The 144,179-nt window shown below is 41.2% G+C and overlaps 1 protein-coding gene and 1 long non-coding RNA gene across 2 annotated transcripts; one reads left to right on the forward strand and one right to left on the reverse strand.

Moving 5' to 3' along the window:
- Positions 1-3,149: 3,149 nt before the first annotated feature.
- Positions 3,150-114,409, forward strand: LOC115415927 (glutamate receptor 2-like). The gene is given in 20 exon segments (XM_030129610.1): positions 3,150-3,429; positions 21,600-21,740; positions 27,887-28,126; positions 34,365-34,486; positions 34,634-34,708; positions 35,255-35,308; positions 37,545-37,665; positions 37,668-37,702; positions 38,622-38,789; positions 40,670-40,774; positions 41,358-41,465; positions 44,591-44,654; positions 47,244-47,386; positions 47,622-47,837; positions 51,006-51,160; positions 54,179-54,377; positions 57,010-57,257; positions 65,201-65,315; positions 86,394-86,528; positions 113,559-114,409. Coding segments are annotated over 20 exon segments (2,649 nt in total). The 5' UTR covers positions 3,150-3,359; the 3' UTR covers positions 113,694-114,409.
- Positions 92,838-116,466, reverse strand: LOC115415931 (uncharacterized). Its single transcript, XR_003934889.1, has 3 exons — positions 116,005-116,466; positions 112,894-112,898; positions 92,838-92,866 (listed from the first exon to the last, which is right to left on the reverse strand). It is a non-coding gene; the product is annotated as an uncharacterized LOC115415931 (long non-coding RNA).
- Positions 116,467-144,179: the final 27,713 nt, after the last annotated feature.

Here is a 144,179-nt window from a genome sequence, read left to right on the forward strand (position 1 = left end):
AACCCTAACCGCTAACCACTAACCCTAACCACTAATCCCTAACCCTAACCGCTAACTCTAACCACTAATCCCTAACCCTAACCACTAACCCTAACCATTAATCACCAACCGCTAACCACTAACCCTAACCATTAATCCCTAACCCTAACTGCTAACCACTAACTCTAACCATTAATCCCTAACCCTAACCGCTAACCACTAACCCTAACCCTAACCACTAATCCCTAACCGCTAACTGCTAACCCTAACCACTAATCGCTAACCCTAACTGCTAACTGCTAACCTAACCACTAATCCCAAACCTATCCCCTAATCCTGTGGTATTTTACGCAGTGTGAACATCCACACAGAGGCTTATAATGTGTACAGATAACAGCCCAGTTTAAAGTGGTGTTTAATCTGTACGCAGTTCATGTTTTCATGTTGCATTCAGTTGTGTTTGTTGTGGTTGAAGGCTGTACACAGATTTACTGTATTTACTTGTTGCATCTGAAGAAAAGGGACTGAGAAATAAATAAGCATGTTCATTAGAACGCTGCAAAAACAACTAATGTAAAGGACGACTAGAACATAAACAGGCTGTAAAAAATATGGATAAATACTGTGGAAAAAAATCCATGACATCACCGGATGTGTGTGTGTGTGTGTGTGTGTGTGTGTGTGTGTGGTGTGTGTGTGTGTGTGTGTGTGTGTGTGTGGGTGTGTGTGTGTGTGGGTGTTTGTATCTTTTTGGTTCTTGTGTTAATTTTCATATGTGGATTATTTTGAATTCGGTGGAATCAGTAAATGTCTGTCCATGTCTGTCTGTAAATGTCTGTAAATGTCTGTCTATAAATGTCTATAAATGTTTTTAAATGTCAGTAAATGTCTGTCAGTAAATGTCTGTACATGTTTTTAAATGTCTGTAAATGTCTGTACATGTTTTTAAATGTCTGTAAATGTTTTTAAATGTCTGTAAATGTTTTTAAATGTCTGTACATGTTTTTAAATGTCAGTAAATGTCTGTACATGTTTTTAAATGTCAGTAAATGTCTGTACATGTTTTTAAATGTCTGTAAATGTTTTTAAATGTCTGTACATGTTTTTAAATGTCAGTAAATGTCTGTACATGTTTTTAAATGTCAGTAAATGTCTGTCAGTAAATGTCTGTACATGTTTTTAAATGTCTGTAAATGTTTTTAAATGTCTGTAAATGTCTGTACATGTTTTTAAATGTCAGTAAATGTCTGTACATGTTTTTAAATGTCAGTAAATGTCTGTCAGTAAATGTCTGTACATGTTTTTAAATGTCTGTAAATGTTTTTAAATGTCTGTAAATGTCTGTACATGTTTTTAAATGTCTGTAAATGTTTTTAAATGTCTGTAAATGTTTTTAAATGTCTGTACATGTTTTTAAATGTCAGTAAATGTCTGTACATGTTTTTAAATGTCAGTAAATGTCTGTACATGTTTTTAAATGTCAGTAAATGTCTGTCAGTAAATGTCTGTACATGTTTTTAAATGTCTGTAAATGTTTTTAAATGTCTGTAAATGTTTTTAAATGTCTGTACATGTTTTTAAATGTCTGTAAATGTTTTTAAATGTCTGTACATGTTTTTAAATGTCAGTAAATGTCTGTAAATGTTTTTAAATGTCTGTAAATGTCTGTACATGTTTTTAAATGTCTGTAAATGTTTTTAAATGTCTGTACATGTTTTTAAATGTCAGTAAATGTCTGTACATGTTTTTAAATGTCAGTAAATGTCTGTCAGTAAATGTCTGTAAATGTTTTTAAATGTCTGTACATGTTTTAAAATGTCTGTAAATGTTTTTAAATGTCTGTAAATGTCTGTACATGTTTTTAAATGTCTGTAAATGTTTTTAAATGTCTGTACATGTTTTTAAATGTCAGTAAATGTCTGTACATGTTTTTAAATGTCAGTAAATGTCTGTACATGTTTTTAAATGTCAGTAAATGTCTGTCAGTAAATGTCTGTACATGTTTTTAAATGTCAGTAAATGTCTGTCAGTAAATGTCTGTACATGTTTTTAAATGTCTGTAAATGTTTTTAAATGTCAGTAAATGTCTGTCAGTAAATGTCTGTACATGTTTTTAAATGTCAGTAAATGTCTGTCAGTAAATGTCTGTACATGTTTTTAAATGTCTGTAAATGTTTTAAATGTCTGTCAGTAAATGTCTGTAAATGTTTTTAAATGTCTGTAAATGTTTTTAAATGTCTGTACATGTTTTTAAATGTCAGTAAATGTCTGTACATGTTTTTAAATGTCAGTAAATGTCTGTCAGTAAATGTCTGTAAATGTTTTTAAATGTCTGTAAATGTTTTTAAATGTCTTTAAATGTTTTTAAATGTCTGTACATGTTTTTAAATGTCTGTAAATGTTTTTAAATGTCTGTACATGTTTTTAAATGTCAGTAAATGTCTGTAAATGTTTTTAAATGTCTGTAAATGTCTGTACATGTTTTTAAATGTCTGTAAATGTTTTTAAATGTCTGTACATGTTTTTAAATGTCAGTAAATGTCTGTACATGTTTTTAAATGTCAGTAAATGTCTGTACATGTTTTTAAATGTCAGTAAATGTCTGTCAGTAAATGTCTGTACATGTTTTTAAATGTCAGTAAATGTCTGTCAGTAAATGTCTGTACATGTTTTTAAATGTCTGTAAATGTTTTTAAATGTCAGTAAATGTCTGTCAGTAAATGTCTGTACATGTTTTTAAATGTCAGTAAATGTCTGTCAGTAAATGTCTGTACATGTTTTTAAATGTCTGTAAATGTTTTAAATGTCTGTCAGTAAATGTCTGTAAATGTTTTTAAATGTCAGTAAATGTCTGTCAGTAAATGTCTGTACATGTTTTTAAATGTCAGTAAATGTCTGTCAGTAAATGTCTGTACATGTTTTTAAATGTCTGTAAATGTTTTTAAATGTCAGTAAATGTCTGTCAGTAAATGTCTGTAAATGTTTTAAATGTCTGTCAGTAAATGTCTCTTCGTGTCTCTTCGTGTTTCTTCGTGTTTCTTCGTGTCTCTTCGTGTCTTCCTGCTCCTCGCGCTACTGTCAGTTTAACGGAACGTCATCACCCACTTTGAGCACGCGGCCGCTTTTCCGTTTGAAGCCGCCGACGCTCTCGTGCCTCATCGGTATTCCTTGGCAATCCTCGGCGCGCGCGCCCCCCGCAGCCGAGCGAGCAGCAGCAGCGGCAGTGGCACGCGCATCTCGATAGAGAGACGGTACGGCATCTGCAGAGCTCGAGCCGCCTCTCACCGAAACCGGAATAACCGCCATGAGCCCCTGCCTTTTACCGGAGGGGCTGTAGAAACGGGACCGTGTTCTGCCGAAGGAGGACCGAGAACGGAACCATGAAGCTGCTGCTGCTGCTGACGCTCCTGTGGCACGAGGCGTCCTGCGGATCACCGAGCGTGCAGATCGGTAAGGCTGGGACATCTGTCCGGTGCACCTCCGGTCCCACCGGGCCCGCTTATGTCCGCGGTACCGAGGAGCATTAACGGTGTTTGTAAGGCTCATCTGTCTGTCTGTCTGTCTGAGCTTCAGTTCTCTTCATAAATGCGGCCTCCATCACCTCCTCCATCACCTCCTCCATCACCTCCTCCTCCTCCCTCTCCTCCTCCTCCTCCTCCTCCTCCTTTTCCTCCTCTTTCTGCTGCAGTGTTCTAATTATGTCAACATTTTCATCTTTTATATTTGTGTACGTGCATATATGCGCGTGAATCCTTGAAACCAGTGCAGTCCGCGGCGTGTGCGCGCACGGGAGTGTGCATGAGTGTCAGTGTTTGAGGTCTGAACAGACAATAATATGCATTCACTGACTGTGTGTGGGTCAGGTCCAGCTGACTGTGGTTCTGCCACATGGGTCTGATCCACATGAACAGACCCGAACCCACACAGACCACACAGAGAAGAAGCTCCGAGTCCATGAACGGAGCCCGGTCTGGACCATCCAGGTGTCTGGGTTCTAACAGGCTCTGGGACCCCAAACAACAAGGACACAGCTGGATATTATGGGATAGATGTCAGTGCATCGCTTCGTTTGGGTTCAGTTTATGTTTGTGTCTAAAATGACTCACAGATGGTTTGGACCAAATTTAGATCAACACTGATTATTTTATTATTAGTAGTATTTTTTTATCCATGACTGTGATTTTAAAGTCTAAATTGATATAAACCACTCTACTCACCCAAAACCTACTCAAAAATCACCAAAATTCAACAAAAATTACCCTAAAACCACCTAAAAATCACCCAAAAATTACCCTAAAACCACCCAAAAACCACTTAAAAACCACTTAAAAACTACCCAAAAAAACACCTTAAAATCACCCAAAAACCACCTAAAAAACACGCAAAACACACCTAAAAATCACCTAAAAACCACCTTAAAATTCCTCCAAAACCACCTACCCCGGTCTGTGGACCCCAGTCTGTGGACCCTGGTCTGTAGACCCCAGTCTGAGGACCCCGGTCTGTGGACCCCAGTCTGTGGACCCTGGTCTGTAGACCCCAGTCTGAGGACCCCGGTCTGTAGACCCCAGTCTGAGGACCCCGGTCTGTGGACCCCAGTCTGTGGACCCTGGTCTGTAGACCCCAGTCTGAGGACCCCGGTCTGTAGACCCCAGTCTGAGGACCCCGGTCTGTGGACCCCGGTCTGTGGACCCTGGTCTGTAGACCCCAGTCTGAGGACCCCGGTCTGTAGACCCCAGTCTGTGGACCCTGGTCTGTAGACCCCAGTCTGAGGACCCCGGTCTGTGGACCCCAGTCTGTGGACCCTGGTCTGTAGACCCCAGTCTGAGGACCCTGGTCTGTAGACCCCAGTCTGAGGACCCCGGTCTGTGGACCCCAGTCTGTGGACCCTGGTCTGTAGACCCCAGTCTGAGGACCCCGGTCTGTGGACCCCGGTCTGTAGACCCCAGTCTGAGGACCCCGGTCTGTAGACCCCAGTCTGTGGACCCTGGTCTGTAGACCCCAGTCTGAGGACCCCGGTCTGTAGACCCCAGTCTGAGGCCCCCGGTCTGTAGACCCCAGTCTGTGGACCCTGGTCTGTGGACCCTGGTCTGAGGACCCCGGTCTGTGGACCCTGGTCTGTAGACCCCAGTCTGAGGACCCCGGTCTGTGGACCCTGGTCTGTAGACCCCAGTCTGAGGACCCCGGTCTGTAGACCCGGGTCTGTGGACCCCAGTCTGTGGACCCCGGTCTGTAGACCTGGGTCTGTGGACCCCGGTCTGAGGACCCCGGTCTGTGGACCCCGGTCTGTAGACCTGGGTCTGTGGACCCCGGTCTGTGGACCCCAGTCTGTGGACCCCAGTCTGTGTTTCTGTTGAATGCAGGTGTTTGTGTTCTAACAGGCTCTGGGGTCCAAAACAAGAAGGACTAATGTCAGAACACAGTTGGATATTATGGGATAGATATCAGTGCATTGCACTAAAGTATGTAAAAAAGCCAAAATGCACTGAAGTACACATAAATACACCAAAGGACAATAAAAATGCACAAATACTTACAAAAAAAGAGACAAAAATACAACAATACAAAAATTCAATACAAAGATTGATGTAGTGTTTTTCTCCCCGACTGATTTTCAGGGTTCTTCCTGTAAATGTCTGTAATATTTGTCCTGCTCTGATTGTAGATTCTAATTTCTTTCTTTCTTTCTTTGCACATCATAAAACAGCAAGAGAAAAGTAAAACAACAACATTCAAACAAGTACCATCATGGTGCAGGAGAGGTTAGAAGCCAAAAGAGGCTGATGTGAATACCTCCACCACAAATGAACAATACACAGAAAAAAAAGAAAAAACAATTAAAAATACAATAGAACTGAATTAATAAAACTAAAGTAAAATAAAGTAAAGTAAAGTCATCTACTGTTCTTCCTCATGGATCCATCTACTGTCATCCCATCAGACTGAGGAGCAAACATCTACCCTTAAACCACAGCCAAATACTGAGGATTATATCAACTCTGTGGACTCACACTGGACCAGTTCAGTATGTCCACAGACTGGGGTCCACAGGGTCCACAGACTGGGGTCTACAGACTGGGGTCCACAGACTGGGGTCCACAGGGTCCACAGACTGGGGTCTACAGACTGGGGTCCACAGACCGGGGTCTACAGACCGGGGTCTACAGACTGGGGTCTACAGACCGGGGTCCACAGACTGGGGTCCACAGACCGGGGTCTACAGACTGGGGTCCACAGACAGGGTCTACAGACTGGGGTCCACAGACCGGGGTCTACAGACTGGGGTCCACAGACCAGGGTCTACAGACTGGGGTCCACAGACCGGGGTCTACAGACTGGGGTCCACAGTTTCCTCATGCAGAGATCAGCTCACCTGACGGGTTTGATTCACTCAGCTTTGGGCGGTTTGGGGGTGATTTTTTAGGTAATTTTTGGATGATTTTTAGATGTTTTTAGGTGATTTCCAAGTGATTTTCAGTTTTAGGTGGTTTTTAGGTGATCACAGAAGAGCATGAAAAATATTTGATAAATTTAGAGATACAACATTTAAAATCATAGTCATGGATTTTTTTTTTCTTTTTAAATCAGTGTTGATCTAAATTCAGTCCAAACCATTTGCGTCATTTTAGACACAAACATAATAATTGAACCCAAACGAACCAATGCACTGATATCTATCCCATAATATCCAACTGTTTTCTGACATTAGTCCTTCTTGTTTTGGATCCCAGAGCCTGTTAGAACACAAACACCTGCATTCAACGGAAACACAGACTGGGGTCCACAGACTGGGGTCTACAGACTGGGGTCCACAGACTGGGGTCTACAGACTGGGGTCCACAGACTGGGGTCTACAGACCGGGGTCTACAGACTGGGGTCCACAGACTGGGGTCCACAGACTGGGGTCTACAGACTGGGGTCTACAGACTGGGGTCTACAGACCGGGGTCTACAGACTGGGGTCCACAGACCGGGGTCTACAGACTGGGGTCTACAGACCGGGGTCTACAGACTGGGGTCCACAGACCGGGGTCTACAGACTGGGGTCTACAGACCGGGGTCTACAGACTGGGGTCCACAGACCAGGGTCTACAGACTGGGGTCCACAGACCGGGGTCTACAGACTGGGTTCTACAGACCGGGGTCTACAGACTGGGGTCCACAGACCAGGGTCTACAGACTGGGGTCCACAGACCAGGGTCTACAGACTGGGGTCCACAGTTTCCTCATGCACAGATCAGCTCATCTGACAGGTTTAATTCACTCAGCTTTGGGCGGTTTAAGGGGGAATTTTAGGTGGTTTTGGAGGAACTTTAAGGTGGTTTTTAGGTGATTTTTTGGTGGGTTTTGGGTGGGTTTTTTTTTAGGTGGTTTTAGAGTAATTTTTAGGTGGTTTTAGGGTCATTTTGGTGAATTTTAATAATAATAATAATAATAATAATAATAATAATAATAATAATAATAGATTGGATTTTATATAGCGCTTTTCTAGACACCCAAAGTGCTTTACATTATTGATCCATTCTTCATTGGCTCTCACATTCTCCCTCTGGTGGTGGTAAACTACACCTGTAGCCACAGCTGCCCTGGGGAGTTTTGATGATTTTTGAGTAGTGTTTGTGTTTAGGTGATGGTGTCTTGAGTGAGTACAAAATAGCCTGAATAATATGTTATCAGTTTAGAGGTAGAACATTTAAAATCATAGTCACGGATAAAAAAGTAAATAAAAATAATCAATGTTGATCTAAATTCAGTCCAAACCATTTGTGAGTCATTTTAGAAACAAAGAGAAGAATTAAACCAAACGAACCAATGCACTGATATCTATCCCATAATATCCAGCTGTATTCTGACATTAGTCCTTCTTGTTTTGGACCCCAGAACCTGTTAGAACACAAACACCTGGATTCAACACAAACACAGACCGGGGTCCATTTGGGTTTGACTCAGACCGTTCTGATCTGAAGAGAACGTTGTGCTTATGGAACGTTTGTTCTGAACCCCACAGATTCTACCACACTGGTGGTCACACAGTCAAACACATGTTTGCTCCATACTTTACAGTACATGTACATTTTGTGTGCCAAAAGTTATGCAACTAAGAAAATGTGCAGAGATTGATCCAGATTCTCTGAATCCTTAGATTATATTATGAACCAGAAATGATGAAATATTTGCTCTCTTTACAGCTTGTAAGAAAAGAAACACCTGAATTCAACGTGTCCCAATACTTTTGTCCGTTTGTGTATGAATTATGTCAGGGCTGAGTCCAGGGGCCACATTCAGGCAAGTTTGATCCCACCTGGGCTGGACCAGTAAAAGAAGAACAAAATAATATATAAATAATGTCAACTGCAAACTTTCCTCTGTGTTTTAGAGTGAAAAAGGTAAAATTATATGATGAAAATGTTTACATCTACAAACTGTCCTTTAACCCAGGGTTCTAAACTCCTGTTCTGTCAGGTTCCACATGCAGTCTGATCTGATCTGCACTGGACCCAACCAGGAAAAGAAGAACAGAAGAACCCAGAAATAATGACAACTGACAATTTATGTCTGTGTTTGAGTGAAAAAAAACCCATTAAATTATGAAAATACTTACTTTTATAAACTATCCAAACAAAACAGATGTGAAGAACCTGAAAAAAACTGAAATTTCTTCATAAAAATCAGTGTAATTTTCTCAGTCTTCTTCCTCCACTTCTCATTAGTCCATGTGCATTCTGGATCAGATCTCCAAAGACACTAAACACTGAGGAACAGGAAGAAAAGAGTTCAAACTGGACTGAATTTAATACAGACATTTCAGGTTGGACACATTTGTTCAGGTTAGTCACATTTTATTGGTACAGGAGAGTTTGGAAATGGAAAGAGTTTCACAATTTAATGTGATTTTTTTGCACTGAAACAAAGACAAACATTTGCAGTTGTCATTATTTATAAACATAATGTCATATTATTTGTTCCATCAAACCCAGTAGTAAATCTGCAGTGGTTCTTCTGTGTGGGTTCTTCTGCTGTTCTTATTGGACTGTAGATCAGATTGGTCTGGATGTGGAACCCACACTAACATGAGTTCCACAGCCTGGACTGTGGAATTTATACACTGTGTAAATTCATCCCAGGGGTCGGACTGGAACCTTTGGGGGGACGCATGTTTGACAGCCCTGCAGTAAAACAATGTAAATAACATAAACAAACTGACATTTCTGAAGAAAAATCAGTGCAATTGTACCAGTATTCTGCTTCAGTTGATCATTTACACATGTTCATTCTAATGTCCAGATCTACAAACACACACCAAACATTTAAGAACAGGCTGAATATTGGTTCAAATAAACTGATTTAGATGAAGACAGTTCAGAATGTTCATATTGGTTCATGATATTCATGTTGTTTAAGAAATGATAGTTTGTTTTAGTGTAAATACAGTAAAATTGCATTAAAATGTTAACATTTACAAAGAGAAAATTTTGGAGTTGTCATTTATGAGTTATTGTGATCATATTTGACTGGTCCGACCCACGGCAGATTGAACTGATCTGAATGTGGAACTAGGGATGTAACGATTACCAGTATAATGATAAACAGCGGTAAAATCACAGACAGTTAGTATTAGTGTTTAAATTCTAATTCTCATGAGAACTGTGTTTGATTACCGTACTTTTAGGGGAAAAAACCCGATGGAAAGATCTGCCTTAATGTCAAATATTTGAGTATAGTTTTAATTTATTACAATTTTAATTTTCTATACCTAATATTTGGAACCAATATTCACTTTTAAAGTCTGTGAAAAGGTTCGTTAAACATCTGTGTGTTATTTATGCAATAAATTATATACATTTTTCAAATTGGATTTTATGTAATTTTTTGTGTTTTCTGTCCTTTTGTGTTTTTATAGTAGGTTAAAGTGAAAAAATAATAGACAGATGATACAGATGAAGTTGTGCTGAAAAAACAGATCCAAACATGGGTATAGTAAACATTTGTTTCTATAGTATATAAAGGCCAAATCAAAAGGACTGAAAAACAGACAGAATAGACTCAGACCACTAAGGGTTAATATGTGAATGTTTCTGACACAGAAGGGACAGTGGGACGATTATTTTATTTGTTTTGTTGTTGTTGCTGTTTTTTTTTTTTAATCCAACTTGGTTAAATTCTTTCAGTGTGTGTATCAGTACTTTTTGAATATTTTGAGCACAATTTCAATAATGCCTTGGTAATAGTGATAACTGATAATTTTGGTCACAATAACCGTGATATGAAATGTTCATCTGGTTCCATCCCTAATCACAATGCTGTATCAATATTTAAAAGTACTGTATAATATTTTTAGGTATTTATTTAAATGCAGATATGGTGGAGGTTCATTTTTGTTTTTTTTGTTTTTCTTTATTGTTTTTATCTAATTTATTATTATTTAACACTGTTTTATTAAATATTGGTTATCTGAATCCTCCTAAAAGCACTTTTTTTCTGTCTGAGAGGCAGATGTTGGTTCCTTTGTTTGGATTGAACTCCAATCCTGTTCTGATGTTAGTTTGAACTAATAGAATGTGAACATTTGAACAGGATCTGAAACTGGAATGTCTGTAAAACAGAATTTCAGTTTGAACACAGTTGGAACATTTGGTGATAGAACATTAGATCCTGTTGGGATCAAATACAAATGTGTTTAGGATTTGTGCAGATTTATGATGGAATTCAATTCTTACAGGAAATAATCATTTAAAAAAAAAAAAAAAAAAAAAAAAAAATGCCTTTTTAACAGTATCATGATATATCGTGATATATCGTATCGTGATCCTAGTATTGTTAGTTGTATTGTATCGCCAGATTCTTACCAATACTCAGCCTAATCATGGGTAGTCAGAGCTAACAGCAGCAGCCATGAGCCCAGGACAGATGTGGACCAATGAGGACACTGAACATCTACTGGACATTTGGTCACATGTCCATTTGTCCAAACTGGATCCAATCAGCTGTTCTGGACCCGTCACAGTATTTTAGTAAATGTGTGTCTGTACAAATAGAAGATAGATTCTGAAAACCACAACTGTATGTAGAACCTCCATGTTTGTTTTCACCAACACTTGCCGTCTCTGATTGGCCCCGACCTCAACTTTTCTGTCCAATGCCTGCTAGGGATGTAACGATATGAACATTTCATATCACGGTTATTGTGACCAAAATTATCATGGTTATCATTATTATCGCGATATTGGTAAAACTGTGCTCAAAATGTTCAAAAAGTACTGATACACACACTGAAAGAATTTAACCAAGTTGTATTTTGAAAAATGAATGAATGAATGAATGAATGAATGAATAAATAAATAAATAATAGCCACAATGTACTTTCTGTTGCAGAAACAAAATATTAACATGTAAACAATCAAATATACAAATGTGCATTAAAGATGGAACCTTATGGACATTGTTTGACTGTTTTCCAGGTCATGTTGGAGCTGTTTGAGTTTGTTTTAGATAGATAGATAGATAGATAGATAGATAGATAGATAGATAGATAGATAGATAGATAGATAGATAGATAGATAGATAGATAGATAGATAGAGATAGATAGATAGATAGATAGATAGATAGATAGATAGATAGATGCTGCTTGTCCAGGACATGTGCAGTACCATTAGTTTTCAAAGTGCGGTAATCAAACACGTTTATCATGATAATTTGAATTTAAACGGTAATACTAACTGTGAGGAATTATACTGCGGTTTATCATCATACCAGTAATCATTACATCCTTAATGCTGGGGCAGTTGATCACATTCTGCTTCTGTTTACAAAGTTTGGTCCACTAGTAAAAAGTGCAATGAAATTGTGATCTGACCCAAAAAAAATAAAATCCACATTGGATCCGAATCAAACAAGTGGAACCAAAGGCCCGTCCAGGTGTGAATAGACCCGTTGGTACCAGCGGCACCGGGCTCCTTGATTTATGTGGTGGTTCTGAGTCCACCACTTGGTTTGGTTTCAGGACGTCTGCCAGACCCGTTTGTGCTGTCCATTGGTGACCAGCTCAGACCGCATACACCCCAGCCCCTGATACCATCAGCGCTACATGTATACATATATACGCTTTCTCAATGAGACGCTAGGACTGTACGATTTTGGCCAAAAATAAAACCACAATTTTTTCCTCATAAAAACTTGATTTTGGATTTCAATTTGGGGTGGTGGTGGTGCCGTTTTAGCTGGCATGTCGTTTTTGTGTGGTCCATGTGGTTGTTTGGTCCATGGTCCATCTGAGCTAAACGCTCCCATATTTATATAAATGTGTTCCAAACACTGGTGTGGAATGTTGGTTTGTCCATTCAATCCCTGCTGTGCTGATGAGATTCTTTAGTTGCGGTAGATGTCAGTGTGGGTCCTTTAGTTTCTTTAGTTGTGGTAGATGTCAGTGTGGGTCCTTTAGTTTCTTCAGTTGTGGTAGATGTCAGTGTGGGTCCTTTAGTTTCTTTAGTTGTGGTAGATGTCGGTGTGGGTCCTTTAGTTTCTTTAGTTGCGGTAGATGTCAGTGTGGGTCCTTTAGTTTCTTTAGTTGTGGTAGATGTCAGTGTGGGTCCTTTAGTTTCTTTAGTTGTGGTAGATGTCAGTGTGGGTCCTTTAGTTTCTTTAGTTGTGGTAGATGTCAATGTGGGTCCTTTAGTTTCTTTAGTTGCGGTAGATGTCAGTGTGGGTCCTTTAGTTTCTTTAGTTGTGGTAGATGTCAGTGTGGGTCCTTTAGTTTCTTCAGTTGTGGTAGATGTCAGTGTGGGTCCTTTAGTTTCTTTAGTTGCGGTAGATGTCGGTGTGGGTCCTTTAGTTTCTTTAGTTGCGGTAGATGTCAGTGTGGGTCCTTTAGTTTCTTTAGTTGTGGTAGATGTCAGTGTCAGTCCTTTAGTTTCTTTAGTTGTGGTAGATGTCGGTGTGGGTCCTTTAGTTTCTTTAGTTGTGGTAGATGTCAGTGTGGGTCCTTTAGTTTCTTTAGTTGTGGTAGATGTCAGTGTGGGTCCTTTAGTTTCTTTAGTTGTGGTAGATGTCAATGTGGGTCCTTTAGTTTCTTTAGTTGCGGTAGATGTCAGTGTGGGTCCTTTAGTTTCTTTAGTTGTGGTAGATGTCAGTGTGGGTCCTTTAGTTTCTTTAGTTGTGGTAGATGTCAGTGTGGGTCCTTTAGTTTCTTTAGTTGTGGTAGATGTCAGTGTGGGTCCTTTAGTTTCTTTAGTTGTGGTAGATGTCAGTGTGGGTCCTTTAGTTTCTTTAGTTGTGGTAGATGTCAGTGTGGGTCCTTTAGTTTCTTCAGTTGTGGTAGATGTCAGTGTGGGTCCTTTAGTTTCTTTAGTTGTGGTAGATGTCGGTGTGGGTCCTTTAGTTTCTTCAGTTGTGGTAGATGTCAGTGTGGGTCCTTTAGTTTCTTTAGTTGTGGTAGATGTCGGTGCGGGTCCTTTAGTTTCTTTAGTTGTGGTAGATGTCAGTGTGGGTCCTTTAGTTTCTGTAGTTGTGGTAGATGTCAGTGTGGGTCCTTTAGTTTCTGTAGTTGTGGTAGATGTCAGTGTGGGTCCTTTAGTTTCTTTAGTTGAGGTAGATGTCGGTGCGGGTCCTTTGGTTTCTTTAGTTGCGGTAGATGTCAGTGTGGGTCCTTAGTTTCTTTAGTTGTGGTAGATGTCAGTGTGGGTCCTTTAGTTTCTTCAGTTGAGGTAGATGTCGGTGTGGGTCCTTTAGTTTCTGTAGTTGTGGTAGATGTCAGTGTGGGTCCTTTAGTTTCTTCAGTTGTGGTAGATGTCAGTGTGGGTCCTTTAGTTTCTTTAGTTGTGGTAGATGTCAGTGTGGGTCCTTTAGTTTCTTTAGTTGTGGTAGATGTCGGTGCGGGTCCTTTAGTTTCTTTAGTTGTGGTAGATGTCAGTGTGGGTCCTTTAGTTTCTTTAGTTGTGGTAGATGTCAGTGTGGGTCCTTCCATAAATCTGTGTTGGTTTGAATCTAGAATGCTGGTTCCTCCTCTATCTCCTATTAAATTCTAAACTGATGTGCTTTCCTGTGGTGTCCACACACACACACATCTATACACAAAAATAAACACAATAACCAAAAATGAAAAAAAGAACAAATAATCAACAAAATGAACAAAACAATCAATAAAATGAACAAAATAATCAACAAAATGAACAAAAAAATTTACTAAATGAACAACATAATCTACAAAATGAACAAAATAATCAAAAAAAATGAACAAAAAAATCAATAAAATCAACAAAAAAATTGACAAAATGAACAAAATAATCAACAAAATGAATAAAATAATCAACAAAATGAACAAAATAATCAACAAAATGAATAAAATAATCAACAAAATGAACAAAATAATCAACAAAATGAACAAAAAAATCTACAAAATTAACAAAATAATCAACAAAATGAACAAAATATCAATAAAATGATCAAAATAATCAACAAAAGTAACAAAAAAATCTACAAATGAACAAAATAATCAACAAAATGAACAAAATAAACAACAAAATGAACAAAATAATCAACAAAATGAACAAAAAAAATCAACAAAATGAACAAAAAATCAATAAAATGAACAAAATAATCAACAAAATGAACAAAAAAATTTACTAAATGAACAACATAATCTACAAAATGAACAAAATAATAAAAAAAATGAACAAAAAAATCAATAAAACCAACAAAAAAATTGACAAAATGAACAAAATAATCAACAAAATGAATAAAATAATCAACAAAATGAACAAAATAATCAACAAAATGAACAAAAAAATCTACAAAATTAACAAAATAATCAACAAAATGAACAAAATAAACAACAAAATGAACAAAATAATCAACAAAATTAACAAAAAAATCTACAAAATTAACAAAATAATCAACAAAATGAACAAAATAAACAACAAAATGAACAAAATAATCAACAAAATGAACAAAAAAATCAACAAAATGAACAAAAAATCAATAAAATGAACAAAATAATCAATAAATTGAACAAAAAAAATCTACAAAATGAATAAAATAATCAAGAAAATTAACAAAAAAAGAAATCAATAAAATCAGCAGAATCTCTGTGTGTGTTGTTGTGTGTTGGTTTGAATCCTGAATGCTACTTCCTCCTCTCTCTGCTCCTAAATTCTAAATTCTTCTGTGCTTTCCTGTGGTGTCCCACACACACACACACACACACACACACACATGTTTGGGTAAAACTCTTCTTCTTCTCTTGTTCTGACGTCCATCCACATCTCTTTGTTTGGTCATGTGACTCTAGTTGGTCTTTCCGTTACAGTTTTGCGTCATAGACCAGTTTTTTCTATTGGACAGTTTTGATGTGAAAGTCATATTCACAGTTTGAGTGTCGGTGGAACACAGACTACAGGTGACCCAGTCAGACAGGAACTGGCCTCAGCATCACAGAAAGGGTTAGTTTGAACCTGTGGACATGTGGAATTCCCTCCATTAGTTTGATTCCTTCTTCAGTTCTCAGTCCAGAGCAGGAGGTCAAACTCATGTTTGTTCAGGGGGGTGGGATCTACAGGGGCTGGAGCAGGACAAAAACAAAACCAGGAAGAATTAACGATACAGAAGAATTCAAGGTTCTGTTTGTGTTTTAATGTGAAAGGGAAATTACTTCAAACTTTAAAATGAAAATGTGAATAACCTGAACAACCATGGACATCCTGAAATATCTACTGAGATTAGAAAAGCAGTTTCACCTATGTGGCAGCTTATTATGGACACAGTTTATCCAAATGCAAAACAACATTTATGAACAGGTGTTGTATTGTTAAAAGTGCACATGTTTATCTGAGGAAATGTCAGGAGTTTCACATTTGTTCAAGTTATTCACATTTTATTGTGAAAGGATTAATAAATATAAATAATTTTACATCTGCCAAAGGAGGTTAGGTTTTCATCTGGGTTTGTCTGTCTGTTTGTTTTTTGTCTGTCTGTCTGTTTGTTTGTTTGTTTGTTTGTTTTTTGTCCATTTGTTTTTTGTCTGTTTGTGTGTTTGTTTTTTTGTCTGTTTGTTTTTGTTTGTGTGTTTGTTTTTGTGTGTTTGTTTGTCTGTTTGTGTTTGTCTGTTTGTTTGTTTTTGTTTGTCTGTTGTTTTTTGTTTGTTTGTGTGTTTGTTTTACTCATGTTTTGTTTATCTGTCTGTTTGTTAGTTTGTCTGTTTGTTGTTTGTTTGTTTGTCTGTGTCTGATTGTTTTTGTTTGTCCTGTTTGTTTTTGTGTGTTTGTTTGTTTGTGTGTTTGTTTGTGTTTGTCTGTTTGTTTTTTTGTTTGTCTGTTTGTTTTTCTCATGTTTTTGTTTGTCTGTCTGTTTGTTTGTTAGTTTGTCTGTTTGTTGTTTGTTTGTTTGTTTGTTTGTCTGTGTCTGATTGTTTTTTTGTTTGTTTGTTTGTCTGTCTGTTTTTTTTGTCTGTTTTTTTTTTGTTTGTCTGTTTGTTTTGGTTTGTCTGTTTTTGTGTGTTTGTTTGTTTGTTTGTTTGTTTTTGTTTGTCTGTTTATCTGATTTGTCTGTCTGTTTTTGTTGGTTTGTCTGTTTGTCCTTATTTCTATTTTTCCTTCTTTAATTTGTATCCCTGCATGTATTTCTGCGTTGCTTTCTGTTTCCATTTTCTTTGTCTTTTCTTGTTTCTTTCTATATTTCATTTATCCACTCATTTTTAGATTTCTGTACATATGTTTTCAGTAGTTCAGGTTCAGTCCTCTGTACACTGCAGGTCAAATGGGGCTGAATGTGGAACCTGAACTAACATGAGATGGACCCAGCTCTGCCTGGGGGGGGGGGGGTCACAGGGTGTTGGAGCCTCTTGGTCCTGGGTTAGGGTCTGCAGTAGATCACGATATTAGGTAGGTAGGTATTTATTCAAATGCAGATACTGTGGAGGTTCATTTTTGTTTTTTTTGTTTCTATTTGATTTCTTCTTCTTTCACACTCTTTTATTCAATAATGTTTGTTCCTTTGTTGGGATTGAACTCCAATCCTGTTCTGATGTTAGTTGTGAACTAATAGAATCTGAACATTTGAACAGGATCTGAAACTGGAATGTCTGTGAAACAGAATTTCAGTTGAACACAGTTGGAACATTTGCTGATAGAACATTAGATCCTGTTGGGATCAAATACAAATGTGTTTAGGATTTATGCAGATTTATGATGGAATTCAATTCTTCAAGGAAATAATCATTTAAAAAAGAAACAAAAAAAAAATGGCCTTTTTAACAGAATCATGATATATTGTATCATGGTGCTAGTGTTGTGATTTGTATTGTATCGTATTGTATTGTAAATATTCAACCTGCCATAAGAATGTGTGGAGATCCAAGTATGCCAAAGCAAACCCTAACCCCTAACCCCTAACCCTCAGTTGGTGGTATTTGTTGCATATCTTCAGGTTGGACAGGGGCTTAATAACAGCTTATACTGCATATAGGTAACAGTCCAGTTCAAAGAGGCATATCTGTCTGTCTGTCTATCTATCTATCTATCTATCTATCTATCTATCTATCTATCTATCTATCTATCTATCTATCTATCTATCTATCTATCTATCTATCTATCTATCTATCTGTCTGTACGAGGGCTGTTCAATAAGTTCATGGCCTCACCCACAAATACTGGTTGTTATAATACAGGATGTTACATTCTTTCGTGATGGGATAGTGACGCTTGAACATCGATGGACCAAGTGCATTGCTGTAAATGGAGATTATGTTGAAAAATAAAATATAAATTATCAGTCTGTGTTGTTCTGTTCTGGGTGGGCCATGAACTTATTGAACGGCCCTCGTATATATATATATATATATATAATATATATATATATGTACACATTTCATTGTATTTTCTGTGTGTCCTGATCTGCAGTTGGACAGTAAATGCAGACATGAGTGCAGCTGTACAGGGGTTGGACAAAATAATGGAAACACCTTCACCTCCAGATGATAATGCCCCAATCCATACAGCAAGAATTGTTAAGAATGGCAATGAGAACATTCTAATGAAGTTGAGCATCTCGTATGGCCGGCACAGTCCCCCAGACCTCAACATTATTGAGCATTTATGGTCAGTTTTAGAGATTCAAGTAAGACGTCGATTTCCACCGCCATCGTCTCTAAAAGAGTTGGAGGGTATTCTAACTGAAGAATGGCTGAAAATTCCTTTGGAAACTATTCACAAGTTGTATGAATCAATACCTTGGAGAATTGAGGCTGTAATTGCCGCAAAAGGCGGACCTACACCATATTAAATTATATTTTGTTGACTTTTTAAGGTGTTTCCATTATTTTGTCCAACCCCTGCAGGTCGGTGGTGTTCTGTGTCAGTCTGTGGGTCATGACTGAGACTGAATTCACATGACAGAAGAAGGAGCATGGTCACACTTCAGCCTACTGAAGCTCCTCTGGGGGGGGGGGGGGGGCAGTCATGCCTGTATGATGGGACCACTGCCCCCCCCCCCCCCCCCACTGATGCACTGTTAAAAAAAAAAAAAAAAATCGTAAAAACAGTAATATTCTAGCAGCTGGGGTGCCAAAAATACTGTAAAGTAACAGAAAATAACCATCTCATAAAAATACGGTAATTTTCCATAGTTCAAATACAGTTTTTTGCCCTGACTTTACATGAGATTTTACTTTTTTTTTTTTTTTACTTTTTAATGTTTAATAAAGAATATTTACATGTATTAAAACAATCCAATTCTCTATAAATATATATATAAATAATTTTCAATTAGACTCAGTTGTTCAATCTACTGATAAAACTGTATTTGTACAGTTTAAAAGTTTTAATTAAGATTAACAGTTTAATCTCATAAGTAGAAAATAAATATTTGTGAAATTATGATACATTTGCAAATGTATTTTAACTGTATTATTCTGTGAAAAAAAAAAATTCTTTTAAAAAATTAAAATTTTCTGGTTATTCACAGTTCCAGTTTTTTCATGTTATTTTCCATCTGACATGTAAAATCACAGTCTGTTTTTGTCATTTCATTTATATTTTCCTGTATCTGAAAAATACAGGAAAAATATGTCAAATAAACAGTGAAAATGCTGTTAAATTACAGATTTTTTTACAGTGTGGGACCACAGCCCCCCCCCCCCCCCATGCTAAGGAAACCTGACCCCATTCTGCTCTCTCCACTCCAGACCTCCGCTCTGAGCTGATGTGGGTCTGGATGGAAAACCCATTCATTAGTTTAATCACTCTGCCTTCGTCCTGCAAGAAATGTTTGATAGTGACGGAAGAACAATGGAGTTGTCCTGCAGTGGACACCAAGGTTATTACCGCTGACCAAATGACCAAAACCAGAACTGTAAAAACAGTTTCATTAACTGAAATAAAAAAAACAAAACAAAACTATAATTAAAAGAAAAAAAAACCATAACTAACTGAAACTGTATTGTGTGTTTACTAAACTAACTAAAACAGATCAAAATTCTGGATCAAATTCCCTTGGTTTTGGTCTTTGTCAATGTCAGATTGTCAGTTTTCTGTGCTGTCTCCATACGACACTTTTTGCTCCGTCACTTGTGTTCACTTGTGGTTTCCAGTCGTCTTCTGGTCCCCACTCTACCTGAAACATGGAGACTAAAGCAGCAGAGTCCTGTCTGGGATTGATTTGAATAGGAGCACAGAGAAGAAGACAAATATATGGGGACAGTTTAGGACAGATGGACCGAAGGGACTAACGACTCATTCTGCGTCTGATTCCGTCTTCATGCGACTCAATCTGGGTTTTTAGACAATAGGTCTGGAAAATGGTATTTCAAGAAATTTTACCAAGATAGTTTCCTCCACCAAGGAGGTTCTGTATTTGCCAGCGTTGGTCTGTCTGTCTGTCTGTCTGTCTGTCTGTCTGTGTGTCTGTCTGTGTGTCTGTCTGTATGTGTGTCTGTGTGTCTGTGTGTCTGTCTGTGTGTCTGTCTGTCTGTGTGTCTGTCTGTATGTGTGTCTGTCTGTGTGTCTGTCTGTCTGTGTGTCTGTGTGTCTGTCTGTGTGTCTGTCTGTCTGTGTGTCTGTCTGTCTGTGTGTCTGTGTGTCTGTCTGTCTGTGTGTCTGTCTGTCTGTGTGTCTGTGTGTCTGTGTGTCTGTCTGTGTGTCTGTGTGTCTGTGTGTCTGTGTGTCGGGTCTGTCTGTGTGTCTGTCTGTGTGTCTGTGTGTCTGTGTGTCTGTCTGTGTGTCTGTCTGTGTGTCTGTGTGTCGGGTTTGTCTGTGTGTCTGTCTGTGTGTCTGTGTGTCTGTCTGTGTGTCTGTCTGTTTGTCTGTCTGTCTGTGTGTCTGTCTGTCTGTGTGTCTGTGTGTCTGTCTGTCTGTCTGTGTGTCTGTGTGTCTGTGTGTCTGTCTGTCTGTGTGTCTGTGTGTCTGTGTGTCTGTGTGTGTGTCTGTCTGTCTGTGTGTCTGTGTGTCTGTCTGTGTGTCTGTCTGTGTGTCTGTCTGTCTGTGTGTCTGTCTGTCTGTCTGTCTGTGTGTCTGTCTGTCTGTCTGTGTGTCTGTGTGTCTGTGTGTCTGTCTGTCTGTGTGTCTGTGTGTCTGTGTGTCTGTGTGTGTGTCTGTCTGTGTGTCTGTGTGTCTGTCTGTCTGTCTGTGTGTCTGTCTGTCTGTGTGTCTGTCTGTCTGTCTGTGTGTCTGTGTGTCTGTGTGTCTGTCTGTGTGTCTGTGTGTCTGTGTGTCTGTGTGTCTGTCTGTGTGTCTGTCTGTCTGTGTGTCTGTCTGTCTGTGTGTCTGTCTGTGTGTCTGTGTGTCTGTGTGTCTGTGTGTCTGTCTGTGTGTCTGTCTGTCTGTGTGTCTGTCTGTCTGTCTGTGTGTCTGTGTGTCTGTCTGTCTGTGTGTCTGTCTGTCTGTCTGTCTGTGTGTCTGTCTGTGTGTCTATGTGTCTGTGTGTCTGTCTGTCTGTGTGTCTGTGTGTCTGTCTGTCTGTCTGTCTGTGTGTTTGTCTGTGTGTCTGTCTGTCTGTGTGTCTATGTGTCTGTGTGTCTGTGTGTCTGTCTGTGTGTCTGTCTGTGTGTCTGTCTGTGTGTCTATGTGTCTGTGTGTCTGTCTGTGTGTCTGTGTGTTTGTCTGTCTGTCTGTCTGTCTGTCTGTCTGTGTGCAAGATAATTCAAAAAGTTATGGATGAATTTGGATAAAATGTCAGTAAATGTTGATACTGGCACAAGGAAGAAATGATTACATTTTGGTGGTGGTGGTGGTGGTGGTGGGGGGGGGGCAATGATCTGCCTTGGCGGAGGTCTGTGTTCTCTGAGTGCTTTTGTAATTTTCACTTGTTCCATTGGCAGATTTTTTGCTTAAATCAATTTTTTTTTTTTTTTTTTTGCTTAATTCAAGATTTATTTTGCTTTAATTCACATTTTTTTGCTCAATTCAAGATTTTTTTGCGTGGTAAGGACTTCTACTGACATCTACCCAAAGAAAGAAACTCATGAGCGCAGCAGAAACTGAATGGATAAACCAACGTTCCACACTAGTGTTTGGAACACATTTATATAAATATGGACAGTTTAGGACAGATGGACCAAAGAGACTAATGACTGAAAGACAACGACTTAGTGTCATTGTGTAACCCTGTGTGTGTGTGTGTGTGTGTGTATTTCCAGGTGGTTTATTTCCCAGGGGTGCAGATCAGGAGTACAGTGCGTTCAGAGTGGGCATGGTTCAGTTTGGGATGGCTGACTTCAGACTGACTCCACACATCGATAACCTGGAGGTGGCCAACAGCTTCGCCGTCACCAACTGCTGTAAGTATGAGTCTGTTTATGGGGATACTGGGATGAACCACTGGGACTGGGTTTAGATTATACTGGGATGAACCACTGGGACTGGGTTTAGATTATACTGGGATGAACCACTGGGACTGGGTTCAGATTATACTGGGATGAACCACTGGGACTGGGTTTAGATTATACTGGGATGAACCACTGGGACTGGGTTTAGATTATACTGGGATGAACCACTGGGACTGGGTTTAGATTATACTGGGATGAACCACTGGGACTGGGTTCAGATTATACTGGGATGAACCACTGGGACTGGGTTTAGATTATACTGGGATGAACCACTGGACTGGGTTTAGATTATACTGGGATGAACCACTGGGACTGGGTTCAGATTATACTGGGATGAACCACTGGGACTGGTTCAGATTATACTGGGATGAACCACTGGGACTGGGTTCAGATTATACTGGGATGCACCACTGGGACTGGGTTTAGATTATACTGGGATGAACCACTGGGACTGGGTTCAGATTATACTGGGATGAACCACTGGGACTGGGTTTAGATTATACTGGGATGAACCACTGGGACTGGGTTTAGATTATACTGGGATGAACCACTGGGACTGGGTTCAGATTATACTGGGATGAACCACTGGGACTGGGTTTAGATTATACTGGGATGAACCACTGGGACTGGGTTTAGATTATACTGGGATGAACCACTGGGACTGGGTTTAGATTATACTGGGATGAACCACTGGGACTGGGTTCAGATTATACTGGGATGAACCACTGGGACTGGGTTTAGATTATACTGGGATGAACCACTGGGACTGGGTTTAGATTATACTGGGATGAACCACTGGGACTGGGTTTAGATTATACTGGGATGAACCACTGGGACTGGGTTTAGATTATACTGGGATGAACCACTGGGACTGGGTTCAGATTATACTGGGATGAACCACTGGGACTGGGTTCAGATTATACTGGGATGAACCACTGGGACTGGGTTCAGATTATACTGGGATGAACCACTGGGACTGGGTTTAGATTATACTGGGATGAACCACTGGGACTGGGTTTAGATTATACTGGGATGAACCACTGGGACTGGGTTCAGATTATACTGGGATGAACCACTGGGACTGGGTTCAGATTATACTGGGATGAACCACTGGGACTGGGTTTAGATTATACTGGGATGAACCACTGGGACTGGGTTTAGATTATACTGGGATGAACCACTGGGACTGGGTTTAGATTATACTGGGATGAACCACTGGGACTGGGTTTAGATTATACTGGGATGAACCACTGGGACTGGGTTCAGATTATACTGGGATGAACCACTGGGACTGGGTTCAGATTATACTGGGATGCACCACTGGGACTGGGTTTAGATTATACTGGGATGAACCACTGGGACTGGGTTTCAGATTATACTGGGATGAACCACTGGGACTGGGTTTAGATTATACTGGGATGAACCACTGGGACTGGGTTCAGATTATACTGGGATGAACCACTGGGACTGGGTTCAGATTATACTGGGATGAACCACTGGGACTGGGTTTAGATTATACTGGGATGAACCACTGGGGACTGGGTTTAGATTATACTGGGATGAACCACTGGGACTGGGTTCAGATTATACTGGGATGAACCACTGGGACTGGGTTTAGATTATACTGGGATGAACCACTGGGACTGGGTTTAGATTATACTGGGATGAACCACTGGGACTGGGTTTAGATTATACTGGGATGAACCACTGGGACTGGGTTCAGATTATACTGGGATGAACCACTGGGACTGGGTTTAGATTATACTGGGATGAACCACTGGGACTGGGTTCAGATTATACTGGGATGAACCACTGGGACTGGGTTTAGATTATACTGGGATGAACCACTGGGACTGGGTTTAGATTATACTGGGATGAACCACTGGGACTGGGTTTAGATTATACTGGGATGAACCACTGGGACTGGGTTTGGAACAGAGGTGTCAAACTCCTGTTCTGTCAGGTTCCACATTCAGTCTGATCTGATCTGCAGTGGACTGAACCAGGAAAAGAAGAACAGAAGAACCCAGAAAGAATGACAACTGCACATTTATGTCTGTGTTTAAATGCAAAAAAACCATTCAATTATGAAAATACTTACTTTTATAAACTATCCAAACAAAAAAGATGTGAAGAACCTGAAAAAACTGAAATTCCTTCTGGAAAAAAAAGTGTAATTTTCTCAGTCTTCTTCCTCCACTTCTCATTAGTCCATGTGCATTCTGGATCAGATCTCCAAAGACACTAAACACTGAGGAACAGGAAGAAAAGAGTTCAAACTGGACTGAACTTTATTGACATGTTTTTATTGACATTTTCTCTAAATGTAAATATTTCATAATTTAATATTATTTTTTGCAATAAAATTTGAAGTTGTCATTATTTATAGGCATAATGTTAGGTGAGTTTTAGGTGAATTTGGGTGATTATTGAGTTGCAACTTATCATTTCTACATGTGCATGATGGACCAGATCTACAAAGCTTCAGTTCTTTAACTGAATCTTTCCAGCTCTTTTGTTCTAAATCTGTTCTTCAGTTCTTTAACTGAATCGTTCTGGCTCTTGTGTTCTAAATCTGTGCTTCAGTTCTTTAACTGAATCTTTCTGGCTCTTTTGTTCTAAATCTGTTCTTCAGTTCTTTAACTGAATCGTTCTGGCTCTTGTGTTCTAAATCTGTGCTTCAGTTCTTTAACTGAATCTTTCTGGCTCTTGTGTTCTAAATCTGTTCTTCAGTTCTTTAACTGAATCGTTCTGGCTCTTGTGTTCTAAATCTGTTCTTCAGTTCTTTAACTGAATCGTTCTGGCTCTTGTGTTCTAAATCTGTGCTTCAGTTCTTTAACTGAATCTTTCTGGCTCTTGTGTTCTAAATCTGTTCTTCAGTTCTTCTAACTGAATTGTTCTGGCTCTTGTGTTCTAAATCTGTGCTTCAGTTCTTTAACTGAATCGTTCTGGCTCTTGTGTTCTAAATCTGTGCTACAGTTCTTCTAACTGAATCGTTCTGGCTCTTGTGTTCTAAATCTGTGTTACAGTTCTTCTAACTGAATCGTTCTGGCTCTTGTGTTCTAAATCTGTTCTTCAGTTCTTCTAACTGAATCGTTCTGGCTCTTGTGTTCTAAATCTGTGCTTCAGTTCTTTAACTGAATCTTTCTGGCTCTTGTGTTCTAAATCTGTTCTTCAGTTCTTCTAACTGAATTGTTCTGGCTCTTGTGTTCTAAATCTGTGCTTCAGTTCTTTAACTGAATCGTTCTGGCTCTTGTGTTCTAAATCTGTGCTACAGTTCTTCTAACTGAATCGTTCTGGCTCTTGTGTTCTAAATCTGTGCTACAGTTCTTCTAACTGAATCGTTCTGGCTCTTGTGTTCTAAATCTGTTCTTCAGTTCTTCTAACTGAATTGTTCTGGCTCTTGTGTTCTAAATCTGTGCTTCAGTTCTTTAACTGAATCGTTCTGGCTCTTGTGTTCTAAATCTGTGCTACAGTTCTTCTAACTGAATCGTTCTGGCTCTTGTGTTCTAAATCTGTGTTACAGTTCTTCTAACTGAATCGTTCTGGCTCTTGTGTTCTAAATCTGTTCTTCAGTTCTTCTAACTGAATCGTTCTGGCTCTTGTGTTCTAAATCTGTGCTTCAGTTCTTTAACTGAATCTTTCTGGCTCTTGTGTTCTAAATCTGTTCTTCAGTTCTTCTAACTGAATTGTTCTGGCTCTTGTGTTCTAAATCTGTGCTTCAGTTCTTTAACTGAATCGTTCTGGCTCTTGTGTTCTAAATCTGTGCTACAGTTCTTCTAACTGAATCGTTCTGGCTCTTGTGTTCTAAATCTGTGCTACAGTTCTTCTAACTGAATCGTTCTGGCTCTTGTGTTCTAAATCTGTTCTTCAGTTCTTCTAACTGAATCGTTCTGGCTCTTGTGTTCTAAATCTGTGCTTCAGTTCTTTAACTGAATCGTTCTGGCTCTTGTGTTCTAAATCTGTGCTTCAGTTCTTTAACTGACTCGTTCTGGCTCTTGTGTTCTAAATCTTTTCTTCAGTTCTTCTAACTGAATCGTTCTCTCTCTTGTGTTCTAAATCTGTGCTTCAGTTCTTTAACTGAATCGTTCTGGCTCTTGTGTTCTAAATCTGTGCTTCAGTTCTTTAACTGACTCGTTCTGGCTCTTGTGTTCTAAATCTTTTCTTCAGTTCTTCTAACTGACTCGTTCTGGCTCTTGTGTTCTAAATCTTTTCTTCAGTTCTTCTAACTGAATCGTTCTCCCTCTTGTGTTCTAAATCTGTGCTTCAGTTCTTTAACTGAATCGTTCTGGCTCTTGTGTTCTAAATCTGTGCTTCAGTTCTTCTAACTGAATCTTAAATCTGTGCAGATTCGACTCACTTTCATCAGAACAGAAATGCTCTCATACGTGACTGACTCCTGCTGTTGTTTTTTCGTGGTTCCACATCAGAGCTCAGACTCATTTGTTCATATGTGTGTTTTTATTTCTGTGAATAAAGTGTTCTGTGTTTGTAAAATTGTACCTGGATAAAAGTGGACTTCCACAGTAAAAAATGAGGTCATTAAAGTAGGACGACTAAATATAGACGCAGAAACCAACCGAAGCAACCTGTGTGCGTTTGTAGCGTTTAGATTAGAACATACACATTTAGAAAACACACATTTATAAAACACACTCTGAAATGATCCATTGTCTTTCACTGATCAGCATCATCTGGAAAATCATAATAATAGTGACAGTTTGACAGTCGAGTAGGTTCACAGAGCTACGACAGCAATAGACTGTAGGATATAATATAATATAATATAATATAATATAATATTATATTATATTATATTATATTATATTATATTATATTATATTATATTATATTATATAATATTATATTATTATATAATATTATATGATAACATATAATGTAATATAACATAATATAATATAATATAATATAATATAATATAATATAATACAATTTAATCTAATCTAATACACCAGTAGGTGTCAGACAGGGGGGCGTGGCAGATCATCAGTGACCAGGCCAGGGGGGCGTGGCAGATCATCAGTGACCAGGCCAGGGGGGCGTGGAAGATCATCAGTGACCAGGCCAGGGGGGCGTGGACCAAAGGCCGAGGGTTTTCCAGTGCAGACACATTGTGTGTGTGTTCATGGACTCTAGCTCCTCTTAAAGGTCTGTCCGTTGGAGTTTTGTGCGAAACAGTTCTTTGGCTCCGCCTGAAAAACCACCTCTGGTAGGACTCGCAAAAACTTTCCCTTGAAAAACGAGTTTGGGTGAAATTCTCATTTTTCCATTTGGCAGATTTTTGTACGCAAGATATATTCATGCAATTCAATAAAGCAAAAAAATCTTTAAGTTTAAAAACAATCTTGAACTGAGCCAAAAAAAAAATCTTGAATTAAGCAAAAAATCTTGAATTAATAACTTAAAGTTTTTGTCTGTGTTTTAGTGCAAGAAATCACATTAAATTGTGAAACTCTTTCCATTTCCAAACTCTCCTGTACCAATAAAATGTGACTAACCTGAACAAATGTGTCCAACCTGAAATGTCTGTATTAAATTCAGTCCAGTTTGAACTCTTTTCTTCCTGTTCCTCAGTGTTTAGTGTCTTTGGAGATCTGATCCAGAATGCACATGGACTAATGAGAAGTGGAGGAAGAAGACTGAGAAAATTACACTGATTTTACTGAAGAAATGTCCGTTTTTTCAGGTTCTTCACATCTTTTATGTTTGGATAGTTTATAAAAGTAAGTATTTTCATCATTTAATGGTTTTTTTTTCCACTCAAACACAGACGTCATTCTTTCTGGGTTCTTCTGTTCTTCTTTTCCTGGTTGGGTCCAGTGCAGATCAGATCAGACTGAATGTGGAACCTGACAGAACAGGAGTTTAGAACCCTGCCTTTAACAGATGTCCTTTGTCTTTGTTGTTGAAGGTCATTCTTTAGATTCTTCTTCTTGTGAATCAGTCAGTGTCTGTTGTTGTTGAAGCTCTGTCTTCTCTGTTTTTTTTCTGTTTTGAGGGTTTTTCATGAGTAGACTTCACACCGTTTTGACCTCCACTCAGTCCAGTCAATCCAACGTCTTTCTTCTGTTTCCCAGTTTGTTCGCAGTTTTCTCGAGGCGTCTACGCCATTTTTGGATTCTACGATAAAAAGTCAGTCAACACCATCACGTCGTTCTGCGAAACCCTGCACGTGTCCTTCATCACGCCGTCCTTCCCCGCAGAGGGAATGAACCAGTTTGTTCTGCAGATGAGGCCGGACATCAAAGGACCGCTGGTGTCCTTAGTGGAGTACTACAAATGGGAGAAGTTCGCATATCTGTACGACAGCGACAGAGGTACGCACCTTTAACCCTTAAACACCCACCTTTAACCTTTAAACACCCAAATGTACGAAAGCGACAGAGGTACGCACCTTTAACCCTTAAATAACCTTTAAAGAGCCAAATGTACGACAGCGACAGAGGTACGCACCTTTAACCCTTAAACACCCACCTTTAACCTTTAAACACCCAAACATACGACAGTGACAGAGGTACGCACCTTTAACCCACAAAGAGCCACCTTTAACCTTTAAACACCCAAATGTACGAAAGCGACAGAGGTACGCACCTTTAACCCTTAAATAACCTTTAAAGAGCCAAATGTACGACAGCGACAGAGGTACGCACCTTTAACCCTTAAACACCCACCTTTAACCTTTAAACACCCAAATGTACGAAAGCGACAGAGGTACGCACCTTTAACCCTTAAATAACCTTTAAAGAGCCAAATGTACGACAGCGACAGAGGTACGCACCTTTAACCCTTAAACACCCACCTTTAACCTTTAAACACCCAAACATACGACAGTGACAGAGGTACGCACCTTTAACCCACAAAGAGCCACCTTTAACCTTTAAACACCCAAATGTACGAAAGCGACAGAGGTACGCACCTTTAACCCTTAAATAACCTTTAAAGAGCCAAATGTACGACAGCGACAGAGGTACGCACCTTTAACCCTTAAATAACCTTTAAAGAGCCAAATGTACGACAGCGACAGAGGTACGCACCTTTAACCCTTAAACACCCACCTTTAACCTTTAAACACCCAAACATACGACAGTGACAGAGGTACGCACCTTTAACCCTTAAACACCCACCTTTAACCATTAAACACCCAAACATACGACAGTGACAGAGGTATGCACCTTTAACCCTTAAAGAGCCACCTTTAACCTTTAAACACCCAAACATACGACAGTGACAGAGGTATGCACCTTTAACCCTTAAACACCCAAACGTACGACAGCGACAGAGGTATGCACCTTTAACCCTTAAACACCCACCTTTAACCTTTAAACACCCAAATGTACGACAGTGACAGAGGTATGCACCTTTAACCCTTAAACACCCACCTTTAACCTTTAAACACCCAAACATACGACAGTGACAGAGGTATGCACCTTTAACCCTTAAACACCCACCTTTAACCTTTAAACACCCAAACATACGACAGTGACAGAGGTATGCACCTTTAACCCTTAAACACCCACCTTTAACCTTTAAACACCAAAACGTACGACAGTGACAGAGGTATGCACCTTTAACCAACAAAGAGCCATCTTTAACCTTTAAACACCCAAATGTACGAAAGCGACAGAGGTACACACCTTTAACCCTTAAATAACCTTTAAAGAGCCAAATGTACGACAGCAACAGAGGTACGCACCTTTAACCCACAAAGAGCCACCTTTAACTTTTAAACACCCAAATGTACGAAAGCGACAGAGGTACACACCTTTAACCCTTAAATAACCTTTAAAGAGCCAAATGTATGACAGCGACAGAGGTACGCACCTTTAACCCTTAAATAACCTTTAAAGAGCCAAATGTACGACAGCGACAGAGGTATGCACCTTTAACCCTTAAACACCCACCTTTAACCTTTAAACACCCAAACATACGACAGTGACAGAGGTACGCACCTTTAACCCTTAAAGAGCCACCTTTAACCTTTAAACACCCACACATACAACAGTGACAGAGGTATGCACCTTTAACCCTTAAACACCCACCTTTAACCTTTAAACACCCAAACATACGACAGTGACAGAGGTATGCACCTTTAACCCTTAAACACCCACCTTTAACCTTTAAACACCCAAACATACGACAGTGACAGAGGTATGCACCTTTAACCCTTAAACACCCACCTTTAACCCTTAAACACCCAAACGTACGACAGTGACAGAGGTATGCACCTTTAACCCTTAAACACCCACCTTTAACCTTTAAACACCCAAACATACGACAGTGACAGAGGTATGCACCTTTAACCCTTAAACACCCACCTTTAACCTTTAAACACCCAAACATACGACAGCGACAGAGGTACGCACCTTTAACCCACAAAGAGCCACCTTTAACCTTTAAACACCCAAATGTACGACAGCGACAGAGGTACGCACCTTTAACCTTTAAAGACCTACCTGTACGACAGCGACAGAGGTACGCACCTTTAACCCTTAAACACCCAAACATACGACAGTGACAGAGGTACGCACCTTTAACCCTTAAAGAGCCACCTTTAACCCTTAAACACCCAAATGTACGACAGCGACAGAGGTACGCACCTTTAACCTTTAAAGACCTACCTGTACGACAGCGACAGAGGTACGCACCTTTAACCCTTAAACACCCAAACATACGACAGTGACAGAGGTACGCACCTTTAACCCTTAAAGAGCCACCTTTAACCCTTAAACACCCAAATGTACGACAGCGACAGAGGTACGCACCTTTAACCTTTAAAGACCTACCTGTACGACAGCGACAGAGGTACGCACCTTTAACCTTTAAACACCCAAACATACGACAGTGACAGAGGTACGCACCTTTAACCCTTAAAGAGCCACCTTTAACCCTTAAACACCCAAATGTACGACAGCGACAGAGGTACGCACCTTTAACCTTTAAAGACCTACCTGTACAACAGCGACAGAGGTACGCACCTTTAACCCTTACAGACCCAAATAATTGGTGTCAAATACAGTTCTTCATCTTTTCATGGTCATCAGATATGACCATATTTGGACGTTCAGAGGCTCTGTAGTTACCATGGAAACACTGTCACCTTCAGATCAGTGCCAGTGGATGGACACACTGGGTTTGTGTTCAGTTCAGGACCGACTGGACTGAACCAGACCCTGTTTATTCAGTCGAATCTGTTTCTGACAGAAGAACCATCAACTGGAATCTGAGTTTAATGAACATCTGCAGGATCAGACAATTAAATACAGAAAACACTGATACTTAACTGGATACTGACACGTTTCAGAAGCTAAAGTACTGACGTAGTGTCCCTGTGGTCCTGGACAGAGTAGGGTTCATTCCTCTGATATTTTCATCTGTTTGTGCAGGTCTGTCTACTCTAGTATTAGTTTTGTTTTTTGTTTTTTTTGTGCAGGTCTGTCTGCTCTGGTATTAGTTTTGTTTTTTGTTTTTTTTGTGCAGGTCTGTCTGCTCTAGTATTAGTTTTGTTTTTTGTTTTTTTTGTGCAGGTCTGTCTGCTCTGGTATTAGTTTTGTTTTTTGTTTTTTTTGTGCAGGTCTGTCTGCTCTAGTATTAGTTTTGTTTTTTGTTTTTTTTTGTGCAGGTCTGTGTACTCTAGTATTAGTTTTGTTTTGGTTTTTTTTTGTGCAGGTCTGTCTGCTCTAGTATTAGTTTTGTTTTGGTTTTTTTTTGTGCAGGTCTGTCTGCTCTAGTATTAGTTTTGTTTTGGTTTTTTTTTGTGCAGGTCTGTCTGCTCTAGTTTTAGTTTTGTTTTTTTTTGTGCAGGTCTGTCTGCTCTAGTATTAGTTTTGTTTTTTGTTTTTTTTTTGTGCAGGTCTGTCTGCTCTAGTATTAGTTTTGTTTTTTGTTTTTTTTGTGCAGGTCTGTCTATTCTAGTATTAGTTTTGTTTTTTGTTTTTTTTTGTGCAGGTCTGTCTGCTCTAGTATTAGTTTTGTTTTGTTTTTTTGTGCAGGTCTGTCTGCTCTAGTATTAGGTTGTTTTTTTTTGTTTTTTTGTGCATGTCTGTGTACTCTAGTATTAGTTTTGTTTTTTTGTTTTTTTTGCAGGTCTGTGTACTCTAGTATTAGTTTTGTTTTTTGTTTTTTTTTTGTGCAGGTCTGTCTACTCTAGTATTAGGTTTTTGTTTTTTTTGGGTTTTTTTTGCAGGTCTGTCTACTCTAGTATTAGGTTTGTTTTTTGTTTTTTTTTTGTGCAGGTCTGTCTACTCTAGTATTAGTTTTGTTTTTTGTTTTTTTTTTTTGTGCAGGTCTGTCTACTCTAGTATTAGTTTTGTTTTTTGTTTTTTTTTTGTGCAGGTCTGTCTGCTCTAGTATTAGTTTTGTTTTGTTTTTTTGTGCAGGTCTGTCTGCTCTAGTATTAGTTTTTTTTGTTTTTTTGTGCAGGTCTGTCTGCTCTAGTATTAGGTTGTTTTTTTTTGTTTTTTTGTGCATGTCTGTGTACTCTAGTATTAGTTTTGTTTTTTGTTTTTTTTGCAGGTCTGTGTACTCTAGTATTAGTTTTGTTTTTTGTTTTTTTTTTTGTGCAGGTCTGTCTACTCTAGTATTAGGTTTTTGTTTTTTTTGGGTTTTTTTTGCAGGTCTGTCTACTCTAGTATTAGGTTTTGTTTTTTGTTTTTTTTTTGTGCAGGTCTGTCTACTCTAGTATTAGGTTTTGTTTTTTGTTTTTTTTTGTGCAGGTCTGTCTGCTCTAGTATTAGTTTTGTTTTTTGTTTTTTTTGTGCAGGTCTGTCTACTCTAGTATTAGTTTTGTTTTTTTTTGTTTTTTTTGTGCAGGTCTGTCTACTCTAGTATTAGTTTTGTTTTTGTTTTTTTGTGCAGGTCTGTCTGCTCTAGTATTAGTTTTTTTTTTTTTTTTTTTTTTTTTGTGCAGGTCTGTCTATTCTAGTATTAGGTTTGTTTTTTGTTTTTTTTGTGCAGGTCTGTCTGCTCTAGTATTAGTTTTGTTTTTTGTTTTTTTTGTGCAGGTCTGTCTATTCTAGTATTAGTTTTGTTTTTTGTTTTTTTTTGTGCAGGTCTGTCTATTCTAGTATTAGTTTTGTTTTTTGTTTTTTTTGTGCAGGTCTGTGTACTCTAGTATTAGGTTTTTGTTTTTTTTGGGTTTTTTTTTGCAGGTCTGTGTACTCTAGTATTAGTTTTGTTTTTTGTTTTTTTGTGCAGGTCTGTCTACTCTAGTATTAGTTTTTTTTTTTTTTTTTTTTTTTTTGCAGGTCTGTCTGCTCTAGTATTAGTTTGTTTTTTTTTGTTTTTTTGTGCAGGTCTGTCTGCTCTAGTATTAGGTTTTGTTTTTTGTTTTTTTTGTGCAGGTCTGTCTGCTCTAGTATTAGTTTTGTTTTTTGTTTTTTTTTGTGCAGGTCTGTCTGCTCTAGTATTAGGTTTTGTTTTTTGTTTTTTTTGTGCAGGTCTGTCTGCTCTAGTATTAGGTTTTGTTTTTTGTTTTTTTTGTGCAGGTCTGTCTGCTCTAGTATTAGTTTTGGTTTTTTTTTGTTTTTTTTGTGCAGGTCTGTCTACTCTAGTATTAGTTTTGTTTTTTGTTTTTTTGTGCAGGTCTGTCTGCTCTAGTATTAGTTTTGTTTTTTTGTTTTTTTTTTGTGCAGGTCTGTCTATTCTAGTATTAGGTTTTGTTTTTTTTGTTTTTTTTTTGTGCAGGTCTGTCTATTCTAGTATTAGGTTTTGTTTTTTGTTTTTTTTGTGCAGGTCTGTCTGCTCTAGTATTAGTTTTGTTTTTTGTTTTTTTTTGTGCAGGTCTGTCTATTCTAGTATTAGTTTTGTTTTTTTGTTTTTTTTTGTGCAGGTCTGTCTATTCTAGTATTAGGTTTTGTTTTTTTGTTTTTTTTGTGCAGGTCTGTCTACTCTAGTATTAGTTTTGTTTTTTGTTTTTTTTGTGCAGGTCTGTCTACTCTAGTATTAGTTTTGTTTTTTGTTTTTTTTGTGCAGGTCTGTGTACTCTAGTATTAGGTTTTTGTTTTTTTTGGGGTTTTTTTGCAGGTCTGTGTACTCTAGTATTAGTTTTGTTTTTTGTTTTTTTGTGCAGGTCTGTCTACTCTAGTATTAGTTTTGTTTTTTTGTTTTTTTTGTGCAGGTCTGTGTACTCTAGTATTAGTTTTGTTTTTTGTTTTTTTTGTGCAGGTCTGTCTACTCTAGTATTAGTTTTGTTTTTTGTTTTTTTTGTGCAGGTCTGTGTACTCTAGTATTAGGTTTTTGTTTTTTTGGGGTTTTTTTTGCAGGTCTGTGTACTCTAGTATTAGTTTTGTTTTTTGTTTTTTTGTGCAGGTCTGTCTGCTCTAGTATTAGTTTTGTTTTTTTGTTTTTTTTTGTGCAGGTCTGTGTACTCTAGTTTTAGGTTTTTGGTTTTTTTTGGGTTTTTTTTGCAGGTCTGTGTACTCTAGTTTTAGGTTTTGGTTTTTTTTGGGTTTTTTTTGCAGGTCTGTGTACTCTAGTATTAGTTTTGTTTTTTTTGTTTTTTTTTGCAGGTCTGTCTACTCTAGTATTAGTTTTGTTTTTTTTTGTTTTTTTTTGCAGGTCTGTCTACTCTTCAGGTCATTCTGGACACTGCAGCAGAAAAGAAATGGGTCGTCACAGCAATAAATGTAGGAAACCTGAAAGATGAGAGGAAGGACGAAGCCTACCGCTCCCTGTTCCAGGTACACGTCTACATGGTCTACATGGTCATACATAAATTCTCAGGTCTGTGGTCCTCAGGTCTGTGGTCCTCAGGTCTGTGGTCCTCAGGTCTGTGGTCCACTTCCCTTTTGTTGAAGCAGACTTCTTATGTGTTTCATTTGTTTCAGGACCTGGAAATCCGAAAGGAGCGTCGCATTATCCTGGACTGTGAGCAGGACAAGGTCAAAGACATCATGGAACAGGTGGGTCTGGGTCAGATTTGAAAAAAATCAGATTAGTCTTTAACAGATGGGATCCAGGTCACATTTGGGTCACATTTGGGTCACATTTGGGTCACATATGGGTCACATTTGAGTCACATATGGGTCACATATGGGTCACATTTGGGTCACATATGGGTCACATTTGGGTCACATTTGGGTCACATATGGGTCACATTTGTGTCACATTTGGGTCACATATGGGTCACATTTGGGTCACATTTGGGTCACATATGGGTCACATTTGGGTCACATTTGGGTCACATTTGGCTGCATGTGAACGGAGCGTGTGCGATCTATGGAATGGTTCTCTAGATTTTCCTATTCTAATACATTCACACACAGCACCTAGCATTAGTAGATTAGATTTTTGTAAAAAAAAAGTCCTTTGTGCTTTTGTTTGATTTCACTGTCAGGTTTTAGGAAATAAAATAAATAATGTAGCATTGATCTGCAGTAAAACACAGAAAATGAAGTCTGACTGTTTTCAACACCTTTCAGTTGTGTCTGTTCTTGTGTGTCCATCAGGTGATCACCATCGGCAGACACGTGAAAGGATACCACTACATTATCGCCAACCTGGTGAGGATCTACCCCAATGAGCACTGATCTACCCCAATGAGCACTGATCTACCCCAGTGAGCACTGATCTACCCCAATGAGCACTGATCTACCCCAGTGAGCACTGATCTACCCCAGTGAGCACTGATCTACCCCAATGAGCACTGATCTACCCCAATGAGCACTGATCTAACCCAATTAGGGCTGCACGATTAATTGATTTTAAATCAAAATCAGATTTTTTAATTAGGACGATTTTTCAAAAAGGGAAATCGTAAAATCGATTTCATCTCTCTCGTGCCTCCGAGCCGCGCGCTTGCGGGCTCCCGTAGGCTCCTCCTCCTGTCAGTGACAGCGGTCTGTCACAGAAGTCCGTGTAATGACCGGACTTTAAATGTGTTCATGAGTCCACAGTACTTATAGCAATGTAAGCCGTGGCTTCACGCACAGATCCCACAACTGAAATAGAACTGCATACGGATCACTCATCTTCCGTTGTCCCGGATCCGTACCGTACTGTCTTCTTCCGGACCAGTCTCGGGGTCATCAGCCTCAGCAGAGGAGCCCACACAGCCCCCTGCCCACACACATCCACCAGCTCCACACATAGAACCCCTCCAGTGTGTCCTGGGTCGGTCTGTTCCACGCACAGATCCTCCAGTTTAAATAGAACCACATGTGGATCACTCATATTAACCTGGTCCACACACACACGACTGATGCCTGTCACTGACTGACACTGGGATCACTGCTGTGGGCCAGATACCCAGAAAAGAAAGAAAAAAAAAAAACATAATAATAATACATATATATATTTTTTTAAATAATTAATTTAGTCCTCTTACTTGCTAAATTTTTCATTCACAAAGGTAAGTTCTGTAACACAAAACCAAATATTATTTATTTTTTGAAAGATGTTGAACTTTATTTAAAGTTGTTGGATAAATCTGGAAACAAAAAGGCTGTAAAAACATAAGTATTTGTTCTGATTTGGACATTGTATTATAGTGTATTCCCACTGGCAAACTTATGTTATTTTCTTGTTGTATACATTGTGTGTATACTCTACTTCATTCAATAAAGATTTAATTAAGAAAAAATAAACTTCTGTGGGTTCATCACGTGATCCCATCACAGATTTGAGGTCAGAGCAGTGCCTTGGATTGTGGGCTGCTCACAAAAACCACATGCTGACTTCTGTTGTCTTTTGTAGTTTTAGCCAAAAATCGAAATCGAAAATTGAGTTTTTAGAGGAAAAAATCAGAATTTTTTTTTTGCCAAAATCATGCAGCCCTAATCCCAGTGAGCACGTATTTACCCCAATGAGGACTGATGTACCCCAGTAGGACAGATGATCAGGGTCAGGTTGAACAAACTCGGACCACAGTCGAACAGCTGTTCCATCATCAGGACTGTCCTAAACCAGTCCTCATCCTAAACATTGACTTTAGTAGAACTTCACTGTAAATGGTCTGAAGGGTCAGAATAAACCCACTAGAGCAGGTGTGGTGGACAACCAGTCCATTCAGAGGGTCAGAACCAGCACCGTATTATTAGACAGGTTTATAGATGAGGACCACTGGAAAGAAGAAGGAGGACTGGAACATCTGCAGGACGGCACCAGCTGGAAACCTGGAGGGTCTGAGCGAGGACCAGCAGATCAGATCAGATCTGACTGTTTTCATGTAGCACCAAATCAGAACAAAAGTTGTCTCATGACCCGTTCCATCTGGAGCTGGTCTAAACCGGACTGGTCTAAACCGGACTGGTGACCCGTTCCATTTGGAGCTGGTCTAAAGCAGACTCTTACTGACCCAGTGCTGATGCCTGCTGGTACTGGTTTGTGGGTTGAATCCCTGGGTTTAAACTGGGCCAGATGCTCCTGTCACTGCTGTTGGATCCTTCAGTTCCTGGTCTGTGGTGGACCACCCATGATCCTGGTTCTGGTTCTGTAGCTCATCCTGTGCAGTCCAAGGTTCCATCAGTTCTATAGCACACTGTTGAGTCCAAGTATTCTTGGCGGTCTTTCTATTTTTTTCTTAAGATTTATTTGTAGCATTCCCAATTTATTATTATTATTATTATTATTATTATTATTATTATTATTATTATTATTATTATCATTATTATTATTATTATTAATAGTTATGCAGATGGTATCCAGTCCAGGTGTGAGTTAACCCCATTCTACTCTATCAGTCGTGTATGAGCTGCTGCTGCTGAACTGCTTTGTTTTTTGTTTCCTCTGCTGTTCCAGGGTTTTGTCGATGGTGACCTCTCTAAAATCCAGTACGGAGGAGCAAATGTGTCTGGGTTTCAGATCGTGGATTTTGATGATCCTGTGGTGGCGAAGTTTGACCAGCGTTGGGAGGCTCTGGAAGAAAGGAGTATCCAGGAGCGGATACACGGATAAGAGTAAGAGCTGTCCTTTCAGTAGGAGCACACTGACCCTGAACACAACATGAGCAGAGGGTTCATACATGACCACGGCCCAGACCCTGAACGCAACACGAGCAGAGGGTTCATACATGACCATGGCCCAGACCCTGAACACAACAGGAGCAGAGGGTTCATACATGACCATGGCCCAGACCCTGAACACAACAGGAGCAGAGGGTTCATACATGACCATGGCCCAGACCCTGAACACAACACGAGCAGAGGGTTCATACATGACCATGGCCCAGACCCTGAACGCAACACGAGCAGAGGGTTCATACATGACCACGGCCCAGACCCTGAACACAACACGAGCAGAGGGTTCATACATGACCATGGCCCAGACCCTGAACACAACACGAGCAGAGGGTTCATACATGACCCTGGCCCAGACCCTGAACACAACACGAGCAGAGGGTTCATACATGACCACGGCCCAGACCCTGAACGCAACACGAGCAGAGGGTTCATACATGACCCTGGCCCAGACCCTGAACGCAACACGAGCAGAGGGTTCATACATGACCATGGCCCAGACCCTGAACGCAACATGAGCAGAGGGTTCATACATGACCATGGCCCAGACCCTGAACACAACATGAGCAGAGGGTTCATACATGACCATGGCCCAGACCCTGAACACAACATGAGCAGAGGGTTCATACATGACCATGGCCCAGACCCTGAACGCAACACGAGCAGAGGGTTCATACATGACCACGGCCCAGACCCTGAACGCAACACGAGCAGAGGGTTCATACATGACCACGGCCCAGACCCTGAACACAACACGAGCAGAGGGTTCATACATGACCATGGCCCAGACCCTGAACACAACACGAGCAGAGGGTTCCTCCATTCTGCTGAGCTGCTCCTTCTTGTCTGTTTCTTCCAGTACACTTCAGCTCTTACTTACGACGCTGTCCATGTGATGACGGAGGCGTTTCGCTTCCTGCACAAGCAGAGAATAGACATGAGTCGCCGTGGTAACAGTGGGGATTGTCTGGCCAATCCGGCGGTTCCCTGGGCCCAGGGGGTGGAGATCGAACGGGCCCTCAAACAGGTAAGAGTGGATCCAACCAGTAAGAAGACAGACACGTCCAGTTTAGGGATGGAACCACATGAACACTTCATATCATGGGTATTGTGACCAAAATTATCACAGTTATCGTTATTATCGCAGTATTGTTGAAATTGTGCTCAAAATGTTCAAAAAGTACTAATACACACACTGAAAGAATTGAACCAAGTTGGATTTAAAAAAAACAACAACAAAACAACAAAAAAAACTAAATTAAAATAACAGTCCCACTGTCCCTTCTGTGTCAGAAACATTCACATATTAACCCTTAGTGGTCTGAGTCTATTCTGTCTGTTTTTCAGTCCTTTTGATTTGGCCTTTATATACTATAGAAACAAATGTTTACTATACCCATGTTTGGATCTGTTTTTTCAGCACAACTTCATCTGTATCATCTGTCTATTATTTTTTTTCAAATCACACCTATTCTGCAGAGAGGATATGTGAATAGCTTCCTTTAATCCAGTCTTTGCTTAGTAATCAAGTTTTTGCCAACAATCCATTTGCAAATATATTGTGTATTTTTTCACCCACTAGGCTAAACGAAGCTTTAAATTTATTTATTCCAAACATAGTTCTTCTATTAAAGGAAGCCATGCATATTAGACGTTCTGGAATATTTGTTAATCAGTGCTAAATGACCTGTTTCACCAGTGCTAAATGCTTCTATGACAGGCTGTATGGTTGTTTGCTTCAAAATATTTTAATTATTAAAAGTTATAATGTGAAAGAATAGAATGAATGTGCACTTATCGCTACTGTTCGCATGAATATATTCCTGCCTGTTAGTTTCTTCTGCTTCGTACTAAGTGCCATTCTGACATATTCTGACAGACTACAGAGCACATGTGTAGATGAGATCTGGAACATAACGACTGTATATGAAAGGGCCAACCGTGAGGGCGAAACACTGCTTACAATCATACGTCTGTGTTGACAGGGACTGTTTGTACAGGAGGTGGGGGAACACAGGTGACAGCAGTCAGGGGCGGGGCTAACAATCACACTGGCGGGAAGAACGCATAAAGGGAAAAAGTCTGGGTCTGAAACAAGAGGGAAGAGATGAGTACAAAATAAAACAGGAAGTACAAGACAGGAGCAAATGTGATCGATTCGAACTGAACATAAAGTGATGAATCAGTAGGAGTGTAAGAAAATGTCAGTTCATTTCATGTCACAATACTGTATCAATATTAAAAAGTATTTATTCAAATGCAGATATTGTGAAGGTTCCTTTTTGTTTTGTTTTTTCTTTTTTGTTTCTATTTATTTCTTCTTATTCCACACTCTTTTATTCAATAATGTTGGTTCCTTTGTTTGGATTGAACTCCAATCCTGTTCTGATGTTAGTTGTGAACTAATAGAATCTGAACATTTGAACAGGATCTGAAACTGGAATGTCTGGAAAACAGAATTTCACTTTGAACACAGTTTGAACATTTGCTGATAGAACATTAGATCCTGTTGGGATCAAATACAAATGTGTTTAGGATTTGTGCAGATTTCTGCTGGAATTCAGTTCTTCAAGGAAATAATCATTTAAAAAAAAGACAAAAAAAATTACCTTTTTAACAGTATGATATATCGTGATAAATCGTATGGTGATCCTAGTATTGGGATTTGTATCGTATCACCAGATTCTGGCTGTCACACAGCCCTACTAATCAAACAAGGACAAAACACTGAAAACCTCACACCAGACATGACAAAAGGTTGGAACCACTGGACTGTATGATTAAAATAACCCCATTTTTAGAATTATAGAAGTATTTGCTATTTACATGAATGTAACTCCAGTGTGTGTGTGTGTGTGTGTGTGTGTGTGTGTGTGTGTGTGTGTGTGTGTGTGTGTGTGAGTTTAGGTGCGTGTCGATGGTTTAACTGGAAATATTCAGTTTGACCAGTACGGGAAGAGAGTCAACTACTCAGTGACCGTCATGGAGCTGAAAAACAACGGACCCGTAAAGGTAACGGATATTTAGTTTGTGAGTGACAGCCTGGTGGGCGGGATTTGTGTGATGGATACTCAACTCCACATCTGTGTTCTTTTTTTTTTTTAAATTTTATTTAAATATCAATTTACAACATTGTCAAACATTTAACATATAACACAACACACACAATACATGAGAATATAGATATAAAAATAAAATACAATCAGAAAATCAGTATATGCACAGAATACGTTTTCAGTGATTCATATACAAAAAATAAATAAATAAAATAATTTCTCATCTACAATTTCATTAAATGTCAGATGATACATTAAATATCTTATCATAGCTATCAAGAAATGTCCTATTTTTTTATTATTAACAAGGGCTAATGATTAATAAAATGAGTTAAATTCAATTAAAAAATGAGGAAAAGTTGGTTTGGAGGCTGAAAATGTTTGCTTATGAATGAAATATTTTCCCAATAAAATGAAAACAATGAACTAAATACTGCAGACATTTGTTCTTATTTTCATAATAACATACAGCATCTTTCAGGATAAAAAACGTATGCTATGTGAACTCAGGTCAACCCGTCTGTGTTTGTGTTTCTTAGATCGGATACTGGAATGAAGTGGATAAGATGGTGGTGACCAAATCGGACCTGTACCCCAACGACACCATGGGAATGGAAAACAAGACCGTCATCGTTACAACTATACTGGTAACATATGTGTGAACAGGTCCAGATCCAGGAACAGGTCCAGGTCCAGCGGTGCCACTGGGACCCACATCCTGTTCAATAGTGTCTGTGTGTCTGTGAACCAAGTTTATTATCGTTAATGAAAACTAACGAAATGACCAAAACTAGAATTGAAAAAGCATTTTCGTTAGCTAAAATAAATAAAAACTATAATTAAAAAAAAAGAAACAATAACTAACTAAAACTGTATTGTGTGTTTACAAAACTAACTAAAACGGATAGAAATTCTGGATAAAATTCCCTTCGTTTTCATCTTTGTCAATGTCAGATTGATACGAAATCCATTTATTTAGCTCGAGCAATTTTAGCTGCTATGAAATATATATATATATATATGTATATATATATATATATATATATATATATAGTTGAGGACAAAATTATTAGCCCCCCTTATGAAATTTTAAGTTTCTTCAAGATTTTCCTCAGTACTTTTTTAACAGAGCAAGGAATTTTCAACATAGCATTTCTGAACATACTAGTTTTCTTTAGAAGGCACAAATTATTTCTATTTGCACACCAAAACAGCATTATTTAGAAAAAAACTAAAATAACCAGGGACATTATTATTAGCCCCCTTTAAGAAATGACCATTTATGAAGTCATGGCACAAACCACTTTTGTGCAGTGATGTGCTGTAACTTCACAGGTGATGTGTTTAAAAGTGATCAGGTGAATCAAGTGATTTCACTGAACATCTAAGTTCAAACATGGTCTAAAAGCCTCAGTATGGCTCATTGAGCTGTCAGCTGAGAAAGCACCATGCCCAAAACTACAGAAATCCGTTTGGACCCGAGAAAAAGGATTATTGATGCAGACAAAGCAGGAGAGGGATGCACAAAGCAATCCAAGCATTTCCAAGTGTCAAGAACTGGAGTGAGAAGTAGAATCCAGAAATTCAAAAACAGCCACACAGTACAGAACAGGCCTTGCAGAGGTAGGAAGTGAAAGATTTCAAAGACCCTGGAAAGAACACTAGTGAGAGATGGGTCTAAAGAGCCCAGAACAACTGCCAAGACACTGGTGAAGGACTTGGCCACATCAGGAATCCTAGTCTGTAAGAAGACAGTCACTAGAGCTCTGAACTGGAATGGACTGAGAGGACGCAGACCAAGAAAAAGTCCACTGTTGAAGAAGACACACCTTTAAGCCAGACTTAAATCTGCTCAGGACAACCTGGAGAAACCTTCTGCATACTAGAAGTGTGTCCTATGGTCTGATGAGACCAAACTAGAGCTCTGTGGTCATAGAGGCAGCGTTTATGTTTGGAGAAAAAAGGCGGAGGCATAGAACCCAAAGAACAGCGTCCCTACAGTGGAACATGGTGGTGGGAGTTTTGTGTTGTGGGGATGCTATAGTGCATCTGGAACTAGAAATCTGGTCAAGGTGGAAGGAATCATGAACGAAGAAAGATGTGGAGATTCTGACAGAAAACCTTCAGCAGTCAGCAGTAACACTGGGTCTGGGTCACTGCTTCATCTTCCACTATGACAACAATCCAAAACATACATCTCTGTTGGTGAAGAGCTATCTTCAGAAGACCAAAGTGAATGGAACTGAGTGGCCTGCACAGAGCCCAGACTTTAATCCCATTGAAAATATTGGGGGTGACCTAAAAAAGAACATCCATGCCAGAAGGCCACCAGATCTGGAGGAGCTGGAAAGATCTGCCAAAGAAGAATGGGCTGGGATTCCTCAAAAAAAGAGTCAGAGACTGGTAATAAAAAAATACTATGACTGCAGGCTGTTATCCAGCAAAAAGGAAACACAACTGACTGTTAGGATCAGGGGGATAATAATATGACGCTGGTACTTTTTGTTTTTTGTGGAATACTTTCATTTCTGTGTGCAAACTAAAATCATGTAAGCATCCAAAATAAAACTAGGATGTCTAAAAAAGCTGTGTTAAAAATGTGTTGCTCTGTGTAAAAGCACTCGGGAAATACCTTTAAAACAATGACATTTTTGTAGGGGGGCCAATAATTTAGTCCTCAACTGTATATATATATTTGATATTTAAGGGTCCGTCACTTGTGTTCACTTGTGGTTTCCAGTCGTCTTCTGGTCCCCACTCTACCTGGAAACATGGAGACTAAAGCAGCAGAGTCCTGTCTGGGATTGATTTGAATAGGAGCACAGAGAAGAAGAGAAAAGAGACCACTGAACTACAACTAAACTACAACTGAACTACAACTGAACTACAACTAAACTACAACTGAACTACAACTAAACTACAACTAAACTACAACTGAACTACAACTGAACTACAACTGAACTACAACTAAACTACAACTGAACTACAACTAAACTACAACTAAACTACAACTGAACTACAACTGAACTACAACTGAACTACAACTAAGCATTTAGAAAATAACGAAAACTAATACAAATGATCAAACCTGCTCTAAAAACAAATTAAAACAAACTGAATTAGAGAAAAAAAAGTCCAAAGTAAATAAAACTAAACTAGAATAAAAATCCAAAACTATTAGAACCTTGGACTTTTCATACCTTCAGTGGAATCTTTCATTCCCGGACCCTTTTGGGGGGCTGGACTGGACCCTCTGGGGGGCTGGACTGGACCCTTTGGCGGTCCCCTTTTGTCCCGTATGTTTGCCAGCTGTGCTCTGTGTTCCTTCAGTTTCTAACCAGTGTTCCATGTCTTCGCCCACAGATCCAGAACGTGTCCTTAAACCAGTGGTTTCCAACCTTTTTTTACTCCTGACCCTATTTTAACATCACACATTTCTGTCGACCCCAGACATTCATAACAGATACTTTTTTTGCTAAAATTAATTTGTTTTTGAGCATGTAATAGTTTGCTATACTATGTTGCAAATAAACATTAATTTGAGATAACATTTAGGCTGTATAATGTATATTTTTAGTAGTAAGTTTAAATTTTTTATCAATCACTGAAAATTTCAGGCGACCCCATTTGAATTCCAGGCGACCCCATGTGGGGTCCTGACTCCAAGGTTGAAAACCACTGGTTTAAACTGCTAGAAGGACAGTTGTTAAAGCAGAGGAAGCGTCTGCACAGTCTCTCTAATGTGGATGTGTTTCTGCTCCTGTGTTTTTAGGAAGCCCCGTATGTGATGCTGAAAAAGAATGCAGAGTTGTTTCAAGACAACGACCGTTACGAAGGTACGGTATGTTCGTCCACTGTGTGTTTAAGTGTACGTCTGTGAGTTAGTGCTAATTCTACGGCTAATGTGTTTCTGAACCCTTGGGGGGGGGTTTAAGTGGAAAATATGGAAGTAAATCTGTCTCATCAGATTTTGAATTATAAAAGCCACTGAATTTCTAGCAGTGAATTTTTTTGCATTGAAATTAAGTATGTGATTTTTTTTTTGCAGTGAAATTAAGTATCAGAATTTTTTGTCTCAATTTTACTATGTTCATAAATTTAGAATAAAAAAATTCAGATGCAAAAAATTCAGATTACACATCCGCAACACCAAGGATAAGCAGTCGATTCTGTCTGAAGTGGAACCGACAGCCAGCCAATCGAGTTACATTAGGTTGGTCATGTGACACCGATGCAGGAAGACGGTCAGCGCAGATGTGTGATCTGAATTTTTTGCATCTGAATTTTTCTATTCTAAATTTATGAACATAGTAAAATTGAGAGACAAAAAAATTCAGAAACTTAATTTCAGAGCAAAAAAATTCTGTGCTAGAAATTCAATAGCTTTTCTAATTCTAAGATCTGATGAGACAGATTTAGTTCCATAGAAAAACCATTCTGCAGTCCATGGAAGGGTGAACCCTGACCCTGACCCTAACCCTGTTCTCTAGAAGGGCTGCCCAAAAAAAAAAAAAAAAAAAAAAAAATCAAAATGGCCGCTCATACAACTGCCAGCTGATTCAAAATGCACCAAAAACAACCTCATAAAAGGATGAAAGGTGACATATATGTTCTTTGGGTGACCCTAAGACATCCTGGAAAAAAAGGCCCAAAAATGTCAAACAGGAAGTGAGGTTTTGAAAAAATAAAAAATGGCCGTCCACACAGTTGACAGCTGATTGAGAAACCCTCGAAAAAACACGCTATGAAAGGAAAGGAGCTGCTTATGTGTCAGCACTGGGGCCCCACTGACAGCATCAGCAGCCTACTGGTGCCCCCCCCCGCCCCCCCCCCCCCATGCCCAAAAAAATGTTTGGGACAGGGGTGAGGGTGGGGGGGTGAGGAGGGGGGGTATGTGTATGTATATATGTTGTACAACAGTAGTCGCTAACGCATACACACACACACACACACATGCCAACGTCACCCATGACCCCCCCCCCCCATATGTACTTGGGCCCCCCCAGGAGAGTGTCTGCTGCTAATGCTAATGCTAATGCTACCATTGGCATAACATTGTGTGGTGAGTTAAAGGCTTTATTTACATGTACATTTATGCATTTGGCAGACGCTTTTTTCCAAAGCCACTTACAGGGAAAAAACAAAAAAGGAAAGAAAAATAGAAGAACAGATTAAAAACATAAAACAGCTTTACAATTAAAACACTGTTGTACAGAAGAAGAAAAGCAAAATAATAGACCAAAATACAAGAATAGATTAAAAAGATACATAAAAGCAGCTGCACACTTAAAAACAATGAAATAAAAATACAGTTAAAAACAACAGAATAGACATGATAACACATTTATTTTTTTTTAAATTTATTACATTTATTTCTGCTCACATGTACGTTTTATCAATAACCTACTTTTGGAAGTTCTCGATGAGTTCATGTCAAACTGTTGAAATCTGTTTCTGTTTGTATTGTACGTGGAATTCCCACTCACATGAGGGTCCATTTGAAGAGTTCTCTCATTTTGAGTTTTTTTTTTTTTTTTAAGTATTTTGTTGTCTTATCCTGTCCTCCAAGGCCCTTACTAAGCACCCAGTGTGCCTTTTTGGCACACTTATGGAATAATGTAAAAAAGAAAATTTTCCTACAGTTTATTTTTAATTCTTTTACACGTTTTTCTATTTCATCAACTTGAGCCGTAAATAAAAATACCAAATACTCAATAATTGTCAGATTTTTTAACCCTTTAAATGCTGTGTTTGTAATGGAAACAAACCATTTTTTTGATGCAAAAAACACAAAAAATATTTTTTTTCAATATACTACAGAAAAAGGGGATCACATATTATATGATTTTTTTCATCCTGGCATATGTCAGTGATTAACTCCAGCATTAGGTAATCTGCATTATTATTTTGGTGCTAGGTCAAATGTTCAAAAATACTAGCATCTGTCACCAAGTGTGCGTAAAATGCACACCTATAAATCAAACTATTAAATATTATAAATTGATTTATTTTTTTGCTCTAATTTGATTTTATTTTTGTAAATCGAGGTCAGCCCTAATCATACAGATCAAATAATCCTTCATTTTACTTTTTTTAACCCTTTAAAGCTGATCAAATGTAACATTCTATTCGTGGTATATATTGCACATATTATTGGATGTCAGTCTGTATACATCACATCCAAACAGTAGAATGACAGTATTAGCCCTTCTGTCAGAGCCATGAAACTTTGTATTATTGGTGGGTGGTTTTTGGTGGCCATATTGGATTTGAACCCCCCTTCTGAAACAGTGACATCATCCTAAACAGTATTTGTACTAATTATGTCTATTCTATACAGTATTTGTACTAATTATGTCCCTTGTTTACCAAACTCAGTCAAATGTGCGTGTTTTGTGCTTTTGCTTTTTGAATGTTTACGTTAGGCTACTGTGTTGACTTGGCTGCTGAGATCGCAAAGCATTGTGGGATACGCTACCAGCTGAAGATCGTAGGAGACGGAAAATATGGAGCACGAGACGCAGAAACTAAAATCTGGAACGGGATGGTGGGAGAACTGGTGTATGGGGTAAGAGAGAGAGACAGAGAAAGAGAGAGAGAGAAAGAGAAAGAGAGAGAGGGAGAAAGAGACAGAGAGGGAGAGAGAGACACACACACACCCATACAGACACATCTGGATAGTCTCACCTTTGAACCCTGTCCTCATTTGTGTATTGTTTTCTCTTCTTTTCCTCTTAAACTCATCCTTTTTCTCTTCTTTTCCTCTTAAACTCATCCTTTCCTTTTCCTCTCTTCTTAAACAGAAAGCAGATATTGCAGTCGCTCCTTTAACCATTACACTCGTTCGTGAAGAGGTGATCGACTTCTCCAAACCCTTCATGTCTTTGGGCATTTCCATCATGATTAAAAAGCCGCAGAAATCCAAACCAGGAGTCTTTTCTTTTCTGGACCCTCTGGCCTATGAGATCTGGATGTGCATCGTCTTCGCCTACATCGGAGTCAGCGTTGTCCTGTTTTTGGTAAGTGTGTGTGTGTGTGTGTGTGTGTGTATTCAACTTCATACCAAGCATTCAAACTGGGGTTTCTCTGTGTAAGTGTGCGATTTAATACTATGATACTATATATATTATATATAGTATATTCTCAAAAGCTAAACATGTGTTTTTGCCCAAACTACCACAGATTAAATCCAGATGTTTCGGTCCAGTGGAAGTGGTGTTGCAGTGGTTAGCACTAGGGCTGTAAGAAAATATCGGATCTGCAATATATCGCAATATTTCGATTAATCGGGCTTTATTCAAGGGCAGCAAACTCAAGATAATATTAGGAAGGCCCTACGTGTAATAGAAGAAATACAGAAGAGAAAAGAAGGTGCCATGTTTCTAAGTCTAGATGTGGAAAAAGCTTTGGACTGTGTCAGTTGGAAGTTTCTGTGTCTTAGTTTAGAAAAATTTGGCTTTAATCCGCAGTCAGTCAGATGTGTAACAACATTGTTTCAGGACCCGAGAGCAAGAATAAAAATAAATGGTAACCTCACAAATTGGTTTAGTCTGCAAAAATCCACAAGGTAAGGGTGTGGGTTGTCTCCTACCCTCTTTGCACTTTTCATTGAGCCATTTGAACAAGCAATAAGGCACAAGAAGGAAATAGAAGGAATTAAAATTAGAGAAGTGGAACATAAAGTTGGGCTATTTGCAGATGATATCTTAATATTTTTAAAACAACCAGATAAGTGTCTGCCAGAGTTGATGAATCTACTACATAATTACAGGCACCTTTCAGACTATAAACTAAATGTTGGGAAAACACAGGTTCTGCCTACAAATGTCACTCCTCCCCCAGAATTAAAACAGAAATATAATTTTAGGTGGAATCAATTCACTATTTGGGAATAAATTTTACAGATAACCTTTCTAAATTGGGTAAAACGAATTATGAATCTTTAAATCATCAGCTGTATAAGGATATGGAAAGGTGGGATGTCTTACTGTTAGATTTAAGCACAAGAATTGAAATTATTAAGATGAATGTGCTGCCAAGAGTCTGATATTTGTTCCAATCTTTGCTAGTGCCAATATCGACGTCACAATTTATGGAATGGGACAAAAAGATTTCAAGATTCATTTGGAATGGGGCTAAACCAAGAATGAAGTATTCAACCCTTCAAATACCAAAAACTGTGGGAGGATTGGCACTGCCAAACTTTGCAGGATATTTCTATGCTGCACAGCTCACACCCAGGATTGATTGGCGTATTTCTGATTGTACTACAAAGTGGAAAGAAATAGAGTTGAATAATAATGAATGCCATGTACAAGCTATGATAGCCAATAAGAAGATGTTTATAGAAAATGAAAACAAACTGGATTCCATCACTAAATTTACCTTGGAGGTCTGGTTTAAAGTAGTTAAAAATGTAAAATGGAGGACATAAGAATATTCAGCTGGCCGGTTTATGACACAAATTCCAAACCAGGGACTATGAATGTTAAATTTAAAGAGTGGGCAAATAAGGGTCTAAATATATTAAACACTTTTATCAAAAAAGGGGAAATTATTAACTTTCAAAACTTACGACAGGACTTTGACTTCGAACATGGTGACTTCTTTATGTTCCTTCAGATCAGAGACCATTATCATAAAGAGATCAGACCAGAACTCCCAGTTTAAATAAACCAGATGACTGAAACTGTGGCTAAAGCGTATCAGAATGAAGGAGGAAAAGTGAGATCCAAACTGTATCAGGGACTGGTGTCGAACAGGAAGACTTCAACTCTGGATATTAGAGATAAATGAAAAAAAGAACTGTTGGTAGAATGAAGTCATGACACATGGAATGAAATATGTGAAACTCAAGTGACTACAGCTAATTCCACAAATTGGAAAATATTTTGCTGGAAAAACATAATTAGATTTTTTATAAAACCAGAGCTCCAAAAGGCTTCACTATCGTTCCCTCAGTCCTGTTGGAGGGTGTGCGGTGAACAGGATGTGGGTCATGAGCATGTATTTAGACAGTGCACAAAATTATCCCAATATTGGAAAAATATCAGCGAAGAACTTGGAAAAATACTGGGATACGAACTACCAAGGACATGTTCTGTGTTATATTTGAATCTTTTAAGAGGAAAAGACAAACCAAGTAAGGATAAATATTTGATTAAAATCCTCTTGGCATGGTCTAAAAAAGCCATCACATGAAAATGGTGCAAAGAGGACCCCCCCACCCCCCACCCCCACCCTAAAAATAATTGAAGAAACATTGTGGAAGAAATTCACAACATGGAGAGACTTACTTATACCATAAGACTACAGCAAGAAACTTGTGAAGATCAATGGAAAAAATGGACAATATACAGGATGACAGCTGACACTATGTTCTAAATGTTTGTGTTGTAAAATTTCTAAAATGAAACAATAAAATATAAGTTAAAAAAAGAAAAAAAGTACTGTATCAATATTTTTAGGTATTTATTCAAATGCAGATTTTGTGGAAGTTCATTTTTGTTTTTCTTTGTTTATATTTTATTTATTTTTATTTCACACTCTTTTATTCAATAGTGTTGGTTCCTTTGTTGGGATTGAACTCCAATCCTGTTCCGATATTAGTTGTGAACTAATAGAATGTGAACATTTGAACAGGATCTGAAACTGGAATGTCTGTAAAACAGAATTTCAGTTTGAACACAGTTGGAACATTTGCTGATAGAACATTAGATCCTGTTGGGATCAAATACAAATGTGTTTAGGATCTGGGCAGATTTATGATGGAATTCAATTCTACAAGTAAATAATTCATTAAAAAAAAAAAAAGAAACAAACAAAAAAATTACCTTTTTGACAGTATCAGGATATATCGTATGGTGGTCCTAGTGTTGTGATTTGTATCGTATCTCCAGATTCTTGCCGATACACAGGCCTAGTCATCAGTGTGTTCATCAGCTGATGCTTCCACCTGGCCTACAGCAGTACCACTCATGTCTACAGCACAAAAGCACAGACGCAAAAGACCCATTTATGTGTCCTGTCATTTTCAGTCTTTCAGTGTTGTTTTTTTTTTGTTGGTGTTGGGTTTGTTTTTCCAGACTGGTTATTGCAGAATATCATATTCCTGCGTCTGTTTCCTTGTATCTGAGCAGACTAGTGATGACAACCACATTCTAACTCCTGCACATGACTGATCGTAGGTTTCCAGATTCAGCCCTTATGAATGGACTCTAGAAGAACCAGAGGATGGAGCTTTACCGCTGACCACTGAATCCACCAATGAGTTTGGGATCTTCAACTCTCTGTGGTTCTCACTGGGGGCGTTCATGAGGCAGGGCTGTGACATCTCACCCAGGTCAGGACGTGTTTTTGAAGCACTGGTCATGGTACTATATTATAGGTATAGTATTAGTGTTGTCAAATGTTTTATCAGATTAATCACTGGGTTGCTGTGGATTAATTTTGCTTAATCATGATTAAATATCATTAATTTTTTTTTTTTTTTTTGCTAAAATTAATTTGTTTTTGATAATGTAATAGTTTGCTATTCCATGTCCCAAGAGCTAGACTCTGTGTCCAGGGATTGGGTCGTCGAGCCCCCTGCCGTCGACTGCCACCCGATCCACATTGCACCCTCCACATCCAGAGGGGCCAGCTGAGGTGGCTCGGGCATCTGTTTCAGATGCCTCCTGGACGCCTCCCTGGGGAGGGGTTCCGGGCATGTCCCACTGGGAGGAGACCTCGGGGAAGACCTAGGACACGTTGGAGAGACTATGTCTCTCGGCTGGCCTGGGAATGCCTTGGGGTCCCCCCAGAAGAACTGGTGGAGGAATCTGGGGAGAGGGAAGTCTGGGCGTCCCTGCTTAGACTGTTACCCCATGACCCGGCCCCGGATAAGAGGAAGATGATGGATGGATGGATGGATGGATGGATGGATGGTTTGCTATACTATGTTACAAATACATGTTAATGTTAGAGGACATTTAGTCTGTATAATGTCTTTTATTGTGGACAGAGGCAGTAAATCCAGGTGTAGATTACTGCACAAAGGGAGAATGTGATTTTCCTTGGTCAGGGTCTGTCCAGTCAGTCCAGCTGTGATTTACAAGGAGGACAATTAATACTGAACAAACAAGAACTGAAACTATGAATTATGAAAGAGCTGCAGCATCTGAAACTGACCACAGTGAATATTTGACACAGAAACAGAACCACAGACAAACAGAACCACAGATAAACAGAACCACACAGAAACAGAACCACAGACAAACAGAACCACAGATAAACAGAACCACACAGAAACAGAACCACAGATAAACAGAACCACAGATAAACAGAACCACACAGAAACAGAACCACAGACAAACAGAACCACAGATAAACAGAACCACACAGAAACAGAACCACAGATAAACAGAACCACAGATAAACAGAACCACACAAACAGAACCACAGATAAACAGAACCACAGATAAACAGAACCACACAGAAACAGAACCACAGATAAACAGAACCACACAGAAACAGAACCACAGACAAACAGAACCACAGATAAACAGAACCACACAGAAACAGAACCACAGATAAACAGAACCACAGATAAACAGAACCACACAGAAACAGAACCACAGATAAACAGAACCACAGATAAACAGAACCACACAAACAGAACCACAGATAAACAGAACCACAGATAAACAGAACCACACAGAAACAGAACCACAGATAAACAGAACCACACAGAAACAGAACCACAGATAAACAGAACCACACAGAAACAGAACCACACAAACAGAACCACAGATAAACAGAACCACACAGAAACAGAACCACAGATAAACAGAACCACAGATAAACAGAACCACACAGAAACAGAACCACACAGAAGCAGAACCACAGATAAACAGAACCACACAGAAACAGAACCACAGATAAACAGAACCACAGATAAACAGAACCACAGATAAACAGAACCACACAGAAACAGAACCACAGATAAACAGAACCACACAGAAACAGAACCACAGATAAACAGAACCACAGATAAACAGAACCACACAAACAGAACCACAGATAAACAGAACCACAGATAAACAGAACCACACAGAAACAGAACCACAGATAAACAGAACCACACAGAAACAGAACCACACAAACAGAACCACAGATAAACAGAACCACACAGAAACAGAACCACACAGAAGCAGAACCACAGATAAACAGAACCACACAGAAACAGAACCACAGATAAACAGAACCACAGATAAACAGAACCACAGATAAACAGAACCACACAGAAACAGAACCACAGATAAACAGAACCACAGATAAACAGAACCACACAGAAACAGAACCACAGTGCTTCAGTTTCAGCTTCAGTTTGTCTTTTATGGATTAGGATTGTCTCTGTCAACTCACCATCTATTTTTTATTAGTAAGTTGTTGTTTTTTTTTTATTTTTATCAATTACTATAAATTTCAGACGACCCCATTTGAATTCCAGGCGACCCCACGTGGGGTCCAGACCCCAAGGTTGAAGAACACTGTATTACTGACTTTCTTCTTCTTCATCATTTCATAAAACTTCTTCTTCGTGGTATTTGTCCAGTATGTTAACCCTATTATGCATGAATTTTGAGAACCTTAATCAAGATTTTTTTTCCTGAGTGTTATTATTCCTCTTTAGGCATGAAAAAAAACAAAGTGATTGAATTTTTTTATGAACCTGTTTTTCATGGAATTGCAAAAATATCCACTCAGCTGGACACCATGAGTTTGATTTTTGAAGCAAAGAAACAGGTGTTTATTGATATATTGTGTGAAAACTATGAAATACATGTTTTTTATTGCTGCTAATCTAATGTTTTGTCACATTTTAACATACTCTAATTGTTATTACTCACTTTATGGAGATAATATGCAGAAGAAAAAAAAAAAAAAACTTAAAAAAAAAAAGTTAATTACAGTCTCATAACAATAACAAGGAACTGATTTACACTCAAGCATGTTACTGCAGATCAAGTTTATCAAGAACAGCAAAGTTGCAGTAATGGTATAAATTGTAATGTATGGGATGATACATAAGTGTCCACTGTGTTGGCTGATATGGAACTGAAACAGTAAAATCCATGAATATACAAGAGAACAGCTGGAGAAGAACTGTCCACTGTGATGACCAGTATGCATGAAAGGGTTAATTAACAGTGGCGCCCTCTGGTGGACTGATTGAGAAACGTTCATTCCGACGTACAGGACACATGGAAGTACGAAGGCGCAGACACATGACAACGTTACGAACAGATGAACCTGTGTACGTAGGTGAAGTGAACCTAGCTGAGCCTCAGTGGTCCTGTCGGTCTGTTTGTACGTGCAGGTCTCTGTCCGGTCGGATCGTTGGAGGTGTGTGGTGGTTTTTTACCCTGATCATCATCTCATCCTACACTGCCAACTTGGCTGCGTTCCTGACGGTCGAGAGGATGGTTTCTCCCATTGAGAGCGCCGAAGACCTGGCCAAACAAACGGAAATAGCATATGGAACCCTGGACTCAGGATCCACCAAGGAATTCTTCAGAGTAAGTGCACCATCAGGCTCACACACAGTCCACAGAGCTGAAGCGTTTGGCTGCTTTACATGATGATGACCCACAAACTGCTGGTGAAAGTTGGGCGTCTGTGAATGGGTTTAACCCTTAAAGCTGTGGGAGACTTTCATGAGCAGTTTGTCCTCAGATCTGTCCATCCTCAGTCATATCCTCAGTTCCATTCGTCTGTTGGTCTGTCTGAATCTCTTCTGAATCTCTTCCTCATGCTGAACAGTTTCTTAGTTCCATCCACCACAAACAAACCATGTGTTTACAAACAGAGCCGGGAGGGAACTAGGCATCTGAGGAATTTTGTCGCGATGTGCATTGTGGGAAACGGAGGTTCGCGCAGCCACCTGACAGCAGCAGCAGCAGCGCGACCATGTGATATTATACGGATGAAACAAACATGCAGAAACGTCTGAAACGTGGAAACAGCTGGAGGAATATGCATAGAGGGAAGGGAGTTCCCACTGTTTCCACATCGTGTCTGTAGCAGCTGCTGCTGTCAGGCGGCTGCGTCAGCGTCCGTTTCCCACAAGGCACGTCATGACAAAATTCTGAAGATGCCCGAGTTACCTCCCAGCTCTGATGGATCTGGTGGATGACACTTTTGTGTTTTATTCTCTAAACTACCGACAATGTTTGTCTTAAATTGAAAATATAAAGAACATGGTACGTGGTCCAAATAACAAACAGATGCAGTGTTTTCACAGCTCAAATAATGAAGGAAAACCAGAAGCGTGAAGTTGGTTACGCTCTCAAAACCAGTTCTGAGAACAGAAAATGGAACCGGTTCCGTGTAAGGATCTTGGAACTAGTTTCGTTTACAGAATTCAAAACCAAACTGTGCTTCGACCTCCAAGCCCCGCTTCGACAGTTGGAGTTGGCATCAATGAAGTCAAACAAAATGATATTCGCCAACATTAAAGAAAATATACCCAGCAGAAGAGTGCAAATGTGTCTTCATTTATGGCTCGGACCTGATGGAGAGCATTATTCAGAACTAGATCTGAGGTCTGTGGAGGTGTGGCTTGGTCTCCCAGTTCAATGGGCTCAGAGCCCCCCCCCAGCCCCACAGGAGACGGGGCTCGATGCGGGTGCGAGGTGGGGCTTGGAGGTCGGAGCACAGCTTGGTTTTGAGTTCTGCAAACGAAACTAGTTCCATGATCCTTAAACGGAACTGGTTACATTAACGGAACTGGTTCTAAGATCAATTCCATTAACGTAACCAGTTCCGTTTTCGGTTCTCGGAACTGGTTTCAAGAACGAAACCAACTTCACACTCCCAAGAAAACCAGTTCATCTTCATTTGTAAACAACCCAAACTACAGCTGGACCGGGGCCAAAGGTCACACATCCATATTTGGTGGAATAACCTTGATGTTCAGTGACAGCTTCCACGTGTCGTCTCTGTCCTCCACTGCTGTTGGAGGACTTTATGCAGCTCCTGCCAGAGAAGGTCCAAAAGGTCCATTCATGTTCTTCCAGAAGTTTCCACAGTGGGTTCAGGTCTGGAGGTTGGACTGGACCTGACAGGGTCTTCATCTGGACCTTTATGGACCCAGCTGAGGACAGGAGCTTTGTCCTGATAGAAGAACCAGTCCAACTCAGAGTTTGGGAACATTGGCAAAGCAGTAGTCCAGTAGTTTTCCACAGCTACTTTTGGATTACAGTTACTTTTGTGGTGGTAATTGAACTGTTTTAGCCAATTGGAAGAAGATAGTGATGGACACAGTAGTGGAGTTTCTACTTCTGCTTCTGAAAGAAGACATGGATCAGCTGTTTATTCAGTAGAAGAAGGTGTGTTTGGGTTGGAATTCAACAGACACTGGAATGGAATGGAATGGAATGGAATGGAATGGAATGGAATGGAATGGAGTGGCTGTCATACATGCACACATGATGATTTCACAGGAAAATGCAGTGGGCTCTGAAGTTTTTACAGAGCTGTAAATATAATTACCTTGATAGCTCTGGCCACAGGGTACTGTCATCAGTTGGTTGTCCATCTGTCCGTCCATCTGTCCAAAAACTTTGGCATACAGTGATCAGACCACCAGGTGGCAGTAGTGTGTGTCGTCTGTTTGGACCTGTTTGGACCTGGTGTGGTCTGTTTGGACCTGGTGTGGTCTGTTTAGACCTGGTGTGGTCTGTTTAGACCTGGTGTGGTCTGTTTGGACCTGGTGTGGTCTGTTTAGACCTGGTGTGGTCTGTTTAGACCTGGTGTGGTCTGTTTGGACCTGGTGTGGTCTGTTTGGACCTGGTGTGGTCTGTTGAGACCTGGTGTGGTCTGTTTGGACCTGGTGTGGTCTGTTTAGACCTGGTGTGGTCTGTTTGGACTGTTTCTGCTTCAAGACCATGTTGTTTTCGTTCTGACTAAAACAATGCAGCGTACATGTGATGTCATCGCGCATGCGCAACGAAGGCGGAATCGATAAGCAGAATTGTTAATCAGGCAGGCAAACGATTCCAAGGAATTGAGCTACTGGGATCCGGTTCTCAAAAAGAACCGGTTCTCGATCCCCATCCCTACTGATAAACCAGGCCGAGGGTTTTCAAGTGCGCACGCGTTCTGTTTTTTTATATATTGACGGTATCTGTGTCTCTTCCATTTTCGCAGCGCTCTAAAATTGCCTTATTTGACAAGATGTGGCAGTACATGAAGTCGGCAGAACCCTCTGTGTTTGTCAAGAAGACGTCGGAGGGTGTGCTGCGCGTCAGGAAGTCCAAAGGGAAGTACGCCTACCTGCTGGAGTCCACCATGAACGAATACATCGAGCAGAGAAAACCCTGCGACACCATGAAAGTGGGCGGAAACCTGGACTCCAAAGGCTACGGCATCGCCACGCCCAAAGGATCCCCATTAAGGTGGGTGGATCAGTATAACAATGCTAGCCAACCTGCACTGCCATGTACCATTCACACTACTAACCTGCTGCCTAGCATACTGTCCCTCTCCCAAGAGCTTCCAAAAGCTTTACAGACAAAATGTAGAGTCAGCCTCCAAGGACAAGGACGGCTGACGGTAGAGTTCCCTCCGTGTTCACAGCCACAGCCACAGCCACAGCAGCGTCCACAGATGGCTGCTAGGACGTCCACTCCGCTGGGCATCGGTCAGTGTGTGGACTGGGCACGGGTCAGTGTGTGGACTGTGGCTGGAACCATTCGGCCCATAACCCTGTGGGGAGGACGTAGTCTGGTCCCAGGCCTGAGCGCCCCCTGGATGGTGCAGTATGCGAGTGTGTTGAATGGGATATGGCGGCTTAACTCGTTGTTATAATAATCCACCTACCCTGATGACGTCATCTCAGTGGTTTGTATGTTACCATGGTGACCACTTCTGGCCACTGGCTAGTGGTGGTTGCTGTGACTTTGGGGGAGGGTGTTAATGTTGATGCGTTCAGGTCTTAAAGAAATGCTTCTTCAAAAATGAAAAAGCATTTATACTGAAGTGAAGAGTAAATGCTGTTTGTACCAGAGACGAGTCACACCGACTCCTTTAACCCAGACCAGGACCATCTGGGTCTGAAAGAGCTTTGGATCAACCGAGTCTTTAAGGCCTGAAGCAAAGGAATACACTGAGTTTATGGAATAACACTGTCTATGCTGCGTGTGTGTGTGTGTGTGTGTGTGTATGTGTGTGTTTTATTCCAGACAACCTAACTAGATTATATCCTTAATATGATAATAGAACTAGATAATATCATTAATATAATAATAGAACTAGATTATATCTTTAATATAATAATAGAATCAGATAATAATATTTTCATTCTGTAGCTCAAACATAAATGTGGGGGGGGGTTCTTGAAGTAAAGAGGGTTTATGTAATAACGTTAATTTTAATTGGAATAACATTATTATTCATTATTTGTTTTATAAATCCAATAGAATTCACATGCATTGGTTATAAAATGTGATCTGGGTCCAATCCAGCCCTCCAAGGGGACCAATCTGGCCCACCAAAGGGTCCAATCCAGCCCACCAAAGGGTCCAGTCCAGCCCACCAAAGGGTCCAATCCAGCCCACCAAAGGGTCCGATCCAGCCCACCAAAGGGTCCAGTCTGACCTGTGGGATGAATTTGGGAAATGCAAAAATTACACTGAATTTATGAATGAAGTTCAGGTTCCACATTCAGACCAATCTGATCTGAAGTGGGTCAGAACTAGTCCAATACTATCAGAATAACCTCTAAATAATGACAGCCCCAAAAGTTTGTCTTTGTTTTAGTGTAAATCAGTAAAAGTACAGGAGTCTGTCTGAAAAATGATGAGCACATTGGAAACACTAAGTATTTAGAACCAGCCCAAACACTGTCCCACTCCAGAGGGTTCATCAAATCTGAACATTCATCTACGGACGTCTTCACGCATCTACAAACTGCATTAAAACAGACCTACCTACAACAAAATGGGAAGAGAAAAACATTTTCTCAATTCCAATTTTCTGGGTTTTTTTTTTTTTTTTTTTCAAATAACAGGATACAAGCCGTTTTTCCATTTTTTGCTTACCGATTTTAAAATTAAAACGAAATACAAGTGGTTTTCCATTTTTCATTTATTAATATCAAAACGGAAATGGGAAGGCTGCGACGTACACTGACCATGAAATAGGCCTTTTAATCCGAACAACAGCAAAGTAACACATATATATGTATATATAGATGTAAGTATAACAGAGGATTAAGAGAAACCATATTCATGTAAATATATAGTAGGACTGTGTGTGTGTGTGTGTGTGTGTGTGTGTGTGTGTGTGTGTGTGTGTGTGCTTGAACTGCATGCTGTTGTGTTTCTGGTTGTTTTTGACTTGTTATTATGACTGTAGTTATCGCTACATTAAGCAATTTTTTAACACCATAGAGGTATAAAACTGTAGTGATGAATAAGGCTTATTCCAGCATATTTTCCATATATTCAATATATTTAGTATTTTCCATATATTTCACATATTTCATATATTCTATATATTCCATATTTTCCATATACTTCACATATTTCATATTTTCCATATATTCCATATTTTCCATATACTTCACATATTTCATATTTTCCATATATTCCATATTTTCCATATATTCCATATATTCCATATATTCCATATATACATGCCAACCCTTCCATGCTGTGGTCTGTGTAAACCCGCTCATCGGCCCCAGTGAACCTCCTGTTCTGACTGAATGGTCGTCAGTATTTATTCCATAAATACATTAAATAAATAAATATAATATAATATAATATAATATAATAGTAAATGAAAGCTTTCAGTTAGTACACTATCAACTGAAATAATCTACTTAAATGTTATTTTCTTGAACTGATTTTGAATTTATGACTGTTATTGGAAAAAACAAAGTAAGCACACACCAGGGTGGGGGTGGGGGGGCAGCTTTAGTTTATCTCTGAAGGCTCCCACACACTGTGCCATTTTAACAGGCTTATAAGTTGACACACTGTGACATGAATGTAGGTACAACGTGAAGTTTGCTGTGTGATGTAAACACAAGCTGAGTCATAGCCTCCGATGTACGGGAGTCGACGTGAATGCATAAGAATAAAACATCAACGTGCACAATCCATCCATTTAAAACAAAAATGCCTTGCGGTAACAGAGGACTGGCCCTGGTGTCATTTATACGTGTGGACAAGAAGCTAATGTTAGATTCGGAACCTGGGAGCTGCTGTTCCGCCGCTGGAACCGTCCATGTTTCGTTGTGTGTTCGTTTGTGTTAGAGCTGCAGGAGCTGGCCCACAGGCTCTACTGGCCTGGCTGGAACATGGATTTTAACTTCTCAGTCCTTAAACTCAATCAGGTCTAACTTACAGTGTGATGGATGGTTCTGTTTCATTTCTGTTGTTTTACAGATTTAGTCCAGGTTCAACCTAAAGTCACACACATTTACTTAAATACCTGCATTTTATTCAACTGCAGATTACTGATAAAAGTACTAATACTCATATTTTGATGCCTTGTAAATGAACAGACAGAATTAGGTTAGAATTTTTTTTATTAAAAATTGAAACAAAACAAAAGATACAAAAAAAACAAGGTGTAAAAAAACAAGGTGCCTGTAGATGAAAAGGGAAATAAACGTGTGAAAGGTTCAGGCTTCTGGACCAGGGTCTGGACCTGGGTCTGGACCAGGGTCTGGACCAGGGTCTGGACCTGGGTCTGGTCTTTACTTGAACCTCGCCTGTTTCATGTCGGTGATTCAAAGTCCGTCTGAATTCCCTCCTCCTCAGTAATGCTCAGAACAGCCTGGACCTCGTTGTCCGTCCACTTGTCGTAGCTTCTCTTTAGGTCCATTTTCCGAATAATCAAAATACAAAGCTTGTGGAAATTAAATAATGAGTTCAGTAGTAGTGGGTTAACAGAATGCGTAAACGCTGTCAGTGTAGTCCACCAATCAGTTTTCTCCAGTACACAGCCCCGCCCCTAAGAGTTCCTGGTAATCTGAAAAGTACAAGCTCCTACCAGGAACTGCTTCAGGGAAAGTTTGGGGCCGAGGGAAAGTTATTTACCTGGGAAACTTAGATGGAAACGCAGCAGGTTTTTTCAAAGTTCAGGGTAATGGTCAAAGTTCCTGTGGTGGAAAAAGGCCTCATGTCTCTGCACAGATGACAGACGGGGTAAAGCCCAGAGGTGGAGCTGACACACATGGAACCCCCAGTCTGTCTAACATCAGCTGACACTGTTTGGGTTTGTCTGGATGGGAAAATGCAGGTTTATGTGCATGTGGAGCTCATGTTATATCATATCATATCATATTGTATCATATCATATCATATTGTATCATGTCGTATCATATCATATCATATCGCATCATATATCATATCATACCGTATCATATCGTATCATATTGTATCGTATCATATCATATTGTATCATATCATATTGTATCGTATCATATCACATTATATTGTATCATATATCATATCGTATCATATCACATTGTATCGTATTGTATCATATCATAGCATATGATATCATATATCATATCATATTGTATCATATCATATATCATATCGTGTCATCATATTTTACTTTTCAATCTTCTGTACAACACTGTTTTTAATTGTACAGCTGCTTTATGTCTTTAATCTATTTTTGTATTTTATTTTATATTATTTTATTTTTTATTATTCTTTTTTTAAATTTTGGTTTTCCCCTGTAAGTCGCTTTGGAAAAAAGTGTCTGCCAAATGCATAAATGTAAATGTAATATAGTCTGAAGAATATCTCCCATTGGAACTCTGGCTAAGCCTTTAAAGGTGTCGAACTGTTGCTTAATGTGGCGTTCCCTTCAGTGGATGTGTTGTAGAACAGCCTGTATATGTGAACGGAACATGGTAGAACCAGAGACATGCAGACCCATGGCCAGGAGGAGGCCATCAGGAAGCCTCTGTTAGCATTAGCATTAGCATTAGCATTAGCCCTCTAAACTGTCTGCTGTCTCTGCTCCTAGCATGTGTTTATCATGAAACCTGTTCCTTTAGCTGCTGCTGCTGCCGTCACATGGGTGATGAGCGATCCGACGTCCACGGTGGGTTCAGTTCAGAGCACGTCCACAGGATCGGCTTGGACCGTTCACACCATACAGCCCACCCACTGGAATGTACGTCCTGTGGTCCACTGCACACTGAACTGAGCCCACACCTGGGCCACGCTCACACCTGGGTGACGCCCACACCTGGTCCATGCTCACAGTTTAACACCACATGTTTAACACCACATGTTTAACACCACATCACTACAGGTGTGTTTCAGTCAGCTTCTACCACTGACAGGCTTCACTGATCTGCTTGGGAACTACATACCAGTCATTAGCGGTGAACGCTTTCCCCTTCTGTTCATCTGAACATCACATCATACATGTACATGTACACAGCTCTTCCTGCTGGACTGTTTCTGGTCTTGGTCAAGAGCGACTTTAAAGCTGTGGGAGACTTTGGTGTCCAGTTTTTCCTCAGATCTGTCCAACCTCAGTCCTATCCTCAGTTTCAGGTTCGTCTGTCTGTCATTCCTCAGATGAATCTCTTGCATTACGGTGAACAGTTTCTTAGTTCCATCCACCAGAAACAAACCATGTGTTTACATTCAGAGCAGAGGTGTTTGTGTCAGACTGCAGTGGAAGCTCCTCTTCCCCTAAAATGACTCCCATTAAATGCTCAAATCTGTTCAGTTGTTTTCATTTCATTGACTCCAAATGTGTTGGAACACGTTCATCTCTCAGACCAGTTGGTTCAGAATCAGTTTGATCCCAGATCAGTGGACTGGATGTTGTTCACTTCTCCTCCATTCCCGTGTCTGTGTTTGTTCATTCCATCTCTGCTCAGTGCATTTGTCGTAGACGCTCAGCGTCCATGCACTTCAATGGGACTGAGTGGAACTGCTTTAAAACCACTACAGACTGGACCAGCACTGGACACATGACACCTGTCATCCCGCCCCCGGACGCTCGACGTCTCTGGGGGCAAACGGAGCCGTGGGCGGAGCTCGGCCGGGCCGGACGCCGAGCTTCCGCGCGCCGATCGGAGGACGGGTCCGAAGGCTGAATGCGGTTTGATTGACAGCTGTTTTCAGATCTGCTCCTTCACTGACACAGTTCAGTTTAATACCGTCACACATTCTGCTGTGGAATCACAGAAACCAAATGAACTGTTCATTTACTGACCTGGAAGAAAACACAACCACTGGACTAACTGGGCTACATTTAACAGAATTTCATCATTTTCTTGTTTACTTGGTACGATAAGGTCACTGAGCATTTTCTGAAAAAGGAGCGGAGGACGAATTTATGTTAAAACAACTGGACTTTTTTTTATGTAAGCGACACTGAGCTTCCCCTGTCTGAAAGAGCAACAGACGACACTGAGTCAGAGCTGGGAGGGAACTGGGGCATCTGGAGATTTTTTTTGTCGTGACGTGCATTGTGGGAAATGGAGGCTTGTGCAACCACCTGCAGCGGCAGCAGCAGTGCAAACCTCCATTTCCCACAATGCACTTCACGACAAAAAAAATCCTCAGATGCCCCAGTTCCCTCCCAGCTCTGAATGCAAACACATGGTTTGTTTGTGGTGGATGGAACTAAGAAACTGTTCACTGTAATTCAAGAGATTCAGCTGAGGAATGACAGACAGACGAACAGAGTCATGATACTGAGGATATGACTGAGGATGGACAGATCTGAGGAAAAACTGGACACGAAAGTCTGCCGCACCTTTAAAGTCTGTGTGAGACGAATCCACAAACACAGTCTGACTGAAGAAGCACTGGGTCTGGACAAACAAGGACACTGCAGAGGACTGCACATGAGATTAACATGAGATTAAGATTAGATTAGATTAGATTAATATAGATTAGATTAGATTAGATTAGATTAGATTAGATTAGATTAGATTAATATAGATTAGATTAGATTAATATAGATTAGATTAGATTAGATTAATATAGATTAGATTAGATATATCATTATTGATCCTTTGATCAGATCCGTCATTACATTGAGGTTTCAAAAGCAGCACAAACACTGATTATGCACACAAGAAAATAACAAAACAGTAACTGTTAAAATAGGACCAAGGCTCCTGGAGTCCAACGGCATAGTTAAAGACATTAATTGACATTAGTTTGACCTTTCAAGGTCAAAGGTCATGGCACCAGATCAAAGCCCATATGTGACTTCCTATCTATTACTAATAGTAATTATATCAATATGTTCAACTGTTTTACAGTTCTATCACTTTGAAATGTGTCCTATTATAAACCAGTGGAGATTTGGAAAATATCAAAAATCAGTATTTCACCAAACCTGGTAGACCTGGTAAAGATGTTCCAAAACAAATCTGAACTCATTCTGACTGAAGGTTTAGGAGAAAAAGATTCTAGGAAAATTGTATATGAACGACGGATGAACGACGACTGGTACCAATAGGACTGGTACCAATGGGACTGGTTCTGGTAGTCCACTGGACCTTGGGGCTGTTGGACTAAAATGACAAAAACACACAATAGTACATTATAAAGTAGTAGAAGAAACAACAAGTAGCAAGGAAGTAATAATAATAATAATAATAATAATAATAATAATAATAATAATAATAGATATAAATAAGTAATTATGTTGTGAGTATATATATATATATATATACTCACACATAGTTTAATGATAACAGGATAAAAGTGATAATAAAGTGATAGCAATAGTAGTAGTCAATGATCTATATAATAACTATATAATAATAATAATAATAATAATAATAATAATAAAAACAATCATAATAATTGTAATAAGTAATAGTAAGAGAACTAAATTACCAACAAGAAAACAAACATTGTAAACCACCTAAAGACCCTTTGCACCACAGAAGTGCTCCAGTCCCACTGATCTGAATGTTTGTGAATTCTAGTCGGTTCCACATCAGTCCGCTCAGTTTGATGCATTCAGAGGGAGTTCAAGACTGTGAGGGTCTGATGGACTGAAGGTCTGAGTACGAGGATAATCCTATCCCTAACAGGGTTGACCCTAACCCTAAGCCTGGGTGCATCCTGTTGGTGGATCAGCTTCAGTCTGGTTTGGGGTCATCAGTCCAGTTTGTGTTTGTGTTTATCCTCGTACGTACAGACCTTCAGTCCATCAGACCCTTTTGTTTTTTTACCGAGACAAGAGAAACATTCCACTCTATCCATTGTTCATATATGCTGAGGGTTACATAAGACATAGCGCTAACATGCAAACCAACAGGAGGACAGACAGACGGACGGACGGACAGACGCCTGACGAAGCGCTAACAGCCACTGTGTTCATGTAGAAATGCGGTGAACCTGGCGGTGTTAAAGTTGAACGAGCAGGGACTGCTGGACAAACTGAAAAACAAGTGGTGGTATGACAAGGGAGAATGCGGCAGCGGAGGAGGGGAGAGCAAGGTTAATACACACACACACACACACACACACACACACACACACTGGTGTCACTGGTTGAATCAAATGAAAGACACTGAAGAAGCAGCAGCACAGATCTAACACCAGCAGGAAGAGCTGACGCCTGGACGTACACGAACAAACCAAGGCTATTATTGTTAACGAAAACTAACCAACTGACCAAAACTAGAACTGAAAAAAACATTTTCATTAACTGAAATAAATAAAAACTATAATTAAATGAAAAAAAACATAACTAACTGAAACTGTATTGTGTGTTTACAAAACTAACTAAAACGGATAAAAATTATGGATAAAATTCCCTTCGTTTTCGTCTTTGTCAACGTTGGATTGATACGAAATTGATTTATTTAGCTTGAGCAATTTTCCGTGCTGTCACCATATGATATTTCAGGGTCCATCACTTGTGTTCACTTGTGGTTTCCAGTCGTCTTCTGGTCCCCACTCTACCTGGAAACATGGAGACTAAAGCAGCAGAGTCCTGTCTGGGATTGATTTGAATAGGAGCACAGAGAAGAAGAGAAAAGAGACCACTGAACTACAACTGAACTACAACTGAACTACAACTGAACTACAACTGAACTACAACTAAGCATTTAGAAAATAACGAAAACTAATAAAAAAGTTTTGTTTTGATGTGCTGCAGAACCACAGTACTGGTGTTAGCACCTCTGTAGAACCACAGTACTGGTGTTAGCACCTCTGTAGAACCACAGTACTGGTGTTAGCACCTCTGTAGAACCACAGTACTGGTGTTAGTGCCTGTGTTGAACCACAGTACTGGTGTTAGCGCCTCTGTAGAACCACAGTACTGATGTTAGCGCCTCTGTAGAACCACAGTACTGGTGTTAGCGCCTCTGTAGAACCACAGTACTGGTGTTAGCGCCTCTGTAGAACCACAGTGCTGCTGATCCACCGCTGGTGTTAGCGCCTCTGCTGCTGCTTCTTCTTCTGTCATGTGTGTGTTGCGCTCTGTTTGGTTGAGGTCAGGGGTCAGGACAGGTTCAGAAACAACACCAGGGTCAGTCGACCTCACACCAGATGGCAGCAACCGTGGATATTCTGGGCTGTTGATGCAGAGTTTGTGCTCTGTTATCAACGGCTCTGAAGCTGGAGGAGTTCTGCTGCTGATGGCGTAGACAGGCTTTACGCTGCAGCGCCTCTTATCCTCTGTCTTAGAGACCAAACACAGGGATTCTGCTTCACATGGAACTGAGTCTGAACCACCACCGTCCAGTTAGACACAGGACCTGACTAGAGCTGGAAGAAAATATGGGTTCTGCAATATATCGCAATATTTCATTTCACAATACTGTATCAATATTAAAAAGTACTGTATGGACATTTTTAGGTATTTATTCAAATGCAGATATTGTAGATGTTTTTTTTTTTTGTTTGTTTTTCTTTTTTGTTTACATTTTATTTCTTCTTATTTCACACTCTTATTCAATAATGTCAGTTCCTTTGTTGGGATTGAACTCAAATCCTGTTCTGATGTTAGTTGTGAACTAATAGAATCTGAACATTTGAACAGGATCTGAAACTGGAATGTCTGGAAAACAGAATTTTAGTTTGAACACAGTTGGAACATTTGGTGATAGAACATTAGATCCTGTTGGGATCAAACATAAATGTGTTTAGTGTTTGTGCAGATTTCTGCTGGAATTCAATTCTTCCAGGAAATAATCATTTAAAAAAAGAACAAACAAAAACTTGCCTTTATAACAGTATCATGATATATTGTGATATATCGTATTGTGATCCTAGTGTTGGGATTTGTATCATATCGTCAGATTCTTGCAGACCCACAGCCCTAGTCCTGGTCCTGTCCTCCAGGAGGTCCTATCAGCCAATCACAGCCCTCGTTACAGACAGATCTACTCCTCTGATCCCTTTATGGGTCGCTAAACCAGAGGTTGAGAACCGCTGCCCCACTAATAACATAAGATAACATTGATAATGATGTTATTTATGTTATTCCCATTGAAGAGTGCCAGTAAACCTTGCCGTATTGAAACTGAATGAGCAAGGAACCCTAGACAAGATGAAAAACAAGTGGTGGTACGATAAAGGAGAGTGTGGCTTCAAGGACTCCACCAATAAGGTTAGTTTGATGTGTGTGGGTTTGATCCAACTGTCTGTGGGTTTGATCCAACTGTCTGTGGGTTTGATCCAACTGTCTGTGGGTTTGATCCAACTGTCTGTGGGTTTGATCCAACTGTCTGTTAAACACACTGAGCACAAAGAGTCAAACTGATTCCACGTGATCCAACTGGGTCATTCCATATGAAATCAACAGATTTTAAGAACATTTCCCACCTGACCCTCTCAGATTTTTCTACATTTTTACATACTTACATTACATTATATATGATGGAAAATCCAAAATTTCAAGGTTTAATTGTAAATAGTTCCAAAGTTCTGACCATTTGAAGTAGGTAGCGGCTACCCGAAAATTGCAACTAAAATTCAGACTGTAAATGTTGGTCTATTTTCAGGCTTCTATAGATGAGTTTCCATGTTTACTAACCACAGTGATGCGCGCGCACCTTGGAGGTAAAAACCCCAGTCCCAGCTCCAGCCGGCTCACATACACCTCCAGGCTCTGCCCCGGAACTCGTGAACGAGCAAATACGTTAGCTCTAAAACTGTCCATTAACTGTTTCTGTCCATAAACCGATCCCATCTTCTCTTTCACGGTCGTATAATTTGACTTAACTGCATCGGAAAGACTGTCCCATCGTAGAACAGCAGACTGTCACAGGCGGGGGGGCAGCAGAGGTTGTACTACACATTTTAATAGTCCATCATTTTGACGGACAGGGTCGTAAAAATTCCGTCATATTATTATCTGTCATTTCAAATGTGTATTTTTGAATGATAATGAGATATATTTAGTAGTATTTAATGTTCAAAAACATGTCAGTGGTGCAGCAGCTGTAGTTGCTGCTGGCTGATAAACCAACCTGATATCACTGCTCACATCATTCTATCCTCCACTTTGAACTGCTGTGTTCTCTGTAGACATTCTAAACTGTCATGTGTTTGTTCACACAGTGTCAGTCCCATGCACTGAGGGTTAGAGTTCAGGTTCTGTGAAGCACAGATCTGAACACAAACTGACGCCATAACACATGAAAGGTAGAACATGTGTACATAGAACACACTAAACGCCATCAGAACTGCAGTAGAACCTGCTTGTCTTTCATCCTTCACCATCAGTTCCTCTTTTTTCACCATGTTTATCAGTTCCATCACATTTACTGGACTTTAACAGAACTGAGGAGACTCAGCTGTCTGCACATTTTACGCTAGCAAAGTAGCATCGAATTTAGGCTACAATTAGCTGAACAACTATTACCCTCAGTATTTTAATCTGTCAGAATGACGGACAGCCTTCAGAATTTTCCGTCACTTAAAAAAAAAAATCTGTCAGTGGTGGAATATTTGTGGTTAACTGCTCCTCTGTGTGGTAGATGTCCAGTCCTTCCAGATCTGAAGTGTGCACTGCACAGACCAGCATTCTGAAGGTCCTCCTCACACCAGTTCTCCCGTTTTAATGCCTGCAACCATAACTTTCGCCGATTTTTCTGGAAGGGATGTTTACCAGCAGGAATTCTGTAGTAGTTTAAATCCTTCTGTTCTTTCTGTTCTGACAACCCACGGCACAGCAAGACGACGGCATCACTCACACTGACAGTCAGTGCTTTGTACCAACTCTGTGTTTTCTGCCTCCAAGGTGAGCGAGCAGCATACGTCCTACGTCATCATGAAACTGATCGATAACTTCTGAACAACAAGAGCCAGAGGTCTGAAATTTACAGAATCATTTCACAGGAATCTATAGTCCTAAGAAATGGGAAAAGATTTACTTCAAATTTTTAATTGCATGTTACAGAGAATGACCAAGTTGAGATTTTATCCATCGCAAACTTCTAAAATGCTCCTTTTGTCCACTCATTCCACACAAACTAATCCTCATATTCACTGGAAATGTTTTGTGCTCTATCTGGGCTACTGAGAGAATGGATCTGTGGAAAATGAAGGTCCTATGTTCTGTTGTGTATGATATATCAGGGTTCTCACTAGGATTTTTTTCACAGTGTGGGTGCACCATGCAGGCGTGAGTTTTGTAGGGGGGTCCGGGGGCGTCCTTCCCCGGAAAATTTAGAAATGTCTAACTCTCTGAAACACTATTTCCTGCATTTAGAGGGTCACATTTTGAGGAATGAGGCCAAAACATGATGCAATATTCCCCTCGTGTTTGATGTTGCTCCCACGCTTCGACGCAGACGTGATCGTAGAAAAATATTCACTTTCACGAAATTCGGGATAATGGGAGGGGCACTCACACTACACTACACACACACACACACACACACACACACAAACACACACAGGCTAAAGTTTAGATCTAATTTTCCACAGGTGATGGGTTCATTTAAATCAGATAAATTGATTGAAGTCTCATTGTCAGCCAATGAGCGTAAGGCAAGTGATGTTGGTGGGCGGGGTCAGACAATACCAAGGCACACAAAGGGGTGTGGCTTCTATTGTCATTTCCTGTCTGCAGCGCTTTGAGTCAAGACAAAGGAATAGATTTATTCACATTCAAATCTGGTTCTCATTACACTGGACCATCACACACACACACACTACACACACACACACACACACACACACACACAGTGTTGTTGTGTTGTTTCAGTCACAGGGGGCCCTCTGGTGGTGTAATCAGTGTCAGTGGTGTGTGTTTTGTCCTTTGGGTGTTACCGTAGTCAGTTCAGACATGGAAGGAAGTAGCAGACACGTGTGTGTCATTGTGTTTGTGTGGACACAAAAAACGTTTGTGTGTGAGTGTTTTCTGTTCAGCTGTTGTGTTAATGAACAGTCACACCTGTCTGTGATGGAAACTTCTGTTCTTCGATTAAAAGACGTTGGAAATCTGAGGTTGATCTGAAGATGCTAATCGTTAGCATGTCTATGGATTTTCCCATTTATGTTAGCATCGAGCTAGTGGTCTTTTCTCATTCATTTGAATGTATAATGCTGTTAATGTGGTGGAACACAGAACAGAAGTCACACATGTTGTGTTTGTGTGTTCAGTTTTACACTGAAGTCTGAAGGAAAAGCTTTGGACACAAGTTTAGGGCGTCCGGCTTTTCTTAGTAAACCTGTTATCGATCTGCAGAGCTACAGCTGGACACACACACAATACACACAGAAAACACCACTGTACACACACACACAATACACACAGAAAACACCACTGTACACACACACACAATACACACAGAAAACACCACTGTACACACACACACACACAATACACACAGAAAACACCACTGTACACACACACACAATACACACAGAAAACACCACTGTACACACACACACAATACACACAGAAAACACCACTGTACACACACACACAATACACACAGAAAACACCACTGTACACACACACACACACAATACACACAGAAAACACCACTGTACACACACGCACAATACACACAGAAAACACCACTGTACACACACACACAATACACACAGAAAACACCACTGTACACACACACACAATACACACAGAAAACACCACTGTACACACACACACACACAATACACACAGAAAACACCACTGTACACACACACACACAATACACACAGAAAACACCACTGTACACACACGCACAATACACACAGAAAACACCACTGTACACACACACACAATACACACAGAAAACACCACTGTACACACACACACAATACACACAGAAAACACCACTGTACACACACACACACACAATACACACAGAAAACACCACTGTACACACACACACAATACACACAGAAAACACCACTGTACACACACACACAATACACACAGAAAACACCACTGTACACACACACACAATACACACAGAAAACACCACTGTACACACACACACAATACACACAGAAAACACCACTGTACACACACACACAATACACACAGAAAACACCACTGTACACACACACACAATACACACAGAAAACACCACTGTACACACACGCACAATACACACAGAAAACACCACTGTACACACACGCACAATACACACAGAAAACACCACTGTACACACACACACAATACACACAGAAAACACCACTATAGACACACAAGCAGAATACACACAAAAAAACACCGCTATGCTGGTGGAAAGACAGCTGAGTGGGGCAAATCTCAGCGTCGGGACCCCCCAGGTACAGTGTCGGGGGCCCCCAGGTGTAGTGTCGGGCCCCCAGGTACAGTGTCGGGGCCCCCAGGTACAGTGTCGGGGGCCCCCAGGTGTAGTGTCGGGCCCCCCAGGTACAGTGTCGGGGGCCCCCAGGTACAGTGTCGGGGGCCCCCAGGTACAGTGTCGGGGGCCCCCAGGTGTAGTGTCGGGGGCCCCCAGGTACAGTGTCGGGGCCCCCAGGTACAGTGTCGGGGCCCCCAGGTACAGTGTCGGGGCCCCCAGGTACAGTGTCGGGGGCCCCCAGGTACAGTGTCGGGGGCCCCCAGGTGTAGTGTCGGGGGCCCCCAGGTACAGTGTCGGGGCCCCCAGGTACAGTGTTGGGGGCCCTGACATTCAGTGACGCTATCAAGAACCCTGTGTATGAATAGCTGAAAATCAAAACTATCTGTCCGACCTTCGGATTCACAGGTCGATATCAGCATGTGGGATAGGTAGGATCACAAAATAAAAGACACCATGTGAAAGGACAGGAAGTGACTAAATTTGGACACCAAGCACAACTTGCGTCTATAAATCCTTCTATGTTAAATGTTCAAATTAAATCTGGACGTTTTCGCCCTCATATTTTAGCATCTCTGTAACAGTATCATGTATAACAGTGCTAATAGTTCACTTTTTGAACAGTGTTTGACTGACATACCCACAGTAGAACCACATCAGATCTTTGTAACCACAAAGTTCTTGGAAAACCACACAATATCAGCATTCAGTAACATTTGTGTTTTTAGTTCTTAGTCATAGACTGTCAGATAGAACCACATGCATATTTACAGTTTGGACTGATCCACTTCTTTAATGCCACACGTGTGCAGTAGAATTAAAGTGTTAGTGCTGTGGAGAAATGAAGCCTAACTGTACCACGGCCAGCAGACTGTCAGCATGTCCAGCTGGACAGCACATGTCTGATGAGTCCAAATGTCAGAAGAAAACTAACTGCAGGAGTGAGAACCTTCTTCACATATCTGAATTATCAGTAGAAGAAAAGGATCTGGTCTTTGCAGGATGTGGACTTATGGACACGACAGTGACCTCAGGTATGGCTGTGTCTGCACCACAACAAACTTCATCTGATGAGTATGAACACTGGTTAAACTTCTGCTGGAATCCGTTCTGCCTTCACACTAGTCTGTGACAGGGGCCTGGCCTGGACTGGATATTATAACAGCACATGAGGCCAGTTCTACAACAGGAAAGGACATCAGACCTGCTCCAAAGCTTTGTCCAAAATGTTGAGCCAAAAAAAGCCAGAGAAACTGAGAGGACTGAAGAAGATCCATCTGATGAACCAAGAGAAGACACATGTTCTGAACCAAATAAAAGGATCTTCTGGAATCTAAAATACATACATTTGAACACTTGAAAATCACTACATTTTCTGTTATATGGCTGAAATATGAGGGCGAAAACGTCCAGATTTAATGTGAACATTTAACATAGAAGGATTTACAGAAGCCAGTTGTGCTTGGTGTCCAAATTTAGTCACTTCCTGTCCTTTCACATGGGGTCTTATATTTTGCGATCCTACCTATCCCACATGCTGATATTGAACTGTGAATCCGAAGGTCGGACAGATAGTTTTGATTTTCATCTGTTCATATATCATACACAACAGAACATAGAACCTTCATTTTGCACAGATCCATTCCCTCAGTAGAACAGATAGAACACAGAACATTTACACTGAGTCTGAGGAGGAGTTTGTGTGGAATGAGTGGACAAAAGGAGCAGTTTACAGGTTCACCATGGATCAGATCTCAACTTGGTCCTTCTCTGTAACATGTAATTATACATTTGAAGTAACTCTTTTCCCATTTCTTAGGACTATAGATTCTGTGAAACGATTCTTAAATTTCAGACCTCTGGCTCTTGTTGTTCAGAAGTTACAGAAGCTGAAAACAGACCAACATTTACAGTCTGAATTTGGGTCGCAGTTGTCGGGTAGCCCCTACCTACTACAAATGGACAGAACTGTGGAACTATTTACAATTAAACCTTGAAATTTAGGATTTTCCATCATATATAATGTTCTGGAAGTGTGTAAAAATGTAGAAAAATCTGAGAGGGTCAGGTGGAACCACTGGATGAAATTCTATGGAATGAGCCAACTGTCTGTTAAACACACACTGAACACACAGAGTCAAACTGATTCCACATGCACAGGAGATCCAAGACTACAACAGTTTCTGTCTGAAACAGAAACACACACACACACACACACACACATATATATGTAAAGTCAGATTAGTTCCATCTAGGGATGGAACCATATGAAAATTTCATATCATGGTTATTGTGACCAAAATTATCACAGTTATTATCATTGTGGTATTGTTGAAATTGTGCTCAGAATGTTCAAAAAGTACTGATACACACACTGAAAGAATTTAACCAAGTTGGATTAAAAAAAACAACAACAAAAAATCCAAATAAAATACCAGTCCCACTGTCCCTTCTGTGTCAGAAACATTCCAATATTAACCCTTTGTGGTCTGAGTCTATTCTGTCTGTTTTTCAGTCCTTTTGATTTGGCCTTTATATAGAAACAAATGTTTACTATACCCATGTTTGGATCTGTTTTTTCAGCACAACTTCATCTACATCATCTGTCTGTTATTTTTTCACTTTAACCTACAATAAAAACACAAAAGGACAAAAAACACACATACATATATATATATATATATATATATATATATATATATATATATATATATATATATATATATATATATATATATATATATAATCAGATTTGAAAAATGTATATAATTTATTGCGTAAATAACACACAGATGTTTAACGAACCTTTTCACAGACTTTAAAAGTGAATATTGGTTCCAAATATCAGGTATAGAAAATAAAAACTGTAATAAATTCAAACTCTACTCAAATATTTGACATTAAAGCAGATCTGTACAGAGGGTTTTTTCCCCTAAAAGTGCAGTAATCAAACACAGTTATCATGAGAATTAGAATTTAAACGCTAATACTAACTGTGATTTTACTGCAGTTTATGGTTCTACCGGTAACGGTTCCATCCCTAGTTCCATTCACATGTGAAGGACTCCACCAGTACATTAGATTCATGACACGAACACTGGATCATGTGTATGACATTCACAGATGGTGAAAACCAACAGAAGTGTGTGTGTGTGTGTGTGCGTGTGTGTGTGTGTGTGTGTGTGTGTGTGTGTGTGTGTGTGTGTGTGTGTGTGTGTGTGTGTGTGTGTGTGTCTCTGTAGTCCCTTTGGTCCATCTGTCCTAAACTGTCCCATATTTATATAAATGCGTTCCAAACACTAGTGTGGAATGTTGGTTCATCCATTCAGTTTCTGCTGTGCTGATGAGTTTCTTTCTTGTGGTACACTGTAAAAAAAAAACATTAAAAACAGTATTACTCCGGCAGCAGGGGCGCCGAAAAAATACTGTAAAATAACAGAAAATAACCATCTTATAAAAATACAGTAATTTTCCATAATTCAAATACAGTTTTTTGCCCTAACTTTACATGAGCTTTTGCATTTTTTTTTTTTTTTTTTTACTTTTTAATGTTTAATAACGAATATTTACATGTATTAAAACAATCCAATTCCCTATATACATATATATATATATATATATATATATATATATATATATATATATATATATATATATATATATATAAATAATTTTCAGTGAGACTCAGATGTCCAATCCACTGATAAAAACTGTATTTGGACAGTTTATCAGTGCTTATACATGTTATACATTCACAAAAATACATTTATTCAACAGTTTTGTTGTGAAACCTCCTGTAATTACACAAGATATTTGTCAATGAACAAACAAGTCTGGTTCAACTGACAGAACTAATACTTCTGTTACTGTTAACTGTCAGTAATTTTATGTTTTTTTTTTTGTTTTTTTTTTACAGTATTAAACTTTAAGTTAACAGTTTAATCTCATAAATAGAAAAGAAATATTTGTGAAACTATGATACATTTGCAAATGTATTTGAACTGTATTTTTCTGTGAAAAAAGAAAAAAAAATCTTTTAAAAAATTTAAATTTTGTGGTTCTTCACAGTTACAGTTTTTTCGTGTTCTTTTCCATTTGACATGTAAAATCACAGTCTGTTTTTGTCATTTCATTGATATTTTCCTGTATCTGAAAAATACAGGAAAAATCTGTCAAATAAACAGTAAAAATTCTGTTAAATTACAGATTTTTTTACAGTGTAGATGTCAGTGTCAGCCCTTTAGTTTCTTTAGTTGTGGTAGATGTCACAACTAAAGAAACTCATCAGCACAGCAGGGATTGAATGGACAAACCAACATTCCACACATGTGTTTGGAACACATTTATATAAATATTAAATATGGGACCGTTTAGGACAGATGGACCAGAGGGACCTGTGTGTCTCAGGGGGGTTGGTCTACATACTGATGGTTGTGTCTTGTCGTTCCTTCCAATACTCGACTGATTCGGCGTCTCTCTCTGATGGGGAAGTCTGTCCTAGCACACTTCATGTACTCATGTTTTATACTTGGTCGTCATAATCACAATACTGCGATTACGTCAAATGACCAGAATCATGTCCAGTCACCAGCACAAACCATGTGTGACAGTCGCATGTACGTCACACTGTGACCCACTGATCTGTACGACAGCGTGTGTGGACCACAGAAGAAGATACAGACACTGTCACTACGAGGAGGAAGTCAGAAAATATCAAGATTAAGCCCCGCCCACCAAATACTGAGACTATTAGCCCTGCCCACCAAATACTGAGACTATTAGCCCGCCCACCAAAAACTGAGACTATTAGCCCGCCCACCAAAAACTGAGACTATTAGCCCACCCACCAAATACTGAGACTATTAGCCCCGCCCACCAAAAACTGAGACTATTAGCCCCGCCCACCAAATACTGAGACTATTAGCCCCGCCCACCCAAAACTGAGACTATTAGCCCCGCCCACCAAAAACTGAGACTATTAGCCCGCCCACCAAATACTGAGACTATTAGCCCGCCCACCAAATACTGAGACTATTAGCCCACCCACCAAATACTGAGACTATTAGCCCGCCCACCAAATACTGAGACTATTAGCCCACCCACCAAATACTGAGACTATTAGCCCGCCCACCAAATACTGAGACTATTAGCCCACCCACCAAATGCTGAGACTATTAGCCCGCCCACCAAATACTGAGACTATTAGCCCGCCCATCAAAAACTGAGACTATTAGCCCCACCCACCAAACACTGAGACTATTAGCCCCACCCACCAAACACTGAGACTATTAGCCCGCCCACCAAATACTGAGACTATTAGCCCGCCCATCAAAAACTGAGACTATTAGCCCCACCCACCAAACACTGAGACTATTAGCCCCACCCACCAAATACTGAGACTATTAGCCCGCCCACCAAATACTGAGACTATTTGCCCCACCCACCAAATACTGAGACTATTAGCCCTGCCCACCAAATACTGAGACTATTAGCCCCACCCACCAAATACTGAGACTATTAGCCCGCCCACCAAATACTGAGACTATTTGCCCCACCCACCAAATACTGAGACTATTAGCCCCGCCCACCAAATACTGAGACTATTAGCCCACCCACCAAATACTGAGACTATTAGCCCGCCCATCAAAAACTGAGACTATTAGCCCCACCCACCAAATACTGAGACTATTAGCCCGCCCATCAAAAACTGAGACTATTAGCCCCACCCACCAAACACTGAGACTATTTGCCCCACCCACCAAATACTGAGACTATTAGCCCCGCCCACCAAATACTGAGACTATTAAGCCCTCCCACCAAATACTGAGACTATTAGCACCGCCCACTGAATACTGAGACTATTAGCCCCACCCACCAAATACTGAGTCTATTAGCACCACCCACCAAATACTGAGACTATTAGCCCCGCCCACCATCAGCACATTAGCATTAATTGAAGGACTTTGGAGACAATTCGCACACGTTTGGGGTTTGTCGTAAAAACTGAACAGATTTGGAGTAAATGACTGAAGTGGTCGGCTGCAGGGCTAGCGGTGGGTACACCACCACTTTATTCTGCTAAATTGTGATATTTTTCCCACCTGTTTTTAAATTACGTTATTCTTTTAATTTTATGGCTTTATTCTTGAACTATTACGACATTATTCTCATAATATTTTGACTTCATTCTTGTAAAAATTATGACTGTTTTTGTATTTGACTTTTTTCTCATAAAATTATGGGTTTTATCTCAATATTTCACAACATTATTCTCATAGTGACAGTGTTTTGTATTTTCTTACGTGGCTCTAATACGCCGCCGTAGGTTTCTGCTGCTTGAAAGCAGGGAGGTCATTTACCAACATAATGTCATTTCACGCCATTTTTCTTAGAGTTCATGGAGAACTAGCGCTGCAGTCATTTATTCTGAGTTTGTACATTGGTCAAATATTTCAGTCATGGACGTTAAATATTTAACTTTTATTGTATATAACAACAAATAGCTCTTCTTTTTCATCACATATGCTTCAGCAAACTATTAAAAAACCTACACTACAGACTTTAAGCTAAGATTATTATCGTTAACGAAAACTAAACAAATGACCCAAACTACAGTTGTAAAAAACATTTTCATTAACTGAAATAAATAAAAACTATAATTAAAAGACAAAAACCATAACCAACTGAAATTTTATTGTGTGTTTACTAAACTAACTAAAACGGATCAAAATTCTGGATCCAATTCCCTTGGTTTTGGTCTTTGTCAATGTCAGATTGATGTTCAATGGATTTCTTTGTCTCTCTCAGTTTTCTGTGCTGTCTCCATACGACACTTTTTGCTCCGTCACTTGTGTTCACTTGTGGTTTCCAGTCGTCTTCTGGTCCCCACTCTACCTGGAAACATGGAGACTAAAGCAGCAGAGTCCTGTCTGGGATTGATTTGAATAGGAGCACAGAGAAGAAGAGAAAAGAGACCACTGAACTACAACTGAACTACAACTGAACTACAACTGAACTACAACTGAACTACAACTGAACTACAACTGAACTATAACTGAACTACAACTGAACTACAACTAAACTAAAACTACAACTAAAACTGAAGTAAAACTAAACTACAACTAAACTACAACTAAACTACAACTAAACTACAACTGAACTACAACTAAACTAAAACTACAACTAAAACTGAAGTAAAACTAAACTACAACTAAACTACAACTGAACTACAACTAAACTAAAACTACAACTAAAACTGAAGTAAAACTAAACTACAACTAAACTACAACTGAACTACAACTAAACTACAACTAAACTACAACTGAACTAAAACTAAGCATTTAGGAAATAATTAAAACTAATAAAAACTATCAAACCTGCTCTAAAAACAAATTAAAATGAACTGAATTAGAGAAAAAAAGTCCAAACTACATGAAACTAAACTAGAATGAAAAATCCAAAACTATTAGAACCTTGCTTTATGTCAACCTTGGACTGTTGGCAAGTTATTGGACTAGACAATGAATCTTTTAATAACAATTTGGATGACGATCATCAACACAAAAAAAGAGAAGGTCTCCTCAGAACCGTTTACTCTTCCAGAGTGAACATATAGGCCAACAGCTGTCATTAGCACGACCAAGGTTCTAATAGTTTGGGATTTTTCATTCTAATTTAGTTTTATTTACTTTGGACTTTTCTCTAATTCAGTTCATTTTAATTCGTTTTTAGAGCAGGTTTGATAGTTTTTTTAGTTTTCATTTTTTTCTAAATGCTTAGTTGTAGTTTAGTTGTAGTTTAGTTGTAGTTCAGTTGTAGTTCAGTTGTAGTTTAGTTGTAGTTCAGTTGTACTTTAGTTGTAGTTTAGTTGTAGTTCAGTTGTACTTCAGTACAACTGAACTACAGAACACTAGAACTTCAGCTGTTCTAGTGTTAGCTAGTTTTCAGTCCAATGAGTGACAGAAGAAATTCAAACCAAATCTGAATCCAAATCTACAAAGAACATCAAAGGTAGAACAGCTTCTCTGTCCTTATGCTCCGTTTTTCCTCCTCTGTTTCCCTCAAATAAGTAAAGAACAAACACCTTTAGGATAGAAATGACTATAAATGAACATAAAGTACGGTCCACTATGTTGGTTTGTTTACATCTAACTCCCACAATTCCTTGCGCTCAGGCAGTTTGGCGTGACTTGCCTGGAATGTTACAAAGTCGTGAGTCATGGTTTGAAGTTGTGACTATACGGGCTCAAAAACCGGCCTTGAACGCAGCATAAGCTCCCCATGTGTATCCTCCTGTTTACTTGTAGACAGTCAGCAGGAGCAGACCAAGTGAGTGGGGATGTGAAAATGGAGTGGAAGATCATTTATAATAATCAGAATCCAAATATTTTATGCATCTCTCTGGTAAATTCTTGTATGTTACAGTTGCTGTAACAATGAGTGATACCATAAGTGATAGTCAAACCGGCCCGGGCCACACCTGGAACAAGGTCCACGTCACGAGTTTGGGGAACCAGGACATCCTGATAAAAAATCAACTACCGGAACAAGGCAGAGAACATGGTACTGACGGTGTGTTACTATGGTAACTGCCCTAGTGACAGAGGGTACATGCAGAGGATGTGGGAGAAACAGCTCAACACTTTAAAACCCCACCTCCTCACTGACGTACAAACGGCTGCTAGCTCAGTGTTCGAATATCCACAATAAGAAGTTTCTATCACAGCTGGAGATCGATGAGGTTCAGCGTTGGACCTCAACCACGGTACAAAGATGCTACAGTGAGGTGGAGGAGCCAGGACGACAGGTCAGCTTGGGGGTGGTTTTACCATCACCCCCAAATATTGAGATTGGGTACCAAGCCCCAAAGACAGACAGACTGAATGCAAGGACAGCTGACCTGAGAGACAGAATCATGAAGTCCTGGGAGAACTCAACTACCTCTTGCCAAGGCTAAACAACAAAGTACCAGACCAGACTACTGGAGGACTTGAACGCCACACTGCTAACCATCCCTACCACTACCATCACTGAGACCAACCAGCTGATGTATGCAGCAGTAACAGTCATCTACAGATGAACAGCAGGAGCAGTCGTAGTCCTCCTTTGAACAGAACTGAGCAGAGGTGTGAGCCTGAGGAAGGAGCTGCCCAGGAAATAGAACCAACTGTCCACAACTGACGACCTGCAGACTGTTGAGCAAAGGCTCACAGCCCTAGGTACCCCCAAAGAAGTCTACAAGAGAAGCAGAGGCAAGGAGAAGAAACAATGTGTTCTCTACCAACCCAGATAAGGTCTACTGTCAACGGAAGGGTAACAAGGTGACCCCAGACCCACCCAGGGTAACAAGGGGACAACAGACCCACCCAGGGTAACAAGGTGACAGCAGACCCACCAGGATAACAAGGTGACAGCAGACCCACCCAGGGTAACAAGGTGACAACAGACCCACCCAGGGTAACAAGGTGACAACAGACCCACCCAGGGTAACAAGGGGACAACAGACCCACCCAGGGTAACAAGGTGACAACAGACCCACCCAGGGTAACAAGGTGACAACAGACCCACCCAGGGTAACAAGGGGACAACAGACCCACCCAGGGTAACAAGGGGACAACAGACCCACCCAGGGTAACAAGGTGACCCCAGACCCACCCAGGGTAACAAGGGGACAACAGACCCACCCAGGGTAACAAGGGGACAACAGACCCACCCAGGGTAACAAGGTGACAGTAGACCCACCCAGGGTAACAAGGTGACAGCAGACCCACCCAGGGTAACAAGGGGACAACAGCCCCACCCAGGACTGGAACTGACCAATACTGGAAGAGTATCTGGGCAAAGAGGCAACACAGAACACTAACGCCCAATGGATGATGGACTTACAGGCAGAGCACAGCCAACATCCAGAACCAGACCCAGTAGTCATCACCCAACAGACATCCAAACCAGAGTGTCCAAAATGAAGAGCTGGACAGCACCAGGCCCGACATGATCTATACCAACTGGATTAAGAAGACGACTGCACTCCATGAACGCCTAGAAGCAGAAATGATCCAGACTTCCTTCTCCCCAGACTCCTCCTCCAGCTCTTCCGGGGGGACCCCGAGGCATTCCCAGGCCAGCCGAGAGACATAGTCTCTCCAACGTGTCCTGGGTCTTCCCTGAGGTCTCCTCCCAGTGGGACATGCCTGGAACAGGGTGGTGTCCAGGAGGCATCTGAAACAGATGCCTGAGCCACCTCAGCTGGCCCCTCTCGACAGGGAGGAGCAGCGGCTCTACTCCGAGCTCCTCCCTGGTGACTGAGCTCCTCACCCTATTCCTAAGGGTGCGCCCAGCCACCCTACGGAGGAAGCTGATTTCGACCACTTGTATCCGGGATCTTGTCCTTTCGGTCATGACCCACAGCTCATGACCATAGGTGAGGGGAGGAACATAGATTGACCGGTAAATCGAGAGCTTCTCCTCTCGGCTCAGTTCCTTCTTCACCACAACCAACCGATACAGCAACTGCATCATTGCAGACACTGCACCGATCCGTCTGTCAATCTCACATTCCAACCTTCCTTTTCCTCGAGGTCAACCGATAGTCCTCCTCCATGGTCTCCCCAAACTCCACCCAGACCTGAGTTTTTGCCTCCACAACAGCTCAGGCTGCAGCATGCCTGGCCTGCTGGTACCCATCAGCTGCCTCGGGAGTCCCGCAAGCCACCAAGGCTCGATAAGACTCCTTCTTCAGCTTGACGGCATCCCTTACTTCTGGGGTCTACCACCGGGTTCAGGGATTGCTGCCATGACAGGCACCAGAGATTCTGCGACCACAGCTCTGAGCAGCTGCTTTGACAATGGAGGTGGAGAACATGGTCCACTCGGACTCAATGTCCCCAGCCTCCCCTGGGATCTGGGAGAAGCTCTCCCGGAGGTGGGAGTTGAAGAGCGTGCTGACATCAGGCTCTGCCAGACGTTCCCAGCAGACCCTCACAACACGTTTGGGCCTGCCGAGTCTGTCCAGCTTCCTCCTTCGTCAGTGGATCCAACTCACCACCAGGTGGTGATCGGTTGACAGCTCCGCCCCTCTCTTCACTCAAGTGACCAAAACATGCAGTCAGAGGTCTGATGACATGACAGTAAAGTCGATCATGGACCTCCGGCCTAGGGTGTCCTGGTGCCACATGCACTTCTGGACATCCCTGTGTTCGAACATGGTGTTCGTTATGGACAAACTGTGACTAGCACAGAAGTCCAATAACAGAACACCACTGGGGTTCAGATCAGGGAGGCCGTTCCTCCCCATCACCCCCCTCCAGGTCTCACTGTCGTTGCCCACGTGGGCATTGAAGTCACCCAGGAGAACAATGGAGTTCCCATTTGGAGCACCATCCAGCACCCCTCCCAGGGACTCCAAGAAGGCCGGGTACTCTGCACTGCTGTTCTGCCCGTAAGCTGAAACAACAGTGAGGCACCTGTCCCCGACCCGAAGGCACAGGGACGCGACCCTCTCATTCACCAGGGTGAACTCCGAACACATGGCAGCTGAGCTGAGGGGCTAGGAGCAAGCCCACACCAACCCGCCATCTCTCACCATGGGCAACGCCAGAAAAGTGGAGAGTCCAGCCCCTCTCAAGGGGTTGGGTTCCAGAGCCCAAGCTGTGTGTGGAGGTGAGCCCGACTATATGTAGACGGTATCTCTCAACCTCCCTCACAAGCTCCGGCTCCTTCCACCCCAGCGAAGTGACATTCCTTGTCCCAAGAGCTAGACTCTGCGTCCGGGGATTGGGTCGTTGAGCCCCCTGCCATCGACTGCTACCCAATCCACATTGCACCCAGCCCCTGTGGTTCCCTCGGTGGATGGTGAGACTGCCGGAGGGTGGGCCCATGTCACTCCTTTGGGCTGGGCCCAGCTGGGCCCCGTGGGCATAGGCCCAGCCACCAGGCGCTCGCTTTTGGCCTCAACCCCAGGCCTGGCTCCAGGGTGGGGCCCTGGCTGCGCCATGCCAGGTGACATCACATTCTTTAGTTGTTTCTTTTCCATAGGGGCTTTTGAGCTGCTCTTAGTCTGGCCTGTCACCCAGGACCTGTTTGCCTTGGGAGACCCTACCAGGGGCATAAAGCCACCGACAACATAGCTCCTGGGATCATTCGGGCGCTCAAACTCCCCCACCATGGTAAGGTGGCAGTTCAAGGAGGAAAAGCACAGATGAACCAGCTGATAATGTGTGGAAACCACCCAGAGTGGGTAAACCAGGGCCAGAAAGTCCACCCGGAGTGGGTAACCCAGGACCGGACAGTCCAACCAGAATGGGTAACCCAGGGCTGGACAGTCCTCAAAATGAAGGACCCCCAGAGGGGAACAGTATCATCCAACTACCGACCTAGAACCGACCTAGAACCGACCTAGAACCGGCCTTAGCACCACATGGAAGCGCTTATCAGGCATCAGAGAGACTAAGATGAGTAGGAACATGGAGTAAAACATGAGCAGAACACAGGAAGGAACAGGAACAACACCACTACAGTTTACTCTGGTTTGGTCCTTTGGTCACATGACACCGGCGTTGTCGGTGCCTGAAACGGTATTTTTGTCGAATGGGTCCAAGAGCGTAAACATGTCCAAGCTCTGCCCCCCTGGTCTTGGCTCTGCCCCCTGGTGTTGGTGTATGGATAGGACCAACACCACTGTATGGATACCATGACGACCATAGGACCATGTGACCAGAAGAAGAAAACCAAGGACGGAACTTGCTGCACATGCTCAGTGCTGTCTTCTGTGGTTTGAGTGTATCCTGCCATAGGCTCTGGAACCTCCTGCACATGCTCAGTGCTGTCTTCTGTGGTTTGAGTGTATCCTACCATAGGCTCTGTCTGTGTTTGTGTACAGTGCCACATATAGGTGTGGACTACGTATGACACCATTTAACCCAGTTGGACTGGTTCCACCTGGACGCACAAATTTATGGAAACCATACGAGTATGGACCACAAACTGTTAGAATCCACTAAAGACAAAGACCAGGAGTGTTGTCCTCGGTATCTGGTCCTCTGTCCTTTTCCTGTACAGGGACAGAACCAGGATAGAACCAGGACAGGCCCATGGCAGGTGGAAGGCACATGTATTTGTACAGAGCTGTTCTAACACATGGCAGTTCAAAGTGCTTTACAAAGGTAGACAAACAGAACATTCGACCGGACAGCAGCAGAATAAAACATTCAACAAAATGAAAGTGCAGAAAAGATGCAGAAACCACCGCCCCTGGGGTTTCCTGCCTTGGCGTGAGCGCAGTTCTCTACTTGCGTCCCCAGGGACTCAAACAACCCCAGAAGTTCCACCAATTGTGAACAGGTTCTGTGCAAACAGCGGTTTAACCTGTGTGTGATGGTTCTGTCAAAACCGGGACAGAACCAGGACAGAACCAAGACAGAACCAGGACAGAACCGGGACAGAACCAGGACAGAACCAGGGCACTGATCGGCTCTGAGGGCCCAGACAAACCCATATTTGGTGCCTTAGGACTGCGGCGGTACCCATTGCTGTACAGGACTGTGGCAGTACCCATTGGCGTACAGGACTGTGGCAGTACCCATTGGCGTACAGGACTGTGGCAGTACCCATTGGCGTACAGGACTGTGGCAGTACCCGTTAGCGTACAGGACTGTGGCAGTACCTGCTGCCGTCCATTTCAGAGTGTGTCCAGGCTGCATATGTTGGTCTGATGGGCTCGTGGGTCACTGCCTGCGTCGGTCTGATGGGTGCGTGGGTCACTGCCTGCGTTGGTCTGGTGAGTGCGTGGGTTACTGGGTGCGTGGGTTACTGCCTGCATCGGTCTGGTGGGTGTGTGGGTCACTGCCTGCGTCAGTCTGGTGGGTGCGTGGGTCACTGGGTGCGTGGGTCACTGCCTGCGTCAGTCTGGTGGGTGCATGGGTCACTGCATACATCAGGTCGGTCTTCCTCTTCAGTCGACGTGCTGTCACATCTGACTTTGCAGATAAACTACCTTTGGGTTTGTCGGGGGGGATTTTGTTGAGATGTACTGTAGTTGCTGTTTCTCTCATGACGTGTTTCCACTACGTGGAACCGGCTCGACTCGGCTTGACTCCACTCTGGTACCAGGTCCTATTCCAGACCGTTTCCATTCCAGGATACTACCCACTTTACAGTACCTGGTCGTCATAGCGATGTGGTGCGTTACTTCTGTGTCATCTGCTCAGAGTTGCTGATAAACTCACTCGTTGCGTGTTGTCTCATCAAGCTCCTGCTGAATTTTTCCGTCTGAACCTCCTGGACAAACCATGGTGTAGTTTTACAGACGGTCATCATGTGGATTCACCTACTGACAGATTTACTGGAAACTTCTGCATCTGCTTTTAGTAAAAGGGCGGGTCACAGAGACGACGCTGACCAATCAGTGGTCTGCAGTGTTTACACGTCATCTGGTCCCCAGTCCTGGAACCTCAGCGGAGGTGATACGAAAAAACTAGTACCAGGTACCAGATTCCAGGTTCTTTTTCAGAATAGATTCGCAAAAAGGCCAAGTCAAGTTGAGCCTGTTCCACGTAGTGGAAATGTGGCATTATACTGTATGTCTTGTAGTACAAACCTAATAGAAAACCCTTTAGCATTTGTAAATCCTATCTGTCACTGTGTCGTTCTAATCTCAGACCACACACACATTTGTACTGTACACACATTAGCTTAGTGTTGAATTGTGCTGCTAATTCTAAATGGAACATGCCCTCTGATGGTGTCCTGGCTCTGTGGCCTTGTGCTTCCCTTTGTTTTTCAGGAGAAGACCAGTGCTCTGTCTCTCAGTAACGTGGCTGGAGTCTTCTACATCCTGGTTGGAGGTCTGGGTCTGGCCATGATGGTAGCGCTGGTGGAGTTCTGCTACAAAAGTCGTGCAGAGGCAAAAAAAATGAAGGTATGATGAGTTCACTGTCTGTCTTCAATAATGGGTGTATTTTAAATTACATGAAAAACAGAAATTATTCCGACTAAATGTTTCCCTCAGATTTTCCCACAGTCACTGGTAGCTTTTCCATTGACTCTCAAATTGTGCAGAAAAATATGTAGAATGGAAAAACAACCAGTTTCTCCAAAACTCTTTATTCAATGAAAACTTTTTGCACTTGCAAGAGGTGGGTTTTTTTTTTTTTGGACGTAGCAACATTGGTCTATGACGCAAAACTGTAACGGAAAGACCTTTGAGTCCAACTAGAGTCACATGACCAAAACAAACAGATGTGGATGGATGTTAGAACAAGAGAAGAAGAAGAGTTTTACCCAAATATGTGTGTGTGTGGACACAGCAGGAAAGCACAGAAGAATTTAGAATTTAGGAGGAGATAGAGGAGGAAGCACCATTCAGGATTCAAACCAACACAGATTTATGGAAGGACTGACACTGACATCTACCGCAACTAAAGAAACTAAAGGACCCACACCGACATCTACCACAACTAAAGAAACTAAAGGACCCACATTGACATCTACCACAACTAAAGAAACTAAAGGACCCACACTGACATCTACCGCAACTAAAGAAACTAAAGGACTGACACTGGCACCTACCACAACTAAAGAAACTAAAGGACCCACACTGACATCTACCACAACTAAAGACACTAAAGGACCCACACCGACATCTACCACAACTAAAGAAACTAAAGGACCCACACCGACATCTACCACAACTAAACAAACTAAAGGACCCACACTGACATCTACCACAACTAAAGAAACTAAAGGACTGACACTGGCATCTACCACAACTAAAGAAACTAAAGGACCCACACCGACATCTACCGCAACTAAAGAAACTAAAGGACCCACACCGACATCTACCACAACTAAAGAAACTAAAGGACCCACACCGACATCTACCACAACTAAAGAAACTAAAGGACCCACACCGACATCTACCGCAACTAAAGAAACTATAGGACCCACACTGACATCTACCACAACTAAAGAAACTAAAGGACCCACACCGACATCTACCACAACTAAAGAAACTAAAGGACCCACACTGACATCTACCACAACTAAAGAAACTAAAGGACCCACACTGACATCTACCACAACTAAAGAAACTAAAGGACCCACACCGACATCTACCACAACTAAAGAAACTAAAGGACCCACACTGACATCTACCACAACTAAAGAAACTAAAGGACCCACACTGACATCTACCACAAGAAACTCATAAGCACAGCAGGGATTCAGTCAACAGTTTATGCTTAATTAACTCTTCTTTTTTTTTTTTTTTTTTTTTTTTGCTTGAATCAATTTTTTTTGTTTTTTGCTTAATTCAACATTTATTTGCTTAATTGTGGACTGAGCCAAGAGGGCAGGTCCACTGAACTTTACTTTTTTACTTTTACTTTTGTAACTTTTTTTTAGAATAACAAACCAATGTTAGTAATAAAGATGAAAATTTGTAACAATTTCAGTGGCTGCAGTGAGCCTGTTTCCATTGAACACCTCAGAACATTTAAGTGCAATCTGTACAAACTGTTCAAAAACACAAACATTGCACAATTGTCTTTTCCAGTCCAGTCCTTGTCCATTCTCCAAACCTAAACTCTTCGTCTATTTTAGTGACAGATCACCATGGTAACAGATTGGTTTGTTGTATGTCCCTAAAATGAGTCCAGGGTGCTCCGACCATCAAACATTAGTTCCACCTGCTACATGTTGTTTTAAATTGAAAAGAAGAAAAAACCACACAGGAGAGATCCCATGCCCCCCCCAAGGGGCCTGCCCCACAGTTTGAGAAACACTGCTCTAAACAGATGTTCTAACTTTGTTTGGACAGAATTCTACATGTGGTCAGCAGCTGGAGCCGACATCTGTTTACCACTGTAGACCACAGACCACCACACTAATGACATCTGTTTACCACTGTAGACCACAGACCACCACACTAATGACATCTGTTTACCACTATAGACCACAGACCACCACACTATTGACATCTGTTTACCACTATAGACCACAGACCACCGCACTAATGACATCTGTTTACCACTATAGACCACAAACCACCACACTAATGACATCTGTTTACCACTATAGACCACAGACCACCACACTATTGACATCTGTTTACCACTATAGACCACAAACCACCGCACTAATGACATCTGTTTACCACTATAGACCACAGACCACCACACTAATGACATCTGTTTACCACTATAGACCACAGACCACCACACTAATGACATCTGTTTACCACTATAGACCACAAACCACCGCACTAATGACATCTGTTTACCACTATAGACCACAGACCACCACACTAATGACATCTGTTTACCACTATAGACCACAGACCACCACACTAATGACATCTGTTTACCACTATAGACCGCAAACCACCACACTAATGACATCTGTTTACCACTATAGACCACAAACCACCACACTAATGACATCTGTTTACCACTATAGACCACAGACCACCGCACTAATGACATCTGTTTACCACTATAGACCACAAACCACCGCACTAATGACATCTGTTTACCACTATAGACCACAGACCACCGCACTAATGACATCTGTTTACCACTATAGACCACAGACCACCGCACTAATGACATCTGTTTACCACTATAGACCACAAACCACCACACTAATGACATCTGTTTACCACTATAGACCTCAAACCACCACACTAATGACATCTGTTTACCACTATAGACCACAAACCACCACACTAATGACATCTGTTTACCACTATAGACCACAGACCACCGCACTAATGACATCTGTTTACCACTATAGACCACAAACCACCGCACTAATGACATCTGTTTACCACTATAGACCACAGACCACCGCACTAATGACATCTGTTTACCACTATAGACCACAAACCACCACACTAATGACATCTGTTTACCACTATAGACCGCAAACCACCACACTAATGACATCTGTTTACCACTATAGACCACAAACCACCACACTAATGACATCTGTTTACCACTATAGACCACAGACCACCGCACTAATGACATCTGTTTACCACTATAGACCACAGACCACCGCACTAATGACATCTGTTTACCACTATAGACCACAGACCACCGCACTAATGACATCTGTTTACCACTATAGACCACCACCACCACACTAATGACATCTGTTTACCACTATAGACCACAAACCACCGCACTAATGACATCTGTTTACCACTATAGACCACAAACCACCACACTAATGACATCTGTTTACCACTATAGACCACAAACCACCACACTAATGACATCTGTTTACCACTATAGACCACAGACCACCGCACTAATGACATCTGTTTACCACTATAGACCACCACCACCGCACTAATGACATCTGTTTACCACTATAGACCACAAACCACCGCACTAATGACATCTGTTTACCACTATAGACCACAAACCACCGCACTAATGACATCTGTTTACCACTATAGACCACAGACCACCGCACTAATGACATCTGTTTACCACTATAGACCACAGACCACCGCACTAATGACATCTGTTTACCACTATAGACCACCACCACCACACTAATGACATCTGTTTACCACTATAGACCACAGACCACCACACTAATGACATCTGTTTACCACTATAGACCACAGACCACCACACTAATGACATCTGTTTACCACTATAGACCACAAACCACCGCACTAATGACATCTGTTTACCACTATAGACCACAGACCACCGCACTAATGACATCTGTTTACCACTATAGACCACAGACCACCGCACTAATGACATCTGTTTACCACTATAGACCACCACCACCACACTAATGACATCTGTTTACCACTATAGACCACAGACCACCACACTATTGACATCTGTTTACCACTATAGACCACAAACCACCGCACTAATGACATCTGTTTACCACTATAGACCACAGACCACCGCACTAATGACATCTGTTTACCACTATAGACCACAGACCACCACACTAATGACATCTGTTTACCACTATAGACCACAGACCACCGCACTAATGACATCTGTTTACCACTATAGACCGCAGACCACCACACCAATGACATCTGTTTACCACTATAGACCACAGACCACCGCACTAATGACATCTGTTTACCACTATAGACCGCAGACCACCACACCAATGACATCTAGAACAGTCACATGCTTCAGTAGTTTGTGTTTCAGTTAATCCGTCCGTTTGTGTGTTTCTTTGCTCACTGCTGCTCTGTTTGACTGTGTTTACCTCCATCTGACCAATGAGTGGAACTGAATTATGGGAAATTTATCAGACCCCTGGGTTTAGAGGGTGGTCCTTGAAAAACTACCTTTGAAGGGTCAAACAGCCCCAGTAAACCGTCTGTTTGGTAATAACAGGACTTTAGTTTTGGTAATAACAGGACTTTATTTCTGTGCTTAAGGGGGCAGCCCAGACCTGGTCTGTAATAACAGGACTTTATTTCTGTGCTTAAGGGGGCAGCCCAGACCTTGTCGTCCCCCCAGCACACAGGGAACTACACACACTGTCTGTCTTCTCCTCAACATGCCCCCACCTTCAACCTGCTGTCCCCCAGCCACCAGCCAAACTACGCCACCTATAAAGAGGGATACAACGTTTACGGCATTGAGAGTGTCAAGATCTAACTCGGGTAGGAGAGTGATGATTGATGCCTAACCTTTGTCATGTCACAGTCATAGACGGTGTTTACATCAGCCATAAGCGTGGACGCTGCATTCATGTTACTATGGTAACCAGCAGGACAAGTGTCCGGTCAGAACAGCGACCGTTTGATGTGGACGGAAGGACAGTCAGGTGGACATCTGCCAGATGAACTGAGGAGAAAACACTGGGTTCATTTAAATGAACAGTTATTATAGCTGACTCTGAGACCAACTGTCCAACTGAGACCCACATGGACCCCAGTCTGTGGACCCCAATCTGTAGACCCCAGTCTGTGGACCCCAGTCTGTAGACCCCAGTCTGTGGACCCCAGTCTGTAGACCCCAGTCTGTGGACCCCAGTCTGTAGACCCCAGTCTGTAGACCCCAGTCTGTGGACCCCAATCTGTAGACCCCAGTCTGTGGACCCCAGTCTGTGGACCCCAGTCTGTAGACCCCAGTCTGTGGACCCCAATCTGTAGACCCCAGTCTGTGGACCCCAGTCTGTAGACCCCAGTCTGTGGACCCCAATCTGTAGACCCCAGTCTGTGGACCCCAGTCCTTGTTTCTGTTGAGTCCAGGTGTTTGTGTTCTAACAGGCTCTGGGATCCAAAACTATAAGGACTAATGTCAGAACACAGTTGGATATTATGGGATAGATCTCCTGTTGGTTCTCAGTGTTGCTGTGTGTGTGTGTGATCCTCGTGAACAGGACATGTGACAGCTGCAGACATGGTGAGTCCACAGATTTCTGTCCACAGAGTTGATATAAACCTCAGTATCTGACTGGAGGTCATGGTAGATGTTTGTTCCTCAGTCAGATGGGATGACAGTAGATGGTTAAAGGTGTAAGAACAGTCGTGTTTACAGTCAGAGCAGGACAAATAGTACAGACATTTACAGGAGGAACATTTAAAATCACAGTCAGGGAGAAAAAAAATAAAACTAGAAAAGCACTCAGTGAGCGCAGACCTCCGCCAAGGCAGATCAGTGCCCCCCACCCCCACCCACCCACCACCAAAATTTAATCATTCCTTGTGTCAGTATCAACATTTCCTGAAATTTTCATCCAAATCCATAACTTTTGGAGTTATCTTGCACATACACACACACACACACACACACACAGACACACACACACACACACAGACACACACACAGACACACACACACACAGACACACACACACAGACAAACCAACGCCGACAAAAACAGAACCTCCTTGGTGGAGGTAAAAATCCAAATCAATGTACAAACTATAAACCATCCTGGAGCCATTTTAGAAACAAAGGTAATAATTGAACCCAAACGAACCAGTGCACTGATATCTATCCCATAATATCCAACTGTGTTCTGACATTAGTCCTCATAGTTTTGGATCCCAGAGCCTGTTAGAACAAACACCTGGATTCAACACAAACACAGACTGGGGTCCATTTGTGGACGAGTTCAGTCATTATGCTATGATGCTAACGTTTGTGTGTATATATATGTACACACACACATATATATATATATATATATATATATATATATATATATATATATATATATATATATATATCCACACACACACACACACACACACACACTGAATAAGAAAATTCAAAAGCAAAAATTCCTCTCACACATCCAGGACACTAAGGATAAGCAATGATTGGATCTCAAGTGGAACTGACAGCCAGCCAATCCAGTTAGATCAGGTCGGTCATGAAACGCTGAAAAAAGTCAGATACTTAATTTCAGTGCAAAAAAATTCAGTGCTAGAAATTCAGTGGCTTTCATAATTCGATCTCTGATGAGACTGATTGACTTCCATAAACTGGTTCTTGAATGCAGATCAGATCCCATCTTAGGAGCAGTTCCTGCAGAAAACAGCCCTTTTCAGTGGATCCCAGGTGGTTTTCTGTGCAGAATGGGACTCAGACTACAGTCGGACTGCTACTGTGTAGATGACAAACGTTTCTGTGAATGTTCTGGATTTGACACATGTCCAACCTGTCCTCTGTTCTTCTGCACTGCTGTGTGGACTTGTCAGGTCTGAATGTGAATGCAGTTGTGGATCTGATGCGTCCATGTGTCCAGTAAACCTGTCTATGACTGTGACCGCTCACTGACCACCTGAACACTTCGCTTTTTTTCCTCCATCTCCCTTCTTTTCTGACTCCGCCCCCAGTTCTCCTTGACCCTATCTAAGAATGGAACCATAGGAACATTTCAGATCACAGTTATTGTGACCAAAATTATCAGTTCTCATTCTTATCACAGTATTGTTGAAATTGTGCTCAAAATGTTCAAAAAGTACTGATACACACACTGAAAGAATTGAACCAAGTTGGATTTAAAAAAAAAAAGAAACTCCAAATATAATAACAGTCCCACTGTTCCTTCTGTGTCAGAAACATTCACATATTTACCCTTAGTGGTCTGAGTCTATTCTGTCTGTTTTTCAGTCCTTTTGATTGGGCCTTTATATACTATAGAAACAAATGTTTACTATACCCATGTTTGGATCTGTTTTTTCAGCACAACTTCATCTACATCATCTGTCTATTATTTTTTCACTTTAACCTACTATAAAAACATAAAAGGACAAAAAACACAAAAAAATATAAAATCTGATTTGAAAAATGTATATAATTTATTGCATAAATAACACACAGATGTTTAATGAACCTTTTCACAGACTTTAAAAGTGAATATTGGTTCAAATATTAGGTATAGAAAATTAAAACTGTAATAAATTAAACTGTTCTCAAATATTTGACATAAAAGCAGATCTGTACATACACTGTAAAAAAAAATCTGTAATTTAACAGAATTTTCAGTGTTTATTTGACAGACTTGTCCTGTATTTTTCAGATACAGGAAAATATCAATGAAATGATGAAAACAGACTGTGATTTTACATGTCAAATGGGAAATAACATGAAAAAACTGGAACTGTGAAGAACCATAAAATTTAAAGTTTTTAAAAGATTTTTTTTTTCTTTTTTCACAGAAAAATACAGTTCAAATACATTTGCAAATGTATCATAATTTCACAAATATTTCTTTTCTATTTATGAGATTAAACTGTTAACTTAAACTTTAATACTGTAAAAATAAATAAATAAATAAATAAATAAAAGCAGATAAAATTCCTGACAGTTAACAGTAACAGAAGTATTAGTTCTGTCAGTTGAACCAGACTTGTTTGTTCATTGACAAATATCTTGTGTAATTACAGGAGGTTTCACAACAAAACTGTTGAATAAATGTATTTTTGTGAATGTATAACATGTATAAGCACTGATAAACTGTCCAAATACAGTTTTTATCAGTGGATTGGACAACTGAGTCTCACTGAAAATTTTTTATATATATATTTATAGGGAATTGGATTGTTTTAATACATGTAAATATTCTTTATTAAACATTAAAAAGTAAAAAAAAAAAAAAAAAAGCAAAATCTCATGTAAAGTTCGGGCAAAAAACTGTATTTGAATTATGGAAAATTACCGTATTTTTATGAGATGGTTATTTTCTGTTATTTAACAGTATTTTGTCGGCGCCCCTGCTGCTGGAATAATACTGTTTTTTTGGGGTTTTTTTGTTTTTTTTTTAGTGTAGGTGTTTTTTCCCCTAAAAGTGCAGTAATCAAACACAGTTCTCATGAGAATTAGAATTTAAATGGTAATACTAACCGTCTGTGATTTTACTGCAGTTTATGGTTCAGTAATCGTTCCATCCCTAACCCCTTCCATCTCACTCACCCATCTTTTTTTCTCGTATTCTCCTCTCCACCACCGTTGTCTCCGCCTCCTTTCTCTCTGGCCAATCATCCTCGTTGTGTCTCCGCCTCCTTTCTCTCTGGCCAATCATCCTCTTTGACAGACTAACTCCAAAGCTCTCATTCTCATTGATCTCAGGTTGTGGTTCAGATGAACATTTGCTGTTTAAAGCCTTTGGACTTCTTCATGTGGTGCAGGTTCTGGTTCTGGTTCGTACTCCACCACTCGCTCTTCATCAGAACTGAGCGCATTCGCAGAGCTGCATGACCACCCACATTCTGCTTCTGTCATCTATCTGTTCGAAACCAGATTTGTGCTCAAACCAAATGAGTGGAGGCCTCACTGCTTTTGTAAATGACATGTCTGGTTTGTCTGGATGGGTCACATGTGCTCCGTTCTGTTCGACTGGTGTTCGACAGTAAACCAACACCACTGTGCTGATACTGAAACCACACAGACACACAGCCAACACAAGGCTCCAACACTTCTGGATTTTTCATTCTGGTTTAGTTTGATTTAGTTTGGACTTTTTTTTCTCTAATTCAATTCGTTTTCATTTGTTTTTAGAGCAGGTTTGATAGTCTTTATTAGTTTTCATTTTTTTCTAAATGCTTAGTTTTAGTTTAGTTGTAGTTTAGTTTTAGTTTTAGTTTGAGTTTAGTTGTAGTTTAGTTTTAGTTTTAGTTTAGTTGTAGTTTAGTTGTAGTTTAGTTTTAGTTTTAGTTTAGTTGTAGTTTAGTTTAGCTTTAGTTTTAGTTTAGTTGTAGTTTAGTTTAGCTTTGGTTTTAGTTTTAGTTTGGTTGTAGTTTAGTTTTAGTTTTACTTTTAGTTTAGTTGTAGTTTAGTTTAGTTGTAGTTTAGTTGTAGTTTAGTTTTAGTTTTAGTTTAGTTGTAGTTCAGTTTTAGTTTAGTTGTTTAGTTTTAGTTGTAGTTTAGTTTAGTTTAGTTTTAGTTTAGTTTGGTTGTAGTTTAGTTTTAGTTTTAGTTTAGTTGTAGTTTAGTTTAGCTTTAGTTTTAGTTTAGTTGTAGTTTAGTTTAGCTTTGGTTTTAGTTTTAGTTTGGTTGTAGTTTAGTTTTAGTTTTACTTTTAGTTTAGTTGTAGTTTAGTTTAGTTTTAGTTTAGTTGTAGTTTAGTTTTAGTTTAGTTGTAGTTCAGTTGTAGTTCAGTTGTAGTTTAGTTGTAGTTTAGTTTTAGTTTTAGTTTAGTTGTAGTTTAGTTTTGCTTTAGTTTTAGTTTAGTTGTAGTTTAGTTTAGCTTTGGTTTTAGTTTTAGTTTGGTTGTAGTTTAGTTTTAGTTTTACTTTTAGTTTAGTTGTAGTTTAGTTTTAGTTTTAGTTGTAGTTTAGTTTTAGTTTAGTTGTAGTTCAGTTGTAGTTTAGTTGTAGTTTAGTTTTAGTTTAGTTGTAGTTTAGTTTAGCTTTAGTTTTAGTTTAGTTGTAGTTTAGTTTAGCTTTGGTTTTAGTTTTAGTTTGGTTGTAGTTTAGTTTTAGTTTTACTTTTAGTTTAGTTGTAGTTTAGTTTAGTTGTAGTTTAGTTGTAGTTTAGTTTTAGTTTAGTTGTAGTTCAGTTTTAGTTTAGTTGTTGTTTAGTTTTAGTTGTAGTTTAGTTTAGTGTAGTTTTAGTTTAGTTTAGTTTTAGTTTAGTTGTATTTTAGTTTTAGTTCAGTTGTAGTTTAGTTGTAGGTTTAGTTTTAGTTTAGTTGTAGTTCAGTTGTAGTTTAGTTTTAGTTTTAGTTTAGTTGTAGTTTAGTTTAGCTTTAGTTTTAGTTTAGTTGTAGTTTAGTTTAGCTTTGGTTTTAGTTTTAGTTTGGTTGTAGTTTAGTTTTAGTTTTTTTTTAGTTTAGTTGTAGTTTAGTTGTAGTTTAGTTTTAGTTTAGTTGTAGTTCAGTTTTAGTTTAGTTGTTGTTTAGTTTTAGTTGTAGTTTAGTTTAGTTTTAGTTTAGTTTAGTTTTAGTTTAGTTGTAGTTTAGTTTTAGTTCAGTTGTAGTTTAGTTGTAGGTTTAGTTTTAGTTTAGTTGTAGTTCAGTTGTAGTTTAGTTTTAGTTCAATTGTAGTTCAGTTTTAGTTTAGCTGTAGTTTAGTTGTAGTTCAGTTGTAGTTCAGTTGTAGTTTAGTTTTAGTTCAATTGTAGTTCAGTTGTAGTTCAGTTGTAGTTCAGTTGTAGTTCAGTTTAGTTTAGTTGTAGTTCAGTTGTTAGTTGTAGTTAGTTGTAGTTCAGTTGTAGTTTAGTTGTAGTTCAGTTGTAGTTCAGTTGTAGTTCAGTTCAGTTGTAGTTCAGTTGTAGTTCAGTTGTAGTTTAGTTGTAGTTCAGTTGTAGTTCAGTTGTAGTTCAGTTGTAGTTTAGTTGTAGTTCAGTTGTAGTTCAGTTGTAGTTCAGTTGTAGTTTAGTTGTAGTTCAGTTGTAGTTCAGTTGTAGTTTAGTTGTAGTTCAGTTTTAGTTTAGTTGTAGTTCAGTTGTAGTTCAGTTGTAGTTCAGTTGTAGTTTAGTTGTAGTTCAGTTGTAGTTTAGTTGTAGTTCAGTTGTAGTTCAGTTGTAGTTCAGTGGTCTCTTTTCTCTTCTTCTCTGTGCTCCTATTCAAATCAATCCCAGACAGGACTCTGCTGCTTTAGTCTCCATGTTTCCAGGTAGAGTGGGGACCAGAAGACGACTGGAAACCACAAGTGAACACAAGTGACGGAGCAAAAAGTGTCGTATGGAGACAGCACAGAAAACTGAGAGAGACAAAGAAATCCATTGAACATCAATCTGACATTGACAAAGACCAAAACCAAGGGAATTAGATCCAGAATATTTATCTGTTTTAGTTAGTTTAGTAAACACACAATACAGTTTCAGTTAGTTATGTTTTTTTCTTTTAATTCTAGTTTTTATTTATTTCAGTGAATGAAAAAGTGTTTTCAGTTGTAGTTTGGGTCATTTGGTCAGTTTTCGGTGACGATAATAACCTTGCTTGGCTCCTGCTGGGTTTGTGGACTGGTGGCTCGGTGTGGACCAGTGGTGTCAGACTGTGATCATCTGTTTGAGGAACAGACTGGTATGTGCAGAACTTTGGAGGCAGCCTCTGTTTTATCTTTTCAGCTCCTGACCAAAGCAGCACAAACACAGGAAGTTCCACAAAGTGAAATGAAACAACATGGAAATATGTTGTTGAACGTGGTCAGCGCTTCATAGACGTTAGAGCTATCCAGTACACGAAGAAAGGAATGAGCAGAGGCTAAAACAAACACTGACAAGGCCGCTAAGCTCTGCCGTGGAGATGAGGAACAACAGAGAACAGGTACAGGTGTCCCACTATAGAGGAACCACTGGAAACAGACCCAAATGAAAGGTTCCACATCCTGAGTCAGAGGCCCAGCCTGTAGCTATGAACCACAATACAGGAAAGCACGAGAAACAGACTGGATGGAATTAGAACAATAACTACTGTTCTATATGATTTACAGACCCACACTGCTGCTGAAGAACTGCTCTGTCTCTGTCAGGCAGGCAAACGACTCCGAGGAATCGAGCTACTGGGATCCGGTTCTCAAAAAGAACCGGTTCTGGATTCCCATCCCTATTCCACAGGATCAATAGTGAAATGAGCATTAAAAAACACAGAATTTAAAAGAGAAATAATAATAATACATAAATAAATAAATCAATATAGTATGGAAGTAAATCTGTCTCATTAGATTTTGAATTATAAAAGCCACTGAATTTCTGGCACTGAAATTAAGTATCTGAATTTTTTCGGCGTCACATGACCAACCTAACGTAACTCGATTGGCTGGCTGTCAGTTTGACTTATGTTTATGTTTATGCATTTGGCAGACACTTTTTTCCAAAGCGACTTACGGGGAAAACCAATTAAATCATTCAATCAATCAAATTTTATTTATATAGCGCCAGATCGCAGACTTGAGATCAAATCATTGCTTATCCTTGGTGTCCCAGATGTGTGATCTGATTTTTTTGCGTCTGATTTTTTTGCGTCTGAATTTTTTTTATTCTAAATTTATGAACATAGAAAAATTGAGAGACAAAAAAATCAGATACTTGATGTCAGTGCAAAAAAAAAATTCAGTTCTAGAAATTCAATGGCTTTTATAATTCAGAATCTGATGAGACAGATTTACTTCCATAACATACAAGAGGAGGACTGACTGACATGGAAACAGACTGTTGCACTGAATCTTATAGTCTTTCTCCAGTAAAGGATCCAAAGAGTGTTTCATTTGGTTATAGAAAAGGTTCTGTTGGACGTAGACAGAGGAATTCACCTGCAGGACACAGCCCTACTTTAGAATTAACATTCAAATAAAAGACAGAAAGTCAGACATGTCTGATCACATCTATATTCATGTGTACCAAGGTTATTATCGTTAACGAAAACTTACGAAATGACGAAAACTAGATTTGAAAAAACATTTTCATTAACTGAAATAAATAAAAGCTATAATTAAAAGAAAAAAAACATAACTAACAGAGGTGTTTGTGTCAGACTGCAGGTGAAGCTCCTCTGACCCTAAAATGACTCCCATTAAATGCTCAAATCTGTTCAGTTGTTTTCATTTCATTGACTCCAAATGTGTTGGAACACGTTCATCTCTCAGACCAGTTGGTTCAGAATCAGTTTGATCCCAGATCAGTGGACTGGGTGTTGTTCACTTCTCCTCCATTCCCGTGTCTGTGTTTGTTCATTCCATCTCTGCTCAGTGCATTTGTCCGTAGACGCTCAGCGTCCATGCACTTCAATGGGACTGAGTGGAACTGCTGGAAAAACCACTACAGACTGGACCAGCACTGGACACATGACACCCTGTCGTCCCGCCCCCGGACGCTCGGCGTCTCCGGGGGTGAACAGAGCCGTGGGCGGAGCTCGGCCGGGCCGGACGCCGAGCTTCCGCACGTCGATCGGAGGACGGGTCCGAAGGCTGAATGCGGTTTGATTGACAGCTGTTTTCAGATGTGCTCCTTCACTGACACAGTTCAGTTTAATACCGTCACACATTCTGCTGTGGAATCACAGAAACCAAATGAACTGTTCAGTTACTGACCTGGAAGAAAACACAAGCACTGGACTAACTGGTACACTGGACTGGAGGGACACGTTTACCTGTTTTACTTGGTACGATAAGGAAACTGAGCATTTTCTGAAAAAGGAACAGAGGACGAATTTATGTTGAAATAACTAGACTTTTTTTTTAATGTAAGTGACACTGAGCTTCAACTGTCTGAAAGAGCAACAGCCACAACTGATAACTAACTGAAACTGTATTGTGTGTTTACTAAACTAACTAAAACAGATACAAATTCTGGATCAGATTCCCTTGGTTTTGGTCTTTGTCAATGTCAGATTGATGTTCAATGGATTTCTTTGTCTCTCTCAGTTTTCTGTGCTGTCTCCATACGACACTTTTTGCTCCGTCACTTGTGTTCACTTGTGGTTTCCAGTCGTCTTCTGGTCCCCACTCTACCTGGAAACATGGAGACTAAAGCAGCAGAGTCCTGTCTGGGATTGATTTGAATAGGAGCACAGAGAAGAAGAGAAAAGAGACCACTGAACTACAACTGAACTACAACTGAACTACAACTGAACTATAACTGAACTACAACTGAACTACAACTGAACTACAACTGAACTACAACTGAACTGCAACTGAACTACAACTGAACTACAACTAAACTACAACTAAAACTACAACTGAACTACAACTGAACTACAACTGAACTACAGCTAAACTACAACTGAACTACAACTGAACTACAGCTAAACTACAACTGAACTACAACTAAAACTACAACTGAACTACAACTGAACTACAACTGAACTACAGCTAAACTACAACTGAACTACAACTAAACTACAACTGAACTGCAACTGAACTACAACTGAACTACAACTAAAACTACAACTGAACTACAACTGAACTACAGCTAAACTACAACTGAACTACAACTGAACTACAACTGAACTACAACTAAACTACAACTGAACTACAACTAAACTACAACTGAACTACAGCTGAACTACAACTGAACTAAAACTGAACTACAACTGAACTACAACTAAACTACAACTGAACTACAACTGAACTACAACTAAACTACAACTGAACTACAACTGAACTACAACTGAACTACAACTGAACTACAACTGAACTACAACTAAACTAAACTACAACTGAACTATAACTGAACTACAACTGAACTACAACTGAACTACAACTGAACTATAACTGAACTACAACTAAACTACAACTGAACTACAACTGAAGTACAACTGAACTACAACTGAACTACAACTAAGCATTTAGAAAAAAATGAAAACTAATAAAAACTATCAAACCTGCTCTAAAAACGAATTAAAAAGAACTGAATTAAAGAAAAAAAGTCCAAACTAAATCAAACTAAACTAGAATGAAAAATCCAGAACTGTTAGAACTTTGATGTGTAGATGTGCTGGTAAATCAGTGGTTTCTTTCTGGTGTGTTCATCCCATCTGTGGTGAACCTTCTGAACACTAGTTCTACATCGTGGCCTGTAGGTGGAGCTGTTCTCACACAAACACAGGAGTGGGTTTCCTTAGAACTTCATAGAACAGAACATTCTGAACGCACAGACACAAACCACAGCACTGTGGTCAGCAAATGTTCTAACCAACTCAAACATTAGTTAATACAGTTCTAACATGTTCCTACGTATTCAGCTGTGTGAGGAGGGGATCAGCTGTTTGTGTGGGTTCTGCTCCAGGATCAGCTGAGACTGTGTTCAGAACCAGTAGAACAGACTGTGTTCAGAACCAGTAGAACAGATTGTGTTCAGAACCAGTAGAACAGACTGTGTTTAGAACCAGTAGAACAGACTGTGTTTAGAACCGTAGAACAGACTGTGTTCATAACAGTAGAACAGACTGTGTTCAGAACCAGTAGAACAGATTGTGTTCAGAACCAGTAGAACAGACTGTGTTTAGAACCGTAGAACAGACTGTGTTCCAGAACCAGTAGAACAGACTGTGTTCCAGAACCAGTAGAACAGATTGTGTTCAGAACCAGTAGAACAGATTGTGTTCAAAACCAGTAGAACAGACTGTGTTTAGAACCAGTAGAACAGACTGTGTTTAGAACCGTAGAACAGACTGTTTTCAGAACCAGTGGAACAGACTGTGTTTAGAACGTAGAACAGACTGTGTTCAGAACCAGTAGAACAGACTGTGTTCAGAACCAGTAGAACAGACTGTGTTCAGAACCAGTAGAACAGATTGTGTTCAGAACCAGTAGAACAGACTGTGTTTAGAACCAGTAGAACAGACTGTGTTTAGAACCGTAGAACAGACTGTGTTCAGAACAGTAGAACAGACTGTGTTCAGAACCAGTAGAACAGATTGTGTTCAGAACCAGTAGAACAGGCTGTGTTTAGAACCGTAGAACAGACTGTGTTCAGAACCAGTAGAACAGACTGTGTTTAGAACCATAGAACAGACTGTTTTCAGAACCAGTGGAACAGACTGTGTTTAGAACCGTAGAATAGACTGTGTTCAGAACCAGTGGAACAGACTGTGTTTAGAACCGTAGAACAGACTGTTTTCAGAACCAGTAGAACAGACTGTGTTCAGAACCAGTAGAACAGATTGTGTTCAGAACCAGTAGAATAGACTGTGTTTAGAACCAGTAGAACAGACTGTGTTTAGAACCGTAGAACAGACTGTGTTCCAGAACCAGTAGAACAGACTGTGTTCCAGAACCAGTAGAACAGATTGTGTTCAGAACCAGTAGAACAGATTGTGTTCAAAACCAGTAGAACAGACTGTGTTTAGAACCAGTAGAACAGACTGTGTTTAGAACCGTAGAACAGACTGTTTTCAGAACCAGTAGAACAGACTGTGTTTAGAACCGTAGAATAGACTGTGTTCAGAACCAGTAGAACAGGCTGTGTTTAGAACCGTAGAACAGACTGTGTTCAGAACCAGTAGAACAGACTGTGTTTAGAACCGTAGAACAGACTGTTTTCAGAACCAGTGGAACAGACTGTGTTTAGAACCGTAGAATAGACTGTGTTCAGAACCAGTGGAACAGACTGTGTTTAGAACCGTAGAACAGACTGTTTTCAGAACCAGTAGAACAGACTGTGTTCAGAACCAGTAGAACAGACTGTGTTTAGAACCAGTAGAACAGACTGTGTTTAGAACCGTAGAACAGACTGTGTTCCAGAACCAGTAGAACAGATTGTGTTCAGAACCAGTAGAACAGATTGTGTTCAGAACCAGTAGAACAGATTGTGTTCAAAACCAGTAGAACAGACTGTGTTTAGAACCGTAGAACAGACTGTGTTCAGAACCAGTAGAACAGACTGTGTTTAGAACCGTAGAACAGACTGTTTTCAGAACCAGTGGAACAGACTGTGTTTAGAACCGTAGAACAGACTGTGTTCAGAACCAGTAGAACAGACTGTGTTTAGAACCTTAGAATAGACTGTGTTCAGAACCAGTAGAACAGGCTGTGTTTAGAACCGTAGAACAGACTGTGTTCAGAACCAGTAGAACAGACTGTGTTTAGAACCGTAGAACAGACTGTTTTCAGAACCAGTGGAACAGACTGTGTTTAGAACCGTAGAATAGACTGTGTTCAGAACCAGTGGAACAGACTTTGTTTAGAACCGTAGAACAGACTGTTTTCAGAACCAGTAGAACAGACTGTGTTCAGAACCAGTAGAACAGACTGTGTTTAGAACCAGTAGAACAGACTGTGTTTAGAACCGTAGAACAGACTGTGTTCCAGAACCAGTAGAACAGACTGTGTTCCAGAACCAGTAGAACAGATTGTGTTCAGAACCAGTAGAACAGATTGTGTTCAAAACCAGTAGAACAGACTGTGTTTAGAACCAGTAGAACAGACTGTGTTTAGAACCGTAGAACAGACTGTTTTCAGAACCAGTGGAACAGGCTGTGTTTAGAACCGTAGAACAGACTGTGTTCAGAACCAGTAGAACAGACTGTGTTTAGAACCGTAGAATAGACTGTGTTCAGAACCAGTAGAACAGGCTGTGTTTAGAACCGTAGAACAGACTGTGTTCAGAACCAGTAGAACAGACTGTGTTTAGAACCGTAGAACAGACTGTTTTCAGAACCAGTGGAACAGACTGTGTTTAGAACCGTAGAATAGACTGTGTTCAGAACCAGTGGAACAGACTGTGTTTAGAACCGTAGAACAGACTGTTTTCAGAACCAGTAGAACAGACTGTGTTCAGAACCAGTAGAACAGATTGTGTTCAGAACCAGTAGAACAGACTGTGTTTAGAACCAGTAGAACAGACTGTGTTTAGAACCGTAGAACAGACTGTGTTCCAGAACCAGTAGAACAGACTGTTTTCCAGAACCAGTAGAACAGATTGTGTTCAGAACCAGTAGAACAGATTGTGTTCAAAACCAGTAGAACAGACTGTGTTTAGAACCAGTAGAACAGACTGTGTTTAGAACCGTAGAACAGACTGTTTTCAGAACTAGTGGAACAGACTGTGTTTAGAACCGTAGAACAGACTGTGTTCAGAACCAGTAGAACAGACTGTGTTTAGAACCGTAGAATAGACTGTGTTCAGAACCAGTAGAACAGACTGTGTTTAGAACCGTAGAACAGACTGTGTTCAGAACCAGTAGAACAGACTGTGTTTAGAACCGTAGAACAGACTGTTTTCAGAACCAGTGGAACAGACTGTGTTTAGAACCGTAGAATAGACTGTGTTCAGAACCAGTGGAACAGACTGTGTTTAGAACCGTAGAACAGACTGTTTTCAGAACCAGTAGAACAGACTGTGTTTAGAACCGTAGAACAGACTGTTTTCAGAACCAGTGGAACAGACTGTGTTCCAGAACCAGTAGAACAGACTGTGTTCAGAACCAGTAGAACAGACTGTGTTTAGAACCGTAGAACAGACTGTGTTCAGAACCAGTAGAACAGACTGTGTTCAGAACAGTAGAACAGACTGTGTTTAGAACCGTAGAACAGACTGTGTTCAGAACAGTAGAACAGACTGTGTTTAGAACCAGTAGAACAGACTGTGTTCAGAACCAGTAGAACAGACTGTTTAGAACCGTAGAATAGACTGTGTTCAGAACCAGTAGAACAGACTGTGTTCAGAACCAGTAGAACAGACTGTGTTCAGAACCAGTGGAACAGACTGTGTTTAGAACCGTAGAACAGACTGTGTTCAGAACCAGTAGAACAGACTGTGTTCAGAACCAGTGGAACAGACTGTGTTTAGAACCGTAGAACAGACTGTGTTCAGAACCAGTGGAACAGACTGTGTTTAGAACTGTAGAACAGACTGTGTTCAGAACCAGTAGAACAGACTGTGTTCAGAACCAGTGGAACAGACTGTGTTTAGAACCGTAGAACAGACTGTGTTCAGAACCAGTGGAACAGACTGTGTTCAGAACAGTAGAACAGACTGTGTTCAGAACCAGTAGAACAGACTGTGTTTAGAACCGTAGAACAGACTGTTTTCAGAACCAGTGGAACAGACTGTGTTCCAGAACCAGTAGAACAGACTGTGTTCAGAACCAGTAGAACAGACTGTGTTTAGAACCGTAGAACAGACTGTGTTCAGAACCAGTAGAACAGACTGTGTTTAGAACCGTAGAACAGACTGTGTTTAGAACCAGTAGAACAGACTGTGTTCAGAACCAGTAGAACAGACTGTTTAGAACTGTAGAATAGACTGTGTTCAGAACCAGTAGAACAGACTGTGTTCAGAACCAGTGGAACAGACTGTGTTCAGAACCGTAGAACAGACTGTGTTCAGAACCAGTGGAACAGACTGTGTTTAGAACCAGTAGAACAGACTGTGTTCAGAACCAGTAGAACAGACTGTTTAGAACTGTAGAATAGACTGTGTTCAGAACCAGTAGAACAGACTGTGTTCAGAACCGTAGAACAGACTGTGTTCAGAACCAGTGGAACAGACTGTGTTTAGAACCGTAGAACAGACTGTGTTCAGAACCAGTGGAACAGACTGTGTTCAGAACCGTAGAACAGACTGTGTTCAGAACCGTAGAACAGACTCTGTCCAGAACCAGTAGAACAGACTGTGTTTAGAACCGTAGAACAGACTGTGTTCAGAACCAGTAGAACAGACTGTGTTTAGAACCGTAGAACAGACTGTGTTTAGAACCAGTAGAACAGACTGTGTTCAGAACCAGTAGAACAGACTGTGTTCAGAACTGTAGAATAGACTGTGTTCAGAACCAGTAGAACAGACTGTGTTCAGAACCAGTGGAACAGACTGTGTTTAGAACCGTAGAACAGACTGTGTTCAGAACCAGTAGAACAGACTGTGTTCAGAACCAGTGGAACAGACTGTGTTTAGAACCGTAGAACAGACTGTGTTCAGAACCGTAGAACAGACTGTGTTCAGAACCAGTGGAACAGACTGTGTTTAGAACCGTAGAACAGACTGTGTTCAGAACCAGTGGAACAGACTGTGTTCAGAACCGTAGAACAGACTGTGTTCAGAACCGTAGAACAGACTGTGTTCAGAACCGTAGAACAGACTCTGTCCAGAACCAGTCTTTGTAAAGTGACCCCATCCTGACCCACAGATCCGTGTCCTTGTCCAGAACATGTTCCTCACTCACATATATCAGGTCACATTCTGACGGTGGTGGAACCGTTCTGCTCATGAATGAACTCCTTCTATGTCAGATCAGTGGTCTGCGGTGTACAAATGTCAGTAATCATTGGGATGAGTGTGGAGCGTTCCAGCGCAGCAGGGTTAATGAGCAGCAGAAGACCAACACTGAGCAGTTCAACACTTGGAATTAGAGATGGAACCACAGGAACACTTCAGATCACAGTTACTGGGGCCAAAATGATCACAGTTATTATTATCACAGTATTGATGAAATTGTGCTGAAAATGTTCAAAAAGTACTAATACACACACTGAAAGAATTAAACTAAGATGTATTTAAAAAAAAAGAAATAAAGAAATAAAAGAAAATAAAATAATTGGCCCATGTCCCTTCTGTTGCACAAACATTCAAATATTCACCTTTAGTGGTCTGAGTCTGTTTTTACAGAAGTGTGTTGCATTCACACAAAAAATAAAATTTGTCTCCGTTTTTACAATAATTATCTCGTTAACTCAGAAAAACAGAGTTTTTTGTGTGTGTGAATGCAATAAGCTTCTGTATATTTGGTCTGTTTTTCAGTCCTTCTGATTTGGCCTTTATATAGAAACAAATGTTTACTATATCCATGTTTGGATCTGTTTTTTCAGCACAACTTCATCTACATCATCTGTCTGTTATTTTTTCACTTTAACCTACAATAAAAACACAAAAGGACAGAAAACACACAAAAAATACAATCAAATTTGAGAAATGTATATAGTTTGTCATAAATAACACACAGATGTTTAACGAACCTTTTCACAGACTTTAAAAGTGAATATTGGTTCAAATATCAGGTATAGAAAATTAAAACTGTAATAAATTCAAACTCTACTCAAATATTTGACATTAAAGCAGATCTGTACAGAGGGTTTTTTCCCCTAAAAGTGCGGTAATCAAACACAGTTATCATGAGAATTAGAATTTAAACGCTAATACTAACTGTCTGTGATTTTACTGCAGTTTATGGTTCTACCGGTAACGGTTCCGTCCCTAATTTTAATGGAAGAAGAATCTTTCGTTCGTTAGTTTCTCATTCAAAACCATTCACCTTTCATAGTCTTCCATTAACATACACTTGGTCATTCTTCTGTATTTGTACCTTATGTATTTTTTCCCATGAACATATACTTAAATGATCATATGTCCATGTCCTTTTCCATTGGTCTATACAGGGTCTGCACCCGCCCCCCCGCCCCCCCCAGGCCACGCCCCTCTCAGTCAGACTGAGTGTCTTAAACCAACCTGTTCAACATGAGTATAGCAGTAAACACAGCCAGAGCAAAGGAGCATGGGAAATCTGACATTAAATGAAGGACAGTTGGACTGGACATGGATCTGTACCAGCTACCAAAGAACAAGTGGTCCAGAACTAGGACCAGAACCAGCTGATCCACAGGGTCCAAAACTAGGGCCCAGAACCAGCTGATCCAAAGGGTCTAAAACTAGGACCCAGAACCAGCTGATCCAAAGGGTCTAAAACTAGGACCCAGAACCAGCTGATCCAAAGGGTCTAAAACTAGGGCCCAGAACCAGCTGATCCAAAGGGTCTAAAACTAGGACCCAGAACCAGCTGATCCAAAGGGTCTAAAACTAGGGCCCAGAACCAGCTGATCCAAAGGGTCTAAAACTAGGACCCAGAACCAGCTGATCCAAAGGGTCTAAAACTAGGGCCCAGAACCAGCTGATCCAAAGGGTCTAAAACTAGGGCCCAGAACCAGCTGATCCAAAGGGTCTAAAACTAGGGCCCAGAACCAGCTGATCCAAAGGGTCTAAAACTAGGGCCCAGAACCAGCTGATCCAAAGGTCATTTCCAGTCCAGCGTGGACTGACCCCAGTGAATCTATGCATGATCTACTGGGACTGAGCAGATTTACTGAGTCTAGTTCAGATCCAGTCCTTTATCCAACACAGATACTACTGCTGTGGACCAGCAGGGCACCACTGCATTCTGGGAAATTAGCAGATTTACACCACCTGGTTTAAATGAACACATTATTCTGATAATATTATGGCTTTATTGTCGGAATATGACGACTTTAATCTCATAAACCAATGACATTTTTGTTAAATTATGAGGGTTTTTTATAACTATGACTTTATTCTCATAACATTGTGAATCTTTTTGTATTCGACTTTATTCTCATAAAATTCCAGGTTTTATCTCCATATTTTCTGACTTTCTTCTGGTAGTGCCCAGTGTTTTTCTTTTCTTCTGTGGTCCTAATACTCCGTCGTAGCTTTATTCTCCAGTTCCTCCGTATTTGTAAAACTAGGTTGGCCTCAGTTTCAGTTCGTTTACTAATCATGTAGGAGCACAAGGTTCACAATCACAAAATGAGACAAAAACCAGGAAAGATCTGATCATGAAACCAAGAGCTGCACTAAGAAGGACCGTTAGCCAAAACAATAGGTCATTTCAGGTCTGATTGGACCCAAAAATACAGCATCAGTGAATGTTAGCTGACACCAAACATGATCCACAGATCTAGGTTTGGTTTCCTGGGTTTGTGGATCCATCTCCTTCTCTTCTTTGTGTTTGGGTGTCTGTAAACGATAGCTCCCACTGCTTTAAGAACCTGAAAATACAATCAACAAACAACAGCTCTGCCCCATTTTTATTCAATATTGTTCTTCAGTTTCGACAGGATTGAAGCCAACGCTGTCACTCATCTGTCTGACACTCAGTGGGCGGAGCCACAGTGATGTCACGTGCAGACCCTCTAGTCGTCCCCCTGCCGTGTTCTAATTGGACACTTGTAGAACTGTTGACTTATCCACTGTTAGACAGATTTAAACCAGGGGCCTATTTTACTGAAAACTACTTGTATCTTCTCTGTCTTCCTTCCATTAAAAACTAGTTTCCTTCCGTCAGTTTTTTTTTTTTTTTTTAGGGTGCAGCAGATACTGTAACAGAGCAGTGTTGGATGTGAAAAGACTTCAACAGTGCACAACTTAAAGAATTCAGTGTGATCATGTAATCATACCTATTATATTCTACTTCTAGGTTCAAATGTTTCAATGTGATTTAGTACTGATTATTGTTTTAAAAACACATAATGAATATGTGCATGTGATGTATTAAGTTTAATAAATAAAATACTGTAATCCATCATTTTCCAGCATACAGGAACTCAGATATCTGTAAAACATGAGGTGAGGACAAAACTCAGGCAAATGAGTTTCATCTGGGGAGGAGACAAGGTTCCAATAGTTTTGGATTTTTCATTCTAGTTTAGTTTGATTTAGTTTGGATTTTTGTTTTCTCTGATTCTGTTCTTTTTAATTCGATTTTAGAGCAAGTTTGATAGTTTTTCATTTCTTTCTGAATGCTGAGTTGTAGTTCAGTTGTAGTTTAGTTTTAGTTTAGTTGTAGTTCAGTTGTAGTTTAGCTGTAGTTTAGTTGTAGTTTAGCTGTAGTTCAGTTGTAGTTCAGTTGTAGTTTAGCTGTAGTTTAGTTGTAGTTTAGCTGTAGTTCAGTTGTAGTTTAGCTGTAGTTTAGTTGTAGTTTAGTTTTAGTTTAGTTGTAGTTTAGTTGTAGTTTAGTTTTAGTTTAGTTTTAGTTTAGTTTTAGTTTAGTTGTATTTCAGTTGTAGTTCAGTTGTAGTTTAGTTTTAGTTTAGTTTTAGTTTAGTTGTAGTTTAGTTGTATTTCAGTTGTAGTTCAGTTGTAGTTCAGTTGTAGTTTAGTTGTAGTTTAGTTTTAGTTTAGTTTTAGTTTAGTTGTATTTCAGTTGTAGTTCAGTTGTAGTTTAGTTTTAGTTTAGTTTTAGTTTAGTTGTAGTTCAGTTGTAGTTCAGTTGTAGTTTAGTTTTAGTTTAGTTTTAGTTTAGTTGTATTTCAGTTGTAGTTCAGTTGTAGTTTAGTTTTAGTTTAGTTTTAGTTTAGTTGTAGTTTAGTTGTAGTTCAGTTGTAGTTTAGTTGTAGTTCAGTTGTAGTTCAGTTGTAGTTCAGTTGTAGTTTAGTTTTAGTTTAGTTTTAGTTTAGTTGTAGTTTAGTTGTATTTCAGTTGTAGTTCAGTTGTAGTTCAGTTGTAGTTTAGTTGTAGTTTAGTTTTAGTTTAGTTTTAGTTTAGTTGTATTTCAGTTGTAGTTCAGTTGTAGTTTAGTTTTAGTTTAGTTTTAGTTTAGTTGTAGTTCAGTTGTAGTTCAGTTGTAGTTTAGTTGTAGTTCAGTTGTAGTTTAGTTGTAGTTTAGTTGTAGTTCAGTTGTAGTTCAGTTGTAGTTCAGTTGTAGTTCAGTTGTAGTTTAGTTTTAGTTTAGTTTTAGTTTAGTTGTAGTTCAGTTGTAGTTCAGTTGTAGTTTAGTTGTAGTTCAGTTGTAGTTTAGTTGTAGTTCAGTTGTAGTTCAGTTGTAGTTCAGTGGTCTCTTTTCTCTTCTTCTCTGTGCTCCTATTCAAATCAATCCCAGACAGGACTCTGCTGCTTTAGTCTCCATGTTTCCAGGTAGAGTGGGGACCAGAAGACGACTGGAAACCACAAGTGAACACAAGTGACGGAGCAAAAAGTGTCGTATGGAGACAGCACAGAAAACTGAGAGAGACAAAGAAATCCATTTAACATCAATCTGACATTGACAAAGACCAAAACCAAGGGAATTTGATCCAGAATTTTCATCTGTTTTAGTTAGTTTAGTAAACACACAATACAGTTTCAGTTAGTTATGGTTTTTTCTTTTAATTCTAGTTTTTATTCATGTCAGTTAACAAAAATGTTTTTTCAATTGTAGTTTTGGTCATTTGGTTAGTTTTCGTTAACGATAATAACCTTGGGAGGAGATGACCAACTAAACCAAGTCCAGACCTATTTGTACCTGATCTCCACCAGTGTTAGCCTTGTTGTTGCACTAACACACCTAGCAGAAGCAGATGCATGGTCTGGGCGACTAGTGTGTGTCCACAGGAGTTCATGTCCACCAACAGAAAACTCAACTGACAAAACAAATATGAGCTGCAACAAGGGGATTCAGGCTTTTTCGTGGACACCGTAGGTCAGGGGTGTCAAACATGCGTCCCGGGGCCCAAATGCGTCCCACCAAAGGTTCCAGTGTGACCCCTGGGATGAATTTACAAAGTGTATAAATTCCACAGTGCAGGCTGTGGAACTCATTTTAGTGTGGGTTCAAGTAACATTCAAACATTTTCATTTATGTCGGTCAAAGTCCAAACATGGAACATCCGATCAGTGAGACAGCTGGACAGATGGACAGATGGACAGTGGATGGACAGACAGCCAAACTGTTATTTCAGAGGGCCTTAGAACACCAGACACGCCTGAAAATTCAGGAAAATACCAGTATGTTGTTGGGTCGCTTGTATTTGCACTTGAGACCATAACCTTCATTCACCTAAACACATCCACCATCTCATCCCCCAGCAGCCCAGAGCATTCCAGCACAACTCAGCTTCAGCTGCTGTTAAATGTGAAAGCGTAGAGTCGAGGGTTGGCAAAGTTTTCCAGATGGTTCTATGTGGAAATAAAGGCATGTGGTTCCAAGGCCTGGTCTGTTTGTACTGAAGTCCACCAATACTGATGGAATCTGTGTTCTGCTGCTAGGGTCAGGGTTAGTCCAGGGTCAGGGTTAGTCCAGGGTCAGGGTTAGCCCGGGGTCAGGGTTAGCCCAGGGTCAGGGTTAGCCCAGGGTCAGGGTTAGCCCAGGGTCAGGGTTAGTCCAGGGTCAGGGTTAGCCCGGGGTCAGGGTTAGTCCAGGGTCAGGGTTAGCCCAGGGTCAGGGTTAGTCCAGGGTCAGGGTTAGTCCAGGGTCAGGGTTAGTCCAGGGTCAGGGTTAGGGGGTACATGTACCTTCCTCCAGGCTTGAACAGTCCACAAAATAAAGAAATGAAGGAATGAATTCATCATATTTTATTTTTGTTCCTAAATCAGATCATTTTGGTGTTTTGATGAATTTCCAAAATTACTTAAAGGCAGATTCTACAGCTGTTCTACAAACACTACAGCTGTTCTACAGCTGTTCTACAAACACTACAGCTGTTCTACAGCTGTTCTACAGCTGTTCTACAAACACTACAGCTGTTCTACAGCTGTTCTACAAACACTACAGCTGTTCTACAGCTGTTCTACAGCTGTTCTACAAACACTACAGCTGTTCTACAGCTGTTCTACAAACACTACAGCTGTTCTACAGCTGTTCTACAGCTGTTCTACAAACACTACAGCTGTTCTACAGCTGTTCTACAAACACTACAGCTGTTCTACAGCTACAGCTGTAGAACAGCTGTTTTGTGTTTGTCTTTGGCACTGCTGACTCACCAGTCCTGTCTTCTGTTCTTCTTTCTGTTCTTTTTCTTTTGTTCTTCCTTCTGTTCTTCTTTGTCTTCTGTTCTTTCTCCTCTGTTCTTTCTCTTCTGTTCTTTCTCCTCTGTTCTTTCTCTTCTGTTCTTCTTTTTCTTCTGTTCTTCTTTCTTTTCTGTTCTTTCTCTTCTGTTCTTTCTCTTCTTTTCTTCTTTTTCTTCTGTTCTTCTTTCTCTTCTGTTCTTTCTCTTCTGTTCTTTCTCTTCTGTTCTTCTTTTTCTTCTGTTCTTCTTTCTTTTCTGTTCTTTCTCTTCTGTTCTTTCTCTTCTGTTCTTCTTTTTCTTCTGTTCTTCTTTCTCTTCTGTTCTTTCTCTTCTGTTCTTTCTCTTCTTTTCTTCTTTTTCTTCTGTTCCTTCTTTCTCTTCTTTTCTTTCTCTTCTGTTCTTCTTCTTTCTGTTCTTCTTTTTCTTCTGTATTCTTTCTCTTTCTGTTCTTTCTCTTCTGTTCTTTCTCTTCTGTTCTTCTTTTCTTCTGTTCTTCTTCTCTTCTCTCTTCTTTCTTTCTGTTCTTTCTCTTCTTTTCTTCTTTTTCTTCTGTTCTTCTTTCTTTCCTCAGATGAAGTTCACAGATGCCATGCGCTCCAAAGCCCGTCTGTCCATCACAGGATCGACCAGTGAGAACGGCCGCGTCCCCGTGGCGTACCTCCGCCCAGGATTACCCATGAGCCTCAGCATGACGGACCTGTCCTGACCACACTCCAGCCAGTGCCTTACAGCCAACTGACCACACCCCCTGTCCCCTCCCATAACCAATGGAAATGCTCGCTCCCTTTGTCACAGACCGACACCGCCCCCTCTGGGTGACCCCACCCCCTGTTCTACGTCCAGTCGTCTGTTGGAGGTCTGCGGAGCCGCTGGTCTGGACAGACTGGACAGACGTGGCCCCCCCCACTTGGCTGTCAGGCTTCAATCAGACCAGTCCATGAAGGATGGAAGCTGTCGACCAACCCCCAGACTCAGACTGGTCCACCACACATCCATGAAAACTATGAAGCACAGTGAACAGTTTTCTAATCTTAACACACGTCAGCGTTTGTAGATTTTTGCCCTGCAGATCCTTCTGTACAGAAGACCACAGTCAGCTGAAGTCAACGCAATAAGAACATTTGAACAGGAGAGTGAGGATAAAGGGAACGCTAGGAACGAAAACGGACTAGAAAAATCACATCCAATTATAGTTATTGTACAAACAGATGAAGAAAATGATATTATTGTGCTAATTGTTTCCTTTAATTCTGCCTAAACTTCCCTCGTTAGTAGAGACATTTAAAGATCCCAGAGATGCATGGACTGGTGAGCACGCACACTAAAGCACTGGGACTTTACAGAAAACCCCTGTCGGAAGAACCGTTATTTTACAAAAATGCACAGGGATGGGCAAGGATGGGTTCCACTCAAATGGGTTTTCAAGCCCCTTCCTGTGAGAAGGTTTTTAACCTTTTATGTTTTTGGCTTTTGACAAATGCACAACGCATTGAAAAACAAGTAACAACTCTTAGATTTGAAACGTTGCTTTGGGCTCGTACACAGTGGAACAGTTCTATGAAGACATGAACCAGGATCTGAACCAGGATCTGAACCAGGATCTGAATGAAAGGATTTAGTTTTAGAGCCTTTGAACTCAGTGACATGATAGTGTACATGTGTTCCACCTGTTGGCGGTTTGTGCCCGTGGAACCAGATTCTAATCCCCATTAGGGACCTGGTAAAGTGGCAGTAGGTCGGACCTGATCAGACCTGGTCGTGCCTGGTCGGACCTGGTGGGACCTGGTCAGACCTGGTCGTGCCTGGTCAGACCTGATCAGACCTGGTCAGACCTGGTCAGACCTGGTTGGACCTGGTGGGGCTGCCACACCTCCAGGCTGTTTCTCTCCTTCCACAGTACAGTGTTCATGCCTGGGACTCCATCTGGCCCCTGTAGAAGTGTTCAGATCTGATCTGGCCCCTGTAGAAGTGTTCAGATCTGATCTGGCCCCTGTAGAAGTGTTCAGATCTGATCTGGTCTCTGTACAAGTGTTCAGATCTGGTCTCTGTAGAAGTGTTCAGATCTGATCTCTGTAGAAGTGTTCAGATCTGATCTGGTCTCTGTAGAAGTGTTCAGATCTGATCTGGTCTCTGTACAAGTGTTCAGATCTGGTCTCTGTAGAAGTGTTCAGATCTGATCTGGTCTCTGTAGAAGTGTTCAGATCTGATCTGGTCTCTGTACAAGTGTTCAGATCTGATCTGGTCTCTGTAGAAGTGTTCAGATCTGATCTGGTCTCTGTACAAGTGTTCAGATCTGGTCTCTGTAGAAGTGTTCAGATCTGATCTGGTCTCTGTAGAAGTGTTCAGATCTGATCTGGTCTCTGTAGAAGTGTTCAGATCTGATCTGGTCTCTGTAGAAGTGTTCAGATCTGATCTGGTCTCTGTAGAAGTGTTCAGATCTGATCTGGTCTCTGTAGAAGTGTTCAGATCTGATCTGGTCTCTGTAGAAGTGTTCAGATGTGATCTGGTCGACTGCAGTTTGTGTTGAAATCAAACAGAACCGTTTCCACTGGTGTCAGTTTACAGTCGATTTGGGCCCAATCCCAAGTCACCTCTTTGGCCCCTCCCCCTTAGGCCTACCCCTCCTCCATTTTGCGTGTTCACATGAAGGGGTAGGGGTGTCCTGATTCTCAATGAGTCAGAGGGTAGGGGCCAAGGGGGAGGGGCTAAGGGCTGAATTTGGATTGGGCCTTAGTGGAGGTCAGACTCTACAGTAAACCTGAGTTTTTGTTGTTTTTGTTTTTTTTTTAAGCTTTGGAAAGGAGTCCCACTCTAAGCCCAAACAGACGAGTGCAGCCGTGGGGGTGGGGGTGGGGGTGGGGGGTTCTGTGGTGGAACATCGTCCACATCAGACACTGCTGCTACTTTCACTGGCAGAGTGTGGAGAGCTTTTTGTAAATATATATATTAATATAAATGTAATACTTTAAATACATGAGAAATGCTGCCCATCCCTGTTTATATACAAGTACAGCAACACACACACACACACACACACACACACACATATATGACTCCATACAAACTGATCTACATACTCATGTTCACAGACGATGCACATTTCTACATTTACTATTTGCACATCATGTTCGAGTTCTGAAGCCAACTGAGTGAGGTGCCAATCAGACTGAGAGCCAATCAGAGCTCAGTTCTGTCTGTTCAGCCAATGGCAGCTGCTGATTATGAAACCTGAGCCAGGAGGAGCTCTCACTGCTGTGAGGTGGATCGAAAAAAACAAACTGTGAACAACGTTGTTTTGTTTCTTTTAGCTAATGCTCTGCACTGAAGATGAGGATGAGGACATTAGTCTCTTTTCCAGGGTCCGTCTGCTCTAAACTGTCCCATAGTTCTATAAATGTGTTCCAAACACCAGGGTGTAAGGTTGGTTTGTCCATTCAGTCCCCTTTTTTCAGCACAACTTCATCTAGATCATCTGTCTATTATTTTTTCACTTTAACCTACTATAAAAACACAAAAGGACAAAAAACACAAAAATTTGTAAAATAAAATATGAAAAATGTATATAATTTATTGCATAAATAACACACAGATGTTTAACGAACCTTTTCACAGACTTTAAAAGTGAATATTGGTTCAAATATTAGGTAAAGAAAATTAAAACTGTAATAAATTCAAACTCTACTCAAATATTTTACATAAAAGCAGATCTGTACAGAGGGTTTTTTCCCCTAAAAGTGCAGTAATCAAACACAGTTATCATGAGAATTAGAATTCAAACACTAATACTAACCGTCTGTGATTTTACCGCTGTTTATGGTTCTACCCTACCCTACTACCCTACTACACACACGTTTGGGTTCAACTCTTCTTCTTCTCTTGTTCTAACGTCCATCCACATCTGTTTGTTTTGGTCATGTGACTCCAGTTGGACTCAAAGGTCTGTCCGTTACAGTTTTGGGTCATAGACCAATTCAACTATGAACAAAACACCTGGAACAACAACAACAACAACAACTATTCAGAGAAAAACTAGAGTTTGGGTGAATTTTTTCAATTTGGCAAATTTTATGCACAAGTTCTATTCAATTACAATTTGAGGGTCAATGGAAAAGTGACTAATGATGATGATGATGATGATGATGATGATGATGATGATGGTGGCTCCAACGCTGAGCAGGTGGAACCCAGTGTGAAGAAAACATCTGCATGTCATTTTGCGTTCTTTCTTTCTCAATAATCAGTCAGTCTGAAGCTTTGTATCCGGCTGCATTTTACTGTTCAATAATGATAGTCAATAAGAATAATCTTCTGAGTATTAATTGAAATCTTACTGTGGTTCTTGTTCTGTATAGTGTATGGTTTTAAGGACTCTTTTTGTTTGGTGCTGCTGGTTGAACCTGTCTGTTGGCAGCATGTACCTCAGTGTGTTCACGCCGTTCAGGAGCAGCAGGTCCAGTCCGTTTAAGGGAACCACTGCTTCCATTTGTTTTACTGGACTTCTTCATTTTCATGGATATTTCATTTTTGCAGTGACCATGTGGCAAATGTCATGGAGTATTCATGTTCTAGTTAAGTAAGATGACTCTTAAACATGTCCGCTCTGGACACACATGTAAAAACTTCATTTTCTATTAAACAGATCAACTTTGACCAAAATTGTGAAAGCCACTTTTCAACAGAGCCGATTAAGTCTTATAAATAAAGAATAAATCCATGGATGATCCAAAAAGTCATGTCCACAGTGTTCAGTGTGTGGCTTCTTTGTATTTTCAGAACTATTGTGACAGATGTTGGATTTGGAGGAACAGCACAAGAACAGACCGTACGATGAGAGATGATTGACACATGAACCACTGAGGACACAACGTCCTCCTCCGATCAGAACTGTCCCAGTCTGTGGACCCAGGGCTCTGGGGTCCAGAACTAGAAGGACCAAGGTCACAGCAGAGGTGGATATTATGGGATAGAGATCAGTGCAGTGCACCAAGGTTTGAATAGTTCTGGATTTTTCATTCTAGTTTAGTTTGATTTAGTTTGGACTTTTTTTCTCTAATTCAGTTCATTTTAATTTTTTTTTAGAGCAGGTTTGATAGTTTTTATTAGTTTTCATTTTTTTCTAAATGCTTAGTTGTAGTTTAGTTTTAGTTTAGTTGTAGTTCAGTTGTAGTTTAGTTGTAGTTTAGTTTTAGTTTAGTTGTAGTTCAGTTGTAGTTCAGTTGTAGTTTAGTTGTAGTTCAGTTGTAGTTTAGTTGTAGTTTAGTTGTAGTTCAGTTGTAGTTCAGTTGTAGTTTAGTTGTAGTTCAGTTGTAGTTTAGTTTTAGTTTAGTTGTAGTTCAGTTGTAGTTCAGTTGTAGTGTAGTTGTAGTTCAGTTGTAGTTTAGTTGTAGTTCAGTTGTAGTTTAGTTGTAGTTTAGTTGTAGTTTAGTTGTAGTTCAGTTGTAGTTCAGTTGTAGTTTAGTTGTAGTTCAGTTGTAGTTTAGCTGTAGTTCAGTTGTAGTTTAGTTTAGTTGTAGTTCAGTTGTAGTTCAGTTGTAGTTCAGTTCAGTTGTAGTTTAGTTTTAGTTCAGTTTTAGTTCAGTTGTAGTTCAGTTGTAGTTTAGTTGTAGTTCAGTTGTAGTTCAGTTTTAGTTCAGTTGTAGTTCAGTTGTAGTTCAGTTGTAGTTTAGTTCAGTTGTAGTTCAGTTGTAGTTTAGTTGTAGTTCAGTTGTAGTTCAGTTGTAGTTTAGTTGTAGTTCAGTTGTAGTTTAGTTGTAGTTCAGTTGTAGTTTAGTTGTAGTTCAGTTGTAGTTCAGTTGTAGTTCAGTTGTAGTTTAGTTGTAGTTTAGTTGTAGTTCAGTTGTAGTTCAGTTGTAGTTCAGTTGTAGTTCAGTGGTCTCTTTTCTCTTCTTCTCTGTGCTCCTATTCAAATCAATCCCAGACAGGACTCTGCTGCTTTAGTCTCCATGTTTCCAGGTAGAGTGGGGACCAGAAGACGACTGGAAACCACAAGTGAACACAAGTGACGGAGCAAAAAGTGTCGTATGGAGACAGCACAGAAAACTGAGAGAGACAAAGAAATCCATTTAACATCAATCTGACATTGACAAAGACCAAAACCAAGGGAATTAGATCCAGAATATTTATCTGTTTTAGTTAGTTTAGTAAACACACAATACAGTTTCAGTTAGTTATGTTTTTTTTCATTTAATTATAGTTTTTATTTATTTCAGTTAATGAAATGTTTTTACAATTCGATAATAACCTTGCAGTGCACTAAAGTTCATAAAAAATATGCAAAAATATACTAAAGTGTACACAACAATTGGCAAAAATACGATACAAAAATTCAATACAAACATTGATTTTTTTTTTCTCTGACTCTGATTTTCAGTGTTCTTCTGTAAATGTCTGTAATATTTGTGCTGCTCTGACTGTAAACACTACTGTTCTTCCTCATGGATCATCGGCTGTCGTCACATCTGACTGAGGAACAAACTTCTACCTGAACAGGTGTGTGTCGGACCCAGAGGCAGAAGCTCCAGACACAAAGTCCCATCCTAAGAGTCTTTATTACAGCAAACGAAGATAAAGTGAGCAGAGTGAATCTGAAGCAGTCCTGTCAGAAGGCTGGAGGCTCTTCCACTGTGGGTGTGAGCAGGACGGAGGACAGATCTGAACCCAGGTTATCATCCTGAACGAAAACCGGTCATCTGCTGCACTACTCTGACTTCAGAGACTGCAGCCGACGCTGAAACGGCAGCGTTTCTTCTACATGGGTGACTCTGACCATGAAGCCTCTGATGGTACAAAGTTATTATGGGATGTTATTAAGGACAATAAATCTGCTGCTGAACGGTGACAGTTGTGTCCTTTTAGTTCCAAACATGTGTTTAGTGCAGGACACAAACTGTACAGAAAATGGAGGTGATGTGTGGCTTCACTGTGGCCGTTTCCTGTTGAACTGAGATAAACGAAGACGAAACCTGTGGACTGAAGCAGGAACAACTATGAAAACGACCAGATGGGAAGGACAAAACATATGTATGTGTTAGGCCTGGAACGGTACACTAAATTTTCGGTTCGGTATGTTTTCAGTTTTCAAAGCCAGGGTTAATGTTTTTTCAGTTCGGTACAGGAAGAAAGAAAACCCCTCAAAATGTCTTGAATGCATTTATGAATTTTTTAACATTCTTTCACCAATTTTCGGAGACAACCGAATATAGAAAAACAGGAATAATATAATTCTGCTGCTATAAATCAAATAGAAAATAAAATATTACTAAATGTATTTGAAACATTAGTATTACACTTTTCCCTGAAAGGGAGTTTTGAACAAACAACAAAAATCTAATCGCAGTTCTGTCAGTTCACATTCTGCAGAAAAAGAACAAAAAAAAAAAAATCCACATGAAGTGCAACATTAACAAGAGAGCAAACTGGTATTCTGTTAAATCAAACTGAAGAGAAACACTGACAAATAAATAAACCTAATTATGTGTTTTAGGACAGATAAACTGTTTAGGACACTGTGTGTGTGTGTGTGTGTGTGTGTGTGTGTGTGTGTGTGTGTGTGTGTGTGTGTGACAGACAGACAGAGCTAGTGTCAGTGTTGTAGAACTACCGTGGTTCCTTGGGGCCAAACAGCGTCCGTCTTCTCTCCGTCTCTCTCCTGGTTGTTGTCTTCCACCTGAACCTGAACTGATCCAAACTGGACTGGACTGATGCTGGAGGGTCTGCAGTCTGGTCCCTTCAGGTTCACATCAGATTTGTTGTTTTTTTAACCTTATATCAGCTGTTATTTCAGATTTCCAGTCATTGTGCGCTAGTTCCATATGTCTGTGTGGAACTTGTGCAGATTTAAAGTTCCGCATCGAACGACTCCTTTTGTTCCTTTTTCTTTTTCTTTTTCTCACCATACTGTGCTGTTTGGGTTCAGCTGTGGACCGAACCGAACAGGAGTGGACCCAAACGGTTCAGTACGTGGACCGTTACAGGCCTAATATGTTCAGGGTGGGGAAGCCAAATGTACACTGAACATTTAGTTGTTTTTTCTCAGCAGACACTACGTCAGTTGTTTTGAACCCAAACATATACTGATGTCATAATCATACCTAACACTATTATCCATACCTTTTCACAAACTTTTGCCCATATGAGTAATCAGGAAAGCAAACGTCAAAGAGTGTGTGATTTGCTGAATGCACTCGTCACACCAAAGGAGATTTCCAAAATAGTTGGAGTGTCCATAAAGACTGTTTATAATGGAAAGAAGAGAATGACTATGAGCAAAACTATTACCAGAAAGTCTGGAAGATACTATTAAAGAAGAATGGGAGAAGTTGTCACCCCAATATTTGAGGAACACTTGCGCAAGTTTCAGGAAGCGTGTGAAGGCAGTTATTGAGAAAGAAGGAGGACACATAGAATAAAAACATTTTCTATTATGGACATTTTCTTGTGGCAAATAAATTCTCATGACTTTCAATAAACTAATTGGTCATACACTGTCTTTCAATCCCTGCCTCAAAATATTGTACATTTTGCTTCCCCACCCTGTAGGATAAACAGTGGGGTTTGTACAGTGTTCAGCAGAGCAGGACTGTCCAACTCATAGGAGTTCAGTTCCATATTTAGTCCAATTTGATCTGCAGCGGACCAGAACCAGTAAAATACAGACTGAATAACCTGTAAATAATGACAAATCCAGGTTTTTCATTTTGTTTTAGTACCAAAAAAACCCCAATTAAATTATGAAAATATTTTCACAGTGTAAGGTGATTTTTTTCACTTCAATTTTTTCCACATAATTGTTCACAGTAAATGTGTGTTTGTCATTCTTTCTGGTTTATTGTGTTGTTCTTTTGACTGTAGATCCCATGGGTCTGTATGTGGAACCTGAACCACCTGGACTGTTCAGGATCAGTTCTGACCTTTCAGGGGTGGGGGGGCGGATTTGGGCCCTGGGACGCATGTTTGACACCTGTGCAGTAGATGATACAGTGGAAGGAGATATACAAGAACTACATAGAATAGAATAGAATAGAATAGAATAGAATAGAATAGAATAGAATAGAATAGAATAGAATAGAACAGAATAGACAACTTTACAGTTGTAAAGGTTATTTAGTGTAACTCCTGACATACTACAGTCATGCATGTACTTCAGTAAAAACTAAAGGTTCAGTGTAAAAACAGTTTCTGTGGACCACAGGTGTCGAACATATGGTCCGGGGGCCTAAACCAGCCCGCCATAGGTTCCAGTCCGGCCCTGGGATGAATTGGCAAAGTGCAAGTTAGGGCATCAAACTCCAAAATAATATCATAATAACCAATAAATAATGACAACACCATTTTTTTCTCTTTGATTTAGTGGAAAAAACATTAAATTATAAAAATATTTACATTCAGAAACTATTCCTTAACAGTAAAATGTGAATAACCTGAACACATTTGAACAACCTGAAATGTCTAAAGAAAATGAAGCATAACTGAATGTTATTTTTTGCACTCAAACAATCTGTAGTGGTCATTATTTATTGGTTCTCATGCTGTTATTTGACTGCTCCGCCCCACTGCAGATTAAACTGGGCTGAATGTGGAACCTGGAAGAAAATGAGTTTGACCCCCGGCTCGAAACCAAAGTGGTGGCATTTATTTAGTGTGACCTTTGACCTCAACATGTCTTCAATCTTTTGGTCACTTTCTGATACATGTAAACAGTGTAAACATACATGTAAATATTGTAAACATACATGTAAACAGTGTAAACATACATGTAAATATTGTAAACATACATGTAAACAGTGTACACATACATGTAAATATTGTAAACATACATGTAAACAGTGTACACATACATGTAAACATACATGTAAACAGTGTACACATACATGAAAACAGTGTAAACATACATGTAAACAGTGTAAACATACATGTAAACAGTGCACACATACATGTAAATAGTGTAAACATACATGTAAACAGTGTACACATACATGTAAACAGTGTAAACATACATGTAAATAGTGTAAACATACATGTAAACAGTGTACACATACATGAAAACAGTGTAAACATACATGTAAACAGTGTACACATACATGTAAACAGTGTAAACATACATGTAAACAGTGTACACATACATGAAAACAGTGTACACATACATGTAAACAGTGTAAACATACATGTAAACAGTGTAAACATACATGTACATATTGTAAACATACATGTAAACAGTGTAAACATACATGTAAACAGTGTACACATACATGTAAACAGTGTAAACATACATGTAAATAGTGTAAACATACATGTAAACAGTGTACACATACATGTAAACAGTGTAAACATACATGTAAACAGTGTACACATACATGAAAACAGTTTACACATACATGTAAACAGTGTAAACATACATGTAAACAGTGTACACATACATGAAAACAGTGTAAACATACATGTAAACAGTGTAAACATACATGTAAATATTGTAAACATACATGTAAACAGTGTAAACATACATGTAAACAGTGTACACATACATGTAAACAGTGTAAACATACATGTAAATATTGTAAACATACATGTAAACAGTGTAAACATACATGTAAACAGTGTACACACACATGAAAACAGTGTAAACATACATGTAAACAGTGTAAACATACATGTAAACAGTGTAAACATACATGTAAACAGTGAACACATACATGTAAACAGTGTAAACATACATGTAAACAGTGCACACATACATGTAAACAGTGTAAACATACATGTAAATAGTGTAAACATACATGTAAACAGTGTAAACATACATGTAAACAGTGTACACATACATGTAAACAGTGTACACATACATGAAAACAGTGTACACATACATGTAAACAGTGTAAACATACATGTAAACAGTGTAAACATACATGTAAACAGTGTAAACATACATGTAAATAGTGTAAATATACATGTAAATAGTGTAAACATACATGTAAACAGTGCACACATACATGTAAACAGTGTACACATACATGAAAACAGTGTACACATACATGTAAACAGTGTAAACATACATGTAAACAGTGTACACATACATGTAAACAGTGTAAACATACATGTAAACAGTGTGCACATACATGTAAACAGTGTACACATACATGTAAAAATGTATAAATATGGTTAACATACAGAAGAATTGAAAAATGTAAAAGAAATATAATATAAAATATTAAGATATTAAATATAATATTAAAATATTAGTTGTCTATTCATTATCTATCTATATATATGTGTGTGTGTGTGTGTGTGTAAAAAAAAAAAAAAAGAGTTGAGTTTTTGCTGATTTCTGGACTGTTTGTCAGATATGAGTCTTCCTGTTATTTCGGCTCACTACATTATGACTTGTTTGGTGAGTTGTCAGTCACTACTTTCTTTGATTGTATTGGCATGTGTAAAGCTCTGGTGACTCCAGCCAATCACAGGCCAATGTGAGGTCAAGGGGTGGGAGTTAGCGGGATGTTGTGGGTCTCGTGAGCAGAACCGGAAATAGACAGACAGACACCAGTAAAAAAACAAAAACAAAAAAAGACACCAGTAAAAAAATAAATAAATAAATAAAAAGACACCAGTTAAAAAAACAAAACAAAACAAAAAACAGACAGCAGTTTAAAAAACAAAACCAAAGACAGACAGCAGTTAGCTGGACCGGGTCAGTACAGGACTGGTTTGGTGGCCCAGCCCAGAGTTCCTGTTTTATGGTGAACCTGATGTGAAGAACTGTGTGACCAGCCCAGAGGTGTTCTAAGTGTGTGAATGTTCTGGAAACTGTCTGTGAGCTGTTTAGTGTAAAAACAAACTGTCACTGCTAACTGCGATCAGCTGTTAGCTTTAGCCTAGCGCTGAATTAGCTTGTACTCTGCTCTGTATAAATGTGTTTGGTTCATCTGAGTTTATGCTAAAACGCCTGAAACAGCATGTGGAGCTGGAACTGACTTTGTGCATCTCATCCAGGAGAGGAGGACGGACATTTTGACGGAGTTAAGGAGAGAAGTGAAGCTACAAGCAGATAGAGACAGAAGGTCAGCCGCACACTGATTGGTTGACTGATCCACCTGACTATAGGGTTCCCCACGTGATCATACACTTCTTGATAGATTTCCTTTGAATAAGAAGTTTGACAGACAAAGGGTCGGATCTACTCAGATCCCAATCTGTGTGTAGTCATTTACCTGCACGATCCAGAAGTTTGCATGTGGGGTGTGACCACGGTTTGTGGGTGGTTTCCTCAGACTGCTTGTGCAAATTACAACAGGTGCAAAGTCTTGCAGACCGCCCTCTTTAAATGTGGGTTTAGTGTGAACTACTGGAGACGGTACACTGTAAAAACTGCTGTGGGATAAACCTGCACTGACGGGAACAGAGACTGAATGAACCAGACACAGAAATGTAACGAGTTTAGTCATAGAAGGTACGGCAGGACTCATTCATTCATTCATTCATTTATTTATTTTTCATTTTAAATGTGTGTGTGTGTGTGTGTGTGTGTGTGTGTGTGTGTGTGTGGTGGGTGGGGGGTTGTATTTGGATAGAATGACTGTCAGGTGCTCATAATTTTGTCACACTGTAGCCCAGGGGTCTTAAACTCGCGGCTGCAGTATGTGAATTTGTGCGCCCCCCAGCCCCCCACCCCACCCCCACTTGATACCAAAGATTAATGTTAGTGCGGCCCACAAGTTTTTCTCACAGGATCTATTTTTTTGTGGGGGGAATTTATTTAAAAAGTAATTATTTATAACTACTTTTTACGTTCCCCTTCATTAATGTTGATGTTCGGAATTCCGACGTCCGTGAACGCACCTCGATATGCGCAATTAGTGAAGGAGGACGTGACGAGTAAGTGACATGAACATGTGTCCTGTCCCAGTCACGGCTTTTTCAAAACCTACCGTGAAGAGAAAGATTAGTGACGAGCACAGACAGTTCCAGGAGCAGAGGGAGATGGAATATTTATTATTTGAGCACAGGAGGACCCCGACTGTCTGATATGCACAGAAGAAGTGTCTGTGCACAAAGAATACAACAGCAAAGGTCATTATGGAACTCAGCATGATGAGCATCTGCAGCACATACTGAGGGTCTCCACTGCTTCCACCCTGAAGACAAATGTGGTTCATCTGAGCAAGAAGAACTGACAGACGTCTGGGAGCAACAAGTAACCAGTGGAAGTCTGTTCTGAAGGAACGCTCATGTTTGAAGAAATGTTCATGTTCAGCAGAAGTGTTTGTGTTCAGAAGTGTTGTTGTTGTGCAGTACCTGATGCAGCCCAGCCTCTCCCACACTCTACCTCCAGCAGCCCCCAGGTAAACTGAGTTGGAGACCCCTGCTGTAGCTGAATGTAGGTGCATATTTTTAATCACAATCATCAGGAGTGGAAAAGAGTCCTGTTAAGTGTGTGTGTGTGTGTGTGTGTGTGTGTGTGTGTGTGTGGGGGGGGGGGCATATGTCTCAGCTATTCTTTTCTTCTGTCACTCAAAAAATGTTCACATGAGGGTGAAAAATGCGTTCTCTGCATCTGGTTTCATCATTTCTTTGTCTCCAAACCATGTGTGCACACTTACACATCCAAACCGTCTGCACCTCCTTCTGAGACGTGTTAAATATAGACGCAGTTTCTGTCAGCAAAATTGCTTTCTGTTTGATATATCACTTTGCGTGTGCTAAATGAATATATTAACATTTTCTCCTCACACTGCATGTAAACACCACAGATTGCATATTCATTGGGTCAAACATACTAACTGGATGCAGACACTATTTTGCACCTTTGAAAGACACAACCCTTACTGTGCACTGTTAGTAAATCAGTTTGGACATTTTTTTACGTGTGCAATGAGTTTGCACACGTTTTAATACACACAAACCTTTGATAGATCCGGCCCAAAATCGGATTTTTTAAAACCAGAACAAGTCTTTGGCTCGGTTCCATTGGGCAGATTCAGAAAACTTCATTTATGCCACAGGGGCAGTTCATCTGCAGCGTACCGCAGACAGGAGCCCACATCCAAAGTGCAATGGGACAAACATAAATCAGTGCACAAATACAGGTTTATTGAAAGCAACTATGAATAAATGCATTTAAATAATCTGCAATAAATAATCAGTACCAGTGCAGACTAAAAGACCCTATTGGTTCCACTAATATTTGAAAAAAGAAAAAAAAAAATCATGTAAAATGACGTACAGTACAGGCCAAAAGTTTGGACACACCTTCTCATTCTTCGCATTTTCTTTATTTTCATGACTATTTACATTGTAGATTCAATTTAAACATCTCTTATATTGTAGTTTCTTCAAAGTATCCACCCTTAGCTCTGATGACTGCCTTGCACACTCTTGCCATTCTCTTGATGAGCTTCCAGAGGTAGTCACCTGAAATGGTTTCCACTTCATAGCTGTGCCTTGTCAGGGTTACTTAGTGGAATTTCTTGCCTTATTGATGGGGTTGGGACCATCAGTTGTGTTGTGCAGAAGTCAGGTTGATGCACAGCTGACAGCCCTATTGGACAACTGTTAGAATGCATATTATGGCGAGAACCAATCAGCTAAGTAAAGACAAACGAGTGGCCATCATTACTTTAAGAAATGAAGGTCAGTCAGTCTAGAACATTTCAAAAACTTTGAATGTGTCCCCAAGTGCAGTCGCAAAAACCATCAAGCGCTCCAACGAAACTGGCTCACATGAGGACCGCCCCAGGAAAGGAAGACCAAGAGTCACCTCTGATGCTGAAGATAAGTTCATCTGAGTCACCAGCCTCAGAAATCGCAAATTAACAGCAGCTCAGATTAGAGACCAGATGAATACCACACAGAGCTCTAGCAGCAGACACATCTCTACAACAACTGTTAAGAGGAGACTGCGTGAATCAGGCCTTCATGGTCAAACAGCTGCTAGGAAACCACTGCTCAGGAGAGGCAACAAACACAAGAGATTTATTTGGGCCAAGAAACCCAAGGAATGGACATTAGACCAGTGGAAATCTGTGCTTTGGTCTGATGAGTCCAAATTTGAGATCTTTGGATCCAACCGCCGTGTCTTTGTGCGACGCAGAAAAGGTGAACGGATGGATGCTACATGCCTGGTTCCCACCGTGAAGCATGGAGGGGGAGGTGTGATGGTGTGGGGGTGCTTTGCTGGTGACGCTGTTGGGGATTTATTCAAGATTGAAGGCAACCTGAATCAGCATGGCTACCACAGCATCCTGAAGTGACATGCCATTCCATCCGGTCTGCGTTTAGTTGGACCATCATTTATGTTTCAACAGGACAATGACCCCAAACACACCTCCAGGCTGTGTGAGGGATATTTGACCAAGAAGGAGAGTGATGGAGTGCTGCGCCAGATGACCTGGCCTCCACAGTCACCGGACCTGAACCCAATCGAGATGGTTTGGGGTGAGCTGGACCGCAGAGTGAAGGCAAAAGGGCCAACAAGTGCTAAGCATCTGTGGGAACTTCTTCAAGACTGTTAGGAAACCATTTCAGGTGACTACCTCTGGAAGCTCATCAAGAGAATGGCAAGAGTGTGCAAGGCAGTCATCAGAGCTAAGGGTGGATACTTTGAAGAAACTAGAATATAAGAGATGTTTTCAGTTATTTCACACTTTTTTGTTAAGTACATAATTCCACATGTGTTCATTCATAGTTTTGATGCCTTCAGTGAGAATCTACAATGAAAATAGTCATGAAAATAAAGAAAATGCAAAGAATGAGAAGGTGTGTCCAAACTTTTGGCCTGTACTGTATGTGAAAGCAGTCATCACACCCCGTTCCGGTCCTAAACAGCTGAGATGAGACTGCTTTGAAGAGGTGGTCTCCGCTCAGCTGCAGTCCAGTGGGTGGTTTACAGCGTCAGCATGAGCCCAGTGACAGAAGCAGACCAGTGCAGCTTGTTCTAGCTCTGTGTCACCTGTGTGTGAGGGGGTGGTGGGATGTGCATGCACGGACACTAGTGGGTAAACAGTAATAGCACGCAGCATGGATGAGACCGTGGAGGTCCATGTTCATGTTCATGTCCATGTAGAGTACATGTGTCGTATCAGCTCTGTACCACAGCTTCTACACATGACAGACAGAGTGGGGATAAAAACCTGTTTACAGCGGCTGAGCTGAGAAACTCAAGAAACCAAGCAAAGAAACAACAAGCTATGTTTAGTCAGAGCGTTAGTTTCAATCAAAAGCGTCCTTTGGGACAATTTTATTTTGTTTCACATCTGACTCGACTGTACCATGTCCACGTATGTAAACAGTATGGAAGCATGTACCGCAGTCACATGGGTTGGTCTACCAATCAGCGTGCGGCTGACCTTCTGTCTCTATCCACTTGTCCTGTGAACTCTGTAGGACCTGCATCCTTCCTGCTGAGTGGGAGCTGTGGATTGTTCACTCCTCTTGGATTTGTCTGCCGCCGCTGCTGCCACCGCTGCTGCCGCCGCCGCTGCCACCGCCGCCGCCGCTGCTGCGCCCTGTCGGTGCCCAGCGTCACCCCCTCCACCCCTCTGCTGTGGGTGGCTGTGAGTACAGGATTTGCACGTGCATCTTATTTTCCTGCTTATTAAAGTGAAACGGCTGGTTCGTTTTAGGCTCCAACGCACCCAGAGTACAACTGTGGTGGAACCCTTAGCACCGCCATCTTGTGTTTGTAGTTTTTGTTTCATGCGTCTCCGTTCAGTTCTAGTGAATGATTACATCCCACAGTTTAGTTTCAGTGTTTTATTGAAACGTTCTAATGTGGGTGCACACATGTTAGTTCTGTTTGAATCATTTACTCACGTTGTTCTTCAGCTGCAGACAAAAGAGCAGAAAAAGGGGCGTGGCTAGTATTTAAGACAGGGAAAGGAACTAATGTCACCAGACTTGGGGGGGGGGGGGGGGCACTGTTTGTTTCTTTGTGTTAATTTAGTTTAAATTCTTTGTTAAAATCCCATTGGTTTCACACATACCAGGAACTTTTTGGGGTACAAGAGTTCCTGGTAACTGCGTTTCCACCCAAAGTTCAGGCTAATTTATTCAGATCAGGTTGATGATGTTTGATGGAGCAGAGCCAGAAGCTGTAGTCCAGTTCATGTGCATTCACAAACTCAGCTCTAGTTCAATAAAATGACACAGAACTGAAGTGGACGGGTTGGGTTTAACATTTTACTGGTTGTTGAATCACTGAATCCATCTGGAATACATTTGAAATGAAGTTCACCATCATTCCAGATCCTTCATTTGGATTTAAAACTGGTAGAACATGTGTTTTCCACTTCTCATTCCTTAAACTAAATCACATCTAACTTTCAGTGTGATGGATGGTTCTGTTTCATTTCTATTGTTTTACAGATTTAGTCCAGTTCAACCTAAAGTCACACACATTTACCTGCATTTAATTCAACTGCAGATTACTGATAAAAGTACTGATACTCATATTTTGATGCCTTCTAAATGAACAGACAGTATTAGGTTAGATTTTTTTTTTATTAAAATTTGAAACAAAAGGTGCAAAAAAAACAAAAAAAACAAGGTGCCTGGAGATTAAAAGGGAAATAAACGTGTAAAAGGTTCAGGCTTTTGGACCAGGGTCTGGACCAGGTGGTCCAGGACAGCCGGTCTGGAACTCCATGGTCCTGGTCCCTGTTTTGCTTTCCTACTGGAAAAGTAATAAAAATTCATAAATGAAAAACAGAACACATGAGGACAGAGTCCTACCAGTGTGATGTGTCATGTGACCTGTCTGACCTGGGCCGTTAGGGTCAGGGGTCACATGTCTGACCTGGGCCGTTAGGGTTAGGGGTCACATGTCTGACCTGGGCCGTTAGGGTCAGGGGTCACATGTCTGACCTGGGCCGTTAGGGTCAGGGGTCACATGTCTGACCTGGGCCGTTAGGGTCAGGGGTCACATGTCTGACCTGGGCCGTTAGGGTCAGGGGTCACATGTCTGACCTGGGCCGTTAGGGTGAGGGGTCACATGTCTGACCTGGGCCGTTAGGGTTAGGGGTCACATGTCTGACCTGGGCCGTTAGGGTCAGGGGTCACATGTCTGACCTGGGCCGTTAGGGTCAGGGGTCACATGTCTGACCTGGGCCATTAGGGTCAGGGGTCACATGTCTGACCTGGGCCATTAGGGTCAGGGGTCACATGTCTGACCTGGGCCGTTAGGGTCAGGGGTCACATGTCTGACCTGGGCCGTTGTAAACAGCAGATGTTGGACCAGGACACAAACGAGCCCCAGGTTCAGAAAAAGAGGCGAGTCGGTCCGCTCCAGTTCAGGTGGAAATCCCAAACATACAGAATAAACCAGTGTTCAGCTCACAGTGACAACATGAATCCAACCAGTTCTGATTTAGGTTTAGTGTCAGACTGTTGACCAGTTAGCATTAGCATTAGCATTAGGGTAACTGGACTTCACTGTTGTCTAAACAGCTGATGTTCCTCTGACTACTGTTACAGGGTGGAACCAACTAAACTGTGCATATTTGTGTCCTATTCAGACCGTTGGTTTGTTCCACAGTCAGATCCACTGTGACCGTTGTACTCCTTTAGTTTCTTTTAATCCTGCGAACATTTCTTCTTCTTTCCTCGTATTTCTTTAGGCTTGTGTCTTATATTTGGCTCCGACAGCTTTTACTCGCTCGTTTCGTGTCTGTGATTCAAAGTCCGTCTGAATTTCCTGGTCGTCCGTCCACTTGTTGTAGCTTCTCTTTTGGTCCATTTTCTGAATGATCCAAATCCAAAGCTTGTGGAAATGAATGAGTTAAATGTTGGCGGTGAACAGAATGTGTAAACGCTGTCAGTCTAGTCCACCACTCAGCCTTCTGCAGCACACAGCCCCGCCCCTTAAAGTTCCTGGTCATCTGGACAGTACTACCTCTGGACCAGGAACTTCTTCGGGGTAAATTCGGGGCTGGGGAGGGTCAGTTAGCAGGGTAGCTTTTGGTGGAAATGCAGCAGGAACTTTGAAAGTTCAGGGGAATACAGAAAGTTCTGCAAAAGTTCCTGCGGTGGGAAAGGGCCTACAGTTAGTATTTTGTGTCTAGTTATGATTATTTGTTTTTTTATGTTATTTTGACTAAGTTAATGGTTTGGTTTAATTTCTTAGTGTAATGCCCCCCCCCCTTGTGTTTGATCTGGGTTAGTCCACTTCTATTTAAGCCCACCTTGGTTCTGTGTCTGGTCCGGTTAGTTTAGGTTCTGTTGCAGTTTGGTTCCGTTGACCTCAGTTGGCCCATCTTTGTTCATTTTGTTAACTGACATTTTTTGGAGCTTGTGTAAACATTTTCTAACGTTATTAAATGATCATTTTTCCTATTTTTACCACCTTTGTCCTGCTCCTTATGTTCGGTCCTCTACGACACAGGCCAGTAACAGGGGTTTGGTGTGACCGGTACAGACTGTTGTGGACCAGGTGGGAGTGGAGCCATCACATACATTTTTTTCCTGTTTCTTTTTATTTGATGATTTACATTTAAGAGACTGAAGAATAGAAAACCAGGGCCCGTTTCTGTTCAGTATGAGTACTCTCACTGTGCCCAAATGATCTGTTTCATTTTCTTTTATTTATTTTTAACTTAAAAATTGCATACAGCTAAAGAAGAGTCTTTACATTTTAACTTTTGTTGTGTGGTGTTTTATTCAAGTATTCATGTTTTATTTAAAAGCATAACAAAAAAAGGCATATCATAAGAGTAACCCAAGCCCCGCCCCCATAGGCGCATGAGACAGGGTTACAGTGGAATCATAATTAATTCATGGTCTTGGAGGCTCATTCATTCAGAAAGTCATCAAACTGCTGTCAGCTGGTGAATTCCAAAGTCATTTAAATGTTCACGATGTTCAGGAGCACTGTGGCCTCACACCAACAAGGTCCTGGGTTCACAACACTGGGAACTCTACAGTGATTGGCTGGTCATCTGTATGGGTCGGCCCTACAGGGACCTGGTAACACGTCCAGGGTGGGGTTCCCCAGTACCTATGGAGGGTCAGGGGTTAAAGGTTAGGGGTTAGGCACTAGTGAACATGGATATGTTCCTGTCCAGGCTGGACCCTGCCTTCACCAAAATTGTGGCTGGGGTAGGCTCCACCCCCACAACCTCCTCAGGGAAAAGCCTCAGCCAATGAATGAATGAATTCAGTACTTGGCTGCAAAATGAACCAGCAGGAGTTAGAACAGGACCAGTTTGGCTTGAGTGATCAGTAGTGTCCTAGCCTGCTTCGCTGCAGGCTCCACCCTCACCTGCAGGCTCCACCCTCACCTGCAGGCTCCACCCTCACCTGCGTCTCCACCCTCACCTACGGTCTCCACCCTCACCTGCAGGCTCCACCCTCACCTGCGTCTCCACCCTCACCTACGGTCTCCACCCTCACCTGCAGGCTCCACCCTCACCTGCGGTCTCCACCCTCACCTGCAGGCTCCACCCTCACCTGCGGTCTCCACCCTCACCTGCGGTCTCCACCCTCACCTACGGTCTCCACCCTCACCTGCAGGCTCCACCCTCACCTGCAGTCTCCACCCTCACCTGCGGTCTCCACCCTCACCTGCAGGCTCCACCCTCACCTGCAGGCTCCACCCTCACCTTTCCACACCTCATCAGTCTAATCCCTTCCACCTGTTGCTCTCAGCTGTGCCTAATCATTTGGCCAGTATTCACTCGCTGTTTTCCAGATTGTCTTCATGGTTTGCCTCCAGCGTTTTGTCCTTACCTGATTTCCCACTTCCGACCTTGTCTGGTTCTGAACACATGTCCTCCTCTCCGCCCTGGTAAACCAAACCACCTTCTGTCTTGGACTATAAGATCTGCCTCTGGCGTTGGCTGGGTCTCAGATTCCCCATGCTCTGCTACTCTTGTTAGCATCTGTGTCCCAGTCCAAACCAGAGTCCAGTTCCAGTCTGTGTCCCAGTCCAAACCAGAGTCCAGTTCCAGTCTGTGTCCCAGTCCAAACCAGAGTCCAGTTCCATTCTGTGTCCCAGTCCAAACCAGAGTCCAGTTCCAGTCTGTGTCCCAGTCCAAACCAGAGTCCAGTTCCAGTCTGTGTCCCAGTCCAAACCAGAGTCCAGTTCCAGTCTATGTCCCAGTCCAAACCAGAGTCCAGTTCCAGTCTGTGTCCCAGTCCAAACCAGAGTCCAGTTCCAGTCTGTGTCCCAGTCCAAACCAGAGTCCAGTTCCAGTCTGTGTCCCAGTCCAAACCAGAGTCCAGTTCCAGTCTGTGTCCCAGTCCAAACCAGAGTCCAGTTCCAGTCTATGTCCCAGTCCAAACCAGAGTCCAGTTCCAGTCTATGTCCCAGTCCAAACCAGAGTCCAGTTCCAGTCTGTGTCCCAGTCCAAACCAGAGTCCAGTTCCAGTCTGTGGTCCCAGTCCAAACCAGAGTCCAGTTCCAGTCTGTGTCCCAGTCCAAACCAGAGTCCAGTTCCAGTCTATGTCCCAGTCCAAACCAGAGTCCAGTTCCAGTCTGTGTCCCAGTCCAAACCAGAGTCCAGTTCCAGTCTATGTCCCAGTCCAAACCAGAGTCCAGTTCCAGTCTGTGTTCTAGTCCAAACCAGAGTCCAGTTCCAGTCTGTGTTCTAGTCCAAACCAGAGTCCAGTTCCAGTCTGTGTCCCAGTCCAAACCAGAGTCCAGTTCCAGTCTGTGTTCTAGTCCAAACCAGAGTCCAGTTCCAGTCTGTGTCCCAGTCCAAACCAGAGTCCAGTTCCAGTCTGTGCCCCAGTCCAAACCAGAGTCCAGTTCCAGTCTGTGTCCCAGTCCAAACCAGAGTCCAGTTCCAGTCTGTGTTCTAGTCCAAACCAGAGTCCAGTTCCAGTCTATGTCCCAGTCCAAACCAGAGTCCAGTTCCATTCTGTGTCCCAGTCCAAACCAGAGTCCAGTTCCAGTCTGTGTCCCAGTCCAAACCAGAGTTCAGTTCCAGTCTGTGTCCCAGTCCAAACCAGAGTCCAGTTCCAGTCTGTGTTCTAGTCCAAACCAGAGTTCAGTTCCAGTCTGTGTCCCAGTCCAAACCAGAGTCCAGTTCCAGTCTGTGTCCCAGTCCAAACCAGAGTCCAGTTCCAGTCTGTGTCCCAGTCCAAACCAGAGTCCAGTTCCAGTCTGTGTCCCAGTCCAAACCAGAGTCCAGTTCCAGTCTGTGTCCCAGTCCAAACCAGAGTCCAGTTCCAGTCTATGTCCCAGTCCAAACCAGAGTCCAGTTCCAGTCTGTGTCCCAGTCCAAACCAGAGTCCAGTTCCAGTCTATGTCCCAGTCCAAACCAGAGTCCAGTTCCAGTCTGTGTCCCAGTCCAAACCAGAGTCCAGTTCCAGTCTGTGTCCCAGTCCAAACCAGAGTCCAGTTCCAGTCTGTGTTCTAGTCCAAACCAGAGTCCAGTTCCAGTCTATGTCCCAGTCCAAACCAGAGTCCAGTTCCATTCTGTGTCCCAGTCCAAACCAGAGTCCAGTTCCATTCTGTGTCCCAGTCCAAACCAGAGTTCAGTTCCAGTCTGTGTCCCAGTCCAAACCAGAGTCCAGTTCCAGTCTATGTCCCAGTTCAAACCAGAGTCCAGTTCCAGTCTATGTCCCAGTCCAAACCAGAGTTCAGTTCCAGTCTGTGTCCCAGTCCAAACCAGAGTCCAGTTCCAGTCTATGTCCCAGTCCAAACCAGAGTCCAGTTCCAGTCTGTGTCCCAGTCCAAACCAGAGTCCAGTTCCAGTCTGTGTCCCAGTCCAAACCAGAGTCCAGTTCCAGTCTGTGTTCTAGTCCAAACCAGAGTCCAGCTCCAGTCTGTGTTCTAGTCCAAACCAGAGTCCAGTTCCAGTCTGTGTCCCAGTCCAAACCAGAGTCCAGTTCCAGTCTGTGTCCCAGTCCAAACCAGAGTCCAGTTCCAGTCTGTGTCCCAGTCCAAACCAGAGTCCAGTTCCAGTCTGTGTCCCAGTCCAAACCAGAGTCCAGTTCCAGTCTATGTCCCAGTCCAAACCAGAGTCCAGTTCCAGTCTGTGTCCCAGTCCAAACCAGAGTCCAGTTCCAGTCTGTGTCCCAGTCCAAACCAGAGTCCAGTTCCAGTCTGTGTCCCAGTCCAAACCAGAGTCCAGTTCCAGTCTATGTCCCAGTCCAAACCAGAGTCCAGTTCCAGTCTGTGTCCCAGTCCAAACCAGAGTCCAGTTCCAGTCTGTGTCCCAGTCCAAACCAGAGTCCAGTTCCAGTCTATGTCCCAGTCCAAACCAGAGTCCAGTTCCAGTCTGTGCCCCAGTCCAAACCAGAGTCCAGTTCCAGTCTGTGTCCCAGTCCAAACCAGAGTCCAGTTCCAGTCTGTGTTCTAGTCCAAACCAGAGTCCAGTTCCAGTCTATGTCCCAGTCCAAACCAGAGTCCAGTTCCATTCTGTGTCCCAGTCCAAACCAGAGTCCAGTTCCAGTCTGTGTCCCAGTCCAAACCAGAGTTCAGTTCCAGTCTGTGTCCCAGTCCAAACCAGAGTCCAGTTCCAGTCTGTGTTCTAGTCCAAACCAGAGTTCAGTTCCAGTCTGTGTCCCAGTCCAAACCAGAGTCCAGTTCCAGTCTGTGTCCCAGTCCAAACCAGAGTCCAGTTCCAGTCTGTGTCCCAGTCCAAACCAGAGTCCAGTTCCAGTCTGTGTCCCAGTCCAAACCAGAGTCCAGTTCCAGTCTATGTCCCAGTCCAAACCAGAGTCCAGTTCCAGTCTGTGTCCCAGTCCAAACCAGAGTCCAGTTCCAGTCTGTGTCCCAGTCCAAACCAGAGTCCAGTTCCAGTCTGTGTCCCAGTCCAAACCAGAGTCCAGTTCCAGTCTGTGTTCTAGTCCAAACCAGAGTCCAGCTCCAGTCTGTGTCCCAGTCCAAACCAGAGTCCAGTTCCAGTCTGTGTTCTAGTCCAAACCAGAGTCCAGTTCCAGTCTGTGTCCCAGTCCAAACCAGAGTCCAGTTCCAGTCTGTGTCCCAGTCCAAACCAGAGTCCAGTTCCAGTCTGTGTCCCAGTCCAAACCAGAGTCCAGTTCCAGTCTGTGTCCCAGTCCAAACCAGAGTCCAGTTCCAGTCTATGTCCCAGTCCAAACCAGAGTTCAGTTCCAGTCTGTGTCCCAGTCCAAACCAGAGTCCAGTTCCAGTCTGTGTCCCAGTCCAAACCAGAGTCCAGTTCCAGTCTGTGTCCCAGTCCAAACCAGAGTCCAGTTCCAGTCTGTGTCCCAGTCCAAACCAGAGTCCAGTTCCAGTCTATGTCCCAGTCCAAACCAGAGTCCAGTTCCAGTCTGTGTCCCAGTCCAAACCAGAGTCCAGTTCCAGTCTGTGTCCCAGTCCAAACCAGAGTCCAGTTCCAGTCTGTGTCCCAGTCCAAACCAGAGTCCAGTTCCAGTCTATGTCCCAGTCCAAACCAGAGTTCAGTTCCAGTCTGTGTCCCAGTCCAAACCAGAGTCCAGTTCCAGTCTGTGTCCCAGTCCAAACCAGAGTCCAGTTCCAGTCTGTGTCCCAGTCCAAACCAGAGTCCAGTTCCAGTCTGTGTTCTAGTCCAAACCAGAGTCCAGTTCCAGTCTGTGTCCCAGTCCAAACCAGAGTCCAGTTCCAGTCTGTGTCCCAGTCCAAACCAGAGTCCAGTTCCAGTCTGTGTCCCAGTCCAAACCAGAGTCCAGTTCCAGTCTGTGTCCCAGTCCAAACCAGAGTCCAGTTCCAGTCTATGTCCCAGTCCAAACCAGAGTCCAGTTCCAGTCTGTGTCCCAGTCCAAACCAGAGTCCAGTTCCAGTCTGTGTCCCAGTCCAAACCAGAGTCCAGTTCCAGTCTGTGTCCCAGTCCAAACCAGAGTCCAGTTCCAGTCTGTGTTCTAGTCCAAACCAGAGTCCAGTTCCAGTCTGTGTCCCAGTCCAAACCAGAGTCCAGTTCCAGTCTGTGTCCCAGTCCAAACCAGAGTCCAGTTCCAGTCTGTGTCCCAGTCCAAACCAGAGTCCAGTTCCAGTCTGTGTCCCAGTCCAAACCAGAGTCCAGTTCCAGTCTATGTCCCAGTCCAAACCAGAGTCCAGTTCCAGTCTGTGTCCCAGTCCAAACCAGAGTCCAGTTCCAGTCTGTGTCCCAGTCCAAACCAGAGTCCAGTTCCAGTCTATGTCCCAGTCCAAACCAGAGTCCAGTTCCAGTCTGTGTCCCAGTCCAAACCAGAGTCCAGTTCCAGTCTGTGTCCCAGTCCAAACCAGAGTCCAGTTCCAGTCTGTGTTCTAGTCCAAACCAGAGTCCAGTTCCAGTCTATGTCCCAGTCCAAACCAGAGTCCAGTTCCATTCTGTGTCCCAGTCCAAACCAGAGTCCAGTTCCATTCTGTGTCCCAGTCCAAACCAGAGTCCAGTTCCAGTCTATGTCCCAGTCCAAACCAGAGTCCAGTTCCAGTCTATGTCCCAGTCCAAACCAGAGTTCAGTTCCAGTCTGTGTCCCAGTCCAAACCAGAGTCCAGTTCCAGTCTATGTCCCAGTCCAAACCAGAGTCCAGTTCCAGTCTGTGTCCCAGTCCAAACCAGAGTCCAGTTCCAGTCTGTGTCCCAGTCCAAACCAGAGTCCAGTTCCAGTCTGTGTTCTAGTCCAAACCAGAGTCCAGCTCCAGTCTGTGTCCCAGTCCAAACCAGAGTCCAGTTCCAGTCTGTGTCCCAGTCCAAACCAGAGTCCAGTTCCAGTCTGTGTCCCAGTCCAAACCAGAGTCCAGTTCCAGTCTGTGTCCCAGTCCAAACCAGAGTCCAGTTCCAGTCTGTGTCCCAGTCCAAACCAGAGTCCAGTTCCAGTCTGTGTCCCAGTCCAAACCAGAGTCCAGTTCCAGTCTGTGTCCCAGTCCAAACCAGAGTCCAGTTCCAGTCTATGTCCCAGTCCAAACCAGAGTCCAGTTCCAGTCTGTGTCCCAGTCCAAACCAGAGTCCAGTTCCAGTCTGTGTTCCAGTCCAAACCAGTCTGGTTCCAATAACATTTGTAAAGTTTATTCGCTCATTGGCTTTTTGCAGAAAATAGAAAATGCAATCAGGAACAGAACATGTGTGCTACAGGCGGGTCAGAGTGGTGAACATGAACGGGGCTGAACTTGTGGACTGTGGGGAAGCTTCATGTCTTTACTGGAACCGCTCTTGTCCGTCCAACGGCAGCAGTTTCGTGTGTTCGGCCGAACAGGAGGACACACGGGTCTGCCTCCCAACAGGGCAGCTGTCTTCGTCCAACCAGGGGCTGGTTTCTGCGCCGGCTCCTTCAGGCGTTCAGCCCATGAGTCCATTTGACACTCTGTGTGCCCTCCTGTTTTTATCCAGTTGTTAAAGTCTGCGCTCGCTCACTTCTTCGTTCCAGGGCTGATTTGAAGGTGGGCCTCAGAGGTCTGTGTTGGAATGAGGACATATTTCACTGTATTTGTCATGTACTTCCTTTGAAATACTATTTAGATTTGGAAAAGAAGATGTTTAACAGAAGTTTGACAATATCTTTAATGATATCAGGTTTTTCCTCTGGGCATTATGCACCGACAAAAACAAGTTTACTCTGTGAAGACTGATCCACTCACTGAATTTAAGTCTCTGCATCAATTTATGGATAAATATGGATTAGTTCAGACAACGTGGGTGTGGCTTTCAGGGGTAAATGAATGAATGAATGATTGAATATATTGATTATTATTACCTCCGCCAAGGAGGTTCTGTTTTTGCCAGGGTTTGTCTGTCTGTCTGTCTGTTTGTCTGTCTGTTAGTGTGCAACATAACTCAAAAAGTTATGGACAGATTTGGATGAAATTTTCAGGGTTTGTTGGAAATGGGATAAGGAAGAAATGATTAAATTTTGGGGGTGATTGGGGGTGGGGGGGCCCACGGGGGGGGGGGGCATTTCCAACAAACCCTGAAAATTTCATCAAAATCTGTCCATAACTTTTTGAGTTATGTTGCACACTAACGGACAGACAAACAAACAAACAAACAAACAAACAAACAAACAAACCCTGGCAAAAACATAACCTCCTCGGCGTGGGGGGGCCCACGGGGGGGGGGGGGGGGGGGGGGGGGCACTGATCAGCCTTGGCGGAGGTCTGCGCTCTCCAAGTGCTTCTAGTTGATTATTAGGATCCCCATTACTCTCCTGGGGTCTTCCTGGGGTCCTCCCATTCCAAACAGACACACAGTATCCATTTCCAAACATAGGAACAGTGTGGGTCTTGAATGAATGAATGAATGAATGATTGAATGAATGAATGAATGAATGAGCGAATGAATGAATGAATGAATGAATGAATGGGCGAATGAACGAACAAATGAATGAACGAACGAACGAACGAACGAACAAACGAATGAATGAATGAACAAATGAACGAATTAATGAACAAATTAACAAACAAATGAACGAATGAATGAGTGAGTGAATGAACGAACAAACAAATGACTGAATGAATGAATGAACAACCGAACAAATGAATGAATGAATGAATGAATGAATGACAGCAGTGTGGGGGCAGAGCCAGTGAACTGGTGCCACACACACCTGTGTGTGTGTGTGTGTGTGTGTGTGTGTGTGTGTGTGTGTGTGTGTGTGTGTGTGTGTGTGTGTGTGTGTGAGGGAACGGAGCACAGTTCAGTTTTTCTATACAGTCTGTTTGTCCTGTTGTTGCCGTGGTTACGTCCAACAGTACCTGTTTCCAGTTGTGTTCATAAAGTCACCAGTGGAAGAACTGGGCTCATCCTCAGACGTGCAGCTGGACGCACCGTGTGTGTGTGTGTGTGTGTGTGTGTGTGTGTGTGTGTGTGTGTGTGTGTGTGTGTGTGTGTGTGTGTGTGGAGACAGTTCAGTTCAGTTCAGTTCAGTTCAGTGTAATTTACTGAGCCCAGTATCACAGCGTAGTTCCAGTGTGTAAGGATGCAGTGTGGGGGGGACACATGCAGACAGGTGAGGGAGGGGGTCCATCCACACAGGTGAGGGGGGAGGTGAGGGAGGGGGTCCGTGGTCACAGGTATCCTAGAGTCAGTTTCCAGGTCCACCATAGTGCTGACAGATGGCAGCAGAGGCATTCGTTCTGGGTTAAATGCTGACCACACCCCTTAGTAAACACCTTCAACACAAACAGTGAGTTAATGATAGTTTAGCCAACGCAGCGAGCCCAGAAACAGATTTTACGTCCGTTAAGCCTCTGCGTTCGCTGACCCGTCGTTAGTTCACCATTTGTGTTGAAGGGCGCACAAACAGGTGTGTTCACTATTTAACCCAGAAATGAGCCCCAGGACGGCACTTTAGCATGTGTTTTTGCCTCCAAACAGGGCACTTTAGCAGGTGTTTTTGCCTCCAAACAGGGCACTTTAGCAGGTGTTTTTGCCTCCAAACAGGGCACTTTAGCAGGTGTTTTTGCCTCCAAACAGGGCACTTTAGCAGGTGTTTTGGCTCCAAACAGGGCACTTTAGCATGTGTTTTGCCTCCAAACAGGGCACTTTAGCATGTGTTTTGGCTCCCAAGAGGGCACTTTAGCATGTGTTTTGCCTCCAAACAGGGCACTTTAGCAGGTGTTTTTGCCTCCAACAGGGCACTTTAGCAGGTGTTTTTGCCTCCAAACAGGGCACTTTAGCAGGTGTTTTGGCTCCAAACAGGGCACTTTAGCATGTGTTTTGCCTCCAAACAGGGCACTTTAGCATGTGTTTTGGCTCCCAAGAGGGCACTTTAGCATGTGTTTTTGCCTCCAAACAGGGCACTTTAGCATGTGTTTTGGCTCCAAACAGGGCACTTTAGCATGTGTTTTGGCTCGTAAGAGGGTGCTTTAGCATGCGTTTTGGCTCCCAAGAGGGCACTTTAGCATGTGTTTTTGCCTCCAAACAGGGCACTTTAGCATGTGTTTTGGCTCCAAACAGGGCACTTTAGCATGTGTTTTGGCTCCAAACAGGGCACTTTAGCATGTGTTTTGGCTCCAAACAGGGCACTTTAGCATGTGTTTTGGCTCCCAAGAGGGTGCTTTAGCATGCGTTTTGGCTCGTAAGAGGGAGCTTTATCATGCGTTTTGGCTCCCAAGAGGGCGCTTTAGCATGCGTTTTGGCTCCCAAGAGGGCGCTTTAGCATGCGTTTTGGCTCCCAAGAGGGTGCTTTAGCATGCATTTTGGCTCGTAAGAGGGCGCTTTAGCATTCGTTTTGGCTCCCAAGAGGGCGCTTTAGCATGCGTTTTGGCTCGTAAGAGGGCGCTTTAGCATTCGTTTTGGCTCGTAAGAGGGCACTTTAGCATGCATTTTGGCTCGTAAGAGGGTGCTTTAGCATGCGTTTTGGCTCCCAAGAGGGTGCTTTAGCATGCGTTTTGGCTCGTATGAGGGTGCTTTAGCATGCGTTTTGGCTACCAAGAGGGTGCTTTAGCATGCGTTTTGGCTCCCAAGAGGGCGCTTTAGCATGCGTTTTGGCTATCAAGAGGGCACTTTAGCATGCATTTTGGCTCCCAAGAGGGCGCTTTAGCATGCGTTTTGGCTCGTATGAGGGTGCTTTAGCATGCGTTTTGGCTCCCAAGAGGGTGCTTTAGCATGTGTTTTGGCTACCAAGAGGGCGCTTTAGCATGCATTTTGGCTCGTAAGAGGGCGCTTTAGCATGCGTTTTGGCTCCCAAGAGGGCGCTTTAGCATGCGTTTTGGCTCCCAAGAGGGCGCTTTAGCATGCGTTTTGGCTCGTATGAGGGTGCTTTAGCATGCGTTTTGGCTACCAAGAGGGTGCTTTAGCATGCGTTTTGGCTCCCAAGAGGGCGCTTTAGCATGCGTTTTGGCTCGTATGAGGATGCTTTAGCATGTGTTTTGGCTACCAAGAGGGCGCTTTAGCATGCGTTTTGGCTCGTATGAGGGTGCTTTAGCATGCGTTTTGGCTCCCAAGAGGGCGCTTTAGCATGCGTTTTGGCTCCCAAGAGGGTGCTTTAGCATGCGTTTTGGCTCGTAAAAGAGGGTGCTTTAGCATGCGTTTTGGCTCCCAAGAGGGCGCTTTAGCATGCGTTTTGGCTCCCAAGAGGGCACTTTAGCATGCATTTTGGCTCCCAAGAGGGTGTTTTAGCATGCGTTTTGGCTCGTATGAGGGCGCTTTAGCATGCGTTTTGGCTCCCAAAAGGGTCCTTTAGCATGTGTTTTGGCTCGTAAGAGGGCGCTTTAGCATGCGTTTTGGCTCCCAAGAGGGCGCTTTAGCATGCGTTTTGGCTCGTATGAGGGTGCTTTAGCATGCGTTTTGGCTACCAAGAGGGTGCTTTAGCATGCGTTTTGGCTACCAAGAGGGTGCTTTAGCATGCGTTTTGGCTCCCAAGAGGGCGCTTTAGCATGCGTCTTGGCTCGTATGAGGATGCTTTAGCATGCGTTTTGGCTACCAAGAGGGCGCTTTAGCATGCGTTTTGGCTCGTATGAGGGTGCTTTAGCATGCGTTTTGGCTCCCAAGAGGGCGCTTTAGCATGCGTTTTGGCTCCCAAGAGGGCGCTTTAGCATGCGTTTTGGCTCGTATGAGGGTGCTTTAGCATGCGTTTTGGCTCCCAAGAGGGCAGTTGTATTTTGCCAACCAGGAGGGCACTTCAGCACAGGTTTTTGCCTTCAAAAAGGGCACTTTAGTGCACCTTGCAGCTCCCAAGAGGCTTTGGGACACCACTGAACAGAAGTTAACCCTGAGATCTCTGGGTATTTTTGTATATTTTTTGCTTTTTTTTTTTTATTTCATTTGCTGATCATTTTGGCTGTTGTGGCAGTTTTTGGTATGAAATTTGGCAACAACTTTCCTTTTTAGTCATATTTTTGAAATCCAGTGTCTTTTACTCTTACATGTGTTTTATTTTCCCATGATGCATTTTGCTCCCTCTGGTTACCTTCGTGGCTAAAATGTACACACACACACACAAAAAAAAAACTGCTATAAAATCATCATTCAGCAATATTTTGTTTTTGCTTTTTTATTTTCACTGATCTCTTCAACTTTTGCTCTGCTCTAAACTACCAGACATTCAACAGTTTTCAGGATTTTAACCGTTTAAATGGTGGCTTAGTCATTTGAATTCTGAGGGATTTATTACCCAAAATGTCATGTTTTCCATATAATAAATAGCAGGTGGATGAAACACTGGTGGTGATTAGAGCCTTGGATAGGTCAAAGATCAGCAACTAAATGGATCTGATGTCATTAGTATTTTTTCTTTAGTGTGGAAAATGGTTGAAACTGGTGAAATACCGTACAAATGTCCAGTATCACTAGTTTTCTTCTAAATAAAGTGTTTAATAATAATAATAATAATAATAATAATAATAA

Source organism: Sphaeramia orbicularis, unplaced genomic scaffold, assembly GCF_902148855.1.
Source record: "Sphaeramia orbicularis unplaced genomic scaffold, fSphaOr1.1, whole genome shotgun sequence".
NCBI lineage: Eukaryota > Metazoa > Chordata > Actinopteri > Kurtiformes > Apogonidae > Sphaeramia > Sphaeramia orbicularis.